This window comes from Phoenix dactylifera, chromosome 13 (genome assembly GCF_051530095.1).
Source record: "Phoenix dactylifera cultivar Ajwa chromosome 13, Ajwa_hap1_PhDact_Kaust_v1.1, whole genome shotgun sequence".
NCBI lineage: Eukaryota > Viridiplantae > Streptophyta > Magnoliopsida > Arecales > Arecaceae > Phoenix > Phoenix dactylifera.
In genome coordinates this window covers 16,035,646-16,179,824 of record NC_143202.1, presented here as the reverse complement: position 1 = coordinate 16,179,824, position 144,179 = coordinate 16,035,646, and positions in this window count along the sequence as shown.

The following is a 144,179-nucleotide window of genomic DNA, read 5'->3' as shown; positions in this document are numbered from 1 at the left end:
CCTGATGTTGCCAAGTGTCCCATGGCACCATTAAATAAATTAAATTAATTTTTAATCATATTAAAAATCAATTTATGGCGCCATGCATGGATATGTGACAAGTGGATTTCAAGATCCGAACAGTTTCAAATCAAACCCATTTAATTTAATTAAATCCTAACAATTAGAATGATCCAATTACCATGGGTTGAACCTAATCCAACTAGGTCAATCCCTAATTAAGCACAAATTTAATCTAATTTAATTTGGTCAACCTAAGTCCTCTTGATTCAGACCTAATCCAATGAGGTCAAAAACCCTGATTGAGCCCAGAATTGAATCTAATTCAATTTGGCTCATCCTTAGTCTAGTTACTCAATCCAATTGAGTTCATTAGCAATCTAATTACTAATTAATCCTTTGATAATTATTTTAATTATTTTATAAGATAATTTGCCAATCAAATTGACCAAATTACCCCTGAATGATTCTTAATCATTCATCAGCCTTCTTGATCAATCAGGAATCTTCTATGCGTGTGACCTCATAGGTTCGAACCTAAGCCGGTAGTATAGGAACGACTTCCTACACTAATCGATGTGATCATCTAGCAATGGTACCCGACATCCGAATAGGCCGAATATATGCGAAGCAAATATTCTGGAGCCCTGAACTATGGTTACTGTATAATTCAATCCCTTTGACTCTAAATGCCAGGATGACTTAGAGCTCACTGTCAACCCTATAATTAGTACATCCATTATGTGATTAACTTTAGATATCCCGTGACTCCTCACTGGGATTACCCTAGCCAAGGTTTTGCTAAATTAATCACAAGACATTATTCCTGTTTCCAGGAGGGGTCAATTCCATCTTGACTCACAACTGACTACGCAAGTACTTGACTGCACCCAGTGACCTTCCGTCACTGAATTAGAAATTCAGGTAGTCCGGTACCAAAGTACAGTAAGTTGTTTGCTAGTCACAGGTTGCGGTCTCAGGTCAGAGGGCCAAACTTATACCCATATCCACTCGGAACATCTCTCGACAGTAGAGCGTTCCGAAATTGGTCACGTTTAGTGAAATGTATTCCTACACTTCACCTGTATGGCATACCAGTGTCTCCACACTCCTTGGTTAAGAGGACAACCAACGTATATGTCACACAACGACCTAATCTCGATAATGTTGTCGTCCTAGTAACAACATATTATTTGGTCGCGAACAAGTTTAAGGACTCAAAGATAAATCCTCCTTTATCATAACATAAGTCCTAAGGACTTCATCATATAAGAGTTCATTTGAAGATGAAATGATGAATAATGCCAAATAATACTTTATTAATTTGTCAATTTATTTACAAAATTCAATCATCAATATGCTGACGATTGACATTTAGGATACAATTTCCAACAACTCCCACTTAGCCTAAAGCCAATCGGCACAGTATCTAATACCCATCTTCGACTTGTGTTCGTTGAACTCTTTGATGCCGAGGACTTTGGTAAATGGGTCAGCCAGATTTTCTTTTGTGTCAATCTTCTAAAGATCAATATCACCTCGTTCTATAATCTCTCGAACTAGGTGATAGCGTCGCAGAATATGCTTGGTCCGCTGATGTGCTTTAGGTTCCTTTGCCTGAGCTATGGCTCCAGTGTTATCACAAAATATAGGAACTGGACCATCAATAGAAGGTGCCACTCCCAGCTCGGTGATGAACTTGCGCAACCATACGGCTTCCTTGGCTGCATCAGATGCTGCAATGTATTCTGCTTCACATGTAGAATCTGCCACTGTATGCTGCTTGGAACTCTTCCAACAGATGGCCCCACCCTTAAGAGTGAAGATATATCCCGACACGCTCTTGCTATCATCTTGATCTGACTGAAAACTTGAATCGGTATATCCCTCAAATTTTAAGTCAGAATCACCGTAGACAAGCCACTGATCTTTAGTATTTCTCAAATACTTAAGGATGGTTTTTACAACCTTCCAGTGGTTGCTACCTGGATCAGACTGGTATCTACTCACTACTCCTAGTGAGTATGCCACGTCTGGTCTAGTACATGTCATGGCATACATTATAAATCCCACTGCCGAAGCATATGGAATTCTATCCATACTCTCTCTTTCTTGAGAGGTTGTCGGACAATCCCTTTTAGAGAGGTTAATTCCATGGCCCATTGGAAGACTTTCTTGGAATTAATCATACTGAACCTTTTCAGTATAGTATCAATGTATGTGGATTGGGATAATCCAAGCAATCTTCTAGATCTATCTCTATAGATCTTCATCCCTAGGATGTAAGATGCTTCTCCCAAATCCTTCATGGCAAATTGAGATGATAGCCAAATCTTTATTCCTTGTAATGCAGGAATGTCATTCCCGATTAAAAGAATGTCATCCACATACAAAACAAGAAATATAATAACTGAACCATTTGCCCATTTATAAATGCAAGGTTCCTCTTCATTCTTAATGAAGCCATATGATTTGATCACCTTATCAAATCGTATGTTCCAACTCCGTGAAGCTTGCTTTAATCCATAAATGGATTTTTGAAGCTTGCACACCTTAGACTCATCTGCAGATATAAAACCTTTAGGTTGCATCATATACACCTCCTCTTCTAAATCTCCATTTAGAAAAGCGGTTTTAACATCCATCTGCCAGATCTCATAATCTAAGTGTGCTGCTATCGCAAGTATAATCCGAATGGATTTGAGCATTGCCACAGGAGAAAACGTCTCGTCATAGTCAATACCATAACGTTGACGATATCCCTTGGCAACCAGACGGGCTTTATAGGTCTCTACTTTTCCGTCTGCGCCCCGTTTTCTTTTGAAAATCTACTTACACCCTATGGGTTTAATCCCTTCGGGTGGGTAAACTAATGTCCATACATCATTGACCTTCATGGATTCCATTTCGGATTGCATGGCTCCAAGCTATGCATCAGAGTCATGCCTCTGCATAGCATCCATATAGGTGATCGGATCCTCATTGTTTTCATCAAGTTCGACAGGATCCCCGTCCTGGACCAAGAAACCATAGTATCTGTCCGGCTGACGTGGTACTCTACCTGATCGCCTTAATGGTGCATCTAAGATGGGTTCTGGATCTGATCTAATCAAATCCGACTCAACTAGTTCAGTAGATGGTGTCAGATCTTCTACATGTTGAACTTTCCTAAGCTCAACATTAGAGCTTTTAGTTCCTTCACTAAGGAATTCTTTCTCTAAGAAAACAGCTCTATTGCTTACGAATAACTTTTGTTCTTTAGCAAAGTAGAAGTAATATCCTTTAGTTTCTTTAGGATAACCAACAAAGAAACATTTGTCAGACTTGGGTTCAAGTTTGTCTGTCTTCAAATGTTTGACGTACGCTGGACACCCCCAAACCCTAAGGTGAGAGAGCATCGGCTTACGTCCAGTCCACATCTCATGTGGTGTTTTATTTACAGACTTACTTGGAACCTTATTTAGAATGTAGCAAGCTGACTCAAGAGCATATCCCCAAAAAGATATGGGCAGATCAGCAAACCCCATCATGAATCGAACCATGTCTAACAGAGTTCGATTTCTTCTTTCTGATACACCGTTATACTGTGGTGTACCAGGAGGAGTCCATTGAGAGAGAATCTCATTTTCTCCTAGATATGTCAAAAACTCACTGGTGAGGTATTCAACTCCTCGATCTGATCGAAGAGTTTTAGTACTCTTTCCAGTTTGTTTTTCTACTTCATTACGATATAATTTGAACATTTCAAATGATTCAGATTTATGTCTCATTAAATAGACATAACCATACCTAGAAAGGTCATTTGTAAACGTAATGAAATATGAATACCCACCTCTAGCATTTGTGCTCATTGGCCCACATACATCAGAATGTACAAGGGTCAATAAGTCATTGGCTCGTTCACCTTTTCCGGTAAAAGGTGATTTGGTCATTTTACCAAGAAGGCATGATTCACAGGTTGTCAATGATTCATAATCATTAACATCGAGGATTCCCTCTTTACTTAACCTGTTCATCCTGTTCTTGTTAATATGTCCTAGCCTATGATGCCAAAGGTAGACATCCATGACATTATCTATTTTAGGGCGCTTATTGGACTTGTACATTACATGAACAGGCTGTGACAAAATATAAATGCCATTACTCAGAGTTCCATTCATTACAGCAGCACCATTCCAAATGATATTGCAATAATCCTTTTTTATTGATATTTCATAACCATTTTTGGCCAAAAGGCCTACAGAAATGACATTCAATAAAAAACTTGACAATAGTGACAATCACTAAGGACATTTACATGAGAGCTAAATTTAAGTTTAAGAATTCCTAAAGCTAGAACTAGAACTGATCTTCCATCTCCAACATTCAGGAACCTTTCTCCTTCTTCAAACCTCTCACTGACTTGTAGCCCCTGCAACGAATTGCAAATATTAAAAAGACTACCGGTATCCAATACCCAGGTCGAATTATCACAAAAAGAAAAATTGCAAGGTGTTATCATATAAGTACCTTGATTGGCAACTGATTGCCCACTTTTCTTAAGCCGGTTCGGATCGAGAGATGCAATGTAAAGAGGACAGTTCCTCTTCCAATGTCCTTGCTTCTTGCAGAAGAAGCACTCCGCCTTGCTCTGATCAGCCTTTTTATTCTTTTTCTGACTAGGCTGAGCATGGTGCACTTGTTTCTTTTGGATTTTATTTTTCTTTTTCCCTTTCTTAAAGGGGCGACCCTTGGATGAACCTCCCACAAAGTTCACCGTCTTCTTAAGAAGTTGGTGATCATTCTCAAACGTCTGTAGTAACCCCAACAATTGGTGATAATTCACTACAGGTTTCGTCATACGAAAATGAGTGAGAAAAGGACGGTATGATCCAGGCAATGAGTTTAGTATGGCATCCTTCCCCATTTGATGATGAAGGGGAAAACCAAGAGAGCTTAGACGCTCGATCAACTCAATCATGTACAGTACATGATTAGTTACCGAGGTTCCATCTTTCATTCGGGCGCTGAAGATGGCACAACTAGTTTTGTGCCTCTCAACGTCGTCAGAAACACTGAATGATTCATTCAACACTTGAATAATATCTTCCGGCTGCGTATTCTCAAAACGCCTACTACACTCATCACTCATTGCTGCCAACATGATGCATCGAACAGTGATCCGGTCACTAAGCCACTTCTGATAAGTGTCTCTGGCCGATCTTGATGCATTAGCAGCGGGCTGCTCAGGTGCTAGATCCGTTATCACATAAAGGATCCTTTCATGCTCTAGCACTATTTTCAGTTTCCTATGCCAATTATTAAAATTTGGACCAGTCAACTTGTCATTGTCCAACAATGAGTGAAGTGACAAATTAGTGGCCATTTCTGCATAAAAAAAAATTTGGCTATTAGTATATGAATTGACTAAACACATTAGACTTGGACTTTAGTCTAAAGGTACTCCCACTATTTTATACAAATTGGTAGCCTTTACCTCCAATTCGAAAAATTACTCCTAATTCTTTAGTGGGCACTAGAACCCAATAGATCGCATATAGGCCTGAGTATGGCTCGGCTAACCCATATGCACCTATTGGTAGGTTCTAAACCAGTTGCTTCACCAAGCAACTTCTAGTGATAATTTTGCCCTAGGTTCTTCGGCAGGCGTGTGGCGCCTCCACCGAATACCCTAGTTAGGTCCAACCATTAAATGATAGGGTTAAGTCTAATCAACTAATAGACGACCAAGCCCGAGTGTGGCTCGGCTCACCTGACCGTCTATTGAAGGTACACTTAACTCATCATATATTGAATGACAATTCCAATGCTTGATAAGTACCAGGCGTGTCGCGCCTCCAATAATTATCAAAGCATTGGACCCATTATCACCCAACTTAATGGGAGGCTATGACCTAGTTATCTCCATAACCATTTCATTTTAAGGACCTAATAATTTTAGAGGATTTCTTAATTAGGATAGATAAGAAGATCCGGTTAGTCTAATTTCTCCCACTGACTTCACCAAATCAGATTAGACTCAAACCGGTTAAGGAGGCACCTAAATCAGTCAAACTGATTTTTCTTATAGGCATGGGCTAACTCGAATCATTAAGTGATCCAATCAAAATGTGATTAACCATGTCGGCCAGATAAGTGAGATCGGTGGAAGGGATATGCCATTAACTCGGCAAAGACGAATCAGTGCGAGTAGCTCCCAATTAAAAACCACCGGTCAAAACTGCCAAACTTACCTTAGACACCGACTGGTTAATCAATTTTGATTTGATTACTCAAATGACTCGGGCTACACCTCTGAGCCTAAATCAAGTTCCATCTTGGTCTAATCAAAGACACGGACTTGATCCATCTACAACTATTGTAAATTGACCTAGAATTTCCTTGACCTAATCTAGTTACTACTTAATTAGATTTGATCAATTAATTCTATTTGTCCATGTATGATTCTAACCTTAGGTCTAACCCAATCCTAGGAACTTGATTCAAGCTTACCCATATGCCCAAATAATTATGCAATGTCAATTAATTGAGTTACAATTCTATTTCATAACACTTAATTCTCAATTAAGTTTAGACTCATGAAAGTTTTGATCATTGCATATTTCTTTTTAATTACATATTAATTACAATCTTTCAGTTCTTAAAATATATTTTCAGATCTGAGTTTTTGTAATTAATCACATGTAATCAGATTTAATTCATGTTTAAGTCATTATGTTTTATGTTCATGCATCACATATACACAACAACATGAATTAATTCAAACAATATACATCTTATGTATTTATTTTTTTACTTTTATTTTCAGATCTGATTTGTTCATTAAAATCAGAGATCATATAAATCATAAATTTTATTTAGATCTAATCTAAATAATATTATAATTTCAGATTTATTCATGTTACTAATCCTAACACAAACATGCATCATATGCATCCAAAATTTCAGATCTACTTAATCATGCATAATCAGCAATTAAATAAATCATAAAAAATACTTTAGATCTAATCTAAATATGTTAATGATTTCAGATTTAATTACAAGAATTAAAACATAAAAGTTTAAACATGAACCTGGCTCTGATACTACTGAAAGTGAATCCTAGGTTCTTCGGTGTTAAGCATGCTGATTTTTTTTTTTAAAAAAAAAACCATGGCTGAACCTGATCGGGTTGCCTACGTACCCCTTCATAAGGGGGATCAAGCCATACGTAGTTCTTTTTAAGTTTTAAAACGCAGCGGAAAAATCGAATCAAACAATTTAATTCATGCATGCTTACAAGATCAAATCTAGAAATCAGCACCTTAAGAACACATAGGATTATGCCGGAATCGTTTAAACAATTATGCTAAAACTTTCATGCATGATTAACTATCAGATCTGAAACTTAAGAACTCTATTCCGATTAATCTCCGAATATCCATTGAATGGATTCTGGAGATATCTCCGTGAGGAGCCCCAAAAGAGGGTAAAACCTCGGAGAATCAGACTTAGATCTTAACACCATAATAAAAGATTAATGTAGGATTAATACCTTTTATGATGGATGAAACTTGTGGATCTGATCCTCGACTTCGCAGCCACGCACACGAATGGCCTCTACGAGAAGTTCACGCGAAGTTCTTGAAGAGATCCAATCCTGCGGAAGTGCTAGCTTGCGCAGAATTTCTTGAGGCTGAAATTTGATCTTCCAAACGCTATCAACTTTTGATCCGCCTTCTTGGAAGAACTTGGAGGAAAGGTTTAAAGGGATTGAAGAGGACTTAGATCTGATCTAAAGACTCTTATCAGGGACCCCTAACACTAATGGCGCGATGGACTTAAAGGAGGAAGAAGTCAGCTAGATTGAATGCAGAATTTTTCCATGCATGAACTAGGGTTCCTCTCTTTTCTTTTCCCTTTTTTCTACTTCTTTTTCTCTCTTTTTTCCTTGAATTCGACCACCAGATGATGGAGGTCCTTTTAATGTTGCTCTCCTACCTAACTTCATGCCAACCATCCCATATTTGTGGAGGATTTTGTGGGGTTTTGAATTTTGAATTCAAAATTCAAGTTCATGTGCCATTACATGATGAAGCTTGATCTAATCTAAACCATTCATCATGTTGCCACTTTCCTCTTTCAATTTCGAAATTCCCATGCCCCCAAACAGATTAGAGGGTCACGTGGTGATTTTGTGATGATTAAATTCGAAATTCAACCTTAATTAGAAGTGAGATAAAGATAAGGATGACATATGTCATGAAGAGAGAGAATTTGATCTTATCCAATTCTTTTCATGTATTTATCTCTCCATTTCGACCCATCTAATGATGAAAGAGGTCCCTGATGTTGCCAAGTGTCCCATGGCACCATTAAATAAATTAAATTAATTTTTAATCATATTAAAAATCAATTTATGGCACCATGCATGGATATGTGACAAGTGGATTTCAAGATCCGAACAGTTTCAAATCAAACCCATTTAATTTAATTAAATCCTAACAATTAGAATGATCCAATTACCATGGGTTGAACCTAATCCAACTAGGTCAATCCCTAATTAAGCACAAATTTAATCTAATTTAATTTGGTCAACCTAAGTCCCCTTGATTCAGACCTAATCCAATCAGGTCAAAAACCCTGATTGAGCCCAGAATTGAATCTAATTCAATTTGGCTCATCCTTAGTCTAATTACTCAATCCAATTGAGTTCATTAGCAATCTAATTACTAATTAATCCTTCGATAATTACTTTAATTATTTTATAAGATAATTTGCCAATCAAATTGACCAAATTACCCCTGAATGATTCTTAATCATTCATCAGCCTTCTTGATCAATCAGGAATCTTCTATGCGTGTGACCTCATAGGTTCGAACCTAAGCCGGTAGTATAGGAACGACTTCCTACACTAATCGATGTGATCATCTAGCAATGGTACCCGACATCCGAATAGGCCGAATATATGCGAAGCAAATATTCTGGAACCCTGAACTATGGTTACTGTATAATTCAATCCCTTTGACTCTAAATGCCAGGATGACTTAGAGCTCACTGTCAACCCTATAATTAGTACATCCATTATGTGATTAACTTTAGATATCCCGTGACTCCTCACTGGGATTACCCTGGCCAAGGTTTTGCTAAATTAATCACAAGACATTATTCCTATTTCCAGGAGGGGTCAATTCCATCTTGACTCACAACTGACTACGCAAGTACTTGACTGCACCTAGTGACCTTCCGTCACTGAATTAGAAATTCAGATAGTCCGGTACCATAGTACAGTGAGTTGTTTGCTAGTCACAGGTTGCAGTCTCAGGTCAGAGGGCCAAACTTATACCCATATCCACTCGGAACATCTCTCGACAGTAGAGCGTTCCGAAATTGGTCACGTTTAGTGAAATGTACTCCTACACTTCACCTGTATGGCATACCAGTGTCTCCACACTCCTTGGTTAAGAGGACAACCAACGTATATGTCACACAACGACCTAATCTCGATAATGTTTTCGTCCTAGTAACAACATATTATTTGGTCGGGAACAAGTTTAAGGACTCAAAGATAAATCCTCCTTTATCATAACATAAGTCCTAAGGACTTCATCATATAAGAGTTCATTTGAAGATGAAAGGATGAATAATGCCAAATAATACTTTATTAATTTGTCAATTTAATTTGACGATTGACATTTAGGATACAATTCCCAAGAGGGAGGGGCTTGTGCCCCTCCCCTTTTTCCTCCTTGGTGCGGCAAAGAAAAGAGGGGTTGGCGCCCCTCTTGGAAATAAGTCAAGGGCTCCTAACTTGTAGGAGCCCTTCATGCCTTTAAAAGGAGAAGTGGGCGGCACCCTAGGGCATTCAATTGAAGCCCTCTCCCTCTCCAATTCGTGGCCACCCTTTCTCCCCTTGGTTTTCAGCCGCAAGCAAGGTGAGAAGAAAAGAAAGCTTGGCAGCCATCTTCTTCCCTCCTCCTTGGTTCCAACGCAGGGAAAAGGAAGTAGGCTGCAGGGGCTTTGATTCTTCTTCAAACTTCATCCTTCTTCTTCCTCCTCCCAAGCACAATCAAGGGTTGATTCAAAGGGAGGACATCAGCCATTAAAAAAAGTCTCTGCAAGGGAGCTAGCACCCCGGGGAGACAAGAAAGCTTTGATCGAATCTCTACTTCGTGTGGATACCCGTAGAGGCCGGACGCGTAAACGGCTTCAAGCGAACCTTCATCCTAAACCACGAACTTCAGTTTGCGGTGATCATCTATCCACACAAGGTGAAGATCTGATCTTCATAATTAGTTTAAAAGTTTTTAATTCTAATCTATCTACGAACGGTTATTGAACAACGTTCATAAGATGAACTATTGATCCCGCTTATGCCTCTTCCGCTGCATCTGAAATTTTTTTTTAATTTTCTGCGGCATGGGCGGGTTCCCAACATCTATTTCACGGGATGCATGCAATTCGGGTTCAGAGATCATCCTAAATCAATTTGACTTGACCTGCATACATTAGACTCAACCAATAATAATAATAATAATAAAAAGAATCAAACTTGAATTATTTTTAACACTTTGTTAAAATGCAATGATGAAAGAAAACATATTTTCTTATGTTTAAATTTAAAATATATGCCTAAAAATAATAATAAGTACTGTGTAAAATAGATAACTTTATTTATTATTTAGCACTTATCAGGCTGCTAAGGTACTATCCCGTTGTCGATGTCGAGCGTCACGGAGGGCCGCGAAGGTACTATCCCATCTTTTCGAGGTCGATGAAGCTCGGGCTCGCTGTCGACTCTCGGAGCATCCCGATCTTAGTCGAGGAGGTGATACGGGGGGCCGCAAAGGTACTACCCCATCTTTTCAAGGTCGAGGGAGCTCGGGCTCGCTGTCGACCCTCGGGGCATCTCGACCTTGGTCGAGGAGGCACTACGGAGGGCCGCGAAGGTACTACCCCAATGTCGATGTCGAGCGTCACGGAGGGCCGTGAAGGTACTACCCCGTCTTTCCGAGGTTGATGGAGCTCGAGCTCGCTATCGACCCTCGGGGCATCTCGACCTTAGTCGAGGAGGCGCTACGGGGGGGCCGCGAAGGTACTACCCCGTTGTCGTTGTCGAGCGCCATGGAGTACCGTGAAGGTACTACCCCATCTTTTCGAGGTCGAGGGAGCTCGGGCTCGCTGTCGACTCTCGGGGCATCTCGACCTTAATCGAGGAGGTGCTACGGGGGGCCGCGAAGGTACTATCCCATTGTCGATGTCGAGCGCCACGGAGGGCTGCGAAGGTACTATCCCGTCTTTCTGAGGTCGATGGAACTCGGGCTCGCTGTCGACTCTCAGGGCATCCCGACCTTAGTCGAGGAGGCGCTACGAGGGGCCGCAAAGGTACTATCCCATCTTTTCGAGGTCGAGGGAGCTCGGACTCGCGGTCGATTCTCGGGGCATCCCGAGCTCAGCTAGGGTCTTTGATGGAGATCGAGACCGAGCTCGATTTCGTTGCGACGAGGTGTTTCAGGCTTGGCCGGGGCACCCAAACGTGGTCGGGTTTTCTGAGGATCACAAGGGTCCCAATGTCAGGAGAAGCATAGGATAGTCAAAAAAAGAACTATGAATGAATTAGCATGAGGAGAGGGCAAGAATCATGTTCCCAATTGCCAAGGACCCCTTAGGGTTCTACTGGTAATACATTCGGAGGTTCTCAGAATTCTAGCTTCGTGGGATAGGAGTCCCTTCGAGAGAGTCCAGCTTGTACGCTCCGGGCTGCTGGACTCGCGCGATCCGGTAGGGTCCTTCCCAGTTCGGAGCTAGCTTTCCCTGCTCAGTAGATTGAGAAGCTTTGGTTTTTCTGAGAACAAGATCTCCCACTTTGAAAAACTTGGCTTTAACTTTAGTACTGGGTCGTCTTCTGTTGGTATCTTGCCATGGGGACTCGGGCGGCTTTCCTTGTCTCTTCAACGAGGTCCAAGTTGTTCCTGAGCTGAGAAGAATTGGAGTCGGCGTCATAATGCTCTACCCTTGGTGAGGGGAGTCCGATTTCCAAGGGGATGACGGCCTCTGTTCCATACGCCAGGTTGAAGAGGGTCTCGCCGGTGGATAGCCGGAACATAGTCCGGTAGGCCAGAGGACGTTGTATAGGTCCTCGACCCACTGTTCCTTGGATCGGTCGAGCCTGGCCTTGAGCTCCTACAAAATGGTGCGATTCGTTACCTCGGTTTCTTCGTTTGTCTGCAGATGGGCGACCGAGGTGAACGGTGATCGATGCCGAGTTCGGAGCAGAATTCTCTAAAATGGGTTGTCGAACTAACGGTCGTTGTCAGATATAAGGATGCGGGGGAGTCCAAATCTGCAGATTATTGACTTCCAAACAAAATTCCGCATCTTCTGCTCGGTGATCCGGGCCACTGGTTCAACTTCTATCCATTTAGTGAAGTAGTCGATAAAGACGACCAGAAACTTTCTCTGCTCGGTCGCCAGGGGGAATGGCCCCAGGATGTCGATTCCCCACTGGGCAAACGGCCAGGGGGATGGATTGAGGTCAGCGGGGCCAAGGGTCGGCGCTGGATGTTGGCGTTCCACTAGCATCGGTCGCACCTTCGGGTGAAGTCCATTATGTCCTTTTGAAGTGTGGGCCAATAGTATCCTTGGCGCAAGATTTTGTGAGCCAGCGCTCGGCCTCCCAAATGATTCCCGTAGATTCCTTCATGAACCTCTCGCATGGCATAGTTTGCCTCTGACGGGTGGAGGCATCTGAGGAGGGGAGAAGTGAAGGATTTCTGACAGAGCTTGCCTTCATATAGTATGTACCGAGGGGCTTGACGCCTGATTCGGCGAACCTCAAGCTCATCGTCAGGGAGGGTTCCGTCCTGCAGATAGTTGATGAGTCCATCTATCCAGCTCGGCTCAGCCTGGATGCAAAGGGTTGGCTCGGGCTCTTCAGTGCTGGGCGTTTGAAGGTATTCGAGTACCGTCGTCTTCGGAAGCTCGCTCATGCGAGAAGTCGCCAGCTTCGACAATTGGTCCGCCCTTTAGTTCTCCGTTCTAGGAATATGTTGGATGTTGAAGGAGCCCAAGGTAGATATGAAGTCTCGCACCTTTTGGAGATATTTCTGCATCGACAGCTCTCTGGCTTCAAAATCTCCCAAAATTTGGCTCACGACTAGCTGGGAGTCACTGAAAACCTTTAGGTCCTCCACTTCCAACTTTTTTGCCAGTTTGAGCCCGGCAATGAGTGCCTCGTATTCCGCCACATTGTTGGAGGCGGGAAACTCAAAGCGCAGAGCTTGCTCTACGACCACCCCATCCGGGCTGGTGAGAATGAGGTCCACTCCGCTACCCCCTGAGGTCGAGGAACCGTCCACATGTAGGGTCCATGGTTGCCTCGGGGTCTCCTCTACCGATGTGGGTGCAGGTCCGAGATCGTCCGGTACGGTGCACTCCACAATGAAGTCAGCGAGCGCCTGGGCTTTGATTGCTGGCCTCGGACGGTATTCAAGGTCGAACTTTTCGAGCTCGACTGCCCACTTTGTGATCCTCCCGGCACGATCTGATAGTAGGAGAATTTGCTTCATGGGCTGGTCGGTCAGTATGGCCATGGTGTGGGCTTGGAAATAGGGCCGGAGCCTCCGAGCCGAGATGATCAGGGCGAAAATGGTTTCTCCAATTTAGAGTATCGGGTCTCAACATCCCTCAGGACCCGGCTGGTGTAATACATGGGTCTCTAAAGCTTGTTCTCCTCTCGGACCAGGACCAAGCTTACAGCAACTGGGGAGACGGCCAGGTACAGGTAGAGGAGCTCACCCTGTCGGGGTTTGGTGAGTAGCGGCGGAGAAGCAAGAAGGCGCCTAAGCTCCTCAAAAGCTTGCTGGTATTCCTCCGACCATAAGAAGTCTTTCGGTTACTTGAGGATCTTGAAGAATGGGAGGCATCGCTCGGCCGATCTGGAGACAAATCTTTCCAGAGCTGCGATCCGGCCTGTGAGCCGCTGTACTTCCTTGACCATCTTTGGCGGCACCATCTCCTGTAGTGCTCGGATCTTCTCAGGATTTGCTTTGATTCCCCGTTGGGTTACTGCGAATCCAAGAAACTTGCCCAAGGTTATTCCGAATGCGTACTTGGCAGGATTGAGCTTCATCCGATACTTCCTAAGTTTGGAGAATGTCTCATTGAGGTCAGCCACATGGTCCTCCGCTGTTCGGCTTTTCACCAGCATGTCATCCACATAGACCTCCATGTTTCGGCCTATTTGATTTTTGAAAACCTAGCTGACCAGCCTCTGGTATGTTGTTCCGGCATTTTTCAACCCGAAAGACATTACTTTGTAGCAATAAATGCCTTTGTCGGTGATGAATGCCGTCTTCTCCTCATCTTCTGGCGCCATTCGGATTTGATTATATCCTGAGAAGGCGTCCATAAAGATCAGCAACTGGTGTCCTGAGGTGGAGTCGACAAGCTGGTTGATGCTGAAAAGTGGAAAGCTGTCCTTTGGGCAGGCTTTGTTCAAGTCGGTGTAGTCCACGCACATGCGCTACTTTCCGTTGGATTTCTTCACGAGGACCACGTTGACGAGCCAGTCTGGATAGGAGACCTTTTGGATGAAGCCGGCCTCGAGAAGTTTGTCCACTTCCTCAGTCGCTGCTCGTTGTCGTTCCGGAACGGAGCCCCGTTTCTTCTATCACACGGGCCTACAGGTCGGCTTCACTTGGAGTCAATGAACCATGACCTCAGAATCGATTTCCGGCATGTCGGCGAGCGACCAGGTGAAGACGTCCATGTTGGACCGAAGAAACTCGATCAGGCGATCCCTGTCAAGGGAGCTCAGGCCAGAGCCGACCTGCACGGTTAGCTCTGGATAATTCTCTTGTAAAGGAATCTGGGTAAGAAGCTCACTAGGCTCTACCCGTTCTTTCCAGGGGTTGTCCCGCACCTCCAAGGTTTCGATAGGCAGCGCCTTGTCTGATACTTGAATTGGCGCCTTGGCTGTTTGCTCCTCTTGGCTTGGTGCTTTAGCCGGCTGCTTTGCTTTGTGGGTTGCCATGTAGCACCGCTTAGCTATTAACTGGTCTCCACGAACTTCGCCTATTCCTTGGTTGGTGGGGAACCGCACGAGCAAGTGATAAGTCGAGACCACAGCTCGGAGGGCGTTAAGTTCTGGTCGTCCAAGAATGGCGTTGTAGGCCGAAAGCAGGCAGACCACAAGGAAGTCCGTCCTCACAGTACTTTCTCGGAGGGCGAGCCCAACTGTGACAAGAAAACTGACCTCGCCCTCAACCGCGACCGAGTCTCCGGTAAATCCGACCAGAGGAGCGTTCATTCTCCGAAGCTGGCTTTCTGTCAACCCCATTTTTTGGTAGGCATGGTAGTACAAAATATTTGCCGAGCTTCCATTATCAACTAAGACACGCTTTACATCAAACTTATATACTATCATAAAGATGACCACAGCGTCATCTTGAGGAGTCTCAACTCCTTCCATATCCTCATCCGAGAATGTGGAGTGATTGATTAAAATCCTATTTGATTTTGATGAGCTCAAAGCATTTGAGTATATTTCTTGTTTACTAATGAATTCAATTAAGTGTTTCAGTGAAAATCTTATCTAAGTGTCTCAAGACTTGGTTCATAGTTTTTGGATAAGTTAAGAAGTCAGCTTGAACCAAGGTCTGAGACTCGAGTCGACTCCAGAGTATCACGAGTCGACTCGAAGCGTATCAAGTTCACTGGCACGAGCTCGAGTCGACTCCGGATCAGTACGAGTCGACTCCGACTGAGAACAGACAGACGAACAGAAAGCTTCAACTCAGAACCTGTCAACGAGTCGACTCCCGAAGTGTGCGAGTCGACTCCGATGTTCACCGAGTCGACTCCAGGGTAGTAAGAGTCGACTCCAAGAGGAATACAAAGAAAAAGTCAGAGAGCAGTTTTCGGGTCTGAGATTCGAGTCGACTCCAGTGGAACGCGAGTCGACTCCGATGGTTGGCAGGTCGACTCCAAAGACAACAAGAGTCGACTCTCAGCAGTACACAAAAAAAAAGTCAGAGGGCAGATTCTGGACTCTGAGATTCGAGTCGACTCCCGCATTACGCGAGTCGACTCCGAGACTCCGCGACCACAAAGAAGACAGAAGACCAAGTTACTGCCTCTGAGATTCGAGTCGACTCCCAGACAGCTAGAGTCGACTCCAAGGCAGCTTCACATCAAAAGGGCAGAAGACCAAGTTTTGGAAACTGAGAGCCGAGTCGACTCCGAGAAAGCTCGAGTCGACTCCAAGACTGGACGAGCCAAAAGACAGAAGATAGGGAGTTCGGGCTCTGAGCGCCGAGTCGACTCCCAGGACAGTCGAGTCGACTCGAGTGGACCAAATTCAAAAATACGTCCACGGACTTCATGGGATGAGCCGACTCCGAGAAAGCCAAGTCAGCTCCAGAAGTTGGCGAGTCGACTCTGGGTCAAGACGAGTCGACTCCCAGTCGCGAAGGCAACTTTAATTCAAATCTGGAACAGTTGCGGAGTCGACTCCGGAAAAGTATGAGTCGACTCCCGCTACAGACGAGTCGACTCCTGATCGCGCGAGTCGACTCCAACCCACCAACGGACACATTGTCAGACTGTACAGAGTGTGCAGAACGGGCAGAAAAAGCTCTCTAACGGCTAGTTTCCGTGGGGGTTGGTTTAAATAGCCACAGAGGACTGTAGCAAGGCAGAGAACAACCATTCCACTCCAAGTATTCAAGCATTCAACTCTGCAACTTGTTCTTCAACGAGAAAAAGGGAAGATCTGCATTTACTGCATCCACCTACATCTTTCCAGCAATTAAAGAAGCTCCTCCTGCATTCAAGTCGACTACACATTCAAGAGAAGACCGAAGTTTAAGAAGCCATTCCTTTTCTCCAACTTAAAAGCATTTGAGGGCTTCTAAAACTCCTTTTAGATTATATTGTCTTTCATCTGCTTTTGAGAAGCTTGTTTTTTCTATTTGTCTATTCTATTTACAACTTGTATTTGCTTGATTCAATCGGGGGATTGAATCAAGGGTATAGAGGTTAGTTGGTGAGCCTAGTTATTAAAACCAACGTGTGTAAGGGTTTGATTGTGATCCCGGGAAAACAATCGGGGTGGTTCTAGTCGGTGAGCCTGGGAAAACCGACCGAGTTCGTTGTGAGCTCGTAAAACAACAAGTTTGGTTGTGAGCTTGGAAAACAACCGACTGTAATCCAAGGGGGTTATAGTGAATTCTCAAGTGAGACTTGGGTAGTGGACGTAGGAGCAAGGGTTAGCTCCGAACCACTATAAAACTTGGTGTTTGTGTTTGATTGTCTCTCTTCTTCTTCCTCTCTTATCACTCACAGCACATAGCATTTAATTAAACAACTTGCAATAGTTTTAATTAGTCATCCACAACGTTTAAAATATCCAAATTATTTTAAAACCCAATTCACCCCCCCCCCTCTTGGGTTGTCTATCTGGGCAACAAGTGGTATCAGAGCCTAAACTCTTTCACCCAAGAGTAAAAGATCAAAATGACAACCCCATTTGGATCTTCCCACATTGAGGGTCAGTCCACCCAAACACCCCCATTCTTTAATGGATCCGACTACTCATATTGGAAGGCTAGGATGAGAATATTCATCCAAGCCCAAGACTATGAGATGTGGACCATTGTAGTAAATGGGCCATACATCCCATCCATATATGTAGAGGGTGTCACGGTACCCAAACTAGAAAAGGATTGGGATGAACATGACATGAGAAAGGCACAACTAAACTCTAAAGCTATGAATGTGCTTTATTGTGCCTTAGATAGAAATGAATTCAATAGGGTCTCTACTTGCAATTCTGCAAAAGAGATTTGGGACAGACTTGAAGTGACCCATGAGGGCACGAATCAAGTCAAAGAATCCAAAATAAATATTTTGGTTCATAAATATGAACTATTTAAAATGGATTCTAATGAAACAATTACATGCATGTTTACTAGATTTACTGACATTGTCAATGGCCTAAAAAGCCTTGGCAAGAACTATACTAACAGTGAGCTTGTCAGAAAAATCCTTCGGTGTCTACCAAGGTCATGGGAAGCTAAAGTGACCGCAATCCAAGAAGCCAAGGACCTGAACAAATTACCACTTGAGGAGCTTCTTGGATCCCTAATGACGCACGAGCTAACCATGAAACAACACAACGAGGAAGAGTCCTCCCATAAGAAAAAGGTAATAGCTCTAAAATCTACTTCATCTAACAAGGACTTATCTTGCAGTAGCAGCAGTGAAGAAGAAGAACATGAGGAAGATGATGGTGAGGCACTTCTTGTGCGCAAATTCAGAAAATTCATCAACCACAAGAAGTCCTATCATCAAAGGAGAGGCCCCTCTAATTCCTACCGCAAGGACAAAGGTAAGGAAAGGGAAAATGAGGGGATTGGGTGTTACGAGTGCAAGAAGCCGGGTCACATAAGAGCTGAGTGCCCTTTACTGAAAAAGGGGAGCAAGTACAAGAAGAAGAAGGCTCTTGTCACAACACTATCCGACTCCGACTCATCATCCTCTTCATCGGATGATGAACAAGAAGAAAAGGCCAATTTCTGCTTCATGGCCAATGAAAATGAGGTAACTTCCGAATCGCATCTTGATTTTTCTTTTGATGAACTTTATGATGCATTTAATGAATTAATGATAGAATATAAGGCCATAAATCTTAAGAATAAAGAACTAAAAACCGCTAATCAATCATACCTACATAAATACGATAAATTAGTTAAGGATAAGGATTTAATCACCAAAGAAAATATAGAACTTAAGACAAGCAACCAACTTTTAACTCAAAAGACTAATACCTTAACTAAAGATAATGAAAAACTAACTAAGGAATTTTCAAAACTTAAAAAACATAAACAAATCTTAAATAAGGATCTCACAAAAGAACTTAATGATCTAAAAGCAGAAAATCAAACACTAACTAAAGAACTTAACAAATACAAACCCTTAGTTGAAAAATTTACATATAGCTCTGAAAAGTTAAATATGATACTCAATAGTCAACGAGCAGTATTTAATAAAGCGGGTTTAGGGTATAAACCAAGAAATAAACAAAAACTTCTTAGCAACTTCTTTGTTAAAGCTGGGGAAACTAAAACTAAGAAAATAACCTGCTTTTGTTGTGGGACTATAGGACATAAGGCAAATGTATGTGACTATAGGAAAAGTAAAACAAAAAGGAAAATTAAAAGGGTATGGGTTCCAAAAGGAACCAACTTGACTAACCATGAAGGACCCAAGAAAACTTGGGTACCTAAGATTATATGATCTACTTGTGTAGGAGTGTCTTGCAGCCAAGGTCAACAAAAACTGCTGGTACTTGGATAGTGGCTGCTCAAGACACATGACGGGTGACAAGGATCAATTTTTCACCCTTGAAGCTAAGAAGGGAGGTGCTGTGACTTTTGGAGACAACAACCAAGGTCACATCATTAGTATTGGTAAAGTTCAAATCACCCCTTCTACTTATATTGATAATGTTAGATATGTTGATGGTCTTAAGCATAACTTATTAAGCATTAGTCAATTATGTGATAAAGGGTATGATGTTATGTTTAAACCATCACTATGCATTATAACAAACCCTAATGATAATAGTTTAGTTTTTAAAGGAATTAGACGAGGAAATGTATATGTTGTAGACCTTGAAGATCTTGCAAAACATAACCAATGTCTAGTTGTTAATGAAACTAAGGATAATGATGCTAGTTGGTTGTGGCACCGTAAGTTAGGTCATGCAAGCATGGACACAATAACTAAACTAGTTAAAAGAGATTCCGTGATAGGTTTGCCAAAATTAAAATTTGAAAAGAACAAAATATGTGAAGCATGTCAATTTGGCAAACAATCTAGGAACTCATTTAAATCCATAAAATGTGTCTCTACCTCTAGGCCTCTAGAATTATTACACATGGACCTATTCGGACCAACTAGAACAACAAGCCTAGGTGGAAATAAATATGGTCTAGTTATTGTAGATGATTATTCTAGGTACACATGGGTCATGTTCCTAGCACATAAGGATCAAGCATTTTCTGTTTTTAAGAAATTCCATAAAGAAGTAACCAATGCTAGAGATACCTCAGTAATAGCTATTAGAAGTGACCATGGTACCGAATTCGAAAATCAGTCATTTGAGGAATTTTGTAGTAAAAAGGGGATAACCCATAATTTTTCTGCACCTAGGACACCACAACAAAATGGAGTTGTGGAGAGAAAAAAATAGAACTCTAGAGGAAATGGCTAGAACTATGTTATGTGAAAGTAACCTCCCTAAGTACTTTTGGGGAGAAGCCATTAATACTTCTTGTCATATATTAAATAGAGTTCTATTGAGATCCATCAGAAAGAAAACACCTTATGAACTTTGGAAAAACAGAAAACCAAAAGTTAATTACTTTCATGTTTTTGGATGTAGGTGTTTTGTTCATAATAATGGGAAAGATAATCTAGGTAAATTTGACTCTAAATCTGATGAGGGAATTTTCTTAGGCTACTCTACAACTAGCAAAGCCTATAGAGTCTTTAACAAAAGAACCTTAGTTATAGAAGAATCTATACATGTTGTATTTGATGATTCTAGTGACATCTCCTCTAGTAAGAAAGATAATTTTGATGATGATGTTGAAATTCTTGAAGAAAAGATAGATGAGATGGCATTACAAGATGATAATCAAAAGTTGAGTGAAGGAGCATCATCAAGCCAAGAGGCTATTGTGGATCATGGGCTAACTAAAGCTTGGAGGTATGCTCACGGGCATCCTAAGGAACTAATTCTAGATGATCCATCTCAACCGGTTAGGACTAGAGCGTCCCTTAGGAATTTGAATAACCATCTAGCTTTTGTCTCACACTTTGAGCCCAAACATATAGAAGAAGCCGAAAATGATGTAAATTGGATAAATGCAATGCAAGAAGAACTAAACCAATTTACTAGAAACAAAGTGTGGAATCTAGTTGAGAGACCTTCTGAATATCCAATTATAGGTACTAAATGGATTTATAAAAATAAACTTGATGAAAATGAAACTGTTATAAGGAATAAGGCTAGACTAGTAGCAAAGGGTTATAATCAAGAAGAAGGTATAGATTTTGATGAAACCTTTGCTCCAGTAGCTAGACTTGAGGCTATTAGACTATTATTAGCATATGCATGCTCTAAGGACTTCAAACTATTTCAAATGGATGTAAAAAGTGCATTTTTTAATGGGTATATTAATGAGGAGGTATATGTAGAACAACCTCCTAGTTTTGAAAATCATCAATATCCTAATCATGTTTATAAATTGAACAAAGCACTTTATGGTTTGAAACAAGCACCTAGAGCATGGTATGAGAGACTTAGCAAATTCCTATTAGAACATGAGTTCTCTAGGGGTAATGTAGATACAACTCTATTTCTGAAAAAGAAAAACCAAGATATGCTGTTAGTACAGATTTATGTTGATGATATTATTTTCGGTGCTACTAACAATCGTCTCTGCGAAGAATTTGCTAACTTGATGCAGAGTGAATTTGAGATGAGCATGATGGGAGAGCTGACTTACTTCCTTGGACTCCAAATCAAACAATCTGAAGGAGGCATCTTCATCAATCAAGCCAAATATATCAAGGAGATGCTCAAGAAGTTTGATATGGAGGAAAACAAATCAATCAGCACCCCCATGAGTTCATCATGCAAATTAGACCAAGATGAATCAGGTAAATCTGTAGATCAGAAACTGTATCGAGATATAATAGGATCCTTATTGTATCTTACTGCAAGTAGACCTGATATTATGTTTAGTGTTTGCATATGTGCTAGATATCAGGCTAATCCTAAAGAATCACATCTAGTTGCAGTTAAGAGAATTTTTAAATATTTAATAGGAACTAAGAATATAGGGCTATGGTACTCTAAAGAATCTAGCCTAAACTTAATAGGATACACAGATTCAGACTTCGCTGGATGTAAGCTTGATAGAAAAAGTACCAGCGGGTCGTGTCAATTTCTAGGAGAAAACCTTATCTCATGGTTTAGCAAGAAACAAAACTCGGTTGCATTATCTACTGCTGAAGCTGAATATGTTGCAGCCGGGAGTTGTTGTGCTCAAATCTTGTGGATTAAACAACAACTAGAAGATTATGGCATTAAACAAGATAAAATTCCCATTAATTGTGATAATACAAGTGCCATTAATCTAACTAAAAATCCAATTCAGCATTCAAGAACTAAACATATTGAGATACGACATCACTTCATAAGAGATCATGTATTGAATGGTGACGTGACACTCCAATTTGTTTGTACTGATGATCAATTAGCAGATATTTTTACAAAACTCCTAAGTGAAGAGAGGTTTAGTGTGCTTAGGAGGGGATTAGGAGTGATTGATCCATCCTAGTGGTAGTTTCCACTAGATTCATTGATTTTGATGATTAGTTTGTGGTTAAAATAGAGTTTCTCTTCAATGATCATCAAATCAGATCTTAATTTTGTGATTTTCCCTCGTTTGGCACAAACGAAGCATGATTTTTAGGTGCGTGCCAAAGTTAGAGACGACTCGAATAAGTTTCAGAGTCGGCTCCTAAGGGGGAGTCGACTCGCGCATTTGCGGGAGTCGACTCGCATAGATGGCAGCAGAGGGGGAGTCGACTCACATATAGTCGGGAGTCGACTCGAGGTCTACAGGCGCATAAGGAGAGTCGACTCGCGCATATTCTGGAGTCGACTCGAGGTCGAGTCGACTCGCGACTCAGTGGAGTCGACTCGCAGTCGGGATCTGACTTTTTAACCCTAGATTTGTCGTTTCGAAAACACTTCTTTCTCAAGCCGCCACTGTTCACAAGCCCTAGAGCCGACTCCTAGGTCGTCCCCAATCCTTCCCAAGGCTTTTTCCAATCGATTCTTCACCGGTCTTTGGGTTTTCATCCCTTCCTAGGTCGTCCCCGGTCGGTCCCAAGCCTTCTCCATCGACCTTTCTCCGTCCTTTAGTTTTTTTTTTATCCCATCTAGGTCATTATGCCGCGTAAGACCGTAGTCCGGAAGAGGTTCCGACCCGAGGCCGGTCCCGAGCGGCGCTCCAAGGCGCGGCACGATCCCGCGAGGCCACCACCTCCGGCTCGTTCCCCGCCTAGGGCGGTTCCCGTGAGGCCATTGGCCGGGAAGGCCATCACCACTGGGAGATATGTCGACTTCGACTATCTCTCCCGGGAAGGGTTCACCATAGGTGATAGGCTTAGGGTCCAGGGCTTAGAGTTTTTCCTTACATTAGACCTCCCCACTTACCCTGGCCTTGTTAGAGAGTTTTACGGTACCGTCCATCGGGGAGATGAGGGTATCGAGGGCACAGTAGCCGGTGTCCCTCTGTTCGTTACGGAGGATCTCATTGCCCACATCCTCCACCTTCCACAAGTAGGGGTGGCTCCCACACACCCTGAGGACAGGGTTGAGGCCCTTACGGCCGTTCTAGGGCATCCACCCCAGTCACCTCTAGACGAGGTATCCGCTAGCTCACTACCGATTGAGGTGCGGATCCTCTTGAGTATATTGTCTAGGTCCATCTTTCCTAAGACAGGGAGATTTGATTTTGTAAATGAGAGAGACCTAGCTCTGATGTTTTATATTCTTCAGGACACTCCAATCAACTTCCCCAAACTCATCTATAGGTATATGTGTGAGCCCCTAGATAGACCTAGGCTCACCCTCCCATACGGCATGCTATTCACTCTTCTGTTTAGGGAGTACGAGATTCCCATTCCTGAGGGGGAACCCTTTCGCGCATTGCGATGGACTGATCGCACGCGTGCAGGGACCCTACACAGGATGGGGTTTCGGAAGAGAGAGAGGATCTGGGTTAGGAAGTCTACCCTCACCACACAGACCACCAGACCTTCCCCCAGTCCTGAGCCAGACTCTGACTTTCCAGACTTACTAGATCTTCCATCCACTCCTGCTCCTACCACCTCCGCTGGACCTTCCTCCTCGGCTCCACCATCCATGGAGGTCCGCATTGATTCTGAGCAGCTCCGGGAGCTGCGGCAGGAGATAGTCCGAGATCTGAGGGATGAGTTGCTTCGGGAGCTCCGAGGTTCGGTGCCTACTCCCTCTCCTGCGCCCACATCTTCCGCATTGGTCCCTTCCCTGACAGCCGTGACAGACATGACGGCTGAGGTGCGGCAAGAGATATACAACATGAGGACCTTGATACAGGCCCAGTTCCACAGCATGAGTGAGGTCACGAGCACCACTCGACGGATGCGGGATGACATCGGCCGTGACATGTCCACCACCACCGCAGGGGCCGAGCGCTTGTCGAATGTGCTCATCGACAAGCTGGACGGACTGCAGAAGTCAGTACTCGAGCTGGATACGACACAAAGCAGGGCCATCCAGGCCATCATTCGCCAGCTAGAGAACGTGACCAATGCGGTCCAATCACTCGTGGAGCGCATGCCTCGAGGAGATACATCCTCGAGAGGAGGAGCCACATCCTCGAGAGGAGGAGTCACATCCTCGAGAGGAGGAGATACATCCTCGAGAGGAGGATCTACATCCTCGAGGAGACCGTAGCTACTTTTTGTATTTTGCTTTGACATGTATTGCTTTACGTTACTTATTGTATTCTGAAATGTACTTACATACAAATTAATACAATGAGTAGCCGCATTTTTCTTCAATAATGTGCCTTTTGATCTATGTTTGATTGTGTGTTCTGCTTACCTTCTTTTTGATATGATGACAAAAAGGGGGAGAAATATGTATAAAATATGTAAAAGGGGAAAAAATATGTATAAAATATGTAAAAGGAATCAATGGAAATCAATAAAAAGATAAACTCTTAAAACACACAAATTTGTTCTAAGTGGATTCGGTACCTCGAGGCTCATTATCTCTCTTTTGGGGCTCCTAATGGAGTAATCTCCAGAATCTATTCAAGGGATATTCGGAGATTAGCTGAATCCTACTCAAGAACAAATTGACAGATTTTTCCTCTAAAAACTAAAATTTCAGTTCAAAAACTTCAAAGCATTAAAAGAAAATTCAAAGAATCAAAACAAAGTAGAATGCATATGTTGAGGGGGAGAATCTGAAATTTTAAGAAAGCTAAATCATTAATTATATATAAGCCAAACAATTGAATGCATGATATGAAGGCTTATATAATTCCAAATGAAAGGGGGAGCTTTAACTCCGAAATTTATTGTTTCACTCCTTTCAAGCTTGGATAAATTGAATTACCAGATATTTGAATTCATTTATGGATTTTATTTGATTGTTTATTGTGCAATTCACTTTACATATACTCAATGTTTTGTCATCATCAAAAAGGGGGAGATTGTGGAGTGATTGATTAAAACCCTATTTGATTTTGATGAGCTCAAAGCATTTGAGTATATTTCTTGTTTACTAATGAATTCAATTAAGTGTTTCAGTAAAAATCTTGTCTAAGTGTCTCAAGACTTGGTTCATAGTTTTTGGATAAGTTAAGAAGTCAGCTTGAACCAAGGTCTGAGACTCGAGTCGACTCTAGAGTATCACGAGTCGACTCCAAGCGTATCAAGTTCACTGGCACGAGCTCGAGTCGACTCCGGATCAGTACGAGTCGACTCCGACTGAGAACAGACAGACGAACAGAAAGCTTCAACTCAGAACCTGTCAACGAGTCGACTCCCGAAGTGTGCGAGTCGACTCCGATGTTCACCGAGTCGACTCCAGGGTAGTAAGAGTCGACTCCAAGAGGAATACAAAGAAAAAGTCAGAGAGCAGTTTTCGGGTCTGAGATTCGAGTCGACTCCAGTGGAACGCGAGTCGACTCCGATGGTTGGCAGGTCGACTCCAAAGACAGCAAGAGTCGACTCTCAGCAGTACACAAAGAAAAAGTCAGAGGGCAGATTCTGGACTCTGAGATTCGAGTCGACTCCCGCATTACGCGAGTCGACTCCGAGACTCCGCAACCACAAAGAAGACAGAAGACCAAGTTACTGCCTCTGAGATTCGAGTCGACTCCCAGACAGCTAGAGTCGACTCCAAGGCAGCTTCACATCAAAAGGGCAGAAGACCAAGTTTCGGAAACTGAGAGCCGAGTCGACTCCGAGGAAGCTCGAGTCGACTCCAAGACTGGACGAGCCAAAAGACAGAAGATAGGAAGTTCGGGCTCTGAGCGCCGAGTCGACTCCCAGGACAGTCGAGTCGACTCCCAGGACAGTCGAGTCGACTCGAGTGGACCAAATTCAAAAATACGTCCACGGACTTCATGGGATGAGCCGACTCCGAGAAAGCCAAGTCAGCTCCAGAAGTTGGCGAGTCGACTCTGGGTCAAGACGAGTCGACTCCCAGTCGCGAAGGCAACTTTAATTCAAATCTGGAATAGTTGCATAGTCGACTCCGGAAAAGTATGAGTCGACTCCCGCTACAGACGAGTCGACTCCTGATCGCGCGAGTCGACTCCAACCCACCAACGGACACATTGTCAGACTGTACAGAGTGTGCAGAACGGGCAGAAAAAGCTCTTTAACGGCTAGTTTCCGTGGGGGTTGGTTTAAATAGCCACAGAGGACTGTAGCAAGGCAGAGAACAACCATTCCACTCCAAGTATTCAAGCATTCAACTCTGCAACTTGTTCTTCAACGAGAAAAAGGGAAGATCTGCATTTACTGCATCCACCTACATCTTCCCAGCAATTAAAGAAGCTCCTCCTGCATTCAAGTCGACTACACATTCAAGAGGAGACCGAAGTTTAAGAAGCCATTCCTTTTCTCCAACTTAAAAGCGTTTGAGGGCTTCTAAAACTCCTTTTAGATTATATTGTCTTTCATCTGCTTTTGAGAAGCTTGTTTTTTCTGTTTGTCTATTCTATTTACAACTTGTATTTGCTTGATTCAATCGGGGGATTGAATCAAGGGTATAGAGGTTAGTTGGTGAGCCTAGTTATTAAAACCAACGTGTGTAAGGGTTTGATTGTGATCCCGGAAAAACAATCGGGGTGGTTCTAGTCGGTGAGCCTGGAAAAACCGACCGAGTTCGTTGTGAGCTCGTAAAACAACAAGTTTGGTTGTGAGCTTGGAAAACAACCGGCTGTAATCCAAGGGGGTTATAGTGAATTTCCAAGTGAGACTTGGGGAGTGGACGTAGGAGCAAGGGTTAGCTCCGAACCACTATAAAACTTGGTGTTTGTGTTTGATTGTCTCTCTTCTTCTTCCTCTCTTATCACTCACAGCACATAGCATTTAATTAAACAACTTGCAATAGTTTTAATTAGTCATCCACAACGTTTAAAATATCTAAATTATTTTAAAACCCAATTCACCCCCCCCCCCTCTTGGGTTGTCTATCTGGGCAACAGAGAACGAGATAGCTTCGGAGGTGCGCGGGCGCTTCGGAGGGGTCCTTTCCTTGATTGGTTCTTCAGCCGAGCTCCCTCCTCCAAGGGTGTTGATGGTGCCGGCAATAGGCCTGTTGTCATTTGGATTCTCGGGCTGTGCGGCTTTTTCCGCTGGTCTTCTTTCCTTGCACCGGTTCCGCACAAATCGGTTGAGTATTCCGCGATAGATAAGCGCCTCGATCTCATCTCGGAGCTGGAAATACTCCTCCCTGTCGTGGCCGTGGTCCTAGTGGAAGCGGCAGTACTTCCTCAGATTGCGCCAGGCTCCTGTATCCCACATCGGGGGTGGAGGTCGGAAGAAGTCCTGACCTTCTATCTCCATCAAGATCTCGGCCCGGGGTGCGTTGATGGGAGTGTAATTCTCGTATCTCCCCAAGGGCATTCATGGTCGCGGTGGGGATCTCGGTCGAAGCGGGGACCTTGGTCGAGGCTATCCCCGCTGTCGAGGTGGACTCCTTAGCCGGGGAAGATTCTTATCTCGGTGGGGAGATCGGCTTCTCTGGCGGCTGCGCTCTTCACGGTGCTTCTTCTGCTTCTTTGAAGCCTGCTCGGTCGCACCCCGCCTGGAGGCGATAGCCTCCTCAGCCTTTGCATATTTTCGAGCTCGACCAGCATTTCGGTGAAGTCAGCGGGGAAGCTCTTCTCGATAGAGAAGAGGAATCTGTAGGAGCGAGCCCCAGTCTTTAGCGCCGATATGGCTATTGACTAGTCGAGCTCGCGGACCTTCCAGGTTACAGCGGTGAAGCGGTCGAGGTATTCTCTAAGAGATTCCCCTTTGTTGACCCTCTAATGGATTTTGATGAATACAAAACACTAGAGCATAATTCCCTTTATCTTAACAAGTTATTTGAGGATTTTAGTTGGTTAATTAAGAGTATTGTTAAAAAAGGTCTAGGCAAGTTCCCATATTTTTCAAGAATTTATTGAAGAATTTTTGAGCTGAAGAAAACAGATCAGGGACAGCCGAGACGTCTCCGGGTTGTCTCAGAGACGTCTCTGGCACAAACAGGAAGAACTGGCACGTCCGGAGACGTCCCCTGAAAAAGCGGAGTCGACTCTCTCAGAGAATTCCAGAAGACTTGTTTTTCGGAGATATAACGGCGGAGTCGTCCCCGAAGCAGTGGAGTCGTCCCCATGCAAAAAGCGCAAACAAGCGGAGACGTCCCCGTAAAGCGCGGAGACGTCCCCGGAGCGCGGAGTCGTCCCCGAAGCAGCGGAGTCGTCCCCATGCAAAAAGCGCAAACAAGCGGAGACGTCCCCGTAAAGCGCGGAGACGTCCCCGGAGCGCCTGGGACGCGACTGACAACTTTTTCAGGTAGATTTGAATCTCAAACGGTCATATCTTTGTGTCTAACGGCTATATTTGCTTTTTGGGCTATAAAAGGGACCTCTTAAGTGCTTCTCAACAACTTCTTACCAACCCAACACAAGATCATTCAAGAAAGAAGAAAGAAAAAGAGGTTCAAGGGAGTTAGAGCTTTCAAGAGGAGAAATCAAGTGCATTCAAGCTTTCCCATCTGATTTCGAGCTCATCTACTCACTCCCACTTGGCAATCAAAGCTCGCATTCAAGCCAACGTGATCCACATCAGAAGAACCACCATCATCCACGCTTCCAACGGCAAAAAGGGTTCTTCCGATTTTATTGTTTCTCATTGTTATATTTGCTTCTTAAGAGCTTTCAAATCTTTTGTAAAATATTTGAATATTGAGCTTGTTTCAGTCAAGGGACTTGAAACAAGGGATAGGCGTCCCAAGCCTAAGTTAAAATTGGGGGATTGTAGGGTTCGTTGTTAGCCCGAGGTAAAACAACGAGTTGGGTAGTTCACTCGAAAAACTACCGGATTGTAGGGTTCGTTGTTAGCCCGGTGTAAAACAACGAGTTGGGTAGTGCACTCGCAAAACTACCGGACTGTAATCTGGAGGATTATAGTGAAATTCCCAAGAGGTCTTGGGGAGTGGATGTAGGTGCTGGGGTGCACTGAACCACTATATGTTTGTTGTGTTTGTGATTGTCTAATTTGCTCACTTACTTACTTAGATAAATTGCTTGCTTAACTCTTATCCGCGCATCCTTTAGTTGCAAGCATATTCAATTTACTTAATCAAGTCTCACTTAATAAATCAAACTGTTGCTAAGTTTAAATTCCACTGTGCATCTATACAACTTAGCATAATTAATTGAAAAGTGTTAGAAGTAGCCTAAAAGTTTTAAAAGACCCAATTCACCCCCCCTCTTGGGTTGTATCCACTGGGCAACAAGTGGTATCAGAGCAGGTGCTCTTCTATTGATTATAGTCTTAACCGACTAGAGCTAAAGATTATGACAACCCCACATAATATATTATTTGCCGAGGGACTTTCCATAAACAGACCTCTACTGTTTGATGGAACTTACTATATTCAATGGAAAGCTAGAATGAAAATTTTTGTTCAATCACAAAACTATAAAATGTGGAATATTATTATAAATGGACCTCACACACTTTCTCAAAATGTCAATGAAAAAGACTTAACACAATTGAATGCTAATGCTATGAACTTTCTATATTGTGCTATCCATGAATCCATATTTCATAAGATTTCTGCATGCTTATCTGCTAAAGAAATCTGGGATACTTTAATAATTATTTATGACAAATCTCAAATTAGCTCACATGTGCTTCAATTGCGTACTAACAATGAGATTGCAGAATCCTCCACAATAGCCGAGTCGACTCCAACAAGGCTCGAGTCGACTCAGAGGCAGATTAGTTCAAAAAATAAAGAGTACGGTGATGGAAACAAGGATCCATTTCCGAACACCGAAAGATTCAAAAGCTTCCTAAAGACAAAGAAGAAGAGGAAGCAAGAAGAAAGGAAGAAAGAGATAAAAAGCAAGAAAGCCTTGACCAAGGAAGAGTCAAGCAAAAAATTGAAAGCTAGAAGCAACAATGAACTACAAGAGGTAACTAACTTATGTTTTATGGCATTAGAAGATAAAGTAGAATCTGAATCTAATTTTACACCAAATAAATTTTATGAAGAATATTCTTATGATGAACTATTAAATGCTCTTCATGATTTGTATGATGAATGTAGGAAATTAGCTATCAAAAATAAAAATCTTAAAAAGCTAAATCTGGAAATCTCAAAAGAAAGAAATTCTATTGCTAAAATATATGACAAACTGAATTCTGAAAATGAAAGCTTAAGGTTAAATTCAGAACAATTGATTCAGAAAAATCAGAATTTAATTAAAGAAAATCAAAACTTAAGTGAAGAAATTAACCAATCAAAATCTCTTATTAACAAATTCACTGTAAGTTCAGAACGATTAAAATTGATGTTTGAAAGCCAATATGTTGCTTATGATAAATCAAAACTTGGCTTGACTCCTTTACTTAACAATAAATCTCTAGAGAAAAAGGTTATCAATGCATCAAGCAAACCATTAAATAAGATAACTTATTTCAAACATGAAAAGAATGGGCATAACAACTTTTTCCATCGTTCTAACACAATTAAATCAAATGGTAAAGTTATTACTATTAAACAGATTTGGGTTCCAAAAGGAACTATATGTCCTAACTCTCAAGGACCCAAGCAAGCTTGGGTACCCAAAATGAAATTATGAGGATGTAGACATAGGTGTACCAAGATACCCATGGAACAAATAGAACTTTCATACAAATGGGTGCTCTAGACACACGTCAAAAATGAAACTTAAAATATACTTATGAAAAGTAATTTTAAATAAAAATAATAATAATAATGAAATCAGTAATCCTTGCATCTCATCATTATTTTGCTTTAGTATTTGATTAAAATCTGAATTGCAAGTATTGATCAATTTTGTGATATAAAAAAATACTTTTGGAAATATAATCAAATCACTTCATTTTATAGTATGCTTTACTCACTATTGGATAAGTTGCTAAATGATTAATCAATTTATTAAGAATAACTCTATGAATTCTCTATATGCTTGATTGAGAGTTTTTATCCATGGCATTATTGTTTATTGATCATAGATATGATAATGTGTACTTGGTATGCTTTTGAATATATGCACTATGAATACCAAGATTAAAGAAACCATCTTTGGCATATAAAATCAACTCATGCTAGTATGTACTTAATCTCAAAAGACCTTGCCATTGCCTTACTTAGATTATCTTCTGAAAGGTCAAAGTTTGCTATGCATGTTAACTAAGGAAACAAACAAGAATCAATTTCTAAATCTAAAGATGTTGTTTCCATCACTAAGTTTTCAAAAGCTTACATTGGATTTGGCAAATAAAATTGAAATATTTTCTGTATTTGCTAAATCTTGTAAAAGTGTTTCAAATGATAAAGGCTTCCAAACTGTGAAGGTATCATGGCACAGTGTTGAAAACCAAAATCCTGATAAAGTTTATACAGAAATTAATTATTTCAGCACCAAGGACACCTTAAGTAAAATAGGGTTAATAGAATTCCTGAAGAAATGAAAAAGACAATTGTGTATGATAGTCATCTACTTAAATAATTTTTAAAAGCTATCATCACTGCTTGTCATACATATGATTTCTATTAGATCTATTTTTTTTAATGAAAACTCCTTTTGATCTTCTGAAAAATGGAAAATGAACCATTGCATATCTTTCATATTTTTCAGTCATACACGTTATGCTTGATATGTTCTTTTGAAAATAATGCCAAATCTGATAAAGATACTTCTATCTTTGGATATCATTCATCAAGCAATGCATATAGAATATTCAATGAAAAGATCCTAGTTGTAGAAATATCAATTCATTTTATTCTTTATGAGACTAATGATCTTTCATCAAGTCACTAAAATCAGATTATATGTGTATATGTTAATCTTCTTGCTTGCATATAACAATCTAAAACTAAAACACCTTAAGAAGAATGAGCAAGATTATAATTGGTCAAGTTAAACTAAATCATTTTTTAAAAGAGAGAGAATTTGAAATCTTGCCGATAAAATCGGAAAACTTGTTAATAATTAGAACCAAATTGAGTTTTCAGAAATGCACTTAATGAAGAAAAATTGGTGACTACTAAAAGATTCAATCAAGAAAAGATGAATTAAATCTTGATGAAATCCTTGCATGATTAGAAGTAAAGATCACCATTATCATTTGCTTGCTTCATGAGCTTTATATTCTGTCAAATGAATGTGTAGAATGCACTCCTATGTGGTTATTTCATTAAAAAGGAGATCTATGTTAAATAACCACCATATTTGAAAACACTCATTACAAATATGTTAAAGCAATATATAATTTGGAACAAGCATCAAAAGCATGATATAAAAGCTTAAGTAACCTTTTTGATAGAAAGTAATAATGATAAATCTATACATCAAAAAGAAGAATTTGTGATATCTTATTTGCTCAAAGTATGCATTGATGACATCATTTTTGGTTCTACTAATGAAGAGTTATATGAAGATTTTACTTAGCTCATGTAAGGTGAGTTTGAAATATGTATGATGAATGAATTAACATCTTCTCTCAAACTCCAAATTAAGACAAACAAGAAAGGGGATCTCCATTGACCAAAGTTAGTCCACAAGAAAACTCTTATAGAAGATTGGCATAAAGAAGGTATGTCTATGACCCCATCTTGTAGAATTTGAAAAGGATGAGCAAAGTAGATCTATTATTTTAAAGCTGTATTGAAGCATGATAGAATAATTATTTTATCATACAGCTAGTAGACCAGATTGTATGCTCATTATGTGACCTTGTGCAAGACTTCAATCTAACTTTAATGAATCATATTTTATTGATAACAAATAAATCATAATCTGAATTTTGATAGAAACAACTGTTTAAGATAAGTTGATTAAAACTTAGCTAGCGTGTCTTATTGATAATTATCTTAAGCAGATAAAATCTAAACTAAATCGATTTTGAAAATAAGAAATTGATTTGACCTTGATAAATCTTCCTATTGCTTCACGTGCTTGTCCTTGAACCATCTTGGTTAATGAAACTATCTCTTTAGTTCAAGTGATATGTGCTTGCTTATATTTAGGCAATCTCTTGAGTAAAGTGACTCAATATTCAACTATTGTCATATCTTATATTGAGTCATCTAGTTAAAAATATGTTGGATGAATGGTTTGTATCTTAAAGAAACTAAAGACTTTCTTTCAAGAAAGAAAAGGAATTTGTTAATAATGCAGGATCCTTGAGTAAGAAAATGAGAGATTTCAACTTGAAGGACACCTCCACATAAGATATAATAAACATTCACATGCAAACAAGAGAGAGGACCTTCTTCAGCCAAAAGTTCATACATAAGAAATCTAGTAGGTATTTGACTTGAAGAATGCAGAATGAATCGGTAATTTTAGATACCTCTCTCATAAATTAGCTAAGCAAAGTCAATAACTTAAATCTTATTGTGGCATGATTAAAATCTTTAAATATTAATTTTTAGACATCATGTCTATATATGCATTAATTGACTTATGCTTTTAGACAATTGTTTCATGGTTTGCTCAAACTAAAATATTTCATTGCCTATATCATAACCATGAAATACATAAGTAAATGCTTAAAATTTTGATTTAAAATAACTTGTGAGAAGTTATGAATCCTTGAGCACAATGAAAATGTTGTTTGCATGATATACATCTATATGATACATAAGATTATTTTCTTATTCTGCTCTTTCATGCAAATTACTTGAGAATAACAAAAAGAGAGAGAGATAAAGAAAAAAAAATGGATATTATTCAAGAGAAGTAAAATCTAAGTAAAGGCAATTACTCCAATCTTAAGGAAAGATTTGTTGGCTTGATCCATGATGAAGGGACGATGGGATGCAATGTTGACGATGCTCACGGAGGAGAATATCATGGAAGAGACGTTGGGAGATAATCTGGAAGGGGCGTTTGAAGGAGTTGGCTTGGCTGATCCAGGTAAGGATGGATCACAACGAGATGGCGAGAGTGATTTCTAGATGACGGAATGGCTGGGATTTGAGGAGCATAGAAATTCGGCTGGATACAGGGAGTGTCTTTTTTTTTCTTTTCTTTTCTTGAACACAGAAGGGAGGTATGATGTGGAAGAAGGAAGATGGATTGAGTTTATCATGCGGAGGATGGCTCTGTTTGAAATGCGAACGGGATGGGGAGATGAGTTCGTGAAACGTGATGAATGGCTGAGATGACTTGCAGTTAGAGTTGTGGTAGAGTAGCTTAGATATGGCTAGGACACGGAATAGGAAGAAAATACGTGAACTTGGGGTGGCCATGTATTGAAAAATGAAAATTGGGGTCGACTCTAATTGGTTGGGAAGATCCGATTCATGGGGTGCATGCAATTTGGGTTCAGGGGTCATCCCAGATGAATTTGATTCGACCTGCATATATTAGATGGACCAATAAAATCAAGCAAAATCGAATTATTTTTGATAATGCAATGATGAAGGTAACACAATTTTTTAGTTGAATTTACAAAATATGTGAATTAAAATAATAATAAGTGCTATGAATAAGATATTAATTTATGCATTATTTAACACTTATCACTGATGTCCTTCCTTTGAATCAACCCTTGATTGTTCTTGGGAGGAGGAAGAAGAAGGATGAAGTTTGAAGAAGAATCAAAGCCCCTGCAGCCTACTTCCTTTTCCCTGCGTTGGAACCAAGGTGGAGGGAAGAAGATGGCCGCCAAGCTTCAAGCTTTCTTTTCTTCTCACCTTGCTTGCGGCTGAAAACCAAGGGGAGAAAGGGTGGCCACGAATTGGAGAGGGAGAGGGCTTCAATTGAATGCCCTAGGGTGCCGCCCACTTCTCCTTTTAAAGGCATGAAGGGCTCCTACAAGTTAGGAGCCCTTGACTTATTTCCAAGAGGGTTGCCGACCCCTCTTTTCTTTGCCGCACCAAGGAGGAAAAAGGGGAGGGGCACAAGCCCCTCCCTCTTGGTTAGCCCTAATCCTCCTTTAAGGAGGATTGGGATGCCCTAATGTGGCTAAGCCCTAATCTAATTAGGCTTAGTCCAAGGATAAACCAATTTTGGGTCTAATCTAGGTAAGTCCTAATCCAATTAGAACTTAAATCAATTTTGACTCAATTGAACTCTTCAATCCTAATCCAATTAGGAGTCTTGTTAATTCATTAGATTAATAATTAATTAGGACTTAAGAAATCCTAATCCAATTAGGATTTAATCAATTTTAGTCCTAATCCAATTAGGACTCTAATTTGAATCCGAAGTCCTAATCCAATTAGGACTTCTAGGAATCCTATTCCAAGTAGGAATCCAAATTGAATTCAAAATCCTAATCTAATTAGGATTGTAGGAATCCTACTCCAAGTAGGAATTCTAGTCCTATCCAATTAGGACTCCAAGAATTCTACTCCAAGTAGGTTTCGTGTTTAAGTCCAATTAATTAATTCTCATTGTTCCTTCTTCAATTTATTATCAATCGAATTGATTACTCGTGATTCATAATCACTTTTCAACCATCGGATCGGTCAATACTTCTAGTGTGTGTGACCCCATTGGTTCTATTTTGACTGGTAGTGAGATATATTGTGATCTCTATCACAATGTCATTGAAAACTCCTTTCAATGGGTCGGAATGATTCCAACACTACTCATTAGGATTTATCGATCATCGAGATAACCCTGTGAGTCTCACCAGCCACCAGTGATACCTAGCAGGATGTAGTGGCTATCCAGCAGAATGGAATGATGAACCTCTAGGTGCAGTTATCGTATGATACAGTCCTACTATCGTGGATCCCTACAGGAAGGAGGTCATGGACAACTCGTCAAACCCCATCGTCCGTCATATGTCAAGATTTATTCGACTTAAGCTTGAGAGTGGAAAACTCTTTCTCCACTTTACAATCTGCCCCGGCCGAGGTCTTACGAACTCAGTCTTATAAATCACATAGGATCTCTCCTTATTTATCAAGGTCGATAGATTCCTTATAGGTGCATATCCTACTCCTACAGTGAACCTACTGCAGCCAATCTGCACTGCATGGACCCATATGGCTAGAGACCATGTATGTGTGCAGTCAAACTACAATAACCTCACTGTGAGCAGCCGAAGCATCGCAGGTCAAAGGACCAGTCACACTACCGCAACATCAAGCAAGTCACTGACGAGTGGATAGACATCCAAGTGACTTCTTGTCTTGGTCACGCTCAGTACTCTTGTTCTCTAACAAGCACCTGCACTATCACTTCAGTGTCCCTACACTGTGGACTCGAGTCTCGTCCATCTGTAAGGAAAGTGATGTGTGCACTGATCGGATCAATCACCGTCCTCGTGATGATCCATCGATCAGGAGCAATTCATGAATTAATCACCAATGACACATGCCTCAAATTCTCAACTCTTGAGAATATGCGTCATCATCTTATTAATTCCTTGGACGATCATGGACACATAAGAACATGAATAAAAAGAATGCCCAACTTAATTAGGTCAAATACAAATTTATGTTCCAGAATAAAATAATGCGTCAGCCAAATTGGCTTCTAGGGCATACTTCTAACAATCTCCCACTTGCACTAAAGCCAATCAGCCATAAACCTAAGCCCCATCTTCTCAAGATGCATTTCAGTTTTCTGCTGACTTATCTGCTTAGTGAATGGGTTCACCACATTTCCCGTGGAGTCTACTCTTTGATCCTCTAGTTATTTCTTTTCGAGGTAGTCATTTATTTGGTTAAACCGCCGCTCTATGTGCCTCGGTTTCTGATGAGACCTTTGGCTCCTTAGCTAGTGCTATGGTGTCTTTGTTATTGCAGTAGAGTATTATGGCATCTGATGACATTACCCCTAACTCTGCAATGAACTTCTTAAACCAAAAAGTTTCCACTGCACCCTTAGAGACGATTTGACATTCAGCTTCTAAGGTAGAATCTACAATGATCGGTTATTTGGAACTCTTCCAATTTACTGAACTACCGTTACACATATTCTAATGTAGACTTTCTATCATCAATATGTGTGCATCCTTCTACCTTCAACTCTTATCTTCTTCCAAAGACCAAGAACATGTCTTTAGTTCTTCTTAAGTACTCAAGACTGTTCTTCACAGTTATCCTGCACTTTTTGCCTGGATTTGACTGATATATGCTCGTGACACTCACAGCATGTACTATATTAAGTCACGTACATTGCATGGTATACATGAGGCTCCCTATAGCCGAAGCATAAGGGATCTTGCTCATCCGTTGAATCTCTTCAGATGTGTTGGGGCACATCTTCTTGGAGAGATTTATCCCATGCCTAAGGGATAATAATCTCCTGTTAGAGGTTTTCATGCCGAACCTCTTCAGCACTCCCTCTATATACATATTTTGTGACAGGACAAGTATCCTTTTAGATCTATCTCTATAGACCTTAATTCAAGATATAGGATACTTTTCCAAGGTCTATTATGGAGCATTCCTTACACAACCAAACTTTGACCTAAGTTAGTATGGGAATATCATTCCCAAATTGAAGGATATCATCTATGTACAATACGAAGAATGCAATAGCCCTCCCACTAACTTTCTTATATACACATGGTTCCTTTTCGTTATTGACGAAATCAAACGATTTGATTATATCATTAAAACGAGTGTTCCAACTCCGAGATGCTTGCTTTAGTCCATAGAAGGACCTTTGCAGTTTACAGACCTTGTGATCACTATCACAATATCTCATAATCATATTATGCTGCAATAGCAAGCAATATTCGAATGGACTTCAGCATGGCTACAGGGTGAAAAGTATCCTTATAATCAGTACTTTCTCACTGACTATAACCTTTCGCCACTAGCCTTGCCTTATAGGCCTCTACCTAATCATCCGAACTTAATTTTCTCTTGTAGATCCATTTATACCCAATAGGTACTATACCTTCTGGTGGATCTACTAAGGTCCAGACTTGGTTGGAATGGATGGAGTCCATCTCTGACTTCATCGCTTCCAGCCATCTCTCGGAATTGTTGTCTAACATCGCCTCGTTGTAGGTATTAAGATCCTTACCTTGATCCCTATCTCCCATGAGGAACACTTCCTCTACATCCTCTGTAAGTATACCTAAGTACCTTTCAGGCGGATGGAAGATCCTACTAGATTTACGGGGTGGAGGAGGTACTACGTGTACTGGCTTAATATAAATAGGTTCTATAGGCACAATGGCTCGTTGCTGTTTTAGAGACTTTCTCTTCAAGCTCAATTTTCCTTCCACTGTTTCTGTCAAGGATAAACTATTTTCCATGAAGATAGCATCTAGGCTCACAAACACTTTGTGATCCTTTGGGACGAAAAGTCGTATCCTAATGACTCTTTAGGATATCCTATAAAATGAGCATTAATTGTCCTATCCTCTAACTTGTCCGCCTGTTGTCGCTTGAGTTGAGCTGGACATCCCCAAATCTTGAGATAACCAAGACTCAGCTTCTTACCATGTCATATCTCATATGGTGTGGTAGGAACGGACTTTAGAGAAAATTCTATTCAATAAGTAAATAGTTGAAAATAGGGCATCTATCTAAAGAAACAAGGGTAAATCAGTGAAGCTCATCATGGACCGGACCATATCCAATAGAGTCTGATTCCTCCTCTCTGACACTCCGTTGAGCTGAGGTGTACCAGGAGGAGTCCATTATGAAACTATACCATTCTCCTTGAGATAATCACGGAACTCTCCACTAAGGTATTCATTTTCTCGATCTAATCGAAGAACCTTAATGAGTTTTTCTGTTTATTTTTCTACTTCATATCTCAACTCTTTGAACCTTTCAAAAGTTTTAGATTTGTGTATCATACATATATCCATACCGTGAGTAATCATCGATAAATGAAGTAAAAATTACAACCCCTAGTCTGTACATCGAATGGGCCACACACATCGGTGTGTACTAGGGTAAGTATTTCAGTGGACCTCCTGTGTCCTACAAAGGATAATTTGGCCATCTTTTCTTGAAGGCAGAATTTACAAATCAAATATGACTTGAAAGTCAATGAGCCAAAAAGCTCATGTTTCTCCAATTTGTTTATTCTATCTTCTCCTATATGGCCAAGCCTGAGGTGCCATAAATATTTTAGATTTATTTCATTTCTGGATCTATTAGATCCTATGGTATTTACTGTTTGCTCAGATACATTCACAGATACATTGATAGAGACTGTCAATCATAAAACCACATTGAACCAATTTATTTCTCAAATAAATGGAACAGTAGTCTTATAAAAATCTTTCTGTGCTAAACAAGATACATAAATCAAATTTCTGCTAGCAATAGGTAACAATCCCTAAGTATCCTGAGCATATCTGACATACCTTCTGAAGGTCTATCACCCTTCATGTTTTTTATGCTTCCCATGTATGTAGGATGGTTCCTCTTCCAATGGCCGCCCATGATGTAATGGAAACACTTTTCCTTGTAATTGGTTTTTTTCTTGGAACTTCCTTATTTGTCGTTTTGTCAGTCTTCTGCTTCTTCGCAGGCTTCTTCTTCTTCTTCCAAATAGACTCTCTGTTGGAAGTAGAAACCAACTCGACAGCGAGAACGATGCCCCTTGAACTCTTCAAGGGCCCTAAGGTAGTTACCAATTTATTTAACAATTCTATTTTGGTGCATACAATCTTGTTCATATGGCAATTTACTATAAACTGTTCATATGAAGCTAGAAGGAATTGTGGGATCAAATTCGTTTGCAATTCCTTGTGCATGGTCATGCCGAGCTTCTCAAGCTTCTCTAAGTACTTTATCATGGTCAAACCATGATCATGGACAGACTGCCCATTGCGCATCTTGGCCTTGAAGAGCCTCTTGGACATTCAAACCAAGCTGCGTGACTCTGATCACCATACAACTATTGCAGGTGATTTAATGTGTCCTTGGCAATCTTCATATTTTCATGCTGGCATTATAATTTATTGGACATGGATGCCATTATGTAGCACCTAACTTTATTGTCATCGTTCGTCCACTTGGTATGCGTCTTACGCTGATCAGTGATCAGATAGATTGGTAATACGGGGATTCCATGGTCTAGCACATACCCTAATTTCTCACAATTCAAAAATATTTTGAAATTTACTGAGCCAGTCTTTATAATTGGGTTTGGTCAAATGGTTGTTCTATAGGATATGAGTTAAAAGTCTAGAAGCTGACATTGTAAACCTCAGAGAGTAAAGATTCTAGTTAGAATTTTGTACTTGATCTTAATTTGTTCTAGGGTCTTTTAGAACAAATGTGCCTCCCACTATTTTCTCGAATTCCTCACACTCCCCTGGTAGGAAAATGGAAAACCTACACGACTAGGGTTTCTAGTGGGTGCTGCGGTCCCACTGATTTATAGGCCACCTTACCTAACAGTTATTGGTGACACATAAATGGATGAGTGTACAACTCTTGTACAATGCTTCTCAAGCATGTTGCAGTGCTACTTGGTCTCTAAGCCATGAAGACCTCATCTAACAGTTATTGGTCCTATTTCTTAGTTAAGTCAGACCCACCGTACAACCGTAGAAATAAAGTCGTCATTGGGTTCTCACCTAACAGTTATTGGTGCCCAACCCCACCTTTACCCTACAACATCTCATGTCTATAGAGAGGTCCAGCCCCCTGATGCAACTTGTCCACTGTATCCAGCCGAGACAAATCAACATCAGAAAGACCTTAGCAGCTCTACTACGGTGGAAGACCTATTGACTTAATATTAGTTAATCATGTCTTAGTGTTTGCAACCTTGAGGTCTTCATAAGAGGTAATCGAACAATTAGCCAGGTAAGCAGGTGGGAGGCTCCCCTTACTCAGAGAGTAAGGTCCTAATTAAGTAACCACCTTTCATGCTTTCCTAGACACCAATTAGATCAATTAATCTAATATGACTCGCTCATGTTGGTTCACTCTCGACTTGATTGAGGAGGTTTTAGTTTAGGTCTCATTGGGTTTGCTACATCACATGTAAACCTATCTACCCCGCTCTCATTCACATCACATGCAAACAGCACATCGCAGGCAGTTATAATCGCAGCAATGAATAAAGCTAAACTTTAAATAGGTGATGATCATGGATTCTAATTAGGTCATATTACAAGCACATGCACGTCAATCGATCAACTGGTCTTTAACTCTTGAATTGGTTCCAAGCCTCCTTAATTTGATCCTTGACCAACTCTTGATCCAATCGCCATCAACCGCTCAGATCGCCGTTCATCTCATGTACTATCTTCGACTTGATCGTTAACGTACATCACATCACAGAAATACAACCAGATATAAAATAAAAATAATAATAAATTACATCCCCTTTTAGTAGGCACGCAGGCCTCTCAAAATATCAAATAAGATGCATGCAAGCATCTGAAAAATTACATAACATTACAGATCACATCGCAGGTCATTACATTTGATGCAAAAAGGGTTTGAATCCTATGATCATCACCACATGCAGCAATTATACTTTTCAGTTCTGAAACTTAATTGATTATGTTATGACATAGGTTGCTGATCATGCTAATCATGATTCTAAACTTTGTAATCCCATTAACAATGCAATTAGAATCATCAATTTATCACATAAAAATCAGCATGCAAAAAATCAGCAACCCTGAAAAATTCTGCATGCAGAAAATTTCAGCATACATATCCTTTTAAATTTCAGATCTATCAAGCCTGTTTATAATTAATTCTAACCTTAATCTACGAAGCTTAAGCTCTAATACCACTGTTGGAAACCCGCCCATGCTGCAGAAAATTAAAAAAAAAAATTCAGATACAGCGGAAGAGGCATAAGCGGGATCAATCGTTCATCCTATGAACGTTGTTCAATAACCGTTCGTAGATAGATTAGAATTAAAAACTTTTAAACTAATTATGAAGATCAGATCTTCACCTTGTGCGGGTAGATGATCACTGCAAACTGAAGTTCGTGGTTTAGGATGAAGGTTCGCTTGAAGCCGTTCACACGTCCGGCCTCTACGGATATCCACACGAAGTAGAGATCCGATCAAAGCTTTCTTGTCTCCCCGGGGTGCTAGCTCCCTTGCAGAGACTTCTTTTAATGGCTGATTGATAGTCAACTTTAAAGACCACGCAATAGCACGTATCTGGTAGGATAGTGATTACGGGTATCGATCCACAGAAATTGGGGTACAGTTGTTTTTCTTTAAAATAAAAATATTTAAAAGAAAGAGTTTTGTGAAGAAAATTAAACTAAGAGATTTGATAAAAAATGCAATTAAAACGTTATGAGTTTGAGGGGACCTAGAGCAAGAAATTCACCACTAACATTAAAACAAGGATTATTTGTATTTTAATCTATTCTTGGATTAACATGCAAATTGGCTACAAGCCTAATAAGCATTTAAATAGAAATTCACAAAAGTAATTTAGGAATAATCCATCTTCAGTTGGCATGAAATGTCTACCCTAAACTAATATGGCAGGACACTGCATCTTTCCTAAGCATGGACTATCTTATATTTACTTAGTGATCATGAAGAACAGTTGTACGAACATCATACTTAAAATCACAGAAATTAAATATGATTCAAAAGAAGATATCCATTGAAAACAATAAGTTCATACAACCCCAAGAATATAAAATAAAATATAAAACCCGTGTCCCTTTGTTAGGGCTGCATCCGGCCCTAGAGAGAAGATCAGCCTTGCATGGAGTCGTGGGCGACAGCAGCAGCGATGTAGAAAGTCTTCATCACGACTGGGTTCTCCTTCTTTTCTCCCGTCGGCTTTCTCTCCCTCTTGAATTTCATTATTTTTTTTCTTTGAGAAATCATTCCCAAAATACCCAAACTACTATCTCTCCCTCTTTGGATCGGTGGGAACTCAGCCAGAGAAGAGCCAAGCTTCTTCTTCTCCCGGTGGGAAACTTGGCCTTTGAACCCGAGCTTGATGGGAGAAGCCTCCCTCCCCGGTGGGGGAAGAAGGAATGCCCCTTCTCGGTTCACGCCTGGGCCTTTTATAGGCTGCAACTCCCCCACGCTCCTCCTCTGTTTCTTCACGGATAAGGATGAAGACGCGATATGGCACTCACGGCTGAGAGGATCTCGGCTGATAGCTGAGAGGAAATCGAAACAGGGGAAGAGGATAAGCTTGGACGTTGAGCAGGGAAGATGAACTTGGACGTTGGGAAGAGATGAAGCTGGGATTATGCTGCAAGCTGGAACAGGGGAGTTGATTGAAAGATAAAGCTTGGGACTTGGCTGTGATGTGGAGCGTAATCCGGGAGTTTATCCGAGATGATGGAGTTGGCTCACGGAAAGAAGAAAATGGCTGGGAGGTTTGGGATGTTGGGACCCTTCTAGAATGAATCCGGGTGAAGAGAAGGATCGGTGAAGCTAATCCAAATGTTGGGAAGGCGTTCTCGGCTGAGAGGAGATGCCGGAAGAATTGGGAAGATAAGGATGAACCGGAAGACGTTGGGATCTCGAATTTGGCTCTATCCGAGAACTCGTGGATAAGAGCTGGACGCAGGGGAATGTCCGTGGAGCGGGATGGAATGGATTTTGAGTTTACGCATAACAGGGGAGCTGGAATCAAGCCGGAAGAGGAGGATGCTGGGAGATGATCACGGATGGCGGTGGGAGATGGATCTTACGAATGGAATGAAGGCTGGATTGATCCGCGAACAGGGGATTTGAGTTCATCCGTGGATGCTGGAACTGGGTGCTTGAATGATATTCACGGCTGAGAGGGGATAAGAATGAATTGCGGAGAGGACGCATGAGGTGCTGGGAGCTGGAATTCCGTACGTGGGATATTGGGAAGGAAAAGGATCTTGAATGCAGTTGAGATGAGAGATCTGGGTGATTACAGGATGAGGATGGATCACGGAAAGATTTGTTGGCTTCTCGAACACGGAAGGGAGGTATGACGTGGAAGAAGGAAGATGGATTGAGTTTATCATGCGGAGGATGGCTCTGTTTGAAACGAATGGGATGGGGAGATGAGTTCGTGAAATGTGATGAATGGCTGAGATGACTTGTAGTTAGAGTTGTGGTAGAGTAGCTTAGATATGGCTAGGACACGGAACAGGGAGAAAATATGTGAACTTGGGGTGGCCATGTATTGAAAAATGAAAATTGGGGTCGACTCTAATTGGTTGGGAAGATCCGATTCATGGGGTGCATGCAATTTGGGTTCAGGGGTCATCCCAGATAAATTTGATTCGACCTGCATACATTAGATGGACCCATAAAATCAAGCAAAATCAAATTATTTTTGATAATGCAATGATGAAGGTAACACAATTTTTTAGTTGAATTTACCAAATATGTGAATTAAAATAATAATAAGTGCTATGAATAAGATATTAATTTATGCATTATTTAGCACTTATCACACCCCCCAACCTACATTTTGCTAGTCCTCGAGCAAAATAAAATAAAAAAACTAACTCACTTTCGCAGGAATCGCAATTGCATTTACCGTATGCAATAAGGCTTTAAACCCCTAGGTGGCCCTAGTGGACGAGTTTTGTCTCGTGAGGGTTTCCGGCTCAGATACCCACAAACTGTTGTCTCTACCTGAAGAATTTGTTTTATTGCTTTATAAAATCTAATTTCAAATGCATAAGTGATAAAAATTTCAAAAGCACACAAAGTTTTAATCACTAAGTCAGCCCAAATCCGAGGTCAAGATGCAATTCAAGTTGAAATTATTAAGTTTCCGTTAGGTAGTTGTAAGGCGTATTTATACTTTGGTGCTTGGTGATATCTGGACCATACACAAACTAAGGTTTTGGATTCCCCAAAATACTGCTAAAGCTAGTAGTTTCCAAGAATTGGTCAGATAAGACCTATTCACTGATTCAAAATCATCCTATCTTGCAGGATTTCGAGAGTTGTGGATGTTTACTTTAATACCTCATGGGCTTTATTTATAATATTCCAGTTTACTCGAATTTTTGCAACGACGGCTTTCACACTATCGTCTTTTTCAAGGCCAATATTATTTTCTTTTTCTTTTTTTTTATATTTTTTTTTGTATTTATAAATAAATTATGCACTTTTACTCTTGTAATGATTCCTCCATGTAGCGAGCATTCAGTCAACACTCCCACACTAGATGGCATAAGGTGTTAGGCATCAAGACTCCCTTAAGGACCTATGCTCGGGTTCCTCATACAAGCCCGCTGACCTTTAACAATAGGTAGCCCTTTTCGATGTACCTGACTAAATTCACTTTCTTTTTTTTTCTTTTTTTTCTTTTTTTTTGAGATGAAAGTGAATTAGATAAGTATGATTCATCAGGACTCAAGGTTGCTACCAGACTTAACAACATAATGTTGAACCTAACCCTTAGAAGTGCAGGCCATGTGTGTTGTGAAATTCCAAAGTAAAAATTATCTTACAACTCACTAAAAGAACTTTTAATGAAAAGATCTCAAATTGTCTTACTCCTGACTAGTCATTGGGGTTTTTTAGATTTTATATACTTTGTGTATTCATCATTTCAGCACTAAGGTATAGAAATTAGGTTTTTTTTTGAGATAAAACTTATTTAAATTTTTTTTTTTGAGATAAAACTTATTTAAAAATATGAAAACTTTCTTCAAATTCGAATCCTATACCCCCAACCTAGATCAGACATTGTCCTCAATATTTTTTTTAAGTATTATTATTATTTTTTAATTTTTTTAATAATATTATATTATTATTTTTTTATTTTTTTATTATTATTTTTATTTTGGATGAAAATATGATGCATATGGAGGATAGAAACATTGTACCTTAGTTGCATCAGTAATATGAGGACTTCTAAAAAAAATACGACAAGAAAATGTGCAAAAATAATCTATGAAAATTGGGTTGCTTCCCAACAAGCGCTAAGTTTAACGTCTTCAGCCAGACGCAGTGCATCCTTAATTATATCATGCCGGGTTCATGCCGAGTTTTTCAAAGAAGAAAATTTGTGGGAGACTGATTGTCGAGCACGGAGTTGACTGCCTCTATGGCCTTTTCTATATCAAAGTCAAAATGGGCCAAGCATGCATTAAAAGAAAAATACATCAATTCCTTATTGTTGCTGGTGGTCCAAACCGTGAACGATTGGCACTGCGGTGTGAACGGAGTTCCGTCTGAGTTGTCTTGGTTGGTGTTGGTTGCGCTCCACCTTCCGCCAAGAAACCTGCAAACAAGCCTTGCACCACCACCAGGGTGGTGATGGCCCTCCGACGGTCAAGTCAGAGGAGATTGGAGGAGGAGGAGAGGTGATAATCGCAAGTAAGAGAGTGCTCTGGGAGATATTGCTCACCTCCCCCCTTTCTCCCCCCAGCCGCATATATACCTGGCTGGGGGGTCTCTCAGGGGGGTTCGTTATCGTGGGGCACGATGGTGTGGCCACTGACATGGCCGTTACAGGGCGTCGTGGAGCAGCACCGGGTACGGCCACGTCAGGGCATAGTGGGGCTCCGCTTTGTACGGCTGATGCAGGAGATCGTGGAGCAGCATCGGGTACAGCCGTTGCAGGGAGTAGTGGAGCAGGAGGCCGCGGCGTGCCTCTGGGGAATAGCCTGTCGTTATCAAGAGATCTCCGACTCGGGGTCGGAGCGCTGGATCAAGGGGCAGCCGACTCGGGGTCGGGCTGCGGAGCCGAGGATCTCCGACTCGGGGTCGGAGCGCTGGATCAAGGGGCAGCCGACTCGGGGACGGGCTGCGGAGCCGAGGATGTCCGACTCGGGGTCGGATTGCTGGATCAAAGGGCAGCCGACTCGGGGTCGGGCTGCGGGGCCGAGGATGTCCGACTCGGGGTCGGATTGCTGGATCAAAGGGCAGCCGACTCGGGGTCGGGCTGTGGAGCCGAGGATGTCCGACTCGGGGTCGGATTGCTGGATCAAAGGGCAGCCGACTCGGGGTCGGGCTGCGGAGCCGAGGATGTCCGACTCGGGGTCGGATTGCTGGATCAAAGGGCAGCCGTAGTCTTCCTGGGCGCGCGTGCCGGTCACGTGGGGCATGGCGGCTTATTTCCCCCGTAACAGTAGCCCCCCACTTCCGAGCCTGGAACCAGAAGGGGAACAGGTGAAGGGAGTGATGTTTCGGGATTGCCGCCGTTCCTCGGAGAGGCGCGCGCGCTTCGAGCTCCCCGCCCTTTTTATGGCGTATGGCGGTTATTGCCGACCTGGCAGTCTGAGGATTTCGGCGGACATCCTTCCTTAATGGTGTCGATTCGCCTTTGGGGCGCGAGCGACCCTTCGGCAGCCAGGCGTCCTCTGGCGTCATCGAGGCGTCACTTGCCTTTCCGCCTATTTAATTGGGGGCCTTTCCCCGTCCGTCTTCTTCTTTACAGATATTTTCAAGTTTCCCCTTTGCGCTGCTGTTGCTGCCGTCGGACTGTTCACTTGTTTCTCCTTTGGCGCTCTCGGAGCCGTTCTTACCTCTTTTCCGGTGAGTTTTCCCCATTCTTCTACTTAGGGCTCTCCATACTTTCTCCTCTTATACTAGTGTACTCCAGTCGCTCCGGTCCTTCCCCCCTTCCTGTCCCCGTCCTGACCGTAGGTTTATTGGCCATTAGGAATGGGTGAAGTGAGAGCAGACCAAATTAAGTCGGAGCTGGTCGCCACAGACTTAGACAGACTCGTGGCTCGGTACCACCTTCCCGAGGCCTGCAACGCCACGCTCCCGGGGCCTGAGGAGAGGATGTCCCATCCTCCTCCAGGGAAGATCGCCATCAATGAGGGCATTCTCCAGGCCGGGTTCCGCTTTCCCCCTTCGGACTTGGTCATGCAGGTGCTACGGGGTTTAAGAGTGGCACCGACGCAACTGGTGCCGAACTCGTGGCGGGCCCTGACGGTCTTCCAGGTTCTCTGCCGTATGCACGAGATCCCCGCCACCCTGAATGTTTTTTGGGAGTTCTACAGCCTGAGCGGCCACCCCCAGGACAAAGGGTGGTGGTGCTTCGCAGCGCGGCGAGGATGCGGCCTTGTCAAGGAGGCTCCTACCTCCATTCACAAATGGAAGGAGCGCTTCTTTTTTGTTGATGCAGATCCCTCTTGGGAAATCAGGGCGACCTGGGAGACCCCGATGAAGTCTCCGATCGGCCTATCGAGACTGTCAAGGGAGGAGTCCGATGGCTTGGCCGCCTTGAAGGGGTTGGTTGCCGAGGGCCAGCTCCCCCCGGTGGCCCGCCTTATTTCCGAGGATACTTTGGTGAATGTCGGTCTGAGCTCGGTCCCCACCGACCGTGAGTCCGCCACCGATTCTTTCTTGACTTTTTCCCTTCTTTCGTCCCGTTCTTTCCTTTGGTTTCTCCGTCTCCGACTATCCCGTCCTTTTTGCAGAGATCGACGACGTCATGCGGTCGGTGAAGACAAAGGCTGTTGGTAGGGCGTCCCTGCTGGAAGCAGCCCAGAGGAGGAAACGAGCTCTTCCGAGCGGGGCCCCACCGGCGAAGAAGTCCCGTAAGGAGGTGCCTCCGACGCCGACCGACGAGTCCGGGCCCACCGATCAGGGAGACGTCGTGGGCACGGACCGGCAGCTGACGCTGTATCAGCCCTCCGGTGGTAAGATTGCCGCTACTCCGGAGGTATTATCCGAGCCTGCCCGAGACGGACGGGTCGGACGTGATCGGTCCCCGACCCGGCCTTCGACTCGGTCGGCTCCTGATGACTCGAGGAGGGACGCGCCGAGGCCCCAACCGAGCGGGACCCTATCAATTCCTGGGGTGACCCCCGCCCCGAGCGCGATCGGCCGGACTCTTCCCCAGGCGATGGATAGGGGTAAGGCTGCAGAACCACCGTCCGGCTCTGGGGAGAAATCGGGGTCTGCCTTCACTACCGATGGCGCCCGAAATCTCATCGAAACAGTGCTGCTGGAGAAGGACCGTCGGCGGGTCCGGGAGTTGGAGGTCTCTGACGTTGGGGCTGCCAGCTGTGTCTGTCTCATGTCGGTGAGTGTTCTTCTGGCCTCTTTTCACCATTTATTGGCTCTGTTGTTCTCCGCCTGACTCCCTTATTTTTTCTATTTCTTAGCTCGCCCAGTACATGATCCGTCTGGAGGAGTGCTACAAGGAACAGGCGGGGCTTCTGGCGAAGGCCGAGGACCGGCTGAAAGCAGTGGAAAAGGGAGGCCAGGCTGTGGCAGGCAGGACGACCGGGGACTTCGAGGCGAGGCTCCGGGAGGCCGAAGAGCGGGCACTCGGCTTTGCTGCCCTCGAGAAGCAACTGTTGGAGGCTCAGGAGCAGCTCAAGGTTGCCTCGGGTCTCGAGGGCGAGGTCAAGAAGGCGGATGAGCGGGCCGAGAAGCAGTCCCGGAAGGCTGCCGACTACCGGGAGAGGTGGGAGAAGGCCCAGCGGTCAGCCGACAACGCCCGCAACCGAATCCGGTCTCTTGAAGCTAAGCTGGGCGAATTGGAGTCGGCCTTGGAGAAGTCCCGTGCGAGCGATCAGGAGCTTCATTCGCGCCTGACGGAGGCTGAGGCTGCTCGCATTGCTGCCGAAGCGAAGCACAAGGAGGCTCGGGCTGAGCTGCTGAGGGTCTCCACCGAGGCGGAAGGCCGGATTGTGGCGAAGGTCTTGGAGGCGAAAGCCCAGATTATGGAGCGGGCAGAGGTGGCGCTGGCCGAGAGGAGTGCGGAAATCGGGCGTCAGGCGGTAGAGGCTTATCGCCAGTCCGCCGAGTTCGCTCATGATATGTCGGAGGCAGTACAGACCTATCGTCAGTCCGACGAGTTTGTCCGTGACGCGTCGGACGCGGGGGCCGAAGCCTTTATCTTAGGCTTCGAGGAGGGCCTGGCAAGGGTGTCGGCTAAGTACCCCGAAGTTGACCTGAGCGAGATTTCCCTTCTCGACTCCTCTCCGGCGCCATTGCCTGCTGGTTCTCCTGCTGCTTCCCTACCTCCTGCGGACGAGCCCGACGTTCCCGACCCGGGAGTTCCTCCAAGCTGACCTCTTGTACCTTTCGTTGTCTTCTCTTTTTTTTTGTATACCGGGGTTTTGCCAAATTGTATGGGCCTCGGCCCTGAAACAATGAAAATTAATGCAAGTTGAATGTTTCTTCATCTCGCCTTCGTCCTTCTTTTTCTTTTAACTCTCGGTAGCGTCTTGCTGACTCCTGGCTCCCGAAATTCTTCCGGCGCTAGGCCAGGCATCCGAGGGTTAGGCCTCAGGAAATTCTTCCGGCGCTAAGCCAGGCATCCGAGGGTTAGGCCTCGGGAAATTCTTCCGGCGCTAAGCCAGGCATCCGAGGGTTAGGCCTCGGGAAATTCTTCCGGCGCTAAGCCAGGCATCCGAGGGTTAGGCCTCAGGAAACTCTTCCGGCGCTAAGCCAGGCATCCGAGGGTTAGGCCTCAGGAAATTCTTCCGGCGCTAAGCCAGGCATCCGAGGGTTAGGCCTCAGGAAACTCTTCCGGCGCTAAGCCAGGCATCCGAGGGTTGGGCCTCAGGAAATTCTTCCGGCGCTAAGCCAGGCATCCGAGGGTTAGGCCTCGGAAAATTCTTCCGGCGCTAAGCCAGGCATCCGAGGGTTAGGCCTCAGGAAATTCTTCCGGCGCCAAGCCAGGCATCCGAGGGTTAGGCCTCAGAAAATTCCACTCGTTGGTCGACCAGGGCTGGCGCATGCCGAGGCAACTGGTCGGGGCTTCAGGCTAGTCTGCTCCCGGGATGATCGTCGGGTTAGCCTGGCATCCGAGGGTTGTCAAGCCTCGGGACATTCCGCTCGTTGGTCGGCCAAGGCTGGCGCAAGCCGAGGCGACCGGTCGGGGCTTCCGGCTAGTCTGCTCCCGGGATGATCATCGGGCTAGCCAGGCATCCGAGGGCCGAGCCTCGGGACATTCCACTCGTTGGTTGGCCAAGGCTGGCGCAAGCCGAGGCGACCGGTCGGGGCTTCCGGCTAGTCTGCTCCCGGGATGATCATCGGGCTAGCCAGGCATCCGAGGGCCGAGCCTCGGGACATTCCACTCGTTGGTCGGCCAAGGCTGGCGCAAGCCGAGGCGACCGGTCGGGGCTTCAGGCTAGTCTGCTCCCGGGATGATCGTCGGGTTATCCTGGCATCCGAGGGTTGTCAAGCCTCGGGACATTCCGCTCGTTGGTCGGCCAAGGCTGGCGCAAGCCGAGGCGACCGGTCGGGGCTTCAGGCTAGTCTGCTCCCGGGATGATCGTCGGGTTAGCCTGGCATCCGAGGGTTGTCAAGCCTCGGGACATTCCGCTCGTTGGTCGGCCAAGGCTGGCGCAAGCCGAGGCGACCGGTCGGGGCTTCCGGCTAGTCTGCTCCCGGGATGATCATCGGGCTAGCCAGGCATCCGAGGGCCGAGCCTCGGGACATTCCACTCGTTGGTCGGCCAAGGCTGGCGCAAGCCGAGGCGACCGGTCGGGGCTTCAGGCTAGTCTGCTCCCGGGATGATCGTCGGGTTAGCCTGGCATCCGAGGGTTGTCAAGCCTCGGGACATTCCGCTCGTTGGTCGGCCAAGGCTGGCGCAAGCCGAGGCGACCGGTCGGGGCTTCAGGCTAGTCTGCTCCCGGGATGATCGTCGGGTTAGCCTGGCATCCGAGGGCCGAGCCTCGGGACATTCCACTCGTTGGTCGGCCAAGGCTGGCGCAAGCCGAGGCGACCGGTCGGGGCTTCCGGCTAGTCTGCTCCCGGGATGATCATCGGGCTAGCCAGGCATCCGAGGGCCGAGCCTCGGGAAATTTCGCTCGCTGGTCGTGCGCTTGTCGCTCGCTGCCCGACGGGGTTTCTCCGTGGCCAGCCGCGATCATGTTTCTCCTTTTCTCTAAGCGTTGCCTGGGGGAACACGAGAAGGGCATTAAACGCTAATTAATGCGTTACCTGGGAAATCGGATCGCCAGCTGCTGCTTGCGAGGAGTGTTAGTTGAGCGGCCGCGATACGCGGGTTCTTCGAGGAGGATACGGCCTGGGCGCGAGCGGAGATATGTGGACCTAGGGGTACATGACACCCGGGTTGTCCTGCGCAAAGAATGCGGTTTAAGGAGAATGACGCTTAGGAAATCGCGGGGAGATACGCCTCGGGAGCCGGAACGGCTCCGGTTTCAATGCGCCTGCATTTATTGGAGCCACCCGCATCGGAACGACCAGGGGGCCGCAGTTTGGCTATAAATACAGGTGCAGGTACGATGGAGTTTGCCAAGCCGGAGCTGTTCAGGTTGCCATGGATCGCGGACCTCCTCCTTGGCATATGACTGAGAGACTCCTGTTGAAGGAAAGGGGAGACGCTCCCCTTGCGACTTCAGCCAACTAGCCGTTTCATCTGGGATCAACAAGGAGGGTCTTCCCGGCGGAACTCCGCTCTAGGCGTTTCATCCGGGATCACATCTCCCCTCCTTGAAGTTCAGCCTCCCGATTGAGCTCTGCACCAGACGCTCAGTCCGGGACCGCGCCTCCATATGCTCTTCCCCCTCGAATTCCTTCTCTTTCCTACCACTGGGGAGGATGGGAATATCCTTTGGAGGCGGCGTTCCCCTGGGGGCAGCGGGAGCTTCTTCTGCGGCGGCTCCTCGTCTTTTTGGTGAGGTGCTGGATGGCGCCTCCGGTTAGAAGCACCCACTTCCGGTGGGATTGCAGCTGCTTTGGGTTGAGGGTTTGGGATCCTCGGTCCTCAGCTCCACGGATTCTCCACCTCTTCTTTGCTTTCTTTACTCCCTAATTCCCCTCTGGGAATTCCTTGTAATCACACGAGCACGCCATTGTAACCAGAAATTATTGAAATGAAAAGTGTTGCACCTTTTCAAATTGTCTTTCTGGCCTTGTTGTTCTACTGGTAATACATCCGCAGGTTAGCGGAATTCCAGCCCCTTGGAATTTCTCGGCCATCTAGGGCTTCCAACTGGTAGGAGCCAGGTCGGTTTACCCAACGAACTTTATACGGGCCTTCCCAATTCGGCGCTAGCTTCCCACCTTCCGTAGGTTGAGATGCCTTAGCTCGCCTCAGCACCAGATCTCCAATTCTGAAAAGCTTCGGTCGGACTTTGGAGTTGTAATATCGGGCCACCCTCCGCTGATACATTGCCATCCGAACCTGCGCCATTTTCCTTGCTTCTTCCAAGAGATCCAGGTTCCCTCGGAGTTGCTCCGAGTTGGCCTCGGGTCGGTGTGCGGCTACCCGAGGTGAGGGAAGTCCGAGCTCTACGGGGACAACGGCTTCCGTGCCATAGGTTAGGCTGAAAGGCGTCTCCCCGGTAGGAGTCCGATGCGTGGTCCGATACGCCCAAAGGACATTCTCGAGTTCCTCGACCCAAGCTTGCCCCGTCCGTCCGATCCGCGCTTTGATACCTTGGAGGATTGTCCGATTTGTGACCTCGGCCTCGCCGTTGGTTTGGGGATGCGACACGGACGTGAACCGATGTTCGATCCCGAACTCCTCGCAGAAGTCTCGGAAATGCTTGTTATCAAACTGTCGACCGTTATCCGAGATGAGGACCCGAGGTACCCCAAATCGGACAATGATGTTCTTCTTTACGAACTTCCGGACTTGCGCCTCCGTGATGGTGGCCAGTGGCTCTGCCTCCACCCACTTGGTGAAGTAGTCGATGGCGACAATCAAAAATTTCCGCTGGGCCGAAGCGATGGGGAATGGTCCGAGGATATCCATTCCCCACTGTGCAAAGGGCCAGGGGGCGGTGATTGGCGCCAAGGGAACAGAGGGGACTCTCTGGATGTTGGCGTGGCGCTGGCAGGCGTCGCATTTCCGTACGTGATCCTTTGAGTCTTCCAATAAGGTCGGCCAATAGTAGCCTTGCCTCATGATCTTATGTGCCAGGGACCTAGCCCCCAGGTGCGATCCGCAGATGCCTTCGTGGACTTCGCCGAGGGCGTAAGCCGCTTCCGAAGGGCGGAGGCACCTTAAGAGGGGGGCGGTGAACGAGGTCCGGTACAGCCTCCCTTCGTAGAGTACGTAGTGGGCGGACTTCATAACAAGTCGCCGAGCTTGATCTTCATCTTCGGGGAGGATCCCTTCGGCGAGGTAAGCTACAAGCGGGTCCATCCAAGATGGTTCCGGATCAATTGCCATTACCGCTTCAGCTTCGCCGATGCTCGGGGCATCTAGGGTCTCCAGGTATATCGCCCTTGACAAGTTGTGTGCCTCAGCGCCCACCAAGCGGGACAACCTGTTGGCCCTAGCATTTTCGCTCCTTGGGACCTGCTGAATGTCAATACTGCCGAGGTCGGGAATGAGTGCTTGCACCTTCCGGACGTAGCTCTGCATGGTCGGGCTCCGTGCCTCAAACTCCCCTCGAACCTGCCCGACCACCAGCTGGGAGTCGGTGAAGACCTTCAGACGCCGGATGCCGAGCTCCTTGGCGAGTTTGAGTCCCGTGACTAGGGCCTCGTACTCCGCCTCATTGTTGGTCACTGGAAATCCGAACCTCAAGGCATACTCGGCTATCACTCCATCGGGATTGGTAAGGACCAGCCCAGCCCCTCCACCTTCAGGGTTCGACGACCCGTCAATGTGGAGCGTCCAGATCGGGAGATCGAGGCTGGGTGTTTCCGGCGGCCTAGGTTCCGCCTCCTGCACAGTGCACTCAGCGAGAAAGTCCGCGAGCACCTGGGCCTTGATGGCGGGCCGGGGCTGGTAGCAGATGTCGAACTCACCAAGTTCTACTGCCCACTTCACCAGCCGTCCCGCATTCTCAGGATTGCTGAGGATCTGCCGCAGTGATTGATCGGTCAAAAGGGTGACAGAATGAGCCTGGAAATAGGGGCGAAGCCTCCTGGTCGCAGTCAGCAGCGCGAAGGCGATCTTTTCAGCCTTCGTGTACCGCGTCTCGGCATCCCGGAGGACTCGGCTGGTGTAGTACACGGGCTTCTGAAGTTTTGCCTCTTCCCGAACCAGTACTGCGCTGACTGCGGTTGGGGAGACCGCCAGGTAAAGGTAGAGCATCTCCCCCTCTTGCGGCTTGGACAGCAGGGGGGGAGACGCCATGTACTCCTTGAGCTGGTCGAACGCCACTTGACATTCAGCCGTCCAGAGGAAGTCTTTCGGGCGCTTCAACACCTTGAAGAACGGTTGGCAGCGTTCGGCCGATTTTGCCACAAATCGTCCGAGCGCGGCGACCCTCCCAGCGAGCTCCTGAACCTCCTTCACTTTGGTCGGAGGGGACATATCTTGGATGGCCTTGATTTTGTCCGGGTTGGCCTCGATCCCCCGCTGGTTGACAATGAAGCCGAGGAACCTCCCGGCCGAAGCACCAAAGGCGCACTTCGCTGGGTTTAGCTTCATACGAAACTTCCGCAAGGTGGCGAAGGTCTCCTCCAGATCCGCAATGTGCTGATCCGCATGGCGGCTCTTTACCAGCATATCGTCCACGTACACCTCCATGTTCCGGCCGATCTGCTCCTTGAAGATTTTATTGACGAGGCGCTGGTAAGTAGCGCCAGCGTTCTTCAGACCGAAGGGCATTACCTTGTAACAGTACAGCCCCCTGTCTGTTATGAAGGCCGTTTTCTCCTCGTCCTGTGGAGCCATCATTATTTGGTTGTAGCCGGAGAAGGCGTCCATGAAAGACAGCAGCTGATATCCGGAAGTCGCGTCGACCAGTTGGTCTATTCGCGGAAGCGGAAAGCTATCCTTGGGGCACGCCTTGTTCAGGTCGGTGTAGTCGACGCACATCCTCCACTTCCCGCTCGCCTTCCGGACAAGTACGACGTTTGCCAGCCACTCGGGGTAGCTCACTTCCCTTATGAAACCTGCCTCCAAGAGTTTGTCTACCTCCTGGTCGACCACCCGGATCCGATCCGGGGCACAGTGTCTCTTCTTTTGCTTTACTGGTCGGTGGGTCGGGTCGACGTTGAGGGCGTGAGAAATGACCTCAGGGTCGATCCCAGGTACATCGGCCGCCGACCAGGCAAACACATCAGCATTGGCTCGGAGGAATTCCACTAATCGGAGCCGAGCTTCCAAGTCGAGGTTGGCACCGACTCGGACCGTGCGGTCCGGGCGGCCTTCTTCGAGGGAAACTTCGATTACGCCCTCGGCCGGCTCCCCGTGCCGCAAGGCCACTTCGTCTCTGGCGTCAAGGGACTCGACGCTTAGGGCCTCTATGGGCTTCTTCCCTTTGAGAGTTGCTAGGAAACACTGCCGTGCGGTTGGTTGGTCACCTCGGACCTCTCCAATCCCGGCCGCCGTGGGGAACCGCATGAGCAAATGGTAGGTAGAAACCACCGCGCGAAGGGCGTTCAGTCCGGGTCGTCCGAGGATAGCGTTGTAGGCCGAGGGGACACGGACGACCAAGAACCCGAGTCGCACCGTGGCTTCTGCGGGTGCAACGCCCGCAGTCACAGGCAGCTCAATGACACCTTCGGCCGAGATAGCGTCTCCAGTGAATCCTATGAGGGGGGTGGATGTTTTGTGCAACAATTGTCGGGACAAGCTCATCTTTTGGAAGGCCTCGTAATACAAAATATCAGCTGAGCTTCCACTATCCACAAGAACACGCCTTACATCATAGTTCGCCATAGTGAGAGAGATCACCATGGCGTCATCGTGGGGAGTCTGAACCCCCTTTACATCTTCATCACAAAAAGTGATTACATTTCCGACCCGCTGCCTCTTCGCGACGGCCACTCCTGATGCTTCCGCCGAGCCCCCTGCGTTCCTCACGGGCCGAGAGCAGCCCCCAGTGATGGTGTGGATCACTCCCGCAACGGGTCGATTCTGCTCCCGAGGCTCCTGAGAGGCCGGGTCGACCGGACGCGGGTCTGCCGGGGGACGTCGGTCGTTTACATATCGACCGAGACGCCCTCGGCGAATGAGAGCCTCGATCTCGTCCCGAAGCTGGAAGCAGTCTTCGGTATCGTGGCCGTGGTCTCGGTGGTACTCACAGTACGCCCGAGAAGGCCTCCTCCCAGGGATCTTCTTCATCTGCCTCGGGACCGGGAGGTCCTCCCGCCCCTTGACCTCCATGAGGATCTGGGCCCGGGGGGCCAGGAGTGGGGTGTACCGGTTGAAGCGTCGGTGCGGAGAACGAGGGCGTGTGGCGCCGTGGTTCCTTGCTGGTGACGGGCTTCTGCGCCGACGTTGAGGCGTCGGGCTCCTCCTCTGGGGTGCCTCTTTTCGCCTTTTCTTCCCGGGCTTTAGAGGGGCCTCGGCGGCCTCCTTGTTCCGGTGGGAGGCTGCCTCCTCGGCGTCTGCATACTGGTTTGCCCGAGATAACAGCTCCGGGAAGCTCCGCGGCAGGCGTTTGTCCAGGGAGAAGGTGAGTCTGCCCTTCCGGAAGCCACGCTTCAGGGCTGAGAGAGCCACTTCCTGGCTCAGGTTCCGGACCTCCAGTGTAGCCTTGTTGAAGCGGGTGAGATAATCCCGCAGGCTTTCTCCCTCGTTTTGCCGGACATCAAAGAGGGAGTCGGAGACCAGTCGCCGCCTGCTACTGACGGCGAAATGGCTGATGAAGAAGCGGGTGAACTGGTCGAAGGACTGGATGGAGTTAGCCTCCAGGCCGGCGAACCATGCCCTTGCCGGGCCACGGAGGGTCGCCGGGAAGGCCTTGCAGAGGAGCGGATCCGATGCTCCATGGAGGAGCATAAGAGTCCTGAAACTCTCCACGTGGTCCCGCGGGTCCGCCGCCCCGTCGTAGGGTTCGATCGCCGGCATTTTGAACCCCGGCGGGTTCGGGGTCCGCAGGATCCTCGAGGCAAGCGCCGGCTGGGAGGAGATCTCCAAGTCAGCGAAGGGATCTTTGGAGTGGCCCTTCAGGACCTGGAGTTGTCTGTGGAGATCGTCCACCCGCCGGTCCAGGGAGCGCGACCGGTGGGTGGGGGACAAGGAGCGGCGCGAGGGGGACCGACTGGAGTGCGGGCCCCTCGAGGACTGGGGTGTCTGAGAACGCGCCCGGGTCCGCCTCTCGTACCCCGCACAGCTCCGATGAGAAGGTCCTGGCAGAATGGACCGCACTCGAGAATCCTCCTCGCGCCGGCGCTCCTCTCCATGGGAGAGGAAGGAGCGCGGGTTGTGAGGAAGAGGCGAGTGCTCGGGGGGCAGCGGCTCCTGAGCCCGTTGCGGCACCCGAGAGATCACGCCCTGCAGATTCTGCACTGCCTCCGCGAGGGTGCGAACCTGCTGAGCTAGCTGGTCGAACTGGGCAGCTTCGACCGTCTGAATGGGAGAAGGGGCGGTGGAGTGCTGCTGAGAGTGCGTTGGGGACGCAGCAGCCTCTCGGCCGGAGGCGCGAGAGGCTCCGCGACCGGAAGCATTGGAAGCTCCACGACCACCTCGCCGTGCCATTACGATCGTTCTAAGATTCGGTCCCTTCCTCTAGCGCCAACTGTTGCTGGTGGTCCAAACCGTGATCGATTGGCACTGCGGTGTGAACGGGGTTCCGTCTGAGTTGTCTTGGTTGGTGTTGGTTGCGCTCCACCTTCCGCCAAGAAACCTGCAAACAAGCCTTGCACCACCACCAGGGTGGTGATGGCCCTCCGACGGTCAAGTCAGAGGAGATTGGAGGAGGAGGAGAGGTGATAATCGCAAGTAAGAGAGTGCTCTGGGAGATATTGCTCACCTCCCCCCTTTCTCCCCCCAGCCGCATATATACCTGGCTGGGGGGTCTCTCAGGGGGGTTCGTTATCGTGGGGCACGATGGTGTGGCCACTGACATGGCCGTTACAGGGCGTCGTGGAGCAGCACCGGGTACGGCCACGTCAGGGCATAGTGGGGCTCCGCTTTGTACGGCTGATGCAGGAGATCGTGGAGCAGCATCGGGTACAGCCGTTGCAGGGAGTAGTGGAGCAGGAGGCCGCGGCGTGCCTCTGGGGAATAGCCTGTCGTTATCAAGAGATCTCCGACTCGGGGTCGGAGCGCTGGATCAAGGGGCAGCCGACTCGGGGTCGGGCTGCGGAGCCGAGGATCTCCGACTCGGGGTCGGAGCGCTGGATCAAGGGGCAGCCGACTCGGGGTCGGGCTGCGGAGCCGAGGATGTCCGACTCGGGGTCGGATTGCTGGATCAAAGGGCAGCCGACTCGGGGTCGGGCTGCGGGGCCGAGGATGTCCGACTCGGGGTCGGATTGCTGGATCAAAGGGCAGCCGACTCGGGGTCGGGCTGCGGAGCCGAGGATGTCCGACTCGGGGTCGGATTGCTGGATCAAAGGGCAGCCGACTCGGGGTCGGGCTGCGGAGCCGAGGATGTCCGACTCGGGGTCGGATTGCTGGATCAAAGGGCAGCCGTAGTCTTCCTGGGCGCGCGTGCCGGTCACGTGGGGCATGGCGGCTTATTTCCCCCGTAACACTTATATTTATCCTAAAATCACTAGACAGCTCCTAACTGGTTTGAAGAGGGCACCTAAGCCTCCCATCCGGTCTAATGAACTGAGTTGACCAGGTAAGCTCCCAAGTAAGTGGGGGGGTCACGATGCGTTCGCAAAGGTCCCACTTAAAAACCACTTGCTTCGAACAGATAAACTGTCTCCCTTGGGACAAAGCTTGCCTAGACATCAACTGAGCCATTGAGCGAAATTGGTGCAACTTTCGTTGATCTTCGTCCTATTGAGCTCAAATGTCCCTAGGGGCCAACGTCTAATTGATTTTAATTAACGTGATAGCTATGTGAGAATTGATTCACCTAATTTGGGCAAGAATCTGGTGATGAAATCCAGTTCTTATCTTGTTGGGGTAATTGCCCTTACTATGTGCGGATTAATTGGTGTATGTGTATCAGAAATGCATTCACACTTTTACTGAAATTAAAATCAAACAATCACCACAATATTTCAAGCAAACTGGGAATCAATTTAAATAAAAAAGGTTTAGAGGTTACCAAAGGGAATTTTTCCAGCATTTTTTTTAATTTTTTTAGGCAAACCTCTACAGCATTCCTTTTCCAGCAATTTTCTTTTTGATCGTCCCAGATGTCTTCTTCGATTCCTGATTAAATAATACCAAAATCAAAAATTAGTAAGAGAGAAAAAGGAGATAAGGAAAGTAACAAAAAATAGAAAATATTTTTATTTTATTTTAGACATATATATTTTTTGAAAGTTTTTTTTTAATAAAAAAAACAACTATGCTAGCAATCCGCGACAACGGCGCCAAAAATTGATAGTCAACTTTAAAGACCACACAATAGCACGTATCTGGTAGGATAGTGATTACTGGTATCGATCCACAGGGATTGAGGTACAGTTGTTTTTCTTTAAAATAAAAATATTTAAAAGAAAGAGTTTTGTAAAGAAAATTAAACTAAGAGATTTGATAAAAAATGCAATTAAAACGTTATGAGTTTGAGGGGACCTAGGGCAAGGAATTCACCACTAACATCGGAACAAGGGTTATTTGTATTTTAATCTATTCTTGGATTAACATGCAAATAGGCTACAAGCCTAATAAGCATTTAAATAGAAATTCACAAAAGTAATTTAGGAATAATCCATCTTCAGTTGGCATGAAATGTCTATCCTAAACTAATGTGGCAGGACACTGCATCTTTCCTAAGCATAGACTATCTTATGTTTACTTAGTGATTATGAAGAACAGTTGTACGAACATCATACTTAAAATCACAGAAATTAAATATGATTCAAAAGAAGATATCCATTGAAAACAATAAGTTCATACAACCCCAAGAATATAAAATAAAATATAAAACCCGTGTCCCTTTGTTAGGGCTACATCCGGCCCTAGAGAGAAGATCAGCCTTGCATGGAGTCGTGGGCGACAGCAGCAGCGATGTAGAAAGTCTTCATCACGACTGGGTTCTCCTTCTTTTCTCCCGTCGGCTTTCTCTCCCTCTTGAATTTCATTATTTTTTTTCTTTGGGAAATCATTCCCAAAATACCCAAACTACTATCTCTCCCTCTTTGGATCGGTGGGAACTCAGCCTGAGAAGAGCCAAGCTTCTTCTTCTCCCGGTGGGAAACTTGGCCTTTGGACCCAAGCTTGATGGGAGAAGCCTCCCTCCCCGGTGGGGGAAGAAGGAATGCCCCTTCTCGGTTCACACCTGGGCTTTTTATAGGCTGCAACTCCCCCTCGCTCCTCCTCTATTTCTTCACGGATAAGGATGAAGACGCGGTATGGCACTCACGGCTGAGAGGATCTCGGCTGATAGCTGAGAGGAAATTGAAACAAGGGAAGAGGATAAGCTTGGACGTTGAGCAGGGAAGATGAACTTGGACGTTGGGAGGAGATGAAGCTGGGATTATGCTGCAAGCTGGAACAGGGGAGTTGATCGAAAGATAAAGTTTGGGACTTGGCTGTGATGTGGAGCGTAATCTGGGAGTTTATCCGAGATGATGGAGTTGGCTCACGGAAAGAAGAAAATGGCTGGGAGGTTTGGGATGTTGGGACCCTTCTAGAATGAATCCGGGTGAAGAGAAGGATCGGTGAAGCTAATCCAAATGATGGGAAGGCGTTCTCGGCTGAGAGGAGATGCCGGAAGAATTGGGAAGATAAGGATGAACCGGAAGACGTTGGGATCTCGAATTTGGCTCTATCCGGGAACTCGTGGATAAGAGCTGGACGCAGGGGAATGTCCGTGGAGCGGGATGGAATGGATTCTGAGTTTACGCGTAATAGGGGAGCTGGAATCAAGCCGAAAGAGGAGGATGCTGGGAGATGATCACGGATGGCGGTGGGAGATGGATCTTACGAATGGAATGAAGGCTGGCTTGATCCGCGAACAGGGGATTTGAGTTCATCCGTGGATGCTGGAACTGGGTGCTTGAATGATATTCACGGCTGAGAGGGGATAATGAATTGCGGAGAGGACGCATGAGGTGCTGGGAGCTGGAATTCCGTTCGTGGGATATTGGGAAGGAAAAGGATCTCGAATGCAGATGAGATGAGAGATCTGGGTGATTACAGGATGAGGATGGATCACGGAAAGATTTGTTGGCTTGATCCGTGATGAAGGGACGATGGGATGCAATGTTGACGATGCTCACGGAGGAGAATATCATGGGAGAGACGTTGGGAGATAATCTGGAAGGGGCATTTGAAGGAGTTGGCTTGGCTGATCCGGGTAAGGATGGATCACAACGAGATGGCGAGAGCGATTTCTGGATGACGGAATGGCTGGGATTTGAGGAGCATAGAAATTTGGCTGGATACGAATAAAGACTGGAGTGTCTTTTTTTTTCTTTTCTTTTCTTGAACACGGAAGGGAGGTATGACGTGGAAGAAGGAAGATGGATTGAGTTTATCATGCGGAGGATGGCTCTGTTTGAAATGCGAACGGGATGGGGAGATGAGTTCGTGAAACGTGATGAATGGCTGAGATGACTTGCAGTTGGAGTTGTGGTAGAGTAGCTTAGATATGGCTAGGACACGGAACAGGGAGAAAATATGTGAACTTGGGGTGGCCATGTGTTGAAAAATGAAAATTGGGGTCGACTCTAATTGGTTGGTGTTACGGGGGAACTAAGCCGCCATGCCCCACGTGACCGGCACGCGCGCCCAGGAAGACTACGGCTGCCCTTTGATCCAGCAATCCGACCCCGAGTCGGACATCCTCGGCTCCGCAGCCCGACCCCGAGTCGGCTGCCCTTTGATCCAGCGCTCCGACCCCGAGTCGGACGTCCTCGGCTCCGCTGCCCGACCCCGAGTCGGCTGCCCTTTGATCCAGCAATCCGACCCCGAGTCGGATATCCTCGGCTCCGCAGCCCGACCCCGAGTCGGCTGCCCCTTGATCCAGCGCTCCGACCCCGAGTCGGAGATCTCTTGATAACGACAGGCTATTCCCCAGAGGCACGCCGCGGCCTCCTGCTCCACTACTCCCTGCAACGGCTGTATCCGATGCTGCTCCACGATCTCCTGCATCAGCCGTACAAAGCGGAGCCCCACTATGCCCTGACGTGGCCGTACCCGGTGCTGCTCCACGACGCCCTGTAACGGCCATGTCAGTGGCCACACCATCGTGCCCCACGATAACGAACCCCCCTGAGAGACCCCCCAGCCAGGTATATATGCGGCTGGGGGGAGAAAGGGGGGGTGAGCAATATCTCCCAGAGCACTCTCTTACTTGCGATTATCACCTCTCCTCCTCCTCCAATCTCCTCTGACTTGACCGTCGGAGGGCCATCACCACCCTGGTGGTGGTGCAAGGCTTGTTTGCAGGTTTCTTGGCGGAAGGTGGAGCGCAACCAACACCAACCAAGACAACTCAGACGGAACCCCGTTCACACCGCAGTGCCAATCGTTCTCGGTTTGGACCACCAGCAACAGTTGGCGCTAGAGGAAGGGCCCGAATCTTAGAACGATCGTAATGGCACGGCGAGGTGGTCGTGGAGCTTCCAATGCTTCCGGTCGCGGAGCCTCTCGCGCCTCCGGCCGGGAGGCTGCTGCGTCCCCAACGCACTCTCAGCAGCACTCCACCGCCCCTTCTCCCATTCAGACGGTCGAAGCTGCTCAGTTCGACCAGCTAGCCCAGCAGGTTCGCACCCTCGCGGAGGCAGTGCAGAATCTGCAGGGTGTGATCTCTCGGGTGCCGCAACGGGCTCAGGAGCCGCTGCCCCCCGAGCACTCGCCTCTTCCTCACAACCCGCACTCCTTCCTCTCCCATGGAGAGGAGCGCCGGCGCGAGGAGGATTCTCGAGTGCGGTCCATTCTGCCAGGACCTTCTCATCGGAGCTGTGCGGGGTACGAGAGGCGGACCCGGGCGCGTTCTCAGACACTCCAGTCCTCGAGAGGCCCGCACTCCAGTCGGTCCCCCTCGCGCCGCTCCTTGTCCCCCACCCACCGGTCGCGCTCCCTGGACCGGCGGGTGGACGATCTCCACAGACAACTCCAGGTCCTGAAGGGCCACTCCAAAGATCCCTTCGCTGACTTGGAGATCTCCTCCCAGCCGGCGCTTGCCTCGAGGATCCTGCGGACCCCGAACCCGCCGGGGTTCAAAATGCCGGCGATCGAACCCTACGACGGGGCGGCGGACCCGCGGGACCACGTGGAGAGTTTCAGGACTCTTATGCTCCTCCATGGAGCATCGGATCCGCTCCTCTGCAAGGCCTTCCCGGCGACCCTCCGTGGCCCGGCAAGGGCATGGTTCGCCGGCCTGGAGGCTAACTCCATCCAGTCCTTCGACCAGTTCACCCGCTTCTTCATCAGCCATTTCGCCGTCAGTAGCAGGCGGCGACTGGTCTCCGACTCCCTCTTTGATGTCCGGCAAAACGAGGGAGAAAGCCTGCGGGATTATCTCACCCGCTTCAACAAGGCTACACTGGAGGTCCGGAACCTGAGCCAGGAAGTGGCTCTCTCAGCCCTGAAGCGTGGCTTCCGGAAGGGCAGACTCACCTTCTCCCTGGACAAACGCCTGCCGCGGAGCTTCCCGGAGCTGTTATCTCGGGCAAACCAGTATGCAGACGCCGAGGAGGCAGCCTCCCACCGGAACAAGGAGGCCGCCGAGGCCCCTCTAAAGCCCGGGAAGAAAAGGCGAAAAGAGGCACCCCAGAGGAGGAGCCCGACGCCTCAACGCCGGCGCAGAAGCCCGTCACCAGCAAGGAACCACGGCGCCACACGCCCTCGTTCTCCGCACCGACGCTTCAACCGGTACACCCCACTCCTGGCCCCCCGGGCCCAGATCCTCATGGAGGTCAAGGGGCGGGAGGACCTCCCGGTCCCGAGGCAGATGAAGAAGATCCCTGGGAGGAGGCCTTCTCGGGCGTACTGTGAGTACCACCGAGACCACGGCCATGATACCGAAGACTGCTTCCAGCTTCGGGACGAGATCGAGGCTCTCATTCGCCGAGGGCGTCTCGGTCGATATGTAAACGACCGACGTCCCCCGGCAGACCCGCGTCCGGCCGACCCGGCCCCTCAGGAGCCTCGGGAGCAGAATCGACCCGTTGCGGGAGTGATCCACACCATCACTGGGGGCTGCTCTCGGCCCGTGAGGAACGCAGGGGGCTCGGCGGGAGCATCAGGAGTGGCCGTCGCGAAGAGGCAGCGGGTCGGAAATGTAATCACTTTTTGTGATGAAGATGTAAAGGGGGTTCAGACTCCCCACGATGACGCCATGGTGATCTCTCTCACTATGGCGAACTATGATGTAAGGCGTGTTCTTGTGGATAGTGGAAGCTCAGCTGATATTTTGTATTACGAGGCCTTCCAAAAGATGAGCTTGTCCCGACAATTGTTGCACAAAACATCCACCCCCCTCATAGGATTCACTGGAGACGCTATCTCGGCCGAAGGTGTCATTGAGCTGCCTGTGACTGCGGGCGTTGCACCCGCAGAAGCCACGGTGCGACTCGGGTTCTTGGTCGTCCGTGTCCCCTCGGCCTACAACGCTATCCTCGGACGACCCGGACTGAACGCCCTTCGCGCGGTGGTTTCTACCTACCATTTGCTCATGCGGTTCCCCACGGCGGCCGGGATTGGAGAGGTCCGAGGTGACCAACCAACCGCACGGCAGTGTTTCCTAGCAACTCTCAAAGGGAAGAAGCCCATGGAGGCCCTAAGCGTCGAGTCCCTTGACGCCAGAGACGAAGTGGCCTTGCGGCACGGGGAGCCGGCCGAGGGCGTAATCGAAGTTCCCCTCGAAGAAGGCCGCCCGGACCGCACGGTCCGGGTCGGTGCCAACCTCGACTTGGAAGCTCGGCTCCGGTTAGTGGAATTCCTCCGAGCCAATGCTGATGTGTTTGCCTGGTCGGCGGCCGATGTACCTGGGATCGACCCGGAGGTCATTTCTCACGCCCTCAACGTCGACCCGACCCACCGACCAGTAAAGCAAAAGAAGAGACACTGTGCCCCGGATCGGATCCGGGTGGTCGACCAGGAGGTAGACAAACTCTTGGAGGCAGGTTTCATAAGGGAAGTGAACTACCCCGAGTGGCTGGCAAACGTCGTACTTGTCCGGAAGGCGAGCGGGAAGTGGAGGATGTGCGTCGACTACACCGACCTGAACAAGGCGTGCCCCAAGGATAGCTTTCCGCTTCCGCGAATAGACCAACTGGTCGACGCGACTTCCGGATATCAGCTGCTGTCTTTCATGGATGCCTTCTCCGGCTACAACCAAATAATGATGGCTCCACAGGACGAGGAGAAAACGGCCTTCATAACAGACAGGGGGCTGTACTGTTACAAGGTAATGCCCTTCGGTCTGAAGAACGCTGGCGCTACTTACCAGCGCCTCGTCAATAAAATCTTCAAGGAGCAGATCGGCCGGAACATGGAGGTGTACGTGGACGATATGCTGGTAAAGAGCCGCCATGCGGATCAGCACATTGCGGATCTGGAGGAGACCTTCGCCACCTTGCGGAAGTTTCGTATGAAGCTAAACCCAGCGAAGTGCGCCTTTGGTGCTTCGGCCGGGAGGTTCCTCGGCTTCATTGTCAACCAGCGGGGGATCGAGGCCAACCCGGACAAAATCAAGGCCATCCAAGATATGTCCCCTCCGACCAAAGTGAAGTAGGTTCAGGAGCTCGCTGGAAGGGTCGCCGCGCTCGGACGATTTGTGGCAAAATCGGCCGAACGCTGCCAACCGTTCTTCAAGGTGTTGAAGCGCCCGAAAGACTTCCTCTGGACGGCTGAATGTCAAGTGGCGTTCGACCAGCTCAAGGAGTACATGGCGTCTCCTCCCCTGCTGTCCAAGCCGCAAGAGGGGGAGATGCTCTACCTTTACCTGGCGGTCTCCCCAACCGCAGTCAGCGCAGTACTGGTTCGGGAAGAGGCAAAACTTCAGAAGCCCGTGTACTACACCAGCCGAGTCCTCCGGGATGCCGAGACGCGGTACACGAAGGCTGAAAAGATCGCCTTCGCGCTGCTGACTGCGACCAGGAGGCTTCGCCCCTATTTCCAGGCTCATTCTGTCACCCTTTTGACCGATCAACCACTGCGGCAGATCCTCAGCAATCCTGAGAATGCGGGACGGCTGGTGAAGTGGGCAGTAGAACTTGGTGAGTTCGACATCCGCTACCAGCCCCGGCCCGCCATCAAGGCCCAGGTGCTCGCGGACTTTCTCGCTGAGTGCACTGTGCAGGAGGCGGAACCTAGGCCGCCGAAAACACCCAGCCTCGATCTCCCGATCTGGACGCTCCACATTGACGGGTCGTCGAACCCTGAAGGTGGAGGGGCTGGGCTGGTCCTTACCAATCCCGATGGAGTGATAGCCGAGTATGCCTTGAGGTTCGAATTTCCAGTGACCAACAATGAGGCGGAGTACGAGGCCCTAGTCACGGGACTCAAACTCGCCAAGGAGCTCGGCATCCGGCGTCTGAAGGTCTTCACCGACTCCCAGCTGGTGGTCGGGCAGGTTCGAGGGGAGTTCGAGGCACGGAGCCCGACCATGCAGAGCTACGTCCGGAAGGTGCAAGCACTCATTCCCGACCTCGGCAGTATTGACATTCAGCAGGTCCCAAGGAGCGAAAATGCTAGGGCCGACAGGTTGTCCCGCTTGGTGGGCGCTGAGGCACACAACTTGTCAAGGGCGATATACCTGGAGACCCTAGATGCCCCGAGCATCGGCGAGGCTGAAGCGGTAATGGCAATTGATCCGGAACCATCTTGGATGGACCCGCTTGTAGCTTACCTCGCCGAAGGGATCCTCCCCGAAGATGAAGATCAAGCTCGGCGACTTGTTATGAAGTCCGCCCACTACGTACTCTACGAAGGGAGGCTGTATCGGACCTCGTTCACCGCCCCCCTCTTAAGGTGCCTCCGCCCTTCGGAAGCGGCTTACGCCCTCAGCGAAGTCCACGAAGGCATCTGCGGATCGCACCTGGGGGCTAGGTCCCTGGCACATAAGATCATGAGGCAAGGCTACTATTGGCCGACCTTATTGGAAGACTCAAAGGATCACGTACGGAAATGCGACGCCTGCCAGCGCCACGCCAACATCCAGAGAGTCCCCTCTGTTCCCTTGGCGCCAATCACCGCCCCCTGGCCCTTTGCACAGTGGGGAATGGATATCCTCGGACCATTCCCCATCGCTTCGGCCCAGCGAAAATTTTTGATTGTCGCCATCGACTACTTCACCAAGTGGGTGGAGGCAGAGCCACTGGCCACCATCACGGAGGCGCAAGTCCGGAAGTTCGTAAAGAAGAACATCATTGTCCGATTTGGGGTACCTCGGGTCCTCATCTCGGATAACGGTCGACAGTTTGATAACAAGCATTTCCGAGACTTCTGCGAGGAGTTCGGGATCGAACATCGGTTCACGTCCGTGTCGCATCCCCAAACCAACGGCGAGGCCGAGGTCACAAATCGGATAATCCTCCAAGGTATCAAAGCGCGGATCGGACGGACGGGGCAAGCTTGGGTCGAGGAACTCGAGAATGTCCTTTGGGCGTATCGGACCACGCATCGGACTCCTACCGGGGAGACGCCTTTCAGCCTAACCTATGGCACGGAAGCCGTTGTCCCCGTAGAGCTCGGACTTCCCTCACCTCGGGTAGCCGCACACCGACCCGAGGCCAACTCGGAGCAACTCCGAGGGAACCTGGATCTCTTGGAAGAAGCAAGGGAAATGGCGCAGGTTCGGATGGCAATGTATCAGCGGAGGGTGGCCCGATATTACAACTCCAAAGTCCGACCGAAGCTTTTCAGAATTGGAGATCTGGTGCTGAGGCGAGCTAAGGCATCTCAACCTACGGAAGGTGGGAAGCTAGCGCCGAATTGGAAAGGCCCGTATAAAGTTCGTTGGGTAAACCGACCTGGCTCCTACCAGTTGGAAGCCCTAGATGGCCGAGAAATTCCAAGGGGCTGGAATTCCGCTAACCTGCGGATGTATTACCAGTAGAACAACAAGGCCAGAAAGATAATTTGAAAAGGTGCAACACTTTTCATTTCAATAATTTCTGGTTACAATGGCGTGCTCGTGTGATTACAAGGAATTCCCAGAGGGGAATTAGGAAGTAAAGAAAGCAAAGAAGAGGTGGAGAATCCGTGGAGCTGAGGACCGAGGATCCCAAACCCTCAACCCAAAGCAGCTGCAATCCCACCGGAAGTGGGTGCTTCTAACCGGAGGCGCCATCCAGCACCTCACCAAAAAGACGAGGAGCCGCCGCAGAAGAAGCTCCCGCTGCCCCCAGGGGAACGCCGCCTCCAAAGGATATTCCCATCCTCCCCAGTGGTAGGAAAGAGAAGGAATTCGAGGGGGAAGAGCATATGGAGGCGCGGTCCCGGACTGAGCGTCTGGTGCAGAGCTTAATCGGGAGGCTGAACTTCAAGGAGGGGAGATGTGATCCCGGATGAAACGCCTAGAGCGGAGTTCCGCCGGGAAGACCCTCCTTGTTGATCCCAGATGAAACGGCTAGTTGGCTGAAGTCGCAAGGGGAGCGCCTCCCCTTTCCTTCAACAGGAGTCTCTCAGTCATATGCCAAGGAGGAGGTCCGCGATCCATGGCAACCTGAACAGCTCCGGCTTGGCAAACTCCATCGTACCTGCACCTGTATTTATAGCCAAACTGCGGCCCCCTGGTCGTTCCGATGCGGGTGGCTCCAATAAATGCAGGCGCATTGAAACCGGAGCCGTTCCGGCTCCCGAGGCGTATCTCTCCGCGATTTTCTAAGCGTCATTCTCCTTAAACCGCATTCTTTGTGCAGGACAATCCGGGTGTCATGTACCCCTAGGTCCACATATCTCTGCTCGAGCCCAGGCCGTATCCTCCTCGAAGAACCCGCGTATCGCGGCCGCTCAACTAACACTCCTCGCAAGCAGCGGCTGGCGATCCGATTTCCCAGGTAACGCATTAATTAGCGTTTAATGCCCTTCTCGTGTTCCCCCAGGCAACGCTTAGAGAAAAGGAGAAACATGATCGCGGCTGGCCACGGAGAAACCCCGTCGGGCAGCGAGCGACAAGCGCACGACCAGCGAGCGGAATTTCCCGAGGCTCGGCCCTCGGATGCCTGGCTAGCCCGATGATCATCCCGGGAGCAGACTAGCCGGAAGCCCCGACCGGTCGCCTCGGCTTGCGCCAGCCTTGGCCGACCAACGAGCGGAATTTCCTGAGGCTTGACGACCCTCGGATGCCAGGCTAACCCGACGATCATCCCGGGAGCAGACTAGCCTGAAGCCCCGACCGGTCGCCTCGGCTTGCGCCAGCCTTGGCCGACCAACGAGCGGAATGTCCCGAGGCTCGGCCCTCGGATGCCAGGCTAACCCGACGATCATCCCGGGAGCAGACTAGCCTGAAGCCCCGACCGGTCGCCTCGGCTTGCGCCAGCCTTGGCCGACCAACGAGCGAAATGTCCCGAGGCTCGGCCCTCGGATGCCAAGCTAACCCGACGATCATCCCGGGAGCAGACTAGCCTGAAGCCCCGACCGGTCGCCTCGGCTCGCGCCAGCCTTGGCCGACCAACGAGTGAAATTTCCTGAGGCTTGACAACCCTCGGATGCCAGGCTAACCCGACGATCATCCCGGGAGCAGACTAGCCTGAAGCCCCGACCGGTCGCCTCGGCTTGCGCCAGCCTTGGCCGACCAACGAGCGGAATTTCCTGAGGCTTGACGGCCCTCGGATGCCTGGCTAGCCCGATGATCATCCCGGGGGCAGACTAGCCGGAAGCCCCGACCGGTCGCCTCGGCTTGCGCCAGCCTTGGCCGACCAACGAGTGGAAGGTCCCGAGGCTCGGCCCTCGGATGCCAGGCTAACCCGATGACCATCCCGGGAGCAGACTAGCCTGAAGCCCCGACCAGTTGCCTCGGCATGCGCCAGCCTTGGTCGACCAACGAGTGGAATTTCCTGAGGCCTAACCCTCGGATGCCTGGCTTAGCGCCGGAAGAGTTTCCTGAGGCCTAACCCTCGGATGCCTGGCTTAGCGCCGGAAGAGTTTCCTGAGGCCTAACCCTCGGATGCCTGGCTTAGCGCCGGAAGAATTTCCTGAGGCCTAACCCTCGGATGCCTGGCTTAGCGCCGGAAGAGTTTCCTGAGGCCTAACCCTCGGATGCCTGGCTTAGCGCCGGAAGAGTTTCCTGAGGCCTAACCCTCGGATGCCTGGCTTAGCACCGGAAGAATTTCCTGAGGCCTAACCCTCGGATGCCTGGCTTAGCGCCGGAAGAATTTCCTGAGGCCTAACCCTCGGATGCCTGGCTTAGCGCCGGAAGAATTTCCTGAGGCCTAACCCTCGGATGCCTGGCTTAGCGCCGGAAGAATTTCCTGAGGCCTAACCCTCGGACGCCTGGCTTAGCGCCGGAAGAGTTTCCTGCGGCCTAACCCTCGGATGCCTGGCTTAGCGCCGAAAGAATTTCCTGAGGCCTAACCCTCGGATGCCTGGCTTAGCGCCGGAAGAGTTTCCTGAGGCCTAACCCTCGGATGCCTGGCTTAGCGCCGGAAGAATTTTCTGAGGCCTAACCCTCAGATGCCTGGCTTAGCGCCGGAAGAATTTCCTGAGGCCTAACCCTCGGACGCCTGGCTTAGCGCCGGAAGAGTTTCCTAAGGCCTAACCCTCGGATGCCTGGCTTAGCGCCGGAAGAATTTCCTGAGGCCTAACCCTCGGACGCCTGGCTTAGCGCCGGAAGAATTTCCTGAGGCCTAACCCTCGGATGCCTGGCTTAGCGCCGGAAGAATTTCCTGGGGCCTAACCCTCGGATGCCTGGCTTAGCGCCGGAAGAATTTCCCGAGGCCTAACCCTCGGATGCCTGGCTTGGCGCCGGAAGAATTTCCTGAGGCCCAACCCTCGGATGCCTGGCTTAGCGCCGGAAGAGTTTCCTGAGGCCTAACCCTCGGATGCCTGGCCTAGCGTCGGAAGAATTTCGGGAGCCAGGAGTCAGCAAGACGCTACCGAGAGTTAAAAGAAAAAGTAGGACGAAGGCGAGATGAAGAAACATTCAACTTGCATTAATTTTCATTGTTTCAGGGCCGAGGCCCATACAATTTGGCAAAACGCCAGCATACAAAAAAAAGAAGACAACGAAAGGTACAAGAGGTCAGCTTGGAGGAACTCCCGGGTCGGGAACGTCGGGCTCGTCCGCAGGAGGTAGGGAAGCAGCAGGAGAACCAGCAGGCAATGGCGCCGGAGAGGAGTCGAGAAGGGAGATCTCGCTCAGGTCAACTTCGGGGTACTTAGCCGACACCCTTGCCAGGCCCTCCTCGAAGCCTAAGACAAAGGCTTCGGCCCCCGCGTCCGACGCGTCACGGACAAACTCGTCGGACTGACGATAGGTCTGTACTGCCTCCGACATATCATGAGCGAACTCGGCGGACTGGCGATAAGCCTCTACCGCCTGACGCCCGATTTCCGCACTCCTCTCGGCCAGCGCCGCCTCTGCCCGCTCCATAATCTGGGCTTTCGCCTCCAAGACCTTCGCCACAATCCGGCCTTCCGCCTCGGTGGAGACCCTCAGCAGCTCAGCCCGAGCCTCCTTGTGCTTCGCTTCGGCAGCAATGCGAGCAGCCTCAGCCTCCGTCAGGCGCGAATGAAGCTCCTGATCGCTCGCACGGGACTTCTCCAAGGCCGACTCCAATTTGCCCAGCTTAGCTTCAAGAGACCGGGTTCGGTTGCGGGCGTTGTCGGCTGACCGCTGGGCCTTCTCCCACCTCTCCCGGTAGTCGGCAGCCTTCCGGGACTGCTTCTCGGCCCGCTCATCCGCCTTCTTGACCTCGCCTCGAGACCCGAGGCAACCTTGAGCTGCTCCTGAGCCTCCAACAGTTGCTTCTCGAGGGCAGCAAAGCCGAGTGCCCGCTCTTCGGCCTCCCGGAGCCTCGCCTCGAAGTCCCCGGTCGTCCTGCCTGCCACAGCCTGGCCTCCCTTTTCCACTGCTTTCAGCCGGTCCTCGGCCTTCGCCAGAAGCCCCGCCTGTTCCTTGTAGCACTCCTCCAGACGGATCATGTACTGGGCGAGCTAAGAAATAGAAAAAATAAGGGAGTCAGGCGGAGAACAACAGAGCCAATAAATGGTGAAAAGCGGCCAGAAGAACACTCAACGACATGAGACAGACACAGCTGGCAGCCCCAACGTCAGAGACCTCCAACTCCCGGACCCGCCGACAGTCCTTCTCCAGCAGCACTGTTTCGATGAGATTTCGGGCACCATCGGTAGTGAAGGCAGACCCCGATTTCTCCCCAGAGCCGGACGGTGGTTCTGCAGTCTTACCCCTATCCATCGCCTGGGGAAGAGTCCGGCCAATCGCGCTCGGGGCGGGGGTCACCCCAGGAATTGATAGGGTCCCGCTCGGTCGGGGCCTCGGCGTGTCCCTCCTCGAGTCATCAGGAGCCGACCGAGTCGAAGGCCGGGTCGGGGACCGATCACGTCCGACCCGTCCGTCTCGGGCAGGCTCGGATGATACCTCCGGAGTAGCGGCAATCTTACCACCGGAGGGCTGATACAGCGTCAGCTGCCGGTCCGTGCCCACGACGTCTCCCTGATCGGTGGGCCCGGACTCGTCGGTCGGCGTCGGAGGCACCTCCTTACGGGACTTCTTCGCCGGTGGGGCCCCGCTCGGAAGAGCTCGTTTCCTCCTCTGGGCTGCTTCCAGCAGGGACGCCCTACCAACAGCCTTTGTCTTCACCGACCGCATGACGTCGTCGATCTCTGCAAAAAGGACGGGATAGTCGGAGACGGAGAAACCAAAGGAAAGAACGGGACGAAAGAAGGGAAAAAGTCAAGAAAGAATCGGTGGCGGACTCACGGTCGGTGGGGACCGAGCTCAGACCGACATTCACCAAAGTATCCTCGGAAATAAGGCGGGCCACCGGGGGGAGCTGGCCCTCGGCAACCAACCCCTTCAAGGCGGCCAAGCCATCGGACTCCTCCCTTGACAGTCTCGATAGGCCGATCGGAGACTTCATCGGGGTCTCCCAGGTCGCCCTGATTTCCCAAGAGGGATCTGCATCAACAAAAAAGAAGCGCTCCTTCCATTTGTGAATGGAGGTAGGAGCCTCCTTGACAAGGCCGCATCCTCGCCGCGCTGCGAAGCACCACCACCCTTTGTCCTGGGGGTGGCCGCTCAGGCTGTAGAACTCCCAAAAAATATTCAGGGTGGCGGGGATCTCATGCATACGGCAGAGAACCTGGAAGACCGTCAGGGCCCGCCACGAGTTCGGCACCAGTTACGTCGGTGCCACTCTTAAACCCCGTAGCACCTGCATGACCAAGTCCGAAGGAGAAAAGCGGAACCCGGCCTGGAGAATGCCCTCATTGATGGCGATCTTCCCTGGAGGAGGATGGGACATCCTCTCCTCAGGCCCCGGGAGCGTGGCGTTGCAGGCCTCGGGAAGGTGGTACCGAGCCACGAGTCTGTCTAAGTCTGTGGCGACCAGCTCCGACTTAATTTGGTCTGCTCTCACTTCGCCCATTCCTAATGGCCAATAAACCTACGGTCAGGACGGGGACAGGAAGGGGGGAAAGACCGGAGCGACTGGAGTACACTAGTATAAGAGGGGAAAGTATGGAGAGCCCTAAGTAGAAGAATGGGGAAAACTCACCGGAAAAGAGGTAAGAACGGCTCCGAGAGCGCCAAAGGAGAAACAAGTGAACAGTCCGACGGCAGCAACAGCTGCGCAAAGGGGAAACTTGAAAATATCTGTAAAGAAGAAGACGGACGGGGAAAGGCCCCCGATTAAATAGGCGGAAAGGCAAGTGACGCCTCGATGACGCCAGAGGACGCCTGGCTGCCGAAGGGTCGCTCGCGCCCCAAAGGCGAATCGACACCATTAAGGAAGGATGTCCGCCGAAATCCTCAGACTGCCAGGTCAGCAATAACCGCCATACGCCATAAAAAGGGCGGGGAGCTCGAAGCGCGCGCGCCTCTCCGAGGAACGGCGGCAATCCCGAAACATCACTCCCTTCACCTGTTCCCCTTCTGGTTCCAGGCTCGGAAGTGGGGGGCTACTGTTACGGGGGAACTAAGCCGCCATGCCCCACGTGACCGGCACGCGCGCCCAGGAAGACTACGGCTGCCCTTTGATCCAGCAATCCGACCCCGAGTCGGACATCCTCGGCTCCGCAGCCCGACCCCGAGTCGGCTGCCCTTTGATCCAGCGCTCCGACCCCGAGTCGGACATCCTCGGCTCCGCAGCCCGACCCCGAGTCGGCTGCCCTTTGATCCAGCGCTCTGACCCCGAGTCGGACGTCCTCGGCTCCGCAGCCCGACCCCGAGTCGGCTGCCCTTTGATCCAGCAATCCGACCCCGAGTCGGATATCCTCGGCTCCGCAGCCCGACCCCGAGTCGGCTGCCCCTTGATCCAGCGCTCCGACCCCGAGTCGGAGATCTCTTGATAACGACAGGCTATTCCCCAGAGGCACGCCGCGGCCTCCTGCTCCACTACTCTCTGCAACGGCTGTATCCGATGCTGCTCCACGATCTCCTGCATCAGCCGTATAAAGCGGAGCCCCACTATGCCCTGACGTGGCCGTACCCGGTGCTGCTCCACGACGCCCTGTAACGGCCATGTCAGTGGCCACACCATCGTGCCCCACGATAACGAACCCCCCTGAGAGACCCCCCAGCCAGGTATATATGCGGCTGGGGGGAGAAAGGGGGGGTGAGCAATATCTCCCAGAGCACTCTCTTACTTGCGATTATCACCTCTCCTCCTCCTCCAATCTCCTCTGACTTGACCGTCGGAGGGCCATCACCACCCTGGTGGTGGTGCAAGGCTTGTTTGCAGGTTTCTTGGCGGAAGGTGGAGCGCAACCAACACCAACCAAGACAACTCAGACGGAACCCCGTTCACACCGCAGTGCCAATCGTTCTCGGTTTGGACCACCAGCAACAGAAGGTAACACAATTTTTTAGTTGAATTTACAAAATATGTGAATTAAAATAATAATAAGTGCTAAGAATAAGATATTAATTTATGCATTATTTAGCACTTATCACTGATGTCCTTCCTTTGAATCAACCCTTGATTGTGCTTGGGAGGAGGAAGAAGAAGGATGAAGTTTGAAGAAGAATCAAAGCCCCTGCAGCCTACTTCCTTTTTCCTGCGTTGGAACCAAGGAGGAGGGAAGAAGATGGCCGCCAAGCTTCAAGCTTTCTTTTCTTCTCACCTTGCTTGCGGCTGAAAACCAAGGGGAGAAAGGGTGGCCACGAATTGGAGAGGGAGAGGGCATCAATTGAATGCCCTAGGGTGCCGCCCACTTCTCCTTTTAAAGGCATGAAGGGCTCCTACAAGTTAGGAGCCCTTGACTTATTTCCAAGAGGGGCGCCGACCCCTCTTTTCTTTGCCGCACCAAGGAGGAAAAAGGGGGGGGGGGGGGGGGCACAAGCCCCTCCCTCTTGGTTAGCCTTAATCCTCCTCTAAGGAGGATTGAGATGCCCTAATGTGGCTAAGCCCTAATCTAATTAGGCTTAGTCCAAGGGTAAACTAATTTTGGGTCTAATCTAGGTAAGTCCTAATCCAATTAGAACTTAAATCAATTTTGACTCAATTGAACTCTTCAATCCTAATCCAATTAGGAGTCTTGTTAATTCATTAGATTAATAATTAATTAGGACTTAAGATTCTAATCCAATTAGGATTTATTCAATTTTAGTCCTAATCCAATTATGACTCTAATTTGAATCCGAAATCCTAATCCAATTAGGACTTCTACGAATCCTATTCTAAGTAGGAATCCAAATTGAATTCAAAATCCTAATCTAATTAGGATTGTAGGAATCCTACTCCAAGTAGGAATCCCAGTCCTACTCCAAGTAGGACTCCCAGTCCTAATCCAATTAGGACTTTAGGAATCCTACTCCAAGTAGGTTTCGTGTTTAAGTCCAATTAATTAATTTCCATTGTTCCTTCTTCAATTTATTATCAATCGAATTGATTACTCGTGATTCATAATCACTTTTCAACCATCGGATCGGTCAATACTTCTAGTGTGTGTGACCCCATAGGTTCTATTCTGACTGGTAGTGAGATATATTGTGATCTCTATCACAATGTCATTGAAAACTCCTTTCAATGGGTCGGAATAATTCCGACACTACTCATTAGGGTTTATCGATCATCGAGATAATCCCTGTGAGTCTCACCATCTACCAGTGACACCTAGCAGCATGTAGTGGCTATCCAGCAGAATGGAATGATGAACCTCTAGGTGCAGTTATCGTATGATACAGTCCTACTATCGTGGATCCCTACAGGACGGAGGACATGGACAACTCGTCAAACCCCGTCCGTCATATGTCAAGATTTATTCGACTTAAGCTCGAGAGTGGAAAACACTTTCTCCACTTTACAATCTGCCCCGGCCAAGGTCTTACGAACTCAGTCTTATAAATTACATAGGATCTCTCCTTATCTATCAAGGTCGATAGATTCCTTATAGGTGCATACCCTACTCCTACAGTGAACCTACTGCAGCCAATCTACACTGCATGGACCCATATGGCTAGAGACCATGTATGTGTGCAGTCAAACTACAATAACCTCACTGTGAGCAGCCGAAGCATCGCAGGTCAAAGGACCAGTCACACTACCGCAACATCAAGCAAGTCACTGATGAGTGGATAGACATCCAAGTGACTTTTGTCTTGGTCACGCTCAGTACCCTTGTTCTCTAACAAGCACCTGCACTATCACTTCAGTGTCCCTACACTGTGGACTCGAGTCTCGTCCATCCGTAAGAAAAGTGATGTGTGCACTGATCGGATCAATCACCGTCCTCGTGATGATCCATCGATCAGGAGCAATTCAGGAATTAATCACCAATGACACATGCCTCAAATTCTCAACTCTTGAGAATATGCGTCATTATCTTATTAATTCCTTGGACGATTCATGGACACATAAGAACATGAATGAAAAGAATGCCCAACTTAATTAGGTTAAGTACAAATTTATGTTCCAGAATAAAATAATGCGTCAGCCAAATTGGCTTCTAGGGCATACTTCTAACAATAGATCCTCTCTGATTCGGATTCGGCCATTCATCTCAATTCTTCTGCATCACATCTCAGCCATTCGCATTTAATTTCTTCACAACATTCACCCATTAAAATAAGTCCCGTTTTTCCATGTATGCATGGATCTTGTCCTAGTCCCTTGCTCCTTGTCCTAGCCAGAACCAAGCCAACAACCACCCACTTCTCCGCTTCCCTTCACATCATTTTTTCCCCTGTTTAGGAACAAGCCATATGTGATCCTCCTCTTTGCCCACAGGATGAACTCAAATCCCAAAAATCCGTCCTCCCAAACCGACCAATCCTTATCCCAACTAGATTCCCAAGCTTCCCAGCCATCAACCGGATCCCCAACTTCATCTTTCTGAACCAAATCCAACGCGCTCCGAGCCGTCCACCAACCACCGAGATCCTCTCACATGTTAGCGTCACTCTCACCGCTTCAAAGATCCATTCCACGTCGATCTTTCCTTCCGCATCCAAACTTCCCAGCTTTAGCCGTTCATCCCGTTCTCAAGCCAATCTAGCACACTCATTTCATCCCGTGATGCATGCAAAAGGTGCCATCTTTGCCCTGTTTCAGCTCTCACGCATTCCCTTCCGCATTCAAAGCCTCAGCTCATATCCCCTTCATTATCGTTCAGCATCCATCAACAAATCCTAGCATCCGAGTCTTCCCAGCTTGCATCTTTATCTCCTGCTTCGGATAAGTCCCAAACTCCCTCCCATTCGCAGTTGTCTAGCAAACCCCTGTCATCCTTGCGAGCTTCACGGTATCCAAACTTTCCAGCTGCTCCGGATCACTTCCCCTGCATCCCAGCAGAACAGAGCTCAGCCATGAGATAAGCATCAAATCCCAGCCATCTCGCTCACAAATTCATGCGTCATGCAAGCAACCACCGAGACCCTGCTCCACGTCCGCTCGTTCGCATGAGATTCTCTCAACGTCCACAGTCTTCCCTTGATTCGGAACAGAGCCGGGATCTTCTCAAAGTTCGCATGATCCCCTGCATCCAAAGCCAAAGCCAACTTCTTCAACGTGATCGTCTCCCAGTCCACGTCCTTCCCAACATCCGGATCGGCTCAAATCTTCTGCACCGCGTCCCAGCCGCGTCCAAGAATCCTTCCACGTGTTGAAGAAGCTCGGCTCCTTCGTTTCATTCCCGAGGATTCACATCAACAGCTCATCTTCTTCCCAACTCCCGGATCAGCTCTATCTTCATCCCGTGTCCGCCGCTTCTCCACCCTTATCTTCCCACTCGAAAGATCTTATCCATGTGAGGGAAAGTGGGGCGCTGGGGAGGCTATAAAAGGAGGAAATTTCTCCTCTTCACGGCATTTTCTCCGAGGCTGAGATCTAGTGCATGAGTGAGAGAGTAGTTTGGGTATTATGGGAAGACTTCCCACGGAAGAAAAGAAATGAAGTGATAAGAGGGGAGTCGCCGAAGGAAGAAAAGGAAGAAATGGGAGCTCGCTGCTGTGCCACTGCTGCTGTCGCCCACGACTCCATGGAAGGCTGATCTCCTCTCCAGGGCTGGATGCAACCCTAACAAAGGGACACGAGTTTTATGTATTTAATTTTATATTCTTGGAGTTGTATAAATCCTCTTACTTTTAAATAAATATTCTTCTTTCATCTCATATTTAATCTCTGTGACTTTAAATATGATGTTCGTACAACTGTTTTTCATGATCACTGAGTAAGTATAAAGATCACCCATGCTTAGGGAAGATGCAGTATCTTGTCACATTAGTTTAGGGTTGACATTTCATGCCAACCAAAGATGGATGTTCCTAAATTACTTTTGTGAGATTTTCTTTGAATGCTTATTAGACTTGTAGCCCATTAGCATAATAATCCAAGAACGAAATAAATTACAAATAACCCTTGTTCTGATGTTAGTGGTGAATTTCTTGCCCTAGGTTTTTCTAAACTGATATCATTTTAATTACATTTTTTTATTAAATTTCTTTGTTTAATTTTCTTCACAAACTTTTTCTTTTAAATATTTTTTTTAAGAAAACAACTGTACCCCAATCTCCACGGATCGATACCCGTAACACTATTCTACTAGATACGTGCTATTGCGTGGTCTTTGAAATTGGCTATCAATTTTTGGCGCCGTTACCGGGGATTGCTAGCATAGTTGTTTTTCTTTTCATTTCTTTAAAAAAAACTCTTTAAAATATAAATATATATACACATATATATCTAAAATAAAATAAAAATATTTTCTATTTTTGTTACTTTACTTATCCCCTTTTTCTCTCTTACTAATTTTTGATTTTTCTTTTGGTATTATTCGATTAGGAATCAAAGAAGAAATTTGGGACGATCAAAAGAAAACTACTGGAAAAAGAATGCTGTAGAGGTTTACTTTAAAAAAAACATTACTGGGAAAATTTTCTTTGGTAACATCTGAACCTTTCTTATTTAAATTGATTCCCAATTTGCCTAAAATTTTGTGGTGATTGTTTGATTTTAATTTCAACAAAAATGTAAATGCATGCTTGATACACATACACTAATTAATCCGCACATAGTAAGGGCAATCACCCCAACAAGATAAGAACTGGATTTCATCACCAGGTTCTTGCCCAAATTAGGTGAATCAATTCTCACATAGTTATCATTTTAATTAAAATCAATTAGACGTTGGCCCCTAGGGACATTCGAGCTCAATAGGACGAAGATCACCGAAAGTTGCACCAATTTTGCTCTGTGGCTCAATTGATGTCTAGGCAAGCTTTGTCCCTTTAAGGGAGACAGTTCATCTGTTCGAGGCAAGTGGTTTTTAAGTGGGACCTTTGCGAACGCATCGTGACCCCCCCACTTATCTGGGAGCTTACCTAGTTAACTCAGTCATTAGACCGGATTGGAGGCTTAGGTGCCTTCTTCAAACCAGTTAGGAGCTGTCTAGTGATTTTAGGATAAATATAAGGAATTGATGTGTTTTTCTTTTAATGCATGCTTGACCGCTCTTGACTGATTAGAAAAGTATTAGTGTATGCTAGGGTGTCATTCCAGATCTTCTAAATTAGTACCTTTTGATTCTGAGATAGAGCGTTCTATTAGGACCCTTCAAGCTGAAATCCGCACCTATAGAACCATAGGATCTGCTCCACCTGTCGAGATGGCTGAAGAACAACCCAAGTTGTTAAAGGAGTACTTCACTCCTTCCATTTATACCTCTCCATCTTGTATTCAACTACATGATACTACTACTGCTGTACAGTTTGAAATTATGTCTAGTGTCATCCAAATGCTTCCCTCTTAATAATATCTAGATGAGTTCCTTGAGATCTGCACTACTGTCAAAATTAAGAACTTCACTGATGATGCTCTAAAACTTAGGTTGTTTCCTTTTTTCCTTAAGGATAGAGCTAAGCAATGGCTCCATTCATTAGAAGCCAATTCTATTCTTTCATGGGCCCAAATGCAATACGAATTTCTGAAAAAATATTTTTCTATAGAAAGAACGAACCAATTTAGGCGTGCTATCACAAGCTTCTCCCAATCTGACGGGGAAGAATTTTATGAAACTTGGAAAAAAATTAAAGACTTACTCCGAAAATGCCTGCATCATCAAATACCCAAATGGCAATTAGTGCAATGCTCTTATGACGGGTTATCTGAACGAAACCGTCAGATGGTTGATGCTTCTTGTGGGGGAACTTTCATGCTTAAGAGTGACCATGAGGCATGGCAATTGTTAGAAAATCTTAATAAAAATTTCCTCCACCATGCCTCCTCCGCTCGTCAAGCACCCCCGAGTTCTCAAAGAAAAAGGACCATATTTGAAGTTAGCCAGCCATAGGTCTATCTGACAAAGTAGATGCACTATCCCGCAAGTTGGACCAGCTAATGTCTAGAGAACAACATCCAAACTTTCCCCAAGCACAAGTTTGTGCTCTTTGTTCTAGCCTATCTCACCCTGTTTTTGAGTGCCCTTTGGCAGCTCAATTCCCTGAATTTGTGCAAGAACAAGTAAATACTGCTCAAACACAGCCCAAACTGGGTAATGACCCATTTTCCAATACATATAACCCGGGATGGCGGAATCATCCAAACTTTTCTTGGAAGCAGCAAGCTTCAAATACTGCCCAACCCTACTTCCAAAATTTTCAAAACCCTCAGAATTCTCAAACCTCACAAAATATTCATCCCTACCGTCCCTCGACTCAATTTCAACACACTCCTTTTCCACCCCATAGAAACATAGCCTTTGAGGAGAAAGTGTTGACCGCCCTTCAAGGTTTGGAAACCATTACACAATTGGTGCACTCTCACATGCAATCCATCGCCAAGCTAGAATCCCAAATGGGGCAACTAGCTAATGCACTGAACAAGCGAGAGGAAGAAAAGCTTCGAAGCCAACCACTAAGTAATCCTAGGGGACAATACATGGCTCAAAAAAATCAACTAAATACAATTCATCATGAACAAGCCAATGCTGTGACTACCCTAAGGAGTGGACGTGTAGTAGACAATAAGATTGGGGAGGATAACAATAAGGAAGGTGGAGAAGAGGATAAAAATGTGTCAAATGAAAATCTAAAATCTTCTTCTTCAGCTAGTCCACCTTATGCCAAAACTCACATTCCAAAAGCCCCATTTCCTGAAGCACTTAATGCACCCACTTCCTTTGGCAAGAAAGGATCTTCACTAGAAGAGATGATGGAGGTTTTCAAATAAGTTAAAAGCAACCTTCCGCTTCTTGATGCTATTAGACAAGTTCCCTCCTATGCCAAATTTCTCAAAGATCTTTGTACCCAAAAGCGAAAATCTAGGACACATGTGCCTAAAAAGGTCTTCCTAACTGAGCAAGTGAGTTCTATTCTCCAACATAATACCCCTCCAAAATTCAAAGATCCTGGTGCTCCCACCATCTCCTGTGTCTTAGAAAATAATTTCATTAATCGAGCACTCTTAGATCTTGGGGCAAGTGTCAACCTTTTACCTTACTCAGTTTATGAGAAACTTGGGTTAGGTGAGTTAAAACCAACCTCGGTATCCCTTCAATTGGCTGATCGATCTGTAAAAATACCACGTGGGATAATTGAAGATGTTCTTATCAAGGTAGACAAATTCTATTTTTCAGTAGATTTTATCGTTCCTGATATGGAACATGAGCCTAATCCTAAGAAACAAATCCCCGTGATCCTTGGGCATCCCTTTTTAGCAACAGCCAATGCATGCATCAATTGTAGAATGGGGGTAATGAATATATATTTTGGGAATATGAAGGTCAAGCTAAATATATTTCGTGCCTCTGATCAACCCGCAAAGGAAGTTGAGTGCTTCCTAATAGACAAAATGGACAATCTTGTAGAAGAAACCCTTTCCTATATTTTGGCAAATAACCCTCTGAAAATATGCTTGGCCCATTGTAACTTTGATATAAACAAGGCCATAGAAGCAGTCAACTTCTTGCCCGACAATCAGTCTCCCACAAATTTTCTTCCTTGGAGAACTCGGCATGAACCCGGTATGATTTGATAAGGATGCGCTGCGTCTGGCTGAAGACGTTAAACTTAGCGCTTGTTAGAAGGCAACCCAATTTTTGTAGTTCGTTTTTGCATTTTTCTTATTGCATTTTTCAATGTTTAACAGGATCCCTCATATTACTGCTACAACTACGGTAAAATGCTTCTATCCTCCATATGCATCATATTTTCGTCCAATATTAAAAAAAATAATATTAATATAATATTAAAAAAAACATTGAGGACAATGTCTGATCTAGGTTGGGGGTATAGGATTCGAATTTTTGAAGAAATTTTTCGTATTTTTAAATAAGTATCTCAAAAAAAAATAATAATTTCTATGCTTTAGTGCTGAAATGATAAACATACAAAGTATATAAAATCTAAAAAAAAGTCCAATGACTAGTCAGGAGTAAACAATTTGAGTTCTTTTTATTAAAAAAGTTCTTTTAGTGAGTTGTAAGATAATTTTTACTTTAGAATTTCACAACACACATGGTCTGCACTTCTAAGGATTAAGGTTCAATATTATGTTGTTAAGTCTGGTAGCAACCTTGAGTCCTGATGAATCATACCTATCTAATTCACTATTATCCCATATTTATTATAAAAAAAAAGAGAGAGAGAAAAAAAAGAGAGAAGTGAATTCAGTCAGGTACATCGAAAAGGGCTACCTATTGTCAAAGGTCAGCGGGCTTGTGTGATGAACCCGAACATAGGTCCGTAGGTGAGTCTTGATGCCCAACACCTTATGCCATTTGGTGTGCGAGTTGTTGACTGAATGTTCGTTACATGGAGGAATTATTACAAGAGTAAAAGTGCATAATTTATTTATAAATACAAAAAAAATAGAGACAGAGAAAATAATATTGATCTTGAAAAAGACGATAGTGTGAAAGCCGTCGTTGTAAAAATTCGAGTAAACTAGAATATTACAGATAAAGCCCATGAGGTATTAAAGTAAACATTCAGAACTCTCGAAATCCTGCAAGATAGAATGATTTTGAATCAGTGATTACGTCTTATCTGACCAATTCTTGGAAACTACTAGCTTTAACAGTATTTTGGAGGATCTAAAGCCTTAGCTTGTGTATGGTCTAGATTTCACCAAGAACACAGTATAAATAAGCCTTACAACTCTCTAATGGAAACTTAATGATTTCAACTTAAATTGCATACTGATATAGGATTTGGGCTGACTTAGTAATTAAAACTTTGTGTGCTTTTGAAATTATTGGCACTTATGCATTTGAAATTAGATTTTATGTAATGATAAAATAAATTGGGAAAAGACCGCAGTTTGTGGGTGTCTGAGCCAGAAATCCTCACGAGACAAAACTCATCCACTAGGGCCACCTAGGGGTTTAAAGCCTTATTGCATATGGTAAATGCAATCGCGATTCCTGCGAAAGTGAGTTAGCTTTTATTTTGTTCGAGGACTAGCAAAATGTAGGTTGGGGGGTGTGATAAGTGCTAAATAATAAATAAAGTTATCTATTTTACACAGCACTTATTATTATTTTTAGGCATATATTTTAAATTTAAACATAAGAAAATATGTTCCCTTTCATCATTGCATTTTAATAAAGTGTTAAAAATAATTCAAGTTTGATTCTTTTTATTATTATTATTATTATTATTGGTTGAGTCTAATGTATGCAGGTCAAGTCAAATTGATTTAGGATGATCTCTGAACCCGAATCGCATGCATCCTGCGAAATAGATCCTCTCTGATTCGGATTCGGCCATTCATCTCATTCTGCATCACATCTCAGCCATTCGCATTTAATTTCTTCACAACATTCACCCACTAAAATAAGTCCCATTTTTCCATGTATGCATGGATCTTGTCCTAGTCCCCTGCTCTATGTCCTAGCCAGAACCAAGCTGGCAACTACCCATTTCTCCGCTTCCCTTCACGTCATTTTTTCCCCTATTTAGGAACAAGCCATATGTGATCCTCCCTTCGCCCATAGGATGAACTCAAATCCCAAAAATCCTTCCTCCCAAACCGACCAATCCTTATCTCAACTAGATTCCCAAGCTTCCCAGCCATCAACCGGATCCCCAACTTCATCTATTCCGAACCAAATCCAACGCGCTCCCAGCCGTCCACCAACCACCGAGATCCTCTCACATTTTAGCGTCACTCTCACCGCTTCAAAGATCCATTCCATGTCGATCTTTCCTTCCGCATCCAAACTTCCCAGCTTCAGCCGTTCATCCCATTCTCAAGCCAATCTAGCACACTCATTTCATCCCATGATGCATGCAAAAGGTGCCATCTTTGCCCTGTTTCAGCTCTCACGCATTCCCTTCCGCATTCAAAGCCTCAGCTCATATCCCCTTCATTATCGTTTAGCATCCATCAACAAATCCTAGCGTCCGAGATCTTCCCATTTTGCATCTTTATCTCCTGCTTCGGATAAGTCCCAAACTCCCTCCCATTCGCAGTTGTCCAGCAAACCCCTGTCATCCTTGTGAGCTTCACGGTATCCAAACTTCCCAACTGCTCCGGATCACTTCCCCTGCATCCCAGCAGAACAGAGCTCAACCATGAGATAAGCATCAAATCCCAGCCATCTCGCTCACGAATTGATGCGTCTTGCAAGCAACCACCGAGACCTTGCTCCACGTCCGCTCGTTCGCATGAGATTCTCTCAACATCCACGGTCTTCCCTTGATTCGGAACAAAGCCGGGATCTTCTCAACGTTCGCATCATCCCTTGCATCCAAAGCCAAAGCCAACTTCTTCAACACGATCGTCTCCCAGTCCACGTCCTTCCCAACATCCGGATCGGCTCAAATCTTCCGCACCGCGTCCCAGCCGCGTCCAAGAATCCTTCCACGTGTTGAAGAAGCTCGGCTCCTTCGTTTCATTCCCGGGGATTCACATCAACAGCTCATCTTCTTCCCAACTCCCGGATCAGCTCTATCTTCATCCCGCGTCCGCCGCATCTCCACCCTTATCTTCCCACTCGGAAGATCTTATCCATGTGAGGGAAAGTGGGGCGCTGGGGAGGCTATAAAAGGAGGAAATTTCTCCTCTTCACGGCATCTTCTCCGAGGTTGAGATCCAGTGCATGAGTGAGAGAGTAGTTTGGGTATTATGGGAAGACTTCCCATGGAAGAAAAGAAACGAAGTGATAAGAGGGGAGTCGCCGAAGGAAGAAAAGGAAGAAAAGGGAGCCCGCTGCTATGCCACTGCTGCTGTCGCCCACGACTCCATAGAAGGCTGATCTCCTCTCCAGGGCTGGATGCAATCCTAACAAAGGGACATGGGTTTTATGTATTTAATTTTATATTCTTGGAGTTGTATGAATCCTCTTACTTTTAAATAAATATTCTTCTTTCATCTCATATTTAATCTCTGTGACTTTAAATATGATGTTCGTACAACTATTTTTCATGATCACTGAGTAAGTATAAAGATCACCCATGCTTAGGGAAGATGCAGTGTCCTGCCACATTAGTTTAAGGTAGACATTTCATGCCAACCAAAGATGGATGTTCCTAAATTACTTTTGTGAGATTTTCTTTGAATGTTTATTAGACTTATAGCCAATTAGCATAATAATCCAAGAACGAAATAAATTACAAATAACCCTTGTTCCGATGTTAGTGGTGAATTCCTTGCCCTAGGTTTTCCCTTAACTGATATCATTTTAATTGCATTTTTTTATTAAATTTCTTAGTTTAATTTTTTTCATAAACTTTTTCTTTTAAATATTTTTTTAAGAAAACAACTGTACCCCAATTCCTGTGGATCGATACCCGTAATCACTATTCTACTAGATACGTGCTATTGCGTAATCTTTAAAATTGACTATCACGGCCCCCCGTAGCGCCTCTTCGACTAAGGTCGAGATGCCTCGAGAGTCGACAGTGAGTCCGAGCTCCCTCGATCTCGGAAAGACCGGGTAGTACCTTCGCGGCCCTCCATGGCGCTCGACAACGACAATGGGATAGTACCTTCGCGGCCCTCCGTAGCACCTCCTCGACTAAAGTCGAGATGCCCCGAGGGTTGACAGTGAGCCCGAGCTCCATCGACCTCGGAAAGACGGAATAGTACCTTCGCGGCCCTCCATGGCGCTCGACATCGACAATGGGGTAGTACCTTCGCGGCCTCCCGTAGCGCCTCCTCGACTAAGGTCGAGATGCCCCGAGGGTCGACAGGGAGCCCGAGCTCTCTCGACCTTGGAAAGATGGGGTAGTACCTTCGCAGCCCCCTGTATCGCCTCCTCAACTAAGGTCGAGATACCCCGAGAATCGACAGCGAGCCCGAGCTTCCTCGACCTCGAAAAGATGGGGTAGTACCTTCGCGACCCTCTGTATCGCTTCCTCGACTAAGGTCGAGATACCCCGAGAATCGACAGCGAACTCAAGCTCCCTCAACCTCGGAAAGATGGGGTAATACCTTCGCGGCCCTCCGGGGCGCTCGACAACGACAACGGAACAATACCCGCATGGATTCTCGACAACGGCGATATCCTCCAATGTGTCGGTGTGCCTGAAGCAGATCCCAGGCCAAAGAATGCCCCCAAAAAGCTAGCCGAAGAGCGAGGTTGCTTACCTCAGCATGGGGCACCTAACTCTGACGGTGCATGAGGTACGTTCCACCCAGCGCCTGCTTCATTACATCTATTCACTTGTATCACTGACAAAATCCCAACCAAGCTCGGGACCTCCCCCGACCAAGGTCGGGATGCCCTTTGAGCCATCCATAAGCCGAGGTCTCCTCGACCCCAGGCATTCTCCCCACCGCTAATCTACAGGTCAGTCTATACAGACTCCTCTGAATGAGGGCTCGGCCGAGTCTAAACGTTGATCTAAGTCGACGCCGGCCTGCAGCGACGACCTCGAGCCTAGATACTCTAGCCGAGCTCAGAAGTGCCGAGTCACTAAGTCTCGATTCTACTTGTTGATACTTCGACCAAGTTCGAGACCAACAGCCACGAAAGCCCCAACAATAGCTTGACTTTGGTCTACGATCTCCTCGGGAACCGACTCTAATGTTTTTGTAAGCCTATACCCAGAAAGCCGAGCCTAAAGACCCGGCCAAATCTTCCAGAAGATGGACCTAAAGACCTGGCGAAACCCCTTCGGGGTCCAAGTTCCGAGCTCAGCGCCCCAGCAATTTGGGAGCCAAGCTCAAGGGCTTGGCGAGATTCGAATCCGAGCTCAAAGAGTCGGCGAATTTTCCTAAAGCCCGAGCTGGGAACCTTCCCTATCGGATCTAAGCTTAACAATTTAGTGAACGTAATCGAGACCTAAGTCTACGGACCCTAAGTCTACGAACTTAGCCGAGACCAAGGAATTCGCCGAAGGAAGTTTTAGTCTGAACAATCAAAAATTTATCTACTATGCAGAGGGAGAAAGAGACAAGCACAAATTTAGGAAAAGAAAATTCTTTATTGATAGAAGCCCGAAGGCTAAGTACATAACCAAGGTTCGGCCGTATAATTTTGGGGGCCGACCTTGCTTACAAAAAAAAAGAGAAAAGACCGAAACAAGAAACAAAACCCTAAGGGGCGGGCGCAGCTCCGAGGTCGTCCACGACGGCTACCTTGGCGCTCTCTGTCAAAGCCCCCCCAGGTCCTTCCACTGACCCGGCTGCAATCGTGGAGGCCTCGGCCGAGACGTCGCCGGCAGCTTCAGGGGCGGCATCAGGAGCTCCCTCGGCGGAAGCCTCCCGAGTGGCCTCCCCGGCCGCTTGAACCTCGGCCCCAGCCATGCCTTCGGGCCCATCTTCACCCTCCTCAATCCCCGCTCCAGGCTGGAGCAGGTTGAGATCAAACTCGGGGCAGAGCCGCTTCAGCTGATTTCGGAAGTCTTCAAAACCGCGGATAAGTCCATCCACGGCCTCTTCTTCCAGTAGCTCACGGAACCGCATGCTCAGCTCGCTCCTGGTCCCTCTTCTCCCGGGCCTCAAGCTGCTCAACCTTGAGCTGAGCGGCTCTCGCCTCCTGTTGGTGGACGACGAGCACGGAGCGGGCCTCAGCCAGACAAGCCTCAGCAGAACGCACTTCCGATCTGGCCAGAGCATGCGCGGCCTTCTCCTCCTCGAGCTGCGCAGTCAGCGACCGGAGCTCATCTTCGCCGGCTTCTACCCTCGCGAGGAGCTCCCTCCTCGAGACCTCGACCTCACCGAGCTTCCTCTCGGCCTCCTCCTATCCTCTCAGACACCTTCGAGCCCGGTCCCGATAGTCTGTCGCTATGGAGATCAGCGTGTCGATCTCATGGAGATGCTGTAAATGTTGGAGACGCCCTGCACCGGAACCCACTCACACCGGTACAACCACCAACATCGGACAAGCAAAGAGAGAAGCAAACGGATAAGCACTCTCTCGCTCCCTCGACACCGGACTCAAGGATCACCGCTTCGCTTCCGCTACGAAGGGCAAAAGATTACCCCGTGGTTTCAATAGGGTAAAACACTTGAGCACCGCAGCGGATTATCAAACCAAAGGAAGAAGAAATAGGAAGAAAATAGCAAAGCAAACACAAAGATGTAACGACGTTCGGCTACAAGTAGCCTACGTCCTCTACCGCTCCAAATCTCAATTAGGATGAACAGATTACAGAGATAGCACACACCCGAACGATCACACGCGATCGCTCTACAAGAGATTCACACAAAATTTCCCTTGCACAAGAAGTAGGATCCCAATCCTCTTCTTCTCTAGAACCCTAGCCGCACAAAACAAGAGTCTCTCTCAAAATATCCTTGAATATCTCTACTCCTAGGGCTCTCATGAGTCCTATATATAGTCTCAAGACCTTCAGATGATCATAGCCGTCGAAACGCTACCAAAAAACACCAAAAGAAAATCGTCCGTACGATTTTCCGCGAGCCCGAGTCGACTCGGCTGTGGTTCGAGTCGACTCTGGCACGTCTGGACAAAACTGGCACGATCTAGGGTCGACTCGACTGTAGCTCGAGTCGACTCGACGATGCTTCGAGTCGACTCGACTGTAGCTCGAGTCGACTCTGACAGTCCAGACAGAAACATGGTTTTCTCGATCTTCTGGTCTTTCTCCTCCCAGGTCGACTCGACTGTTCCCGAGTCGACTCGACTGTTCCCGAGTCAACTCGACTGTAGCTCGAGTCGACTCCGACAGTCCGCCAGACAGAATTATGCAGAATTGATTCTCCTTCAATTTTGTTCATCACCAATGGTCTCCACATACCCCAACAATCTCCCACTTGGAGACCTTGGGTATATCCTCTTGTTACTTGGCTCTCCTCTGTGCTCCCACTGAAATTGAATCATCCTAGTGAGATAGGTACGATGCCTCCTCAACGTCTTCAAGCATGAAGACCAGCAGAAGCTGAACAACTCCTCAGCTTCTCCACCGTGACGACCTTCGTTAACATATCTGCAGGATTCTGACTTGTATGAATCTTCTCCAACTTGACGAGTCCCTGCTCGAGCAATGACCTCACGAAGTGGTACCGTATGTCAATATGCTTCGTCCTTGAATGGAAAGCTGAATTCTTTGCCAGATGAATTGCACTTTGACTATCTGAATATAACATGCAATCCTTCTGCTCCTTCCCAAGCTCCTTCATCAAGCCCTGAAGCCATATTAGTTCCTTGCACGCCTCTGTGGCTGCCACATACTCCGCCTCCGTAGTCGACAATGCAACAACTGGTTGCAACCTGGAAATCCTACTGACGGCTCCACTGCCCAAGGTGAACAAGTACCCTGTCGTGCTCCTCCTGCCGTCCAAGTCCCTTGCCATGTCTGTGGAGTGATTGATTAAAACCCTATTTGATTTTGATGAGCTCAAAGCATTTGAGTATATTTCTTGTTTACTAATGAATTCAATTAAGTATTTCAGTGAAAATCTTGTCTAAGTGTCTCAAGACTTGGTTCATAGTTTTTGGATAAGTTAAGAAGCCAGCTTGAACCAAGGTCTGAGACTCGAGTCGACTCCAGAGTATCACGAGTCGACTCCAAGCGTATCAAGTTCACTGGCACGAGCTCGAGTCGACTCCGGATCAGTACGAGTCGACTCCGACTGAGAACAGACAGACGAACAGAAAGCTTCAACTCAGAACCTGTCAACGAGTCGACTCCCGAAGTATGCGAGTCGACTCCGATGTTCACCGAGTCGACTCCAGGATAGTAAGAGTCGACTCCAAGAGGAATACAAAGAAAAAGTCAGAGAGCAGTTTTCGGGTCTGAGATTCGAGTCGACTCCAGTGGAACGCGAGTCGACTCCGATGGTTGGCAGGTCGACTCCAAAGACAGCAAGAGTCGACTCTCAGCAGTACACAAAGAAAAAGTCAGAGGGTAGATTCTGGACTCTGAGATTCGAGTCGACTCCCGCATTACGCGAGTCGACTCCGAGACTCTGCGACCACAAAGAAGACAGAAGACCAAGTTACTGCTTCTGAGATTCGAGTCGACTCCCAGACAGCTAGAGTCGACTCCAAGGCAGCTTCACATCAAAAGGGCAGAAGACCAAGTTTCGAAAACTGAGAGCCGAGTCGACTCCGAGGAAGCTCGAGGCGACTCCAAGACTGGACGAGCCAAAAGATAGAAGATAGGAAGTTCGGGCTCTGAGCGCCGAGTCGACTCCCAGGACAGTCGAGTCGACTCGAGTGGACCAAATTGAAAAATACGTCCACGGACTTCATGGGATGAGCCGACTCCGAGAAAGTCAAGTCAGTTCCAGAAGTTGGCGAGTCGACTCTGGGTCAAGACGAGTCGACTCCCAGTCGCGAAGGCAACTTTAATTCAAATCTGGAACAGTTGCAGAGTCGACTCCGGAAAAGTATGAGTCGACTCCCGCTACAGACGAGTCGACTCCTGATCGCGCGAGTCGACTCCAACCCACCAACGGACACATTGTCAGACTGTACAGAGTGTGCAGAACGGGCAGAAAAAGCTCTCTAACGGCTAGTTTCTGTGGGGGTTGGTTTAAATAGCCACAGAGGACTGTAGCAAGGCAGAGAACAACCATTCCACTCCAAGTATTCAAGCATTCAACTCTGCAACTTGTTCTTCAACGAGAAAAAGGGAAGATCTGCATTTACTGCATCCACCTACATCTTCCCAGCAATTAAAGAAGCTCCTCCTGCATTCAAGTCGACTACACATTCAAGAGGAGACCGAAGTTTAAGAAGCCATTCCTTTTCTCCAACTTAAAAGCGTTTGAGGGCTTCTAAACTCCTTTTAGATTATATTGTCTTTCATCTGCTTTTGAGAAGCTTGTTTTTCTGTTTGTCTATTCTATTTACAACTTGTATTTGCTTGATTCAATCGGAGGATTGAATCAAGGGTATAGAGGTTAGTTGGTGAGCCTAGTTATTAAAACCAACGTGTGTAAGGGTTTGATTGTGATTCCGGAAAAACAATCGGGGTGGTTCTAGTCGGTGAGCCTGGGAAAACCGACCGAGTTCGTTGTGAGCTCGTAAAACAACAAGTTTGGTTGTGAGCTTGGAAAACAACCGGCTGTAATCCAAGGTGGTTATAGTGAATTTCCAAGTGAGACTTGGGGAGTGGACGTAGGAGCAAGGGTTAGCTCCGAACCACTATAAAACTTGGTGTTTGTGTTTGATTGTCTCTCTTCTTCTTCCTCTCTTATCACTCATAGCACATAGCATTTAATTAAACAACTTGCAATAGTTTTAATTAGTCATCCACAACGTTTTAAATATCCAAATTATTTTAAAACCCAATTCACCCTTCCCTCTTGGGTTGTCTATCTGGGCAACAAGTGGTATCAGAGCCTAAACTCTTTCACCCAAGAGTAAAAGATCAAAATGACAACCCCATTTGGATCTTCCCACATTGAGGGTCAGTCCACCCAAAGACCCCCATTCTTTAATGGATCCGACTACTCATATTGGAAGGCTAGGATGAGAATATTCATCCAAGCCCAAGACTATGAGATGTGGACCATTGTAGTAAATGGGCCATACATCCCATCCATATATGTAGAGGGTGTCACGGTACCCAAACTAGAAAAGGATTGGGATGAACATGACATGAGAAAGGCACAACTAAACTCTAAAGCTATGAATGTGCTTTATTGTGCCTTAGATAGAAATGAATTCAATAGGGTCTCTACTTGTAATTCTGCAAAAGAGATTTGGGACAGACTTGAAGTGATCCATGAGGGCACGAATCAAGTCAAAGAATCCAAAATAAATATTTTGGTTCATAAATATGAACTATTTAAAATGGATTCTAATGAAACAATTACATGCATGTTTACTAGGTTTACTGACATTGTCAATGGCCTAAAAAGCCTTGGCAAGAACTATACTAACAGTGAGCTTGTCAGGAAAATCCTTCGGTGTCTACCAAGGTCATGGGAAGCTAAAGTGACCGCAATCCAAGAAGCCAAGGACCTGAACAAATTACCACTTGAGGAGCTTCTTGGATCCCTAATGACGCACGAGCTAACCATGAAACAACACAACGAGGAAGAGTCCTCCCATAAGAAAAAGGTAATAGCTCTAAAATCTACTTCATCTAACAAGGATTTATCTTGCAGTAGCAGCAGTGAAGAAGAAGAACATGAGGAAGATGATGGTGAGGCACTTCTTGTGCGCAAATTCAGAAAATTCATCAACCACAAGAAGTCCTATCATCAAAGGAGAGGCCCCTCTAATTCCTACCGCAAGGACAAAGGTAAGGAAAGGGAAAATGAGGGGATTGGGTGTTATGAGTGCAAGAAGCAGGGTCACATAAGAGCTGAGTGCCCTTTACTGAAAAAGGGGAGCAAGTACAAGAAGAAGAAGGCTCTTGTCACAATACTATCCGACTCCGACTCATCATCCTCTTCATCGGATGATGAACAAGAAGAAAAGGCCAATTTCTGCTTCATGGCCAATGAAAATGAGGTAACTTCCGAATCGCATCTTGATTTTTCTTTTGATGAACTTTATGATGCATTTAATGAATTAATGATAGAATATAAGGCCATAAATCTTAAGAATAAAGAACTAAAAACCGTTAATCAATCATACCTACATAAATACGATAAATTAGTTAAGGATAAGGATTTAATCACCAAAGAAAATATAGAACTTAAGACAATCAACCAACTTTTAACTCAAAAGACTAATACCTTAACTAAAGATAATGAAAAACTAACTAAGGAATTTTCAGAACTTAAAAAACATAAACAAATCTTAAATAAGGATCTCACAAAAGAACTTAATGATCTAAAAGCAGAAAATCAAACACTAACTAAAGAACTTAACAAATACAAACCCTTAGTTGAAAAATTTACATATAGCTCTGAAAAGTTAAATATGATACTCAATAGTCAACGAGCAGTATTTAATAAAGCGGGTTTAGGGTATAAACCAAGAAATAAACAAAAACTTCTTAGCAACTTCTTTGTTAAAGCTGGAGAAACTAAAACTAAGAAAATAACCTGCTTTTGTTGTGGGACTATAGGACATAAGGCAAATGTATGTGACTGTAATAACCCCAAAAAAAATTTTTTTTATAAAAAAGGGATAGAATAGTCCTTTAAAATTGATATAAGGGGTAAAATTGGAAGGAATCAAAAGTTAATGGCATAATAGTAGATGTGTTGAAGTGTTAAGGGCAAAATGGGAAGGAATCAAAAGATAATGGCATAATTGCAGATATATCGAAGTGGCAGAGGCAAATTGGGAATTTAATAATATTAAAAAAGGGTGAATAGTGTTTTGATGTGATTTAATTGGAGGGTTTGAGCTACGGAATGAAGCAGAGAAAGAAAGAGGGAGGGGGTTCACAGACGGCAACAGAGAGGAAGAAAAAGAAGGAGAGAAAATGAAAGGAAGAAAGGAAGAGGAAGAAGAAGAAGAAAAATAAAAGGAAGGAGATCCCGGTTGCGCTGCCAGCTGAAGGGAAAAACATAGATCTCCTTCCCCTCTACGCAAGGACCTCGATTTTCAAAAAGAAAAAGGTAAATATCCATCCCTATCTAGTCTTTTGATGACATTAGGCTATACAAAGGGTGGATATAGTCTAGAGGGGTCGGATAAGGGTTGTAGAGGCGGTTAAAAGAAGAAGAATCGGATTTTGACAAATTTTTCCGGCACTACGGAAAAACTGTGTCGAAGTCCCAACTTCGGCAAATTATTTAGAGGGTCAAACGGCCTCCGATGATGATGCATGTTATCTCTTTGGAATCCTCTGTGAGTGTAGAATGTTAGGTAAAAATTTCATCAAATTTGGAGTCCTGAAAGTGGATCAAAACCGGGATGAAGTAACCCACTGTCAGTTCGGGTTACTGTTCATCCGGGTGGAAAATAGGGGATTTCATGCTATAATAGAGTATTAAGCCTAGATCAAGCTAAAAGGGACCTTGTACTCATGCAAAGGAGTCCCTAATACACATAAATGGTGAGTTAATTAATTAAAAAGGAAAAAAAGAAAGAAAAGAAAAGATTTAGAGAACATGGGAGTTGAATCAATTAAAGTTTCCTATGTTATAATTGGCACGTAGATTATAGCCCTTAATACAAGACTAAATGTATTGTAAATGCATGTCACAGTTGGGCAAGAAGCTAGGGAACAAGAGGAAGAAGTTTCCCACTGCCTGCTGTAGATTTTTGGAGGCGTATCAGGGCTGTGCCAGATTGACAGGTGAGTGGGAGTCATGTACTTTGCACTATGAGCATCCTTAATTCATTTTCATGAATGTCGCCAAGTGTGAATTGATTCCACTTGAGCATATTGATTAATATTGTAGTAGATTCCTCTATAATCTTGATTCTCCATGCTTGATTATTCTGTACATGCATTTGAGGGAACATTGAGAGGAATTACGAGGGGTTGATGAGTAATCAAATTGATTCCGAATTGTGAAATGATTTCTTTTGTAAATTGATTTCATTTTCTCTATTTCAAAGATTTGTAGAGCCCATTTCAGTGGTATATTGAGTTGCATTGTACATCCTTGACCCCTCACTCCCAACCCTGATGTTAGTTTATGATTGGGTCGGAGTCGAGTGAGCAGTAGTCTTGATCATACTCCTTTTTAGTAGAGTATTGGGAGGGTGCATTATGGCATTTATGCATGGCTTGGCAGTATCTGCAGGACACCTATAGTCGATGGGGGTTGAACATCGGCCTTTGTGCACATAGTAGCCTTCTGGGTGGGCGGAGCCCAGTCCCTTCCTAGGGGGGACACGGCCCTAGGCGTAGGATCGGCCGGTCCTACGACTTATATTCTGCTTGCCGCCGGGCATAGTAAGACCCCGCGAGGTGCAGTATGGCTTTCCGCGGATGTAGAATTCCCGCGAGGTGCCGTTTAGTATGTAGATGTGAGATGGATTTCTGTTCTGGATACTGGCCTGCATTTATATGATCAATGTGGTGTCTTATCCTGCATATGCATGTGACAGTGGGGAGTTGTTGCTGGTTCGCCTGGGGCGTAAAACCCACCTCCCGACAGCTGTCTAGCATTTACATTATTAGTATGGTGTCTTATCCTGCATATGCATGTGACAGTAGGGAGTTGTTGCTGGTTCGCCTGGGGCGTAAAACCCACCTCCCGACAGCTGTCTAGTGGTGATTTACATATTGGTGTGGTGTCATATTCGATGTATGCATATGGCAGTAGGGAGTTGTTGCTGGTTCGCCTGGGGCGTAAAACCCACCTCCCGATAGCTGTCTTGTTGATGATTCAGCCTATTGACGCCTGATTTATATGATTCAGTACTATGACCTGTTGAGCATATTCATGAGTAGCATATATGTTTACTTGATTATTTCATATATGCTTCAGATGAGTTGATATTGATTGTGGTGATATTGATGATTTACTCCATATTCTTTATGTTGAGTTCATGTTCATCTTGTTATTGATCTTGAGATTTTACCTCGAGCCATGATTATATCTTGTCTCATGTGCATAGTACTCTCTACTCCACTCACTGAGTATTTATATACTCACTCCCCAGTTTGGTGTTTTTGATTGCAGGGCAGGTATTGTATAGAGAAGAGCAGGATTAGTGGTTGCCTGCTAGCTGTGCCGCTCCATAGTATAGTATAGTATAATGTAAATAGAGGTTTATACCTTTTGGTGTATTATAAACCTTCTATTATATATAGTGCATAGTTACAGTCATAGATCCTGTTGTGGATATGGGTTTGACCATGGATGGAATGGGAACCAGATTTTTATATAGATGAGTTATATGCCTGAGATGATGTATTGATATATATTGTCCAGGTTCATTATGTGACAGATTATGTGATTGCTGCTCTGACAGGTAGTGTTGTTGTATGTATTGAAATAATCCTGACAGGTCACTATAGAAAAAGGTGATCATTTTGTGCATGTATCATGCCAAAATTTTCAAGATTTATTGATGATTGATAGGTAGTAGGGTTCTACGCGGTGGCTGGTGGCCTTATGCCTACCCGCACCCTAGGACCGTCGCGGCGGCCCGCCGGGAACAGGGCGGGGGTCGTGACAGAGGTGGTATCAGAGCAAAGGTTAAGAAGAGTCCTGTCAGAGCAATAGGATGAGTCAGGATTAAGTATAGGATTATACTATGGAGCATAGGATTTTTCTGTATGTTATTTTATGAGTCATTTACAACTCAGTAAAATATATCATGACTCAGTGTGTAACGACCATCCTCTCTTTTTGACTTTTTTAGAAAGATATAAAGAATACCTCCAAGGAGAGGATCTGCTCGTCCTGGAAAGAGGATGGAGCCAGATATAGCATTGGATGCGGGTTCCGCACATGTCGAGCCCCAAAGAGAAAAATCTCCTCCTGCTGATAGACGGAGGGTTGATGATCAAGGAGAGGTAGGAAGTAGAGATGCATTGATGGAACAGTTACTGGCGGAGAATCAGGCTCTGAGGGAGCAGATTGCTCGGGGGAAATCTCCTGCCCCGTCAGTAGTATCCATCCCACCTCCTGTAGTTATGCCAAGAAGTTTGGCCAGGCGGGCTCTAGATGATGAGGGGATTACTGTACAGAAATTTCTGAGGCTCAGAATCCCAGAGTTTAAGGGGGAAGAAGGTGAAGATCCTCAGAGATTCCTGGAGGAGACTGAAAAGATGATACGGAGACTGCCCTGTTCTGATGCAAGAGCTATAGAACTTGTAGGGCTTACAATGAAGAGAAGATACACTCACCCCTTTGAGTAATCAGGTAATTTACTCTTTTAAATTCGAGGACGAATTTTATATAAGGGGGGAGGATGTAATAACCCCAAAAAAAATTTTTTTTATAAAAAAGGGATAGAATAGTCCTTTAAAATTGATATAAGGGGTAAAATTGGAAGGAATCAAAAGTTAATGGCATAATAGTAGATGTGTTGAAGTGTTAAGGGCAAAATAGGAAGGAATCAAAAGATAATGGCATAATTGCAGATATATCGAAGTGGCAGAGGCAAATTGGGAATTTAATAATATTAAAAAAGGGTGAATAGTGTTTTGATGTGATTTAATTGGAGGGTTTGAGCTACGGAATGAAGCAGAGAAAGAAAGAGGGAGGGGGTTCACAGACGGCAACAGAGAGGAAGAAAAAGAAGGAGAGGAAATGAAAGGAAGAAAGGAAGAGGAAGAAGAAGAAGAAAAATAAAAGGAAGGAGATCCCGGTTGCGCTGCCAGCTGAAGGGAAAAACATAGATCTCCTTCTCCTCTACGCAAGGACCTCGATTTTCAAAAAGAAAAAGGTAAATATCCGTCCCTATCTAGTCTTTTGATGACATTAGGCTATACAAAGGGTGGATATAGTCTAGAGGGGTCGGATAAGGGTTGTAGAGGCGGTTAAAAGAAGAAGAATCGGATTTTGACAAATTTTTCCGGCACTACAGAAAAACTGTGTCGAAGTCCCAACTTCGGCAAATTATTTAGGGGGTCAAACGGCCTCCGATGATGATGCATGTTATCTCTTTGGAATCCTCTGTGAGTGTAGAATGTTAGGTAAAAATTTCATCAAATTTGGAGTCCTGAAAGTGGATCAAAACCGGGATGAAGTAACCCACTGTCAGTTCGGGTTACTGTTTATCCGGGTGGAAAATAGGGGATTTCATGCTATAATAGAGTATTAAGCCTAGATCAAGCTAAAAGGGACCTTGTACTCATGCAAAGGAGTCCCTAATACACATAAATGGTGAGTTAATTAATTAAAAAGGAAAAAAAGAAAGAAAAGAAAAGATTTAGAGAACATGGGAGTTGAATCAATTAAAGTTTCCTATGTTATAATTGGCACGTAGATTATAGCCCTTGATACAAGACTAAATGTATTGTAAATGCATGTCACAGTTGGGCAAGAAGCTAGGGAACAAGAGGAAGAAGTTCCCCACTGCCTGCTGTAGATTTTTGGAGGCGTATCAGGGCTGTGCCAGATTGACAGGTGAGTGGGAGTCATGTACTTTGCACTATGAGCATCCTTAATTCATTTTCATGAATGTCGCCAAGTGTGAATTGATTCCACTTGAGCATATTGATTAATATTGTAGTAGACTCCTCTATAATCTTGATTCTCCATGCTTGATTATTCTGTACATGCATTTGAGGGAACATTGAGAGGAATTACGAGGGGTTGATGAGTAATCAAATTGATTCCGAATTGTGAAATGATTTCTTTTGTAAATTGATTTCATTTCCTCTATTTCAAAGATTTGTAGAGCCCATTTCAGTGGTATATTGAGTTGCATTGTACATCCTTGACCCCTCACTCCCAACCCTGATGTTAGTTTATGATTGGGTCGGAGTCGAGTGAGCGGTAGTCTTGATCATACTCCTTTTTAGTAGAGTATTGGGAGGGTGCATTATGGCATTTATGCATGGCTTGGCAGTATCTGCAGGACACCTATAGTCGATGGGGGTTGAACATCGGCCTTTGTGCACATAGTAGCCTTCTGGGTGGGCGGAGCCCAGTCCCTTCCTAGGGGGGACACGGCCCTAGGCGTAGGATCGGCCGGTCCTACGACTTATATTCTGCTTGCCGCCGGGCATAGTAAGACCCCGCGAGGTGCAGTATGGCTTTCCGCGGATGTAGAATTCCCGCGAGGTGCCGTTTAGTATGTAGATGTGAGATGGATTTCTGTTCTGGATACTGGCCTGCATTTATATGATCAATGTGGTGTCTTATCCTGCATATGCATGTGACAGTGGGGAGTTGTTGCTGGTTCGCCTGGGGCGTAAAACCCACCTCCCGACAGCTGTCTAGCATTTACATTATTAGTATGGTGTCTTATCCTGCATATGCATGTGACAGTAGGGAGTTGTTGCTGGTTCGCCTGGGGCGTAAAACCCACCTCCCGACAGCTGTCTAGTGGTGATTTACATATTGGTGTGGTGTCATATTCGATGTATGCATATGGCAGTAGGGAGTTGTTGCTGGTTCGCCTGGGGCGTAAAACCCACCTCCCGATAGCTGTCTTGTTGATGATTCAGCCTATTGACGCCTGATTTATATGATTCAGTACTATGACCTGTTGAGCATATTCATGAGTAGCATATATGTTTACTTGATTATTTCATATATGCTTCAGATGAGTTGATATTGATTGTGGTGATATTGATGATTTACTCCATATTCTTTATGTTGAGTTCATGTTCATCTTGTTATTGATCTTGAGATTTTACCTCGAGCCATGATTATATCTTGTCTCATGTGCATAGTACTCTCTACTCCACTCACTGAGTATTTATATACTCACTCCCCAGTTTGGTGTTTTTGATTGCAGGGCAGGTATTGTATAGAGAAGAGCAGGATTAGTGGTTGCCTGCTAGCTGTGCCGCTCCATAGTATAGTATAGTATAATGTAAATAGAGGTTTATACCTTTTGGTGTATTATAAACCTTCTATTATATATAGTGCATAGTTACAGTCATAGATCCTGTTGTGGATATGGGTTTGACCATGGATGGAATGGGAACCAGATTTTTATATAGATGAGTTATATGCCTGAGATGATGTATTGATATATATTGTCCAGGTTCATTATGTGACAGATTATGTGATTGCTGCTCTGACAGGTAGTGTTGTTGTATGTATTGAAATAATCCTGACAGGTCACTATAGAAAAAGGTGATCATTTTGTGCATGTATCATGCCAAAATTTTCAAGATTTATTGATGATTGATAGGTAGTAGGGTTCTACGCGGTGGCTGGTGGCCTTATGCCTACCCGCACCCTAGGACCGTCGCGGCGGCCCGCCGGGAACGGGGCGGGGGTCGTGACAGTGACTATAGGAAAAGTAAAACAAAAAGAAAAATTAAAAGGGTATGGGTTCCAAAAGGAACCAACTTGACTAACCATGAAGGACCCAAGAAAACTTGGGTACCTAAGATTATATGATCTACTTGTGTAGGAGTGTCTTGCAGCCAAGGTCAACAAAAACTGCTGGTACTTGGACAGTGGCTGCTCAAGACACATGACGGGTGACAAGGATCAATTTTTCACCCTTGAAGCTAAGAAGGAAGGTGCTGTGACTTTTGGAGACAACAACCAAGGTCACATCATTGGTATTGGTAAAGTTCAAATCACCCCTTCTACTTATATTGATAATGTTAGATATGTTGATGGTCTTAAACATAACTTATTAAGCATTAGTCAATTATGTGATAAAGGGTATGATGTTATGTTTAAACCATCACTATGCATTATAACAAACCCTAATGATAATAGTTTAGTTTTTAAAGGAATTAGACGAGGAAATGTATATGTTGTAGACCTTGAAGATCTTGCAAAACATAACCAATTTCTAGTTGTTAATAAAACTAAGGATAATGATGCTAGTTGGTTGTGGCACCGTAAGTTAGGTCATGCAAGCATGGACACAATAACTAAACTAGTTTAAAGAGATTCCGTGATAGGTTTGCCAAAATTAAAATTTGAAAAGAACAAAATATGTGAAGCATGTCAATTTGGCAAACAATCTAGGAACTCATTTAAATCCATAAAATGTGTCTCTACCTCTAGGCCTCTAGAATTATTACACATGGACCTATTCGGACCAACTAGAACAACAAGCCTAGGTGGAAATAAATATGGTCTAGTTATTGTAGATGATTATTCTAGGTACACATGGGTCATGTTCCTAGCACATAAGGATCAAGCATTTTCCGTTTTTAAGAAATTCCATAAAAAAGTAACCAATGCTAGAGATACCTCAGTAATAGCTATTAGAAGTGACCATGGTACCGAATTCGAAAATCAGTCATTTGAGAAATTTTGTAGTAAAAAGGGGATAACCCATAATTTTTCTGCACCTAGAACACCACAACAAAATGGAGTTGTGGAGAGGAAAAATAGAACTCTAGAGGAAATGGCTAGAACTATGTTATGTGAAAGTAACCTCCCTAAGTACTTTTGGGGAGAAGCCATTAATACTTCTTGTCATATATTAAATAGAGTTCTATTGAGACCCATCATAAAGAAAACACCTTATGAACTTTGGAAAAACAGAAAACCAAAAGTTAATTACTTTCATGTTTTTGGATGTAGGTGTTTTGTTCATAATAATGGGAAAGATAATCTAGGTAAATTTGACTCTAAATCTGATGAGGAAATTTTCTTAGGCTACTCTACAACTAGCAAAGCCTATAGAGTCTTTAACAAAAGAACCTTAGTTATAGAAGAATCTATACATGTTGTATTTGATGATTCTAGTGACATCTCCTCTAGTAAGAAAGATAATTTTGATGATGATGTTGAAATTCTTGAAGAAAAGATAGATGAGATGGCATTACAAGATGATAATCAAAAGTTGAGTGAAGGAGCATCATCAAGCCAAGAGGCTATTGTGGATCATGGGCTAACTAAAGCTTGGAGGTATGCTCACGGGCATCCTAAGGAACTAATTCTAGATGATCCATCTCAACCGGTTAGGACTAGAGCATCTCTTAGGAATTTGAATAACCATCTAGCTTTTGTCTCACACTTTGAGCCCAAACATATAGAAGAAGCCGAAAATGATGTAAATTGGATAAATGCAATGCAAGAAGAACTAAACCAATTTACTAGAAACAAAGTGTGGAATCTAGTTGAGAGACCTTCTGAATATCCAATTATAGGTACTAAATGGATTTATAAAAATAAACTTGATGAAAATAGAACTGTTATAAGGAATAAGGCTAGACTAGTAGCAAAGGGTTATAATCAAGAAGAAGGTATAGATTTTGATGAAACCTTTGCTCCAGTAGCTAGACTTGAGGCTATTAGACTATTATTAGCATATGCATGCTCTAAGGACTTCAAACTATTTCAAATGGATGTAAAAAGTGCATTTTTAAATGGGTATATTAATGAGGAGGTATATGTAGAACAACCTCCTGGTTTTGAAAATCATCAATACCCTAATCATGTTTATAAATTGAACAAAGCACTTTATGGTTTGAAACAAGCACCTAGAGCATGGTATGAGAGACTTAGCAAATTCCTATTAGAACATGAGTTCTCTAGGGGTAATGTAGATACAACTCTATTTCTGAAAAAGAAAAACCAAGATATGCTGTTAGTACAGATTTATGTTGATGATATTATTTTCGGTGCTACTAACAATCGTCTCTGCGAAGAATTTGCTAACTTGATGCAGAGTGAATTTGAGATGAGCATGATGGGAGAGCTGACTTACTTCCTTGGACTCCAAATCAAACAATCTGAAGGAGGCATCTTCATCAATCAAGCCAAATATATCAAGGAGATGCTCAAGAAGTTTGATATGGAGGGAAACAAATCAATCAGCACCCCCATGAGTTCATCATGCAAATTAGACCAAGATGAATCAGGTAAATCTGTAGATCAGAAACTGTATCGAGGTATGATAGGATCCTTATTGTATCTTACTACAAGTAGACCTGATATTATGTTTAGTATTTGCATATGTGCTAGATATCAGGCTAATCCTAAAGAATCACATCTAGTTGCAGTTAAGAGAATTTTTAAATATTTAATAGGAACTAAGAATATAGGGCTATGGTACTCTAAAGAATCTAGCCTAAACTTAATAGGATACACAAATTCAGACTTCGCTGGATGTAAGCTTGATAGAAAAAGTACCAGCGGGTCGTGTCAATTTCTAGGAGAAAATCTTATCTCATGGTTTAGCAAGAAACAAAACTCGGTTGCATTATCTACTGCTGAAGCTGAATATGTTGCAGCCGGGAGTTGTTGTGCTCAAATCTTGTGGATTAAACAACAACTAGAAGATTATGGCATTAAACAAGATAAAATTCCCATTAATTGTGATAATACAAGTGCCATTAATCTAACTAAAAATCCAATTCAGCATTCAAGAACTAAACATATTGAGATACGACATCACTTCATAAGAGATCATGTATTGAATGGTGATGTGACACTCCAATTTGTTTGTACTGATGATCAATTAGCAGATATTTTTACAAAACCCCTAAGTGAAGAGAGGTTTAGTGTGCTTAGGAGGGGATTAGGAGTGATTGATCCATCCTAGTGGTAGTTTCCACTAGATTCATTGATTTTGATGATTAGTTTGTGGTTAAAATAGAGTTTCTCTTCAATGATCATCAAATCAGATCTTAATTTAGTGATTTTCCCTCGTTTGGCACAAACGAAGCATGATTTTTAGGTGCGTGCCAAAGTTAGAGACGACTCGAATAAGTTTCAGAGTCGGCTCCTAAGGGGGAGTCGACTCGCGCATTTGCGGGAGTCGACTCGCATAGATGGCAGCAGAGGGGGAGTCGACTCACATATAGTCGGGAGTCGACTCGAGGTCTACAAGGCGCATAAGGAGAGTCGACTCGCGCATATTCTGGAGTCGACTCGAGGTCGAGTCGACTCGCGACTCAGTGGAGTCGACTCGCAGTCGGGATCTGACTTTTTAACCCTAGATTTGTCGTTTCGAAAACACTTCTTTCTCAAGCCGCCACTGTTCACAAGCCCTAGAGCCGACTCCTAGGTCGTCCCCAATCCTTCCCAAGGCTTTTTCCAATCGATTCTTCACCGGTCTTTGGGTTTTCATCCCTTCCTAGGTTGTCCCCGGTCGGTCCCAAGCCTTCTCCGTCGACCTTTCTCCGTCCTTTAGTTTTTTTTATCCCGTCTAGGTCATTATGCCGCGTAAGACCGTAGTCCGGAAGAGGTCCCGACCCGAGGCCGGTCCCGAGCGGTGCTCCAAGGCGCGGCACGATCCCGCGAGGCCACCACCTCCGGCTCGTTCCCCGCCTAGGGCGGTTCCCGTGAGGCCATTGGCCGGGAAGGCCGTCACCACCGGGAGATATGTCGACTTCGACTATCTCTCCTGGGAAGGGTTCACCATAGGTGATAGGCTTAGGGTCCAGGGCTTAGAGTTTTTCCTTACATTAGACCTCCCCACTTACCCTGGCCTTGTTAGAGAGTTTTACGGTACCGTCCATCGGGGAGATGGGGGTATCGAGGGCACAGTAGCCGGTGTCCCTCTGTTCGTTACGGAGGATCTCATTGCCCACATCCTCCACCTTCCACAAGTAGGGGTGGCTCCCACACACCCTGAGGACAGGGTTAAGGCCCTTACGGCCGTTCTAGGGCATCCACCCCAGTCACCTCTAGACGAGGTATCCGCTAGCTCACTACCGATTGAGGTGCGGATCCTCTTGAGTATATTGTCTAGGTCCATCTTCCCTAAGACAGGAAGATTTGATTTTGTAAATGAGAGAGACCTAGCTCTGATGTTTTATATTCTTCAGGACACTCCAATCAACTTCTCCAAACTCATCTATAGGTATCTGTGTGAGCCCCTAGATAGACCTAGGCTCACCCTCCCATACGGCATGCTATTCACTCTTCTGTTTAGGGAGTACGAGATTCCCATTCCTGAGGGGGAACCCTTTCGCGCATTGCGATGGACTGATCGCACGCGTGCAGGGACCCTACACAGGATGGGGTTTCGGAAGAGAGAGGGGATCTGGGTTAGGAAGTCTACCCTCACCACACAGACCACCAGACCTTCCCCCAGTCCTGAGCCAGACTCTGACTTTCCAGACTTACCAGATCTTCCATCCACTCCTGCTCCTACCACCTCGGCTGGACCTTCCTCCTCGGCTCCACCATCCATGGAGGTCCGCATTGATTCTGAGCAGCTCCGGGAGCTGCGGCAGGAGATAGTCCGAGATCTGAGGGATGAGTTGCTTCGGGAGCTCCGAGGTTCGGTGCCTACTCCCTCTCCTGCGCCCACATCTTCCGCATTGGTCCCTTCCCTGACAGCCGTGACAGACATGACGGCTGAGGTGCGGCAAGAGATATACAACATGAGGACCTTGATACAGGCCCAGTTCCACAGCATGAGTGAGGTCACGAGCACCACTCGACGGATGCGGGATGACATCGGCCGTGACATGTCCACCACCACCGCAGGGGCCGAGCGCTTGTCGAATGTGCTCATCGACAAGCTGGACGGACTGCAGAAGTCAGTACTCGAGCTGGATACGACACAGAGCAGGGCCATCCAGGCCATCATTCGCCAGCTAGAGAACGTGACCAATGCGGTCCAATCACTCGTGGAGCGCATGCCTCGAGGAGATACATCCTCGAGAGGAGGAGCCACATCCTCGAGAGGAGGAGTCACATCCTCGAGAGGAGGAGATATATCCTCGAGAGGAGGATCTACATCCTCGAGGAGACCGTAGCTACTTTTTGTATTTTGCTTTGACATGTATTGCTTTACGTTACTTATTGTATTCTGAAATGTACTTACATACAAATTAATACAATGAGTAGCCACATTTTTCTTCAATAATGTGCCTTTTGATCTATGTTTGATTGTGTGTTCTGTTTACCTCCTTTTTGATATGATGACAAAAAGGGGGAGAAATATGTATAAAATATGTAAAAGGGGGAAAAATATGTATAAAATATGTAAAAGGAATCAATGGAAATCAATAAAAAGATAAACTCTTAAAACACACAAATTTATTCTAAGTGGATTCGGTACCTCGAGGCTCATTATCTCTCTTTTGGGGCTCCTAATGGAGTAATCTCCAGAATCTATTCAAGGGATATTCGGAGATTAGCTGAATCCTACTCAAGAACAAAATGACAGATTTTTTCTCTAAAAACCAAAATTTCAGTTCAAAAACTTCAAAGCATTAAAAGGAAATTCAAAGAATCAAAACAAAGTAGAATGCATATGTTGAGGGGGAGAATCTGAAATTTTAAGAAAGCTAAATCATTAATTATATATAAGCCAAACAATTGAATGCATGATATGAAGGCTTATATAATTCCAAATGAAAGGGGGAGCTTTAACTCCGAAATTTATTGTTTCACTCCTTTCAAGCTTGGATAAATTGAATTACCAGACATTTGAATTCATTTATGGATTTTATTTGATTGTTTATTGTGCAATTCACTTTACATATACTCAATATTTTGTCATCATCAAAAAGGGGCAGATTGTGGAGTGATTGATTAAAACCCTATTTGATTTTGATGAGCTCAAAGCATTTGAGTATATTTCTTGTTTACTAATGAATTCAATTAAGTGTTTCAGTGAAAATCTTGTCTAAGTGTCTCAAGACTTGGTTCATAGTTTTTGGATAAGTTAAGAAGTCAGCTTGAACCAAGGTCTGAGACTCGAGTCGACTCCAGAGTATCACGAGTCGACTCCAAGCGTATCAAGTTCACTGGCACGAGCTCGAGTCGACTCCGGATCAGTACGAGTCGACTCCGACTGAGAACAGACAGACGAACAGAAAGCTTCAACTCAGAACCTGTCAACGAGTCGACTCCCGAAGTGTGCGAGTCGACTCCGATGTTCACCGAGTCGACTCCAGGGTAGTAAGAGTCGACTCCAAGAGGAATACAAAGAAAAAGTCAGAGAGCAGTTTTTGGGTCTGAGATTCGAGTCGACTCCAGTGGAACGCGAGTCGACTCCGATGGTTGGCAGGTCGACTCCAAAGACAGCAAGAGTCGACTCTCAGCAGTACACAAAGAAAAAGTCAGAGGGCAGATTCTGGACTCTGAGATTCGAGTCGACTCCCGCATTACGCGAGTCGACTCCGAGACTCCGCGACCACAAAGAAGACAGAAGACCAAGTTACTGCCTCTGAGATTCGAGTCGACTCCCAGACAGCTAGAGTCGACTCCAAGGCAGCTTCACATCAAAAGGGCAGAAGACCAAGTTTCGGAAACTGAGAGCCGAGTCGACTCCGAGGAAGCTCGAGTCGACTCCAAGACTGGACGAGCCAAAAGACAGAAGATAGGGAGTTCGGGCTCTGAGCGCCGAGTCGACTCCCAGGACAGTCGAGTCGACTCGAGTGGACCAAATTCAAAAATACGTCCACGGACTTCATGGGATGAGCCGACTCCGAGAAAGTCAAGTCAGCTCCAGAAGTTGGCGAGTCGACTCTGGGTCAAGACGAGTCGACTCCCAGTCGCGAAGGCAACTTTTATTCAAATCTGGAACAGTTGCAGAGTCGACTCCGGAAAAGTATGAGTCGACTCCCGCTACAGACGAGTCGACTCCTGATCGCGTGAGTCGACTCCAACCCACCAACGGACACATTGTCAGACTGTACAGAGTGTGCAGAACGGGCAGAAAAAGCTCTCTAACGGCTAGTTTCCGTGGGGGTTGGTTTAAATAGCCACAGAGGACTGTAGCAAGGCAGAGAACAACCATTCCACTCCAAGTATTCAAGCATTCAACTCTGCAACTTGTTCTTCAACGAGAAAAAGGGAAGATCTGCATTTACTGCATCCACCTACATCTTTCCAGCAATTAAAGAAGCTCCTCCTGCATTCAAGTCGACTACACATTCAAGAGGAGACCGAAGTTTAAGAAGCCATTCCTTTTCTCCAACTTAAAAGCGTTTGAGGGCTTCTAAACTCCTTTTAGATTATATTGTCTTTCATCTGCTTTTGAGAAGCTTATTTTTCTGTTTGTCTATTCTATTTACAACTTGTATTTGCTTGATTCAATCGGAGGATTGAATCAAGGGTATAGAGATTAGTTGGTGAGCCTAGTTATTAAAACCAACGTGTGTAAGGGTTTGATTGTGATCCCGGAAAAACAATCGGAGTGGTTCTAGTCGGTGAGCCTGGAAAAACCGACCGAGTTCGTTGTGAGCTCGTAAAACAACAAGTTTGGTTGTGAGCTTGGAAAACAACCGGCTGTAATCCAAGGGGGTTATAGTGAATTCCCAAGTGAGACTTGGGGAGTGGACGTAGGAGCAAGGGTTAGCTCCGAACCACTATAAAACTTGGTGTTTGTGTTTGATTGTCTCTCTTCTTCTTCCTCTCTTATCACTCACAGCACATAGCATTTAATTAAACAACTTGCAATAGTTTTAATTAGTCATCCACAACGTTTTAAATATCCAAATTATTTTAAAACCCAATTCACCCCCCCTCTTGGGTTGTCTATCTGGGCAACAATGTCTGAGTCCACAAAGCCCTGTAACCGGATCTCAGAACCTCCATAGCACAATGACATGTGCTCCGTGCCTCTCAGATACCTCAGTATCCATTTGACCGCACGCCAATGCTCCAAGCCTGGGCAGCTCATAAAGCGACTCACAACTCCCACTGCTTGAGCAATGTCAGGTCTCGTACAGACCATAGCGTACATCAAGCTCCCCACCGCCGATGCATACGGGATTTTTGACATATTGAGCTCCTCCACCCGCGTCTTCGGACTTTGTCCTTTTGAAAGCTTTAAGTGGGCACCTAGTGGTGTGCCAACAGGTTTGGCACCCTCCATGCAGAATCTCTTGAGTACTCGGCTGATGTACTCCGCCTGAGATAGTCTGAGGATATGTTTAGATCTATCTCTGCTGATCCGCATCCCAAGGATCTGTTTCGCTGCTCCTAGATCCTTCATTGCAAATTTTCTTGACAGCTTCAGCTTCAATTTTGCAATCTCATGCATGCTAGCTCCTGCAACTAACATGTCATCAACATATAATAGCAAGATAATGTAAGATGTACCGAAGTCCCGGAAGTAGCAACAGTGATCCTCCTGACATCTTCTGTATCCTATCTCAAGCATGTAACTATCGAACTTGAGATACCATTGCCTGGGCGCCTGTTTCAAACCATAGAGGCTTTTCTTCAATTTGCAAACCAAGTCACCCGTGCCAGCTGCAACGTATCCCTCCGGCTGCTGCATATATATCTCCTCATCGAGATCTCCGTGAAGAAAAGCTGTCTTCACATCAAGCTGCTCTAAGTGAAGATTCTCTACTGCCACCATGCTCAGCACCGCCCGAATAGAACTCATCTTGACTGCAGGAGAAAAGATCTCCGTGAAGTCGATACCTGCTTTCTCCTGAAATCCTTTTACAACCAGCCTGGCCTTGTACCGTTTCTTCCCATTCTGCTCTTCCTTCAGCCTGTAAACCCATTTGTTTGACAGTGCTTTCTTCCCCTTGGGCAGATCCACCAAATCCCACGTTTGATTCTGCTCCAATGACTCCATCTCATCATCCATGGCCAACTCCCACTCCTTCCTAGTATCAACCTCCAATGCCTCCGTGAAGCATTCAGGTTCGCCATTATCTGTAAGCAGCAAATAACTAAGAGTCCCATCATATCTTTGAGGAGGCTTCCCATGAGTACTACGAGCGGACCTTCTTAGTTGTGGAAAGGGTGCCAATACTTCAGGTTCTTGCTCTGACTGAGTCTTCTGACCAGAATTTGTAGACTCCTCTTCAGGATCCACAAAACACGGCTCAACAGGTTTTGTTTCTGATTCAGTGCTCTGCTGCATTTTATCATTAAATACCACATCATTACTACGAATGATCTTCCTGTGTTCGGGATCCCAAAACCGATACCCAAACTGTTGACCTCCGTATCCAACGAAAATGCACTTCTTTGATTTGGCGTCTAGTTTGCTTCTTTGACTGCAATCAACATGGACATAACTGGTATAACCGAATACTCGTAAGTGCGCCAAATCAATCTTCTTCGCTGTCCATGCTTCCTCAGGAATCCTAAATTCAAGTTTCTTTGATGGCCCTCTGTTGATCAAGTAGGCAGCAGTGTTAACTGCTTCCGCCCAAAACTGCTGTGGCAATCCAGCATGTATCCTCATACTCCTGGCACGCTCATTAATTGTTCTGTTCATCCTTTCAGCAACTCCATTTTGTTGTGGTGTCCCTGGAATTGTCCTCTGCCTGACGATCCCAGCCTCTGCATAGTAGTCCTCAAACTCCCTGCTACAATACTCACCACCGTTGTCTGATCTCAGGCATTTTAACCTCCTTCCTGTCTCGAGTTCTACCATTGCCTGCCATCTCCTGAAGACCCCAAATACCTCTGACTTGTGCTTCAAGAAGAACACCCAAAGCTTCCTGGTAGCATCATCAATAAAAGTAACATAGTACTGAGATCCACCAATGGAAGAAACCAGTGCAGGCCCCCACACGTCCGTGTGCACGAGATCTAGCTTTTCTTGCTTCCGAGGTTTACCTTCTTTGTTGAATGAAACACGCTTCTGCTTTCCGAGAATACAATCCTTACAGAAGTCCATCTCAACACTCCTGAGACCCTGCAGCTTTCCCAACTGGTGCATCACCTCCAGTCCCTGATAACTCATGTGCCCAAGTCTGCAATGCCATAACTTGGCGTCCACATCTGCTGCAGCAACTCCAATAGAGTTTTTCGTGCCGTTGGCGATATAAAGTGTCCCAACCTTCTTGCCACTAGCCACCATCAACGAACCCCTGGATATCTTCCACTAATCAGCTGTGAAAATAGTCTTGTACCCCTGGCTCGCCAGCTGTCCAATAGAAATCAGATTCCTCTACAGTTGAGGCACGTGCCATACGTCCTCAAGCTCAAGTGAAGATCCAGAAATCAACTTCACTTCCGCGCTTCCCCTTCCTTGTATGGTGCAAGGCTCTCCATCCCCTAAGTAGACTTTGCCGAAGTCTCCCTTCTCATATCCTCCAAGAAGCTTCCGTTGGGATGTAGCATGGAAAGACGCGCCCGAGTCTATCACCCAAGACTCATCACCGGTAGATAAAGATAGAACGAAGGCATCCATGTCACCGTTTTCAGCAAGATTTGCCAGATCCTTGCTGACTCCTTCGGTGTGGTCGCCTTGCTTCCCTTTAGGAGATTTGCAGTCCCTCCTAAAGTGCCCCATCTTTCCGCAGTTCCAGCACTTCGCTCCCTTGTTCTGAGGTGCTCGAGACCTGCTGGATCTCGACTTCGAGTCGCTTCGAAATCGACCGTCCTTCTTTTATCTTCTCCGGTTAGAGATGTTTAGTGCACTTCCAGACGACTTCGTAGCTCCAGAAGATTTCCTTCTTGCTTCTTCACTCAGAAGCACTCCCACAACGTCATCAAAGATCAACTTCCCCGTCGCCGAAGAGTTGCTCACCGCCATCACCAGGCCCTCCCAGCTATCAGGCAATCCGGAGAGGATTAGCAATGCCCGAATCTCATCGTCAAAACTAATCTCCACTGACTCCAACTGGGCCGTGAGTCCATTGAACTCGTTGAGGTATTCTGCTACGCTGCCGCCATTTTTCATACGAAGATTAAACAACCTCTTCATGAGAAATACCTTGTTTGATGCTGAGGGTTTCTCGTACATCCGCGACAATGTTGCCATCAACTCCATCGTCGTCTTCTCGTTTTTGATGTTGAATGCCACTTGGGATGCAAGTGACAATCTTATGGTGTCGAGCGTCTTCCGATCGAGGACCTCCCAGTCTTCATCGGACATCTTCTCTGGTTTCTTCGCTCTACCTCCAAGAGGTAAATAGAGATCCTTCTGGTAAAGATAATCCTCTATTTGCATCTTCCAAAATCCGAAGTTCGTGCCATTGAACTTCTCAATTCGCAACTTCCCTTCATCCGCCATTGCAGAATACCAATAGCTCTGATACCACTTGTTGGCGACGCCCTGCACCGGAACCCACTCACACCGGTACAACCACCAACGTCGGACAAGCAAAGAGAGAAGCAAACGGATAAGCACTCTCTCGCTCCCTCGACACCGGACTCAAGGATCATCGCTTCGCTTCCGCTACGAAGGGCAAAAGATTACCCCGTGGTTTCAATAGGGTAAAACACTTGAGCACCGCAGCGGATTATCAAACCAAAGGAACAAGAAATAGGAAGAAAATAGCAAAACAAACACAAAGATGTAACGAGGTTCGGCTACAAGTAGCCTACGTCCTCTACCGCTCCAAATCTCAATTAGGATGAACAAATTACAGAGATAGCACACACCCGAATGATCACACGCGATCGCTCTACAAGAGATTCACACAGAATTCCCCTTGCACAAGAAGTAGGATCCCAATCCTCTTCTTCTCTAGAACCCTAGCCGCACAAAACAAGAGTCTCTCTCAAAATATCCTTGAATATCTCTACTCCTAGGGCTCTCATGAGTCCTATATATAGTCTCAAGACCTTCAGATGATCATAGCCGTCGAAACGCTACCAAAAAACACCAAAAGAAACTCGTCCGTACGATTTTCCACGAGCCCGAGTCGACTCGGCTGTGGTTCGAGTCGACTTTGGCACGTCTGGACAAAACTGGCACGATCTAGGGTCGACTCGACTGTAGCTCGAGTCGACCCGACGATGCTTCGAGTCGACTCGACTGTAGCTCGAGTCGACTCTGACAGTCCAGACAGAAACATGGTTTTCTCGGTCTTCTGGTCTTTCTCCTCCCAGGTCGACTCGACTGTTCTCGAGTCGACTCGACTGTTCCCGAGTCGACTCGACTGTAGCTCGAGTCGACTCCGACAGTCCGCCAGACAGAATTATGCAGAATTGATTCTCCTTCAATTCTCTTCATCACCAATGGTCTCCACATACCCCAACAGTAAACAGAGCAAATGGGAGAGTAAGTTAAAGCCAAAAACTGAATACAAAAGTTAAAGGCAAACTTACGTGGACAGCGGAGCGATAAGTTCCATCCAGGAAACTACTGTAGCTCATGGACCAGATCTCGGCCTGGTCGGCCAAGAGCAGCGCGACTCGAAAAACCTGGCGCGCTATTTCAGCATTGTTGAGGGCCAAGTCGCCCTCAAAAACCACCTACTCGGGGCAGTAGGGCCTCCTCTCTTCTCGGGCCTCACCCTCCGAGGGATCCGGGAGACTAAGCCTCGCTGGGCCCGACGAGGACGACCTTGGAGCCCCCTGACTGCTCCCTGGCTCGGGGACCGAGCGACGCAGTTGGACAGGCGGTCGACCAGGGTGCTGCGAAATAGAAGCCAGGCAGGACGGCGTCGCGGAAGCCCCCGCAGAACTCGATCCCCCGCGGTCGGTGCTTGGGACCTCTTGAGCAGGCCTGGAGGACCCGGCCTTGGGGGCAGTAGCCTCGGCAGCTGCGCCCGCCGAAGATCTGGCTCTCTTCTTGGGCTCGGGTGGGGCCCCACCAATCTTGGCTGCCCTCTTCCGAAACCGGGCATAGAGAGCCGTGTTCTTAGTTACCATCTTCGGGACGTCTGAAAGGACAAAAAAGGAAAAAGTGCAAATGTCAGGGAAGAAGAGACAAAGAGCAGAACAAACAAAATGAAAAACCACAACCACCCTTACCCTGAGGGCGCGCCGAGCTCAAGCCTACGTTGACTAACGCGTCCTTGCTTACAAGGTCGTTCAGAAGAATGTTTTCCTCGAGGCTGTAAAGAGCATTGAGGATCCCCCTACTCATTCTCGGACAGTTTGGGGAGTTTGTTGGCAGTCTTGAGCCGGGCCTGCCCCCACCTGGGGTCGAACTGAAAGTGAATCCTAGGTTCTTCGGTGTTAAGCATGCGGATTTTTTTTTTTTTTTAAACCATGGCTGAACCTGATCGGGTTGCCTACGTACCCCTTCATAAGGGGGATCAAGCCATACGTAGTTCTTTTTAAGTTTTAAAACGCAGCGGAAAAATCGAATCAAACAATTTAATTCATGCATGCTTACAAGATCAAATCTAGAAATCAGCACCTTAAGAACACATAGGATTATGCCGGAATCGTTTAAACAATTATGCTAAAACTTTCATGCATGATTAACTATCAGATCTGAAAGTTAAGAACTCTATTCTGATTAATCTCTGAATATCCATTGAATGGATTCTGGAGATATCTCCGTGAGGAGCCCCAAAAGAGGGTAAAACCTCGGGGAATCAGACCTAGATCTTGACACCATAATAAAAGATTAATGTAGGATTAATACATTTTATGATGGATGAAACTTGTGGATCTGATCCTCGACTTCGCAGCCATGCACACGAATGGCCTCTACGAGAAGTCCACGCGAAGTTCCTGAAGAGATCCAATCCTGCGGAAGTGCTAGCTTGCGCAGAATTTCTTGAGGCTGAAATTTGATCTTCCAAACACTATCAACTTTTGATCCGCCTTCTTGGAAGAACTTGGAGGAAAGGTTTAAAGGGATTGAAGAGGACTTAGATCTGATCTAAAGACTCTTATCAGGGACCCCTAACACTAATGGCGCGATGGACTTAGAGGAGGAAGAAGTCAGCTAGATTGAATGCAGAATTTTTCCATGCATGAACTAGGGTTCCTCTCTTTTCTTTTCCCTTTTTTTTCTTCTTTTTCTCTCTTTTTTCCTTGAATTCGACCACCAGATGATGGAGGTCCTTTTAATGTTGCTCTCCTACCTAACTTCATGCCAACCATCCCATATTTGTGGAGGATTTTGTGGGGTTTTGAATTTTGAATTCAAAATTCAAGTTCATGTGCCATTACATGATGAAGCTTGATCTAATCTAAACCATTCATCATGTTGCCACTTCCCTCTTTCAATTTCGAAATTTCCATGCCCCTAATCAGATTAGAGGGTCACGTGGTGATTTTGTGGTGATTAAATTCGAAATTCAACCTTAATTAGAAGTGAGATAAAGATAAGGATGGCATATGTCATGAAGAGAGAGAATTTGATCTTATCCAATTCTTTTCATGAATTTATCTCTCCATTTCGACCCATCTAATGATGAAAGAGGTCCCTGATGTTGCCAACTGTCCCATGGCACCATTAAATAAATTAAATTAATTTTTAATCATATTAAAAATCAATTTATGGCGCCATGCATGGATATGTGACAAGTGGATTTCAAGATCCGAATAGTTTCAGATCAAACCCATTTAATTTAATTAAATCCTAACAATTAGAATGATTCAATTACCATGGGTTGAACCTAATCCAATTAGGTCAATCCCTAATTAAGCACAAATTTAATCTAATTTAATTTGGTCAACCTAAGTCCTCTTGATTCAGACCTAATCCAATCAGGTCAAAAATCCTGATTGAGCCCAGAATTGAATCTAATTCAATTTGGCTCATCCTTAGTCTAATTACTCAATCCAATTGAGTTCATTAGCAATCTAATTACTAATTAATCCTCCGATAATTACTTTAATTATTTTATAAGATAATTTGCCAATCGAATTGACCAAATTACCCCTGAATGATTCTTAATCATTCATCAGCCTTCTTGATCAATCAGGAATCTTCTATGCGTGTGACCTCATAGGTTCGAACCTAAGCCGGTAGTATAGGAACGACTTCCTACACTAATCGATGTGACCATCTAGCAATGGTACCCGACGTCCGAATAGGCCGAATATATGCGAAGCAAATATTCTGGAACCCTGAACTATGGTTACTGTATAATTCAATCCCTTTGACTCTTAATGCCAGGATGACTTAGAGCTCACTGTCAACCCTATAATTAGTACATCCATTATGTGATTAACTTTAGATATCCCGTGACTCCTCACTGAGATTACCCTGGCCAAGGTTTTGCTAAATTAGTCACAAGACATTATCTCCTGTTTGCAGGAGGGGTCAATTCCATCTTGACTCACAACTGACTACGCAAGTACTTGACTGCACCCAGTGACCTTCCGTCACTGAATTAGAAATTCAGGTAGTCCGGTACCAAAGTACAGTGAGTTGCTTGCTAGTCACAGGTTGCGGTCTCAGGTCAGAGGGCCAAACTTATACCCATATCCACTCGGAACATCTCTCGACAGTAGAGCGTTCCGGAATTGGTCACGTTCAGTGAAATGTACTCCTACACTTCACCTATATGGCACCCCAGTGTCTCCACACTCCTTGGTTAAGAGGACAACCAATGTATATGTCACACAACGACCTAATCTCGATAATGTTGTCGTCCTAGTAACAACATATCATTTGGTCGCGAACAAGTTTAAGGACTCCAAGATAAATCCTCCTTTATCATAACATAAGTCCTAAGGACTTCATCATATAAGAGTTCATTTGAAGATGAAATGATGAATAATGCCAAATAATACTTTATTAATTTGTCAATTTATTTACAATATTCAATCATCAATATGCTGACGGTTGACATTTAGGATACAATTCCCAACAACTCCCACTTAGCCTAAAGCCAATCGGCACAGTATCTAATACCCATCTTCGACTTGTGTTCGTTGAACTCTTTGATGCCGAGGACTTTGGTAAATGGGTCAGCCAGATTTTCTTTTGTGTCAATCTTCTGAAGATCAATATCACCTCGTTCTATAATCTCTCGAACCAGGTGATAACGTCGTAGAATATGCTTGGTCCGCTGATGTGCTTTAGGTTCCTTTGCCTGAGCTATGGCTCCAGTGTTATCACAAAATATAGGAACTGGACCATCAATGGAAGGTGCCACTCCCAGCTCGGTGATGAACTTGCGCAACCATACGGCTTCCTTGGCTGCATCAGATGCTGCAATGTATTCTGCTTCACATGTAGAATCTGCCACTGCATGCTACTTGGAACTCTTCCAGCAGATGGCCCCACCCTTAAGAGTGAAGATATATCCCGACACGCTCTTGCTATCATCTTGATTTGACTGAAAACTTGAATCGGTATATCCCTCAAGTTTTAAGTCAGAATCACCGTAGACAAGCCACTGATCTTTAGTATTTCTCAAATACTTAAGGATGATTTTGACAACCTTCCAGTGGTTGCTACCTGGATCAGACTGGTATCTACTCACTACTCCTAGTGAGTATGCCACGTCTGGTCTAGTACATGTCATGGCATACATTATAGATCCCACTGCCGAAGCATATGGAATTCTATCCATAGTCTCTCTTTCTTGAGAGGTTGTCGGACAATCCCTTTTAGAGAGGTTAATTCCATGGCCCATTGGAAGATAGCCTTTCTTGGAATTAATCATACTGAACCTTTTCAGTATAGTATCAATGTATGTGGATTGGGATAATCGAAGCAATCTTCTAGATCTATCTCTATAGATCTTCATCCCTAGGATGTAAGATGCTTCTCCCAAATCCTTCATGGCAAATTGAGATGATAGCCAAACCTTTATTCCTTGTAATGCAGGAATGTCATTCCCGATTAAAAGAATGTCATCCACATACAAAACAAGAAATATAATAACTGAACCATTTGCCCATTTATAAATGCAAGGTTCCTCTTCATTCTTAATGAAGCCATATGATTTGATCACCTTATCAAATCGTATGTTCCAACTCCGTGAAGCTTGCTTTAATCCATAAATGGATTTTTGAAGCTTGCACACCTTAGACTCATCTGCAGATATAAAACCTTCAGGTTGCATCATATACACCTCTTCTTCTAAATCTCCATTTAGAAAAGCGGTTTTAACATCCATCTGCCAGATTTCATAATCTAAGTGTGCTGCTATCGCAAGCATAATCCGAATGGATTTGAGCATTGCCACAGGAGAAAACGTCTCGTCATAGTCAATACCATAACGTTGACGATATCCCTTGGTAACCAGACGGGCTTTATAGGTCTCTACTTTTCCGTCTGCGCCCCATTTTCTTTTGAAAATCCACTTACACCCTATGGGTTTAATCCCTTCGGGTGGGTCAACTAATGTCCATACATCATTGACCTTCATGGATTCCATTTCGGATTGCATGGCTCCAAGCCATGCATCAGAGTCATGCCTCTGCATAGCATCCATATAGGTGATCGGATCCTCATTGTTTTCATCAAGTTCGACAGGATCCCCGTCCTGGACCAAGAAACCGTAGTATCTGTCCGGCTGACGTGGTACTCTACCTGATCGCCTTAATGGTGCATCTAAGATGGGTTCTGGATCTGATCTAATCAAATCTGACTCAACTAGTTCAGTAGATGGTGTCGGATCTTCTACATGTTGAACTTCCCTAAGCTCAACATTAGAGCTTTTAGTTCCTTCACTAAGGAATTCTTTCTCTATGAAAACAGCTCTATTGCTTACGAATAACTTTTGTTCTTCAGCAAAGTAGAAGTAATATCCTTTAGTTTCTTTAGGATAACTAACAAAGAAACATTTGTCAGACTTGGGTTCAAGTTTGTCTGTCTTCAAACGTTTGACATATGCTGGACACCCCCAAACCCTAAGGTGAGACAGCATTGGCTTACGTCCAGTCCACATCTCATGTGGTGTTTTATTTACAGACTTACTTGGAACCTTATTTAGAATGTGGCAGGCTGACTCAAGTGCATATCCCCAAAAGGATATGGGCAGACTTGCAAACCCCATCATGGATCGAACCATGTCTAACAGAGTTCGATTTCTTCTTTCTGATACACCGTTATACTGTGGTGTACCAGGAGGAGTCCATTGGGAGAGAATCCCATTCTCTCCTAAATATGTCAAAAACTCATTGGAAAGGTATTCGCCTCCTCGATCTGATCGAAGAGTTTTAATACTCTTTCCAGTTTGTTTTTCTACTTCATTACGATACAATTTGAACATTTCAAATGCTTCAGATTTATGTCTCATTAAATAGACATAACCATACCTAGAAAGGTCGTCTGTAAACGTAATGAAATATGAATACCCACCTCTAGCATCTGTGCTTATTGGCCCACATACATCAGAATGTACAAGGGTCAATAAATCACTGGCTCGTTCACCTTTTCCGGTAAAAGGTGATTTGGTCATCTTACCAAGAAGACATGACTCACAGGTTGTCAATGATTCACAATCATTAACATTGAGGATTCCCTCTTTACTTAACCTGTTCATCCTGTTCTTGTTAATATGACCTAGCCTATGATGCCAAAGGTAGACATCCGTGACATTATCTATTCTAGGACGCTTACTTGACGTGTACATTACATTAACAGGTTGTGATAACAAGTAGATGCCATTGCTCAATTGTCCATTCATTACAGTAACACCATTCATAATGATATCACAAGAATATTTCTTTATTGAAATTTCATAACCGTTCATGGCCAAAAGGCCTACGGAAATTACATTCAATAAGAATGCAGGACAATAGTGACAATCACTCAAGACAACTACATGAGATTTGAAAACAAGTTTGAGATTTCCTAAAGCTAGAACTGGAACAGATCTTCCATCTCCAACATTCAGGAATCTCTCGCTGTTTTCAAATCTCTCATTGACCTGAAGTCCTTGCAATGAATTGCATATATTAAACGGACTTCCAGTATCTAATACCCAGGTTGAATTATCACATATAGAGAAATTACAAGGTGTTATCATATAAATACCTTGATCAGCAATTGATTGCCCTTTTCTCTTGCTTAGCCTGTTCGGATCAAGTGAGGTAAGGTACTGAGGACAATTCCTCTTCCAATGCCCCTGCTTCTTACAATAGAAGCATTCTGCCTGACTTTGGTCATCCTTAATCCTTTTGGTCTGACTATGCTGAGTTTTCAGCTTTCTATACCAATTATTGAAGTTGGGACTAGTCAACTTGTCATTATCCAATAATGAGCAAAGTGACAAACTTGTGGCCATTTCTACATAAAAGAAAATTTGGTTATTAGTATATGAATTGACTAAACACAGTAGACTTGGACTTTAGTCTAAAGATACTCCCACTATTTTATACAAATTGGTAGCCTCTACCTCCAATTCGAAAAATTACTCCTAATTCTTTAGTAGGCACTAGAACCCAATAGATCGCATATAGGCCCGAGTGTGGCTCGGCTAACCCATATGCACCTATTGGTAGGTTCTAAACCAGTTGCTTCACCAAGCAACTTTTAGTGATAATTTTGCCCTAGGTTCTTCGGCAGGCGTGTGGCGCCTCCACCGAATACCCTAGTCAGGTCCAACCATTAAATGATAGGGTTAAGTCTAATCAACTAATAGACGACCAAGCCCGAGTGTGGCTCGGCTCACCTGACCGCCTATTGAAGGTACACTTAACTCATCATATATTGAATGACAATTCCAATGCTTGATAAGTACCAGGCGTGTCGCGCCTCCAATAATTATCAAAATATTGGACCCATTATCACCCAACTTAATGGGAGGCTATGACCTAGTTATCCCCATAACCATTTCATTTTAAGGACCTAATAATTTTAGAGGATTTCATAATTAGGATAGATGAGAAGATCCGGTTAGTCTAATTTCTCCCACTGACTTCACCAAATCAGATTAGACTCAAACCGGTTAAGGAGACACCTAAATCAGTCAAACTGATTTTCATTATAGGCATGGGCTAACTCGAATCATTAAGTGATCCAATCAAAATGTGATTGACCATGTCGGCCAGGTAAGTGAGATCGGTGGAAGGGATATGCCATTAACTCGGCAAAGACGAATCAGTGCGAGTAGCTCCCAATTAAAAACCACCGGTCAAAACTGCCAAACTTACCTTAGACACCGACTGGTTAATCAATTTCGATTTGATTACTCAAATGACTCGGGCTACACCTCTGAGCCTAAATCAAGTTCCATCTTGGTCTAATCAAAGACATGGACTTGATCCATCTACAACTATTGTAAATTGATCTAGAATTTTCTTGACCTAATCTAGTTACTACTTAATTAGATTTGATCAATTAATTCTATTTGTCCATGTATGATTCTAACCTTAGGTCTAACCCAATCCTAGGAACTTGATTCAAGCTAACCCATATGCCCAAAGAATTATGCAATGTCAATTAATTGAGTTACAATTCTATTTCATAACACTTAATTCTCAATTAAGTTTAGACTTATGAAAGTTTTGATCATTGCATATTTCTTTTTAATTACATATTAATTACAATCTTTCAGTTCTTAAAACATATTTTCAGATCTGAGTTTTTGTAATTAATCACATGTAATCAGATTAAATTCATGTTTAAGTCATTATATTTAATGTTCATGCATCACATATACATAACAACATGAATTAATACAAACAACATACATCTTATGTATTTGTTTTTTCACTTTTATTTTCAGATCTGATTTGTTCATTAAAATCAGAGATCATATGAATCATAAATTTTATTTAGATCTAATCTAAACAATATTATGATTTCAGATTTATTTATGTTACAAATCTTAACACAAACATGCATCATATGCATTCAAAATTTCAGATCTAGTTAATCATGCATAATCAGCAATTAAATCAATCATAAAAATACTTTAGATCTAATCTAAGCATGCTCATGATTTCAGATTTAATTACAAAAATTAAAACATAAAAGTTTAAACATGAACCTGGCTCTGATACCACTGAAAGTGAATCCTAGGTTCTTCGGTGTTAAGCATGCGGATTTTTTTTTTTTTTTTTAAACCATGGCTGAACCTGATCGGGTTGCCTACGTACCCCTTCATAAGGGGGATCAAGCCATACGTAGTTCTTTTTAAGTTTTAAAACGCAGCGGAAAAATCGAATCAAACAATTTAATTCATGCATGCTTACAAGATCAAATCTAGAAATCAGCACCTTAAGAACACATAGGATTATGCCGGAATCGTTTAAACAATTATGCTAAAACTTTCATGCATGATTAACTATCAGATCTGAAACTTAAGAACTCTATTCCGATTAATCTCCGAATATCCATTGAATGGATTCTGGAGATATCTCCGTGAGGAGCCCCAAAAGAGGGTAAAACCTCGGGGAATCAGACCTAGATCTTGACACCATAATAAAAGATTAATGTAGGATTAATACCTTTTATGATGGATGAAACTTGTGGATCTGATCCTCGACTTCACAGCCACGCACACGAATGGCCTCTACGAGAAGTCCACGCGAAGTTCCTGAAGAGATCCAATCCTGCGGAAGTGCTAGCTTGCGCAGAATTTCTTGAGGCTGAAATTTGATCTTCCAAACACTATCAACTTTTGATCCGCCTTCTTGGAAGAACTTGGAGGAAAGGTTTAAAGGGATTGAAGAGGACTTAGATCTGATCTAAAAACTCTTATCAGGGACCCCTAACACTAATGGCGCGATGGACTTAGAGGAGGAAGAAGTCAGCTAGATTGAATGCAGAATTTTTCCATGCATGAACTAGGGTTCCTCTCTTTTCTTTTCCCTTTTTTTTCTTCTTTTTCTCTCTTTTTTCCTTGAATTCGACCACCAGATGATGGAGGTCCTTTTAGTGTTGCTCTCCTACCTAACTTCATGCCAACCATCCCATATTTGTGGAGGATTTTGTGGGGTTTTGAATTTTGAATTCAAAATTCAAGTTCATGTGCCATTACATGATGAAGCTTGATCTAATCTAAACCATTCATCATGTTGCCACTTCCCTCTTTCAATTTCGAAATTTCAATGCCCCTAATCAGATTAGAGGGTCACGTGGTGATTTTGTGGTGATTAAATTCGAAATTCAACCTTAATTAGAAGTGAGATAAAGATAAGGATGGCATATGTCATGAAGAGAGAGAATTTGATCTTATCCAATTCTTTTCATGAATTTATCTCTCCATTTCGACCCATCTAATGATGAAAGAGGTCCCTGATGTTGCCAAGTATCCCATGGCACCATTAAATAAATTAAAATAATTTTTAATCATATTAAAAATCAATTTATGGCGCCATGCATGGATATGTGACAAGTGGATTTCAAGATCCGAATAGTTTCAGATCAAACCCATTTAATTTAATTAAATCCTAACAATTAGAATGATTCAATTACCATGGGTTGAACCTAATCCAATTAGGTCAATCCCTAATTAAGCACAAATTTAATCTAATTTAATTTGGTCAACCTAAGTCCTCTTGATTCAGACCTAATCCAATCAGGTCAAAAACCCTGATTGAGCCCAGAATTGAATCTAATTCAATTTGGCTCATCCTTAGTCTAATTACTCAATCCAATTGAGTTCATTAGCAATCTAATTACTAATTAATCCTCCGATAATTACTTTAATTATTTTATAAGATAATTTGCCAATCGAATTGACCAAATTACCCCTGAATGATTCTTAATCATTCATCAGCCTTCTTGATCAATCAGGAATCTTCTATGCGTGTGACCTCATAGGTTCGAACCTAAGCCGGTAGTATAGGAACGACTTCCTACACTAATCGATGTGACCATCTAGCAATGGTACCCGACGTCCGAATAGGCCGAATATATGCGAAGCAAATATTCTGGAACCCTGAACTATGGTTACTGTATAATTCAATCCCTTTGACTCTTAATGCCAGGATGACTTAGAGCTCACTGTCAACCCTATAATTAGTACATCCATTATGTGATTAACTTTAGATATCCCGTGACTCCTCACTGAGATTACCCTGGCCAAGGTTTTGCTAAATTAGTCACAAGACATTATCTCCTGTTTGCAGGAGGGGTCAATTCCATCTTGACTCACAACTGACTACGCAAGTACTTGACTGCACCCAGTGACCTTCCGTCACTGAATTAGAAATTCAGGTAGTCCGGTACCAAAGTACAGTGGTTGCTTGCTAGTCACAGGTTGCGGTCTCAGGTTAGAGGGCCAAACTTATACCCATATCCACTCGGAACATCTCTCGACAGTAGAGCATTCCGGAATTGGTCACGTTCAGTGAAATGTACTCCTACACTTCACCTGTATGGCACACCAGTGTCTCCACACTCCTTGGTTAAGAGGACAACCAATGTATATGTCACACAACGACCTAATCTCGATAATGTTGTCGTCCTAGTAACAACATATCATTTGGTCGCGAACAAGTTTAAGGACTCAAAGATAAATCCTCTTTTATCATAACATAAGTCCTAAGGACTTCATCATATAAGAGTTCATTTGAAGATGAAATGATGAATAATGCCAAATAATACTTTATTAATTTGTCAATTTATTTACAATATTCAATCATCAATATGCTGACGATTGACATTTAGGATACAATTCCCAACACGAACCCCCATGACCGCTCGAAGGATGAAAAGAAAAATCTCTCCTTCCACCCGTGAATGGATGTCGGAATGCCCCAGAAGAATGACCGACCACCCCGAAGGGCAAGATAAGCCATTCTCCGTCTCCCGAGTTGGACTTCAGTAAGAAGCACCACCGAAAGACGTTGACCGAAGTCGGTATCCCGTGCGCGAGGCACTAGGACAGATAACCGACGATCGTCCTCCACGCGTTCGGAGCAAGCTGCACTGGGATAAGATGATAAGTCGCTAGGAGCTCATTCGCAAACCCATGGAGGGAAAACCGCAGGCCGGCCCAGAGTGATTCTAGATGTACTCCGATCCGACCTGGAGGAGGTCTCGTTACTCGATCCTCCGACCCCGTAGGTTTCAGATAGAACCCCCGCAGAGGAAAAAACCACTCAGCGGTCATCTCCACTTCCTCATCGCTCATGGCGGACCCGACTTCGTCCAAACCACGACCCATCCTAGAAAGAAAACGATAAAAAGAAGCAAAAATGAAAACCCTCCGAGCAGACAAGGTGGGGAAGGCACCTACTGAAATCTTCGTCAGAAATATCGACGAGTCGGAGAAGAATGAACTGCAATGATCGCCTCAGGATACCGCCGGAAGGAACAGAAGGGCGGCGAAAGAAGGAAACAGGGAGTGACTACGGTGGCGGCCAAATGAGAGCCCTTAGGGCCAGAATGGGCGTTTATATAGACCTCTCCGACGGCCCGGATCAGCGAAACAGGATCCTGCCTTCTGTCTAGATCGTGCCACGCATCGGCTCCGAAGACCAAAGCGGCATATTCAATTTAGATCGACGTCTTGAATGCAGAATCAGGGAAGCATCCTATTTGATCGCTGAGCCCCATCATGAGCTCACGATGCAAGGACTCTTCGAAAAGCGAAAGGGTGTCGCCCCGTCTCCTCCCATTAAGGGTGCCTCGAAGCGCGCGGAGCGCCGAAATAATTCAAAATCTCCTGACCCACACCAATGCGGTAAAAACAGCTACTTTCCGTGTCCGAGCTCGCGAGCGACTCGAACTCGAAAGTCGGGGGTAGTGTTGGGGGAAAAATGAGTCGCTCTGAAACATAAGGGCATGCGGTCAGCACGTACTTAAAAGCGCCCGACCAGGAGGCGCCTGACTGGGCGCCCGACCTGGAGGCGCCCGACCTAGACGCGCCCGACCTGGAGGCTGTTGCCCAAAAAGACAACCCAAGAGGGGGGGTGAATTGGGTTTTAAGTAATTATTGCAATTAAAAAACTTTGTGAGTAACTAATTAAAACTTATTGCAAGTGGATTAATTAGTTTTCTATATGCAGTGAATGAAGGTAATGGAAGAGACAATGAAACAATCACAAACACAAGAGATTTTATAGTGGTTCAGAGCTAACCCTTGGTCCTACGTCCACTCCCCAAGCTTCACTTGGGAGTTCACTATAATCCCTCGGATTACAGCCGGTTGTTTTACAAGCTCACAACCCAACTTGTTGTTTTACGAGATCACAACGAACTCGGTCGGTTTTCACAGGCTCACCGACTAGAACCACCCGATTGTTTTTCCGGGATCACAATCGAACCCTTACACGTTGGTTTTACCCTCGGCTCACCAACCAACCTCAACACCCTTGATTCAATCCCCTGATTGAATCAAGTAAGAAAAGCAGTTTGAAAAGAGTACAAGGATAGCTTCTTGAAAAGCATATATAAACAATATGAGCAAAGAAGAGTTAGAAGTCCTCAAACAGATTTTTGGATGTGGAGAAAGGGGCTTCTCAAACTCTGCAACTCCTCTTGAATGTGCCGAAGATTTGCTGTCAGAAGGAGAGCTTTGAATGCGAGGGAGACGTTTGGAGGATGGACTTCAATGCACTTCTTCCTTCTTTCTCTTGTAGTTACTCTTTAGACGCTTTGGTAGGTGGAAATCTCTTTTTCTTTGAATGGAGTCTCTCCCTTCATATCTATTACTGTTCAATCCGGCTATTTAAGCAATCCCCATAGAAAACTAGCCGTTAGACTCACTTTTAGGGCCGTTCTGCACAATCTGCAACTCCTGACACAGTGTCCATTGGGATCAGAGTCGACTCGCTCGATACTGGAGACGACTCGCCCACTGTTCAGGATTTGAATTAAAGTGTTGTCCCGTTCTGGAGTCGACTCGGCCAAACTTGGAGTCGACTCGCCAATATCTGGAGACGACTCATTTTCAGGGATCCAAAGATCTTTCTTTCGGATTTACTTCCTCGAGTCGACTCGGATTCTCTTAGAGTCGACTCGGCTCTCAGAACCTGAAAACTGGTCTTCTGTCTTTGGAGTTGAACTGCCTCGGAGTCGACTCGGACTTTGCAGGAGTCGACTCGGCTCTCAGAGCCTGTAAAACTGGTCTTCTGTCTTTGGAGTTGAACTGCCTCGGAGTCGACTCGGATTTTGCTGGAGTCGACTCGGCTCTCAGACACCGAAGTTGGCTCTCTAACTTTTAGTCTTGCATTCCTCTGAGAGTCGACTCTTGCTTTTTGGAGCCGACTCGCCAACCGTTGGAGTCGACTCGAGTTCTTTTGGAGTCGACTCGGCTCTCAGAGTCCAAAAATAAGTTCTCTGTCTTTCTGTCTATTACTCCTTAGAGTCGACTCGGAACTATCGGGGGTCAACTCGGCAAGCATCGGAGTCGACTCAAATTCTTCAGGAGTCGACTCGGTGACAGGGTCTGAGATTCATCATTCTGTCCTGCTGTCTGTTCTCAGTCGGAGTCGACTCGCAGTGTGCCGGAGTCATCTCGAGCCTGTGCCAAAACATCTGAAACACTTGGAGTCGACTCGAAATCCTCCGGAGTCGACTCGAGGTTCAGCCCTTGACTTAAGCTGATTTTCACTTGCACTCAAAAGAGGATTCTTACAAATTTTGCCTGATATGCTGGATTGAATTCATTAGTATAACATAAAATATACTCAATGGCATTGTGCTCATCAAAATCAAATAGGGTTATAATCAATCACTCCACAATCTCTCCCTTTTTGATGATGACAAAACATTGAATATTTTTGAAGTGAATTGCTCAGTCATTCAGTAAAAGTTTTGAAATAAATTCAAATGTCTAGTTATTTTAATCTATCCAGAATTGAAAGGTATGGATCAGTAAATCCTGAAATTAAAGCTCCCCCTTTCATTTGGAATTATATAAGCCTTCATATCATGCAATCAATTGATTGGCTTATATGTAGTTAATGATTTTGCTTTCTTAAGATTTTAGATTCTCCCCCTCAACATATGCATTCAATTTTGTTTAGATTCTCTGAATATTCTTTTAATGTCTTGAAGCTTTTGAGCTTAAATTTTTGGTTTTAGAGGGAAAGTCTGACAATTTGTTCTTGAGTATGATTCAATTAATCTCCGAATATCTCTTGAATAGATTCTGGAGATTACTCCTTTAGGAGCCCCAACAGAGAGATAATGAGCCTCGAGGTATCGAATCCACTTAGAACAAATTACGTTTTGCTTTAAGGGTTTTCTTTCTTTACATTTCAAAACATCATATTTTCAATTCATATCATTTTCTCCCCCTTTTTGTCATTATAGCAAAAAGAAGCGCAGAACACAGAAAAGTATTGCACAGTTTTGTAAGAAGGTGACTACTCATTGTATTGATGCTAATTTGAGTACAATTGTAATTACATATCAAAAGAAGTCCTCAAGGGACTGTACATCATAAAGTAAAAAGAACAAAAATACTAGGGTTTCTTTGTGGTGGAGGATGTGGCTCCCTTGCTCAGTCTAGTGTGTTTGATGACCATGCTTAACCCCTCATTGATGTTCCCCAGTTGTTCGAGAATCTCCGAGGTGGTTCTAGACTGAATCGAAGAAATGTTGTTCACACTCTCCTGGAGGGTGTCAAGTTTGAAGATCAGTACATTGGCTAGTCTCTCTGCACCCTGACTCTGGTTGCCTAGCTCATGTCTGATGCTATCTCGCATCTACCTTGTGTCGTCCTTGACGTCACTTATGTTCCAGTATTGACCTTGAACTAGGCTTCGAATGTTGAATATCTCCTCCTTCAGATTTGTAACCATCTCTGTCACGGCTGCTAAGGAGGGAACTAGCTCGGTGGAGGGAGCACTCTGAGGACCTCGGAGCTCCCTCAGCAGATCATCTCTCAGATCCCTCACTATCTCCTGCTGCAACTCTCGGAGCTGCTCAGAAGATATCCGAACCTCCAGTGGCTGCTGCTGAGAAGATGGGGCAGTGGAGGTGGAGGGCTCTGTATGTGTAGGACCAGAGGTAGAAGGATGGGTGGGAAGATCTGTATAGTGGTCCTGGTCATGGTCAGAGGCAGGAGAGTGATGAGTGGTTGGGTCAGATGAAGTGGATGGTCTCCGTACCCAGACTCCCTCAACTCTATAAAATCCCATCCGATGGAGAGTCCCCTCACCCATGCGATCTGCGTGATGCAGTGAGCGAGAGGGTTCCCCCTCAGGAATAGGTACATCTAACTCCCTAAAGATGAGAGTGAAAAGCATACCGTAAGGGAGACTCAACCTCGGCTTATCTAGGGGTTCACAGATATATTTGTAGATAAGTTTAGGGAAGTTGATAGGAGTGTCCTGGAGTATATGGTACATCAGGGCTAGGTCCCTCTCAGAGATAAAGTCAAACCTGCCAGTCTTTGGGAAGATAGTCCTAGAGATGACACTAAGGAGAAGCCGCATTTCAGCCGACAGCTGATTTGCGAACACCTCCTCTATGGGGGACTGTGGAGGACTCCCTAATACTGCCGTAAGGGCCTCAGTCTTATCAAGGGGGTGACTGGGAGAGATCCCTTCTCGGAAAAGATGGAGGACTTGAGCAATGGAGTCCTCCGAGATGAATACAGGGACACCCGCTATGGTTCCCTGGATACCACCACTACCTCGGGCTACAGTCCCATAAAATTCCCTAACTAACCCCGGGTAAGTTGGGAGGTCTGAGGAATAGAAAAACTCTAGCCCTTGTACCCTGAGACGATGCCCTAGGGTGAAGCCTTCTCGGGAGAGGAAGTCAAAGTTGACTTTCCTCCCGGTGGAGACTGCCCTTCCGGCGCACGGACGCGAGGGAACCGGCCTAGGCGGGGAAGAAACCGGAGGTGGTGGCCTCGCGGGTTCGTTCCGAGCCTTTGACCGTCCCTCGGCCCCGCTCGCAGAGAGAGGTCTCTTCCGGCTTGGGACAACTGCTTTCCTAGGCATTTTTGACCTAAACACGGGAGAAGGACTAGGAAAATGGAGGAAAAACTCGATGGAGAAGACCTAGAATGGGTCGGAGACGAGGTCGGAGACGGCTCTAGGGTTTTGGAATAGTGTCGGCTGTAAATAGAAGTGAGGATTGAACGTTTCGATTAGGGTTAAAAAATTGGATTCCCGACCTCGAGTCGACTCCAGTAAGTCGCGAGTCGACTCTACCTCGAGTCGACTCCCAAATATGCGCGAGTCGACTCCCCCATGAGCCGACTCTAAAATGTATCCGAGTCGACTCGAACTCTGGCACACACCCAAAAATCTTGTTATTTTCGTGCCACAAGAGAGAGTTATGGACTTATCCAGGATTTAAGAACTAATTCGATGATCACAGACAAGAAATCCTATGTCCAACATGAACTAATCCTCTACATCAATGAACTAGAGGAGAGTATCACTAGAATGGATCAATCACTCCTAACCCTCTTCTAAGTATGTAAAATCGATCTTCACTCAAAAGTTTTGTGAAGATATCAGCAAGTTGATCATCAGTACAAACAAATTGAAGTGTCACATCATCATTTAGTACATGATCTCTTATGAAGTGATGTCTTATCTCAATGTGTTTAGTTCTTAAATGCTGAATTGGATTTTTAGTTAGATTGATGGCACTTGTATTATCACAGTTAATGGGAATTTTATCTTGTTTAATGCCATAATCTTCAAGTTGTTGTTTAATCCACAAGATTTGTGCACAACAACTCCCGGCAGCAACATATTCGGCTTCAGCCATAGATAGTGCAACCGAGTTTTGTTTCTTGCTAAACCAAGAGATTAAGTTTTCTCCTAAGAATTGACATGACCCGCTGGTGCTTTTTCTATTAAGTTTGCAACCAGTGAAGTCTGAATCAGTGTACCCTATTAAGTTTATGCTCGAATCTTTAGAATACGATAACCCTATGGTTTTTGTTCCTATTAGGTATTTAAAGATTCTCTTAACAGCAATTAAGTGTGATTCCTTAGGATTTGATTGATATCTAGCACACATGCATACACTAAACATGATATCAGGTCTACTTGCAGTAAGATATAATAAGGATCCTATCATACCTCTATACATCTTTTGATCTACTGATTTACCTGATTCATCTTTGTCCAGTTTGCATGATAAACTCATGGGTGTGCTGATTGACTTGTTTCGTTCCATATCAAACTTCATAAGCATCTCCTTGATGTATTTAGTTTGATTGATGAAGATCCCCTCTTCAGATTGTTTGATTTGGAGCCCGAGGAAATAGTTCAGCTCTCCCATCATGCTCATTTCAAATTCACTCTGCATTAAGTCAGCAAACTCTTCGCAGAGGTGATTGTTAGTAGCACCGAAAATAATATCATCTACATAAATCTGCACTACTAACATTTTTTGTTTTTCTTCTTTAAAAAATAACGTTGTATCAACATTTTCTCTAGAGAATTCATGGTCTAATAGAAATTTGCTAAGTCTTTCATACCATGCTCTAGGAGCTTGTTTCAAACCATAAAGTGCTCTGTTTAGTTTATACACATGATTAGGGTATTGATGATTTTCAAAACCAGGAGGTTGTTCTACATACACCTCCTCATTAATATACCCATTTAAAAAGGCACTCTTTACATCCATTTGAAACAATTTGAAATCTTTAGAGCATGCAAATGCTAGTAACAATCTAATTGCTTCAAGTCTAGCTACAGGAGTAAAAGTTTCATCAAAGTCTATACCTTCTTCTTGATTATAGCCCTTTGCTACTAGTCTAGCCTTGTTCCTAATCACGATTCCATTTTCATCAAGTTTATTTTTATATATCCATTTAGTTCCTATTATTGAGTATTCAGTGGGCCGTTCAACTAGGTTCCATACCTTGTTTCTAGTGAATTGGTTTAGCTCTTCTTGCATTGCATTTATCCAATTAACATCATTTTCAGCTTCTTCTATGTTTTTAGGTTCAAGGTGTGAGACAAATGCTAGATGATTATTTAAGTTCCTAAGTGATGCTCTAGTTCTAACAGGTTGAGAGGGATCATCTAAAATTAATTCCTTAAGATCACTATCAGCATACCTCCAAGCCTTAGTGATAAGTGCTAAATAATTCATAAATTAATATCTTATTTATAGCACTTACCATTATTTTAATTCACATATTTTGTAAATTTAACTAAAAATTGTATTACCTTCATGATTGCATTTTAATAAATTATCCAAGGTAATTCAAGTTTGATTTGATTATTGATTAAGCTTAATGTATGCAGGTCGAATCAAATTCATCTGGGATGACCCCTGAACCTAAATTGCATGCACCCCATGAATCAGATCTTCCCAACCAATTAGAGTCGACCCCAATTTTCATTTTTCAACACATGGCCACCCCAAGTTCACGTATTTTCTCCCTGTTTCGTGTCCTAGCCATATCTAAGCTACTCTACCATAACTCCAACTGCAAGTCATCTCAGCCATTCATCACGTTTCACGAACTCATCTCCCGCATCTTTCTCATCTTACTTATCTTCCACGCGTCTTCAGCCATTCCCAATATTCCCTGTTCCAGCTTGCATTGTTTTCCCACGAACCGAGCCATATCCAAGCTCATTCATTCCGTTTCTTCCCAGCGTTCTCTCCGTATTTATCCTTATCCTTCCCAGCCGCTGGGATCTTTCAAACGCCCATGCAATAAAGAAGAGTCGGTCTCTGCTTCCTTCTCATATCCAGCATCCACCAGCTGCATCAAATCCCATCCACGGATCAACCAGCAACCACCCTCTTCTTTCGAACCAGCCCAACTTCCCTTGCAACCACATCTCAGCGTCATCATAAGAAGCTCGCGTCCCGTTTCCAACCGAACTCCCAGCCGTGTCATCATCCTCCGCCTCAAAACAGAGTTCATCCCCAGCCGAGGGATTCTTCCAAAGATCTCCCAGCCAACCGTGACCAACCTCCCGATCTCAACTCCTCTTCACCCACGGATCACTCCTCAACTAAAATCCCATGCTCCAACCATCTCCCCAGCTTCCTCGGCTTCATCTTCCCGTGACCCACGATGAGATCCAGCGCCTCCCAGCCGAGATCTTCTCGGCTTCAAAGATTATATTCCATCTCCCAGCCAAATCCTCTCCTCTGCATATCTTCCCATCATCCTTATCCCTTCCCGCATCCAACCGGAACCTTCAACCGAATCCCATCTTCCCCGTGATCCACGAACCAAATCCAACTCCCCTGTTCCACGGCATTCAACCAGAACCGAGTCCATTCCGTGTTCATCTTCCACGACACCTACTCCCAGATTTCATCTGCATCACCCAACTTCTCTTCCCTGATTTCTTCAACCGTTCAAATCAAGCCGAGTCCCAACATCCTTCTCATCTGAATGCCCATCCCAGCTCACGGCTCTTCACTCTTTCCCAGCCGAATCAACCAAACTTCTCCGGATTCCACGAACAAAACCAATCCATCCGTTCCCAACCTCAAATCCCAACGTCCGAGTACTCTGCGATCATCCTTATCCAGCCATCTTCCATTCCCCTGTTTTGGATTAATCTCTTCCGAAATCAATCCCAGCCATTCCGTCCTCCGAAATCTTCTCAAACGCTCACAGGATAAGATCAAATCCCAGCTTCTCTTCCGGTTCGATCCCATGAAATCGCCAACGTCCCGAGTTCATCTCGCGTCCGGCTTCACGCGTTCTTCCCAGCTCTACAACAACCATTCCGAGCTCCACGGATCTATCAAGCTAGCCATCGTCTGGATTAATTCCATCCACGGATATACCTGAATCCTCTGCTCCGTATGCTCCGAGATCCAAACAGCCTCTGCATCCCAACAGAACAGAGGATTAACTTCTCCGAAAATCAAGCATTTCATCCCGCGTCCAAGGCTTTCGTCCGCATCTCCTCCGCGTAGAAGCAGCGTCGGTTTCTTCCTCTACGCACGCGGCAGCCGTTCCTCTACCCTTATCTCTTCGCTGGTGAAGCTATAAAAGGGGGTTGAGACGGATCCCATGATATATCATCTCCTCGCAGGCCGAGTACCAGAGAAATAAAAAAATAAGGAGGAAAGAAAGGGAGGAAGGAATCAGAAAAGAGAAGAAAGGGATGGGAGCCCGCTGCTGTGCTGCTGCTGCCGCCCACAACTTCATGGAAGGCTGATTTCCTCTCTAGGGCTGGATGCAGCCCTAACAAAAGGGATAAGGGTTTTATATTTGATTTTATATTCTTGGGGTTGTATGAACTTATTGTTTTTAATGGAAATCTTCTTTTGAATCATATTTAATTTCTGTGATTTTAAGTATGATGTTCGTACAACTGTTCTTCATGATCACTAAGTAAATATAAGATAGTCCATGCTTAGGGAAGATGCGATGTGCTGCCACCTTAGATTAGGGTAGACATTTCATGCCAACCGAAGATGGATTATGCCCAAATTACTTTTGTGAATTTTTATTTAAATGCTTATTAGGCTTGTAGCCAATTTGCATGTTTATCCAAGAATAAAATAAAATATAAATAACCCTTGTTCCGATGTTAGTGGTGAATTCCTTGCCCTAGGTTCTCCCAAACTGATATCCCTTTAATTGCATTTTCTTTTATTGAATTGTTTAGTTTAATAGTCTTCACAGATTCATCATTTTAAATATTTTTATTTTTAAGAAAAATAACTATACCCCAATCCCTGTGGATCGATACCCGTAATCACTATCCTACCAGATACGTGCTATTGCGTGGTCTTTAAAGTTGACTATCAATTTTTGGCGTCGTTGCCGGGGACTGTTAGCATAGTTGTTTTTCTTTTTATAAAAAAAAACTTTCAAAAAAAATATATAATAAAAATATTTTCTATTTTTGTTATTTCTCTTATCTCTTTTCTCTCCTTTACTAATTTTTGATTTTTATTTGATCAGGAACCAAAGAGGAAGTTTGGGACAATCAGAAATAGGAACTGTTGAAAAAAAGGAGGCTGTAAAGGTTTGCTCTAAAGTAAAAAAATTTTTGCTGGGGAAATTCCCTTCGGTAACATCTAAACCTTTTTTTATTTAAATTTCCTTGTGTGGTGATTGTTTGATTTTAAATTCAGCAAAAGTGTGAATGCATGCTTGATACACATACACCAATTAATTTGCACATAGTAAGGGCAATCACCCCAATAAGATAAGAACTGGATTTCATCACCAGATTCTTGCCCAAACTAGGTAAATCAATTCTCACATAGCTTTCACCTTAATTAAAATCAATTAGACGTTGGCCCCTAGGGACATTCGAGCTCAATAGGACGAAGATCACCGAAAGTTGCACCAATTTCGCTCTGTGGCTCAGTTGATGTCTAGGCAAGCTTTGTCCCTTTAAGGGAGACAGTTCATCTGTTCGAGGCAAGTGGTTTTTAAGTGGGACCTTTGCAATGCATCGTGACCCCCCCACTTACCTGGGAGCTTACCTGGTCAGCTCAGTCATTAGACCGGATTGGAGGCTTAGGTGCCCTCTTCAAACCAGTTAGGAGCTGTCTAGTGATTTTAGGGTGAACTTAAGGAATTGATGTGTTTTTCTTTTTAGTGCATGCTTGACTGTACTGATCAGAGGAGTATTAGTGTATGCTAGGGTGTCGTTCCAGATCTCCCGAATTAGCACCTTTTGACCCTGAAATAGAGCGTTCTATTAGGACCCTTCGAGCCGAAATCCGGACCTATAGAACCATAGGATCTACACCACTTATAGAGATGGCTGAAGAACAACCCAAACTCCTAAAGGAGTACTTCACTCCTTCCATTTATACCTCTCCATCTTGTATTCGACTACCTGATACCACCGCTGCTGCACATTTTGAAATTAAGTCTAGTGTCATCCAAATGCTTCCCTCTTTTTATGGACTTAACAATGAAGACCCATATAAACATTTGGATGAGTTCCTTGAGATCTGCACTACTGTCAAAATTCAGAACTTCACTGATGATGCTCTGAAACTTAGGTTGTTTCCTTTTTTCCTTAAAGATAGAGCTAAACAATGGCTCCACTCATTAGAAGCCAATTCCATTCTTTCATGGGCTCAAATGCAACATAAATTTCTAAAGAAATATTTTTCCATAGGAAGAACAAACCAATTTAGGCGTGCTATCACGAGCTTCTCCCAATCTGATGGGGAAGAATTCCATGAAACTTGGGAAAAATTTAGAGACTTACTCCGAAAATGCCCGCATCATCAAATACCCAAATGGCAATTAGTGCAATGCTTTTATGACGGACTATCCGAACGAAATCGTCAAATGGTTGATGCTTCTTGTGGGGGTACTTTCATGCTTAAAAGTAAAAGAAAGATGGGCGGGCATAAAAAAAAGTAACTTAAAACGGATTTGCAGTGCTCGGGGATGACCAGGACGAGGGCCGAGATATAGATTTTTTGATTCCAAATGCAGATCAAGGTAGCAGCCAGGAGACTCCACCAAGTGGCAATTATTTGAGAACCTTAATGAAAATTCCCTCCACCATGCCTCCTCCGCTCGTCAAGCACCCCCAAGTTCTCAAAGAAAAGGAACCATATATGAAGTTAGCCAGTCCATAGGTCTATCTGACAAAGTAGATGCACTATCCCGCAAGTTGGACCAGCTAATGTCTAGAGAACAGCTTCCAAACTTTTCCCAAGCACAAGTGTGTGCTCTCTGTTCTAGTCCGTCTCATACTGTTTTTGAGTGCCCTTCGGCAGCACAATTTCCTGAATTTGTGCAAGAACAAGTAAATGCTGCCCAAGCACAGTCCCGACCGGGTAATGATCCGTATTCTAACACTTATAATCCGGGGTGGCGCAACCATCCAAACTTCTCTTGGAAGCAGCAGACTTCCAATACTTCCCAGCCTTATTCCCAAAACTTTCAACCATTCCAAAATGTTAATCCCTACCGTCCTTCGACTCAATTTCAACACACTCCTCCAGCACCCCAAAGAAACACAGCCTTTGAGGAGAAAGTGTTGACCTCCCTTCAAGGTTTGGAAACCATTACACAATTGGTGCACTCTCACACGCAATCTATCGCCAAGCTAGAATCCCAAATGGGGCAACTAGCTAATGCACTGAACAAGCGAGAGGAAGGAAAGCTTCCAAGCCAACCAGTGAGTAATCCTAGGGGACAATACATGGCTCAAGAAAATCAACCGAATACAATTCATCATGAACAGGCCAATGCTCTGACTACCCTAAGGAGTGGACGTGTAGTAGACAATAAGATTGGGGAGGGTAATAATAAGGAAGGTAAAAAGGAAAAGCGAAATGTATCACATGAAAATCCAAAACCTTCTTCTTCTTCAGCTCTTCCAGCTTCTGCCCAAACTCATATTCCAAAAGTCCCATTTCCTGAAGCTCTTAATTCACCCTCTCCCTTTGGCAAAAAGGAAACTTCACTAGAGGAGATGATGGAGATTTTCAAACAAGTTAAAATCAACCTCCCGCTTCTTGATGCTATTAGACAAGTTCCCTCCTATGCCAAATTTCTCAAAGACCTTTGTACCCAAAAGCGAAAATCTAGGACACATGTGCCTAAAAAGGTCTTCCTAACTGAACAAGTGAGCTCCATCCTCCAACACAACACCCCTCCAAAATTCAAAGATCCTGGTGCTCCCACCATCTCCTGTGTCTTAGGAAATAATTTCATTGATCGAGCACTCTTAGATCTAGGGGCAAGTGTCAACATTTTACCTTACTCAGTTTATGAGAAACTTGGGTTAGGAGAGTTAAAACCAACCTCGGTATCCCTTCAATTGGCTGATCGATCTGTAAAAATACCACGAGGAACAATTGAAGACGTCCTAGTCAAGGTAGACAAATTCTATTTCCCAGTCGATTTTATCGTCCTTGATATGGAACCTGTGCCTAATCTTAAGAAACAGATCCCTATGATTCTAGGTCGTCCCTTTTTAGCTACAGCCAATGCAAGTATAAATTGTAGAACTGGGGTGATGAATTTATCTTTTGGGAATATGAAGGTCAAGTTAAATATATTTCATGCCTCTGATCCACCCGCAAAGTAAGTTGAGTGCTTCCTAATAGATAAAATGGACGATCTTGTAGAAGAAACCCTTCCTTATATTTTAGCAGATGACCCTCTGAAAACATACTTGACCCATTTTGACGTTACTATAGAAAAGACCATAGAAGCAGTCAATTTTCTGCCCGACAATCAGTTTTCCATGAATTTTCTTCCTTGGAGAACTCCGCATGAACCCGGTATGATTTGATAAAGTTGTACTGCGTCTGGCTGAAGACGTTAAACTTAGCGCTTGTTGGGAGGCAACCCAATTCTCGTAGGTTATTTTTGCATATTTTCTTGTCGTATTTTTTTTTTTTTTTTTTTAACAGGATCCCTCATGTTACTGATACAACTACGGTAAAATACTTCTATCCTCCATATGCATCATATTTTCGTCCAAAATAAAAAAAAATATATTAAACAATAAAAATAATAATATAATATTCAAAAAAAAAAAAACATTGAGGACAATGTCTGATCTAGGTTGGGGGGTAATAGGATTTGAATTTTTGAAGGAATTCTTCGCATTTTCACATTTTTTAAGTGAATTTCAAAAAAAAAAAATGAATTTCAAAAAAAAAAAACCCTAATTTCTATGCTTTAGTGCTGAAATGATAAACATACAAAGTATATAAAATCTAAAAAGCCCAATGATTAGTCAGGAATAAGTCAATTTGAGTTCTTTTCATTAAAAATTCTTTTAGCGAGTTGTAAGATAATTTTTACTTTGGAATTTCACAACACACATGGCCTGCACTTCTAAGGATTAGGTTCAACATTATGTTACTAAGTCTAGTAGCAACCTTGAGTCCTGATGAATCATTCCTATCTAATTCACTATTATTCCGTATTTACTGTTAAAAAAAAAGTAAATTTAGTCAGGTACATCGAAAAGGGCTACCTATTGTCAAAGGTCAGCGGGCTTGTAATGAGGAACCCGAGCATAGGTCCGTAGGGGAGTCTTGATGCCCAACACCTTATGCCATCTGGTGTGGGACTGTTCACTGAATGCTCGTTACATGGAGGAATCATTACAAGAGTAAAAGTGCGTAATAAATATAAAATAAAAAAAAAATTATAAAAAAAAGAAAAAAAAAGAAGAAGAAAAAAAAAAGAGAGAAAATAATATTGACCTTAAAAAAAGACGATAGTGTGAAAGCCGTCGTTGTAAAAATTCGAGTAAACTGGAATATTACAGATAAAGCCCATGAGGTATTAAAGTAAACATCCACAACTCTCGAAATCCTGCAAGATAGGGTGATTTTGAATCAGTGAATAGGTCTTATCTGACCAATTCTTGGGACCTACTAGCTTTAGCAGTATTTTGGAGAATCTAAAGCCTTAGCTTGTGTATGGTCCATATATCACCGAGCACCCAAGTATAAATTAGCCTTACAACTCTCTAATAGAAACTTAATAACTTCAACTCAAGTTGCATCTTGACCTAGGATTTGGGCTGACTTAGTGATTAAAACTTTGTGTGCTTTTGAAATTTTTAGCACTTATGCATTTGAAATTAGATTTTATAAAGCAATAAAAATTCATTAGGTAGAGACAACAGTTTGTGGGTATCTGAGCCGGAAACCCTCACGAGACAAAACTCGTCCACTAGGGCCACCTAGGGGTTTAAAGCCTTATTGCATACGGTAAATGCAATCGCGATTCCTGCGAAAGTGAGTTAGTTTTTTATTTTATTTCGCTCGAGGACTAGCAAAATGTAGGTTGGGGGGTGTGATAAGTGCTAAATAATTCATAAATTAATATCTTATTTATAGTACTTACCATTATTTTAATTCACATATTTTGTAAATTTAACTAAAAATTGTATTACCTTCATGATTGCATTTTAATAAATTATCCAAGGTAATTCAAGTTTGATTTGATTATTGATTAAGCTTAATGTATGCAGGTCGAATCAAATTCATCTGGGATGACCCCTGAACCTAAATTGCATGCACCCCATGAATCAGATCTTCCCAACCAATTAGAGTCGACCCCAATTTTCATTTTTCAACACATGGCCACCCCAAGTTCACGTATTTTCTCCCTGTTTCGTGTCCTAGCCATATCTAAGCTACTCTACCATAACTCCAACTGCAAGTCATCTCAGCCATTCATCACGTTTCACGAACTCATCTCCCGCATCTTTCTCATCTTACTTATCTTCCACGCGTCTTCAGCCATTCCCAATATTCCCTGTTCCAGCTTGCATTGTTTTCCCACGAACCGAGCCATATCCAAGCTCATTCATTCCGTTTCTTCCCAGCGTTCTCTCCGTATTTATCCTTATCCTTCCCAGCCGCTGGGATCTTTCAAACGCCCATGCAATAAAGAAGAGTCGGTCTCTGCTTCCTTCTCATATCCAGCATCCACCAGCTGCATCAAATCCCATCCACGGATCAACCAGCAACCACCCTCTTCTTTCGAACCAGCCCAACTTCCCTTGCAACCACATCTCAGCGTCATCATAAGAAGCTCGCGTCCCGTTTCCAACCGAACTCCCAGCCGTGTCATCATCCTCCGCCTCAAAACAGAGTTCATCCCCAGCCGAGGGATTCTTCCAAAGATCTCCCAGCCAACCGTGACCAACCTCCCGATCTCAACTCCTCTTCACCCACGGATCACTCCTCAACTAAAATCCCATGCTCCAACCATCTCCCCAGCTTCCTCGGCTTCATCTTCCCGTGACCCACGATGAGATCCAGCGCCTCCCAGCCGAGATCTTCTCGGCTTCAAAGATTATATTCCATCTCCCAGCCAAATCCTCTCCTCTGCATATCTTCCCATCATCCTTATCCCTTCCCGCATCCAACCGGAACCTTCAACCGAATCCCATCTTCCCTGTGATCCACGAACCAAATCCAACTCCCCTGTTCCACGGCATTCAACCAGAACCGAGTCCATTCCGTGTTCATCTTCCACGACACCTACTCCCAGATTTCATCTGCATCACCCAACTTCTCTTCCCTGATTTCTTCAACCGTTCAAATCAAGCCGAGTCCCAACATCCTTCTCATCTGAATGCCCATCCCAGCTCACGGCTCTTCACTCTTTCCCAGCCGAATCAACCAAACTTCTCCGGATTCCACGAACAAAACCAATCCATCCGTTCCCAACCTCAAATCCCAACGTCCGAGTACTCTGCGATCATCCTTATCCAGCCATCTTCCATTCCCCTGTTTTGGATTAATCTCTTCCGAAATCAATCCCAGCCATTCCGTCCTCCGAAATCTTCTCAAACGCTCACAGGATAAGATCAAATCCCAGCTTCTCTTCCGGTTCGATCCCATGAAATCGCCAACGTCCCGAGTTCATCTCGCGTCCGGCTTCACGCGTTCTTCCCAGCTCTACAACAACCATTCCGAGCTCCACGGATCTATCAAGCTAGCCATCGTCTGGATTAATTCCATCCACGGATATACCTGAATCCTCTGCTCCGTATGCTCCGAGATCCAAACAGCCTCTGCATCCCAACAGAGCAGAGGATTAACTTCTCCGAAAATCAAGCATTTCATCCCGCGTCCAAGGCTTTCGTCCGCATCTCCTCCGCGTAGAAGCAGCGTCGGTTTCTTCCTCTACGCACGCGGCAGCCGTTCCTCTACCCTTATCTCTTCGCTGGTGAAGCTATAAAAGGGGGTTGAGACGGATCCCATGATATATCATCTCCTCGCAGGCCGAGTACCAGAGAAATAAAAAATTAAGGAGGAAAGAAAGGGAGGAAGGAATCAGAAAAGAGAAGAAAGGGATGGGAGCCCGCTGCTGTGCTGCTGCTGCTGCCGCCCACAACTTCATGGAAGGCTGATTTCCTCTCTAGGGCTGGATGCAGCCCTAACAAAAGGGATAAGGGTTTTATATTTGATTTTATATTCTTGGGGTTGTATGAACTTATTGTTTTTAATAGAAATCTTCTTTTGAATCATATTTAATTTCTGTGATTTTAAGTATGATGTTCATACAACTGTTCTTCATGATCACTAAGTAAATATAAGATAGTCCATGCTTAGGGAAGATGCGATGTGCTGCCACCTTAGATTAGGATAGACATTTCATGCCAACCGAAGATGGATTATGCCCAAATTACTTTTGTGAATTTTTATTTAAATGCTTATTAGGCTTGTAGCCAATTTGCATGTTTATCCAAGAATAAAATAAAATATAAATAACCCTTGTTCCGATGTTAGTGGTGAATTCCTTGCCCTAGGTTCTCCCAAACTGATATCCCTTTAATTGCATTTTCTTTTATTGAATTGTTTAGTTTAATAGTCTTCACAGATTCATCATTTTAAATATTTTTATTTTTAAGAAAAATAACTATACCCCAATCCCTGTGGATCGATACCTGTAATCACTATCCTACCAGATACGTGCTATTGCGTGGTCTTTAAAGTTGACTATCACTTAGTCAGCCCATGATCAACAATTACCTCTTAGCTTGTTGATGCTTCTCCAATTTGCTTTGGTTCATCTTCTTGTAATATCATTTCATCAATTTTTCCTTCAAGAATTTCTGCATCATCATCAAAAACTACTTTCTTACTGGATGAGATATCATTAGTATCATCAAAAACAACATGTATAGACTCTTCAATAACAAGGGTTCTTTTGTTAAAGACTCTATAAGCTTTACTTGATGTAGAATATCCCAAAAAGATACCTTCATTAGATTTAGAATCAAATATACCCAGGTTATCTTTGCCGTTATTATGAATGAAACACCTACATCCAAAAACATGAAAATAGTTTACTTTAGGCTTTCTATTTCTCCAAAGTTCATAAGATGTTTTCTTTATAATGGGTCTCAATAAAACTCTATTTATTACATGACATGATGTATTAATGGCTTCTCTCCAAAAGTACTTAGGGAGGTTACTTTCACACAGCATGGTTCTAGCCATTTCCTCTAGAGTTCTATTCTTTCTTTCTGCAACTCCATTTTGTTGTGGTGTCCTAGGTGCAGAGAAATTATGAGTTATTCCCTTTTTACTACAAAATTCGTCAAATAGATGATTTTCAAATTCCGTTCCATGATCACTCCTAATAGCTATAACTGAAGCATTTCTTGAATTAGTAACTTCCTTATGAAATTTCTTAAACACAGAAAATGCTTCATCTTTATGAGCTAAGAACATGACCCATGTGTATCTAGAAAAATTATCTACAATGACAAGGCCATACTTGTTTCCACCAAGACTTGTAGTTCTAGTTGGTCCAAATAGATCCATGTGTAGTAGTTCAAGGGGTCTAGTAGTAGTGACACAATTTATGGATTTAAAAGAGCTCCTAGATTGTTGCCATATTGACACGCTTCACAAATTTTATTTTTTTCAAATTTTAGTTTTAGCAAACCTATTACAGAATCTCTTTTAACTAGTCTTGATATTGTATCCATACTTGCATGACCTAACTTACGGTGCCATAGCCAACTTATATCATTAGCCTTAGTATCACTAGCTACTAAGCAAG